This window comes from Microchirus variegatus, assembly GCF_963457635.1.
Source record: "Microchirus variegatus genome assembly, chromosome: 1".
NCBI lineage: Eukaryota > Metazoa > Chordata > Actinopteri > Pleuronectiformes > Soleidae > Microchirus > Microchirus variegatus.
In genome coordinates this window covers 17,696,659-17,840,837 of record NC_139802.1, presented here as the reverse complement: position 1 = coordinate 17,840,837, position 144,179 = coordinate 17,696,659, and the positions used below count along the sequence as shown (strand labels likewise).

The 144,179-nt window shown below is 40.0% G+C and overlaps 1 protein-coding gene across 1 annotated transcript; it reads left to right on the top strand.

Moving 5' to 3' along the window:
* Window positions 1–48,637: 48,637 nt before the first annotated feature.
* Window positions 48,638–110,261, top strand: tsnare1 (T-SNARE Domain Containing 1; the record flags this gene model as incomplete). Its single annotated transcript, XM_083891035.1, has 11 exons — window positions 48,638–48,722; window positions 63,838–63,915; window positions 64,340–64,409; window positions 71,166–71,256; window positions 71,363–71,437; window positions 71,832–71,888; window positions 78,112–78,120; window positions 78,234–78,389; window positions 90,076–90,148; window positions 97,303–97,385; window positions 110,166–110,261. The coding sequence occupies 11 exons, from the start codon at window positions 48,638–48,640 to the stop codon at window positions 110,259–110,261; spliced, it is 873 nt and encodes a 290-aa protein (XP_083747161.1).
* Window positions 110,262–144,179: the final 33,918 nt, after the last annotated feature.

Sequence of the window (144,179 nt, the reverse complement as noted above, 5' to 3'; positions counted from 1 at the left end):
AGTCTTTTGGCCGTAACGGACAGTTTGCCCGTTGATGGCCCAGTTCGCCGCAGTAGAGGCAGGCCCCGCTTCTCACCCTCACCGTCCGCTCCGCGGAGGTGAGTCGAGTACGCCCCAGCTGCATCGGTTCAGGTGAACCAGGAAAGGTAGAAAAAGGGGGCAGAGGAATGGGAACCGGATTGTGGGGACGTGAGTGGCTAGTGACGCGCCGGCTACTCGCCGTTCTCTCTCGATCCCTCTCCTGGATGCGGTTGTCGAGCATGATACACAAGGCAATGAGTGAATCTAAATCGTGGGCGTCGTTCCGTGTTGCTAGTTCATCGCGTATTTCTCTATTCAGATTCCTAACGAACATAGCGCGCAGCGCCGCGTCGTTCCACGAACTCTCCGCAGCGTGAATGCGGAACTGAATAGAAAAATCGGCCACCGACGAATTGCCCTGTTCAGTGTTGATTAACTTGGTGGAGATGTCGGACTCCCGAGGAGAGTGATCGAAAACCTTGCACAACTGGGTGGTGAACGACGAGTAGCTAACGGAAGCGGGAGCTGCGTGCGATAGCGTGGCCGTTGCCCACTGGGCGGCTCGCCCCGACAACAAATTTACCACGAAGGCTATCTTGGCGTTGTCATCGGGGTAGGTGCGTGGTTGAAGGCTAAAGACTAGCGAGCATTGAAAAAGGAAGCTTGTGCATCTACCAATCTCCCCGGAGAATCGTTCGGGAATGGGGACAAAAGGTTCCCGCGGCGAACTAGCGGAAGTGGCTAAGTTAGCGCTACTAGCTGCAACTACCCGCTCCGCGCTAGCGGAAACGGACGTGGCGGAGGCTACGGGAGGGTTAGCCGACCTAGCAGCATTAGCCGAAAGTTCGCGGAGTGAAAGGGAGATTTCGGCAAGCATCTGACTATGGCGCCCGATGAGTGCGCCCTGGGCGGAAATAGCCTGTTTTAATGCGTCAAAGTCCGCCGGGTCCATGTTGGTCAGATCGTTATGTAATGATTAGTGGCGTGGACCCGAAAGCAGACGGAGACGGAGGTGGCTATTTCAAAACAATATAAATTTATTACGAAAAAGTATAACAAAAAACGACTTCCCAAAAGTGGGAAGCGATAGGGGATAGGTGGAGAGAAAGGAGGAAAATTGTCCTTGCAGCTACTGCGGGGGTGACTCGGCAGGTCGGCGGAAATCCAGAGTGGAGACAACTCACGAACGTGGCACAGGAGATCCCAGGAGAATAGGGAGACCGGAACAGCCAGGGAGTTGAAGACCAGCAGGAGACGTGACGACCTGGAGCGGAGACGAACGGGTAAGTATTCTTGTGAGGTAAGTACAGCGAGAGAGCTGGCAGCATGACTTTACCCATGTACGTTCGAAAACGATCTGACACCGGTGAGGAGAAATGGCTCCGCCTTTAAGCCCCGCTGATTACACCTCTGGTGCAGGTGAGGAGGAGCCGCGCAGGTGCAAACGATCACCGGTGTCTGGGAACTGGGTCAGCCACGCCCCCTGCAGAGTCAGAGGAGAGGGGAAAGAGCAGCAGCCACAAAACAACACTAATAATAAAATTGAGGAGAAGGTGCAGGTGGAATCGTAACATAATCTCCACATACTTCAGAGTTTGAGTTTGGGTCTTGTTTGAGACTCAAACACTCCAGGGTTGCATTTGATAGGAATCCCAAATGGAGCATTTTGGAAATGAAGATGCAGATGCTTCTTATTGAGGTCTCACCTGCCACAGCTCAGCTACCAACACAGACACCAATAACCGTGCTGTTTACACTCGCACCTGCCTGTGAACACAGACTGCAGCCCTGCCACCTCCAGTTTTCCCACTGTCTTGGTGATGAAAGTACAAACACTGTGTGTTTGTGACCAATTCAGTTGGAATTAATGAAGGAATGATTACATTTCTAATTAATATCTATGATTTAATTGAGTGGTTTTGACATTGTAATAATTCAGTGTCTGAATTCCATTTATTTTAATCGTTATTTTTCTAAACAAATTAGTCAACTTTTTAATATATATATATATATATATATAAATGAAGAAGAGTGGGCATTATGTGTCATATGCCACTTTCCTTGATCTTTCTCTCATGTCAGTGGTGCAATCCAATCCAATCACAATTACAAAGGTCTATAATTCAATAATCCCAGAGGTGAGAAAGACAGAAACAGCAAATCATTTAAGGTGATAATAACTCGTGGCGCCATAAGACAGAAACAGAAATGTACAATGGCAACTACGTTAGGGTTAGGGAGAGGAGCCAGGTGAACTATCGTGTGCTTTCATGTGTGTGTGAGCACACTTGTGTTGCTCTGGAGGCCAGTATATTGAATGCCACCTCAGCTCCTCAATGGCCTTGATGAAATATAAAGCTCAAGTGTTTTTCACCATATCAGCATGCTGGTAATTGCATGCGACAGAAATTGATTCCCTGTCACCCTGGGGCTTTATGAAGAGGACCAGGCCACTTTCTCTTTTTCTTCTCACATGTTTGATTTTCAGCAGGTCCAACGGTGATAAGTTGACACTTTTATCAGCGGTTGAAACTGACATGACAGAATCAATCGCAGTTCCACAGTAGCACACAAGACCTTTGTGGGGGGATCTCCTCACCTTTATGACACATCTGTTGTTTTGAGTTATTTTGGGGGATTTTTTTTAGCTGTAAATAGCCAGGGAATTCTGCTGTCACAATCTATTCCTATTTAAAGGAGCCATATTATACCCTATTTCTCCAAGTTAACCTATTTCCCTGGTGTCCTCATGTCATGTGACATGCTTTGGTCAAAATACCATAAGGATGAAGCACCATAGCAGTTCAATCACCCTGCCAAAACAGCCCTGTTCAGAACGCTCTGCCTAGTAGTATGTCTTTAGGTCCACCTTAAAAAAAGTAAAACAAAACTTAAGGGACAGGAAATGATATCAGTCACAGAGGCTACTGGGAGCTAACAGCAGTTAGCATTTGGAAAAGTGGTCATTTGCAGGCTCTAGCAGTCACATTGCCGTCATATATAACATGTATCCACTGGACAGATAAATCCTCTGAGGCTGGAAGTTTGTGTAGGACTCTGTTGCTGCACTGTGGAGCCATGAATAGAACTTTTCACGGACTTCCGGTTTTCGGATACTGTTGCCCTCGCCAGCAATCTCACGTGTTTTACGGACAAAGCAAAGCTCTGCGAGACAACAATTCCAGGAATTTAGTGCATTGTGACGTCCCAATGAGTGCGGAAGTCAACATCACGTGTTTCGTCTCCTGTACTTAGACTGAGGAGGACCACAAAAACATGTGTGAGGCATCTTTTTTCACACTTTGCCAACTGATAGACTATTTGGGCCCTCCAGAGTCCCAAATATAAGTATTTAAAGCTCACATAGAGTAGTCCTGTGACATAGTAGTTGCACATATATGTTAGTTATGGAGGTCTACTTACATACATTAACTTGTTTTTATGGTCAAAAACCTCCTACTTGCTGTAAACGAGCCGATAGAAATCTCTTTTTTCTAACGCTGTGCTCAGCCGCGATATTTCCGACATAAATCTCACACCCAGAAGACAGAGTGTGTTGTGATTGGCCAGCCAGAGTGGAGCCTTCCCAACTGTCTTGTGATTGGCCAATACACGGAAGTGACATATTCAGCACACCCGCTCTCAGAAGCGCAGCTCCCCCCTCTGGAACGGTGGATGCACTGCTACTCATTATCAAAACATCGTTTTAACAATGTTTAAAAATAGCTTCGTCACGACTCCCCGCCGCAGTCCCTTTTATGACTTTGACCCGGAGTCAGACCCAGAGTCAGAAGACACTGCCGCTCCTGAAACACCTCCACAACGGACGTTATTCTTCTTCTAAGGTTCAATGTACGCAACAGGATGTGTCCGGACTAGTGCCCGGAGCAGGAGGATCTGCTGTTCAGGAGAACCGCTGTTTACGTAATCGGACCGGGTTTTTTCAGAGATCTCGCTGAGCCCGAGATTACAATAAAACACAGCGTTCTCAGCAATGGCTGAACTGTTTGTTTTGAAACTTTGTTTTGAAGCGTCATTACCTTCGTAAACAAGGTAATGACGCAGATACACACTAAAAACAGCGTTAATTGGAACTTCCGGTCTAGGTCCACTTTAAATGATTAAAAAGTAGATTTCGCATAATATGTCCCCTTTAAGTAAGTTAGGTGGAATAAAAGTCTTGATAGCCAGGCCTTGGGATCAAAATGGGAGGGAATTGTCGATATGATTAATTTCCCAGGTCATAAAAAATAATTCAAAGCTCCTTTTTTAAGGAGTGAACTTTGGAGGACAAGAATGTGAAAAGAGCCTCTGCTTGCATGTATGCTATTCTTCCATCCAGCTAATTTCACACACTCAGCCTTCCATGACTGGTTCTGTGTAGGGTTAATTAGGATGGAAACACGGTGAACCATGACTTATTGCTGCCTTGAGAGCAGCTGGGGTTCCTTGGATTAGTCTGTCAGGGTGGAGGAGAAAAGGGGGGAGGCTATCGGGCTCCCTGATCATCTGGAGCATTGACTTTTCTGCAACTGACATCATTTAAAAAAAACATATGTGCAATAATGATTATCACTGATCATTTAAAGGCGCAATTTTCTCATCAATACAGGCTGTAATTATTCCTACGACACCCCTGACACCTGGAACAAGCTCATTAATCAATGATCACATGGGAAAGAAAGGATTTCAGTGGGAATGACTCAATGCTCTTGATCCTGTGACCATAATCATATCTGTGTAAGGCATCCATTGGGGATTACATTTAAATCACATAATTTAACATAAACTGTAAGGGGAAACACTGTATCCGCAGTCTGAAAAGTGCAATCTCATCAAAATCAATGTGCACTGCTGATGTGACGGTTATTGGATTATAGGCATTTGTATTTGTGACATCTCTTTTCAGTGCGTGTTCTCCATTGTTTTCAAATTATGTATGGATTGTACCGGGGACATCACAGAGAGAAGACAGACTACTCACTGATCAATACACGAGACATCTGTTTTTTAACAGCCGAACTGGAAAATACAGGAACAAGGGTGTACCAATGCAACTGCGACACATGGACGGAAGGAAGAGAGGGATATAAGCTATAGACATAAGTGAAGACATTGTGTTGCAAAAAGCATGTTAAAAGTCATTTTGGTGGCAAAGTTGCAGATTATTTTAAAGTGTTCCTGTCCAATTTAATTAATGATTGTGTGAATATACCTTTTTTGTCTCAGTAACCTTTAAAATGGAGTTATGGCTGTCTCTAAGTCAGGTCCTGAATTAGTCTAAAATACTTACAAATAGGCTGGGCAGCAAAACTTTCTATAGATTAACTTTGACAAGATCTGCTTATTACTACTATTGATAGCTTGTTTAGCAACTCCTAAGATAGTTGTTTTAGCTTCATAGTACTTAGATGAATCAAAAACATAAGCCAGACAACCTGGCAACCGGAAACATCAACCCACTTTGACTCTTTCAACCACCACAGAGTGCAAATATGCAGAGGTGGAAAAACTACTAAAATATTGTACTCAAGTAAAAGTACCAATAATTTGATGAAATATTACTTAAGTAGAATTAAAAGTAGTCATCTGAAAATGTACTCAAGTAGAAGTAAAAAGTAATTCATTTGAAATGTACTTTAAAGGTACAATGTGTAGTATTTATGGGTTTATATAACCCAAAATCCACTTTTTTATACATATTATGTGCTCCTGCATTGTCTAGTCGCTGTATAATAGTTTTTGTTTCATTTTCGTAGTGTTTCAAAAAGTCATGTAAAATAACATGACCGCGGACCGCGGTTGCATAGTCACTGTTAGCAGCAAGACGCCATGTTTCTACCGGAGCCTGTAAGGACAAACGCGAGAGAACAAAACAAGCGTCTCTTTACTTGTAGCGGAAGTCCCGCCTCCTCTCTCTCCACTTCGTCTTCTACGGCCGCGGTAGCTCGCCCTCTCCCTCACCTCACGAACCTCATCTGCTGACACGGAGAAAGGCAACGAGGACGACATTTGACCAGCTGTGGATACCGTATCGCTCAGGGAAGGGAGGGGGTGAGCAGAGCAGCAGGTCTTTGTTGTAAATTTCAGCCTCTCCTCTAGCTGGCACTATAAACTACTTATTTCCCCTTTAAGTAAAAGTTACTTAGTTTCTTTGCGTGGGGTGTGAGGGTAGTAGAAATGTAGAAAGGGGTCAGAAATCCAAAACTATTTTGGAGCTCACGCCCGGCACGACACAGAATATTACGTCACTTTTGGCACACGCCCTCTAAGTTTACGCGACGGTGCTGGTGCTAATCACATCATCATTCGTCTGGTTCTGATGTATATTTTCCACCTGTAGGTCTTCATTGAATTTTTATGTTTACTCAGTAACGGATAGGATTTATAAAGTAACTAAGTACAATACTTGAGTCAATACGTACTCAAGTAAAATACAAAATCCTGATTTTAAATTGTACTTTAATATATTTAAATACAAAATACACAAAAAAAGTATTCAATACAGTAACGTGAGTAAATGTATTTCGTTACTTTCCACCTCTGCAAATATGACACATTAATACAGTTGTAGTGACGCTGTTTCTTTGCTGCAGAGGAGCTGCTGGCCTTTCCCAGGTTCTCTGAAGGATCCCAGGAGAAGTAGTGACATTCATACTTCTTCGTTCAACAATGCTTAGTTGAGCCGGACCACCATTCTCAGCAAACAGTGCTTTACTCACTCTCACTGCTCACAGTAAGCCTGAGCCTTGGTATTTCCCAACACGAAAGCTCTTTGAATTACATTTGATTTGTTTGAAAAGTGCTTAGTACAAAGTAGACTGATTAAATCTGTCAGAGAAAAAAATCAAACACAGTTTAATTCAGCAATACAAGAATAAATATCATATAGAGTAAATGGTGAGGGGAAAACAATGTAACATTGAGCCCAAAACTATTGACTTTCTGAGCTCTATACTGAGTTCATTGTTTTCGGGCCTGCATGCAGTTGGGTGACAATGTTATTGCACTGGTTCATTCCACACTACATGTACAGGTCCAAGCAGTGACACAGACTTGCATTCGCTGTGCATCCGAGTTTTGGCTCTGAGCCTAGTCGGTACATGTGTGGTGCATCATCGGTCCTAGCACAAACTCTGACACCTATCACTAGGATGTCCCAAGGCTCACAGTGTCATTTTTAGCCGACTCTCGGTTGCAGCTCGATTTAGCACTCAAAGTCACAGCTTCAGAGCAAAAATGGTTCATTCCATAAATGATGGAGACAAAATTAGAGCATTCGTGTAACTTGATTTGTAATATCTGTAAACATTTTCTTCTTCAACTAGTTTATGGCCTCATTCACTATTTTCATGTTGTTTACAATCCAATACGATGTATTGTGGCGTGGACACCATGTGATTAACACACTAATACTGACAGCTATATCAGATATTGTATATAACAATTTAAGTATTGCACGTAGGGAAAAATAAATGAAATGAGATGTAACACACACCGAGTGCACATCATTTAAATACACAGTACTTGTGACACAATGAGCCTGTACTTAGATCAACTTTTAGGAATTTACTGTAGTTCCACATATGAGTTGAAAAAATAATTAAAAAAAATTGATTGGCACAGTATGTGCGTCGACTAATCCTCTAAGCGCTCCTCCAAACATTTTAGTAGCAGCCTGTCTAACTTGCTGAAGCGCTGTCAGATAGTATTAGAGCTCACTGTATGAAGCAGGTTGACAGTCATTTTGAGGTTACACTTTTTCTCACATTAAGTCATTCAACAACAGAGTCACCAGCCCTCTTAAATTCCAACTTATTTTTAATCCCATAACCAGGCATTGCTGTTAGAAAGTGACATGGTAGAGGTTTGACATGGCTGCTGGAGTCATTAACCGCTACCAGTGCAACTGTGAGTTCATCCAAAATGACAACAATGCTCCTGTGCTGCGTTTATTTGTCAACCTTAGGACAGAATTTGGGTATTTTGCGTATGATGTAGAGTCTTTCAGTACTCACGATTTAAAACAACATCTCGAGGAATAACAGTTTCAGTTTAATAACTGGAACCATGTAGTCGTCAGAACTCAAGACACATCAGTCAGCTTTGTTACTGTACATAAAAACAGCTTAAGTGCTTGACTTGGAGCCCAGAAGTGAACACTTCACTGAGAGGCCTCTCAGAAAAAAAAAGAAAATCTGTGTTGGTTTTACTTTTGCAGTATGTTTTAATCTGTATTTTCTGTATCTGGCAGCTAAAGCTGTGGATTTATATGTTAATCTCTTAGTTTTTTGTTCATATTTTCTCTTTTGCTCTCTGTATGCTGCTCTGCTGCTGGTATAGACTTACTGATCGTATGCCTTTGTCACGCTGGCATGCAACAGCAACAATTGTTATTTTTATTTACATTGAAATATCTGTATACACTGGCTCCTCGTCTACCATCCACATGAGGGTCGCATGTCACTGGACTCAAGCCCAGTTGACACAGGCTGAAAGGTGGCGTACACAGTCGTCGTATCAAGGAGGTTTGCAGTATTAAATGTGCAAAATGTAAACTTGAGCGCCAGTATCCTGACACCCTGAACTCAGAGTTTCCAGAAATTTAGAGATTAAACTAAGAGAGTGTGAATCTGAGAAGTGAGTGTTCATTCGGGCCTGTACAGTAAATCCAGAGTGTGTGTGTGTGTGTGTTCTTTTATGTGTAACTTTTTGAGGACCAAAACTTTTGGCTAGTCCTCACGTCTTTAAAGGACTCTTCTAGGAGGACCTAGTTTTAGGGTTAGGGTTAACATTGGGTTTAGTTGTGATGGTGTGTGTGTCTGTGCAACATTCGGTAGAAACAAGAAAGACTAAATAGAAGTGAGTTCCTGTAGGTGTGTGATAATGGATGACTTCCAGGGAAAAAGCAAAGCAGGATTATTCTGCTGGGGAACAAACAAACAAGAGTAAACTGAAAAAAGAATGTGCGCAAGTACTTGTGTGTGCATGTGTGTCAGCTTATCTATGCACATACTTGTGGGACGGCCAGAGAGGTGTTTATGCATGTACGTATAAGTGCTTTTGTCTCTGTGTTTGAGTGTGAAGGTACTGGCGCTTTGGATTGTGTTAAATAGGAAACTCTGCCTTTCATCAATAATTGACAGAGACCTTCTTCCTCAACTTTTGTTAAATGTAAGAAAAATTAAAACTTTATGAGCGTTTCACGCGTGAGAAGCTCGCTAATAATGGATAAGTTAAATGCATGTGCAGCGTTGTCAACTGTTTTACTTCTGTCTAAGAGGAGCAACTTCTGAACATTAGGGTTTAAACATTAAGAGGATGAAGTGAGGTTTATGGAGGCGCTTTTCTCTCTTTCTAATGACTTCCACTTAGTTTAAGGATCGTTTAAGTGCTGGCCAGAGGAGTTTGTGAGGGAGCACAAGCAAATATGAAAACCTCGGTCTGAGGGAGGAAAGGTGGCTTTACAGTGAAACTCTATAAAAAAAGAAATTAAGCCAAATATAATTATTTTTAATATTAGCCTTGCACTAAATTCCCTTCCACAATAAAAGCTGGAAAAAGGTGCATTGAAAAGCAGCTTTAATGCACCATTTTAAACTTACTAAAACAGGCGATTGACTCCTTTCCCAATGCCATTAGAGTATATTATGCACTAGACCTTAATTCCAATAATCAATCCATCACAGTGCTGATGAAAGAGCCGGACTATTGCACAGGTAAGACTTACATTGTTCACAATAAAAGATCACTTTAAAATGCACAGAGTAGCTTAGATAAACACCTTTTACATTACAAAATTACCCTTTAATGCACTTTGTTGATTGAAATTGTTCATTTGAGCTCACATAATCCCAATCTGCTATAATGACAAGTCTGAGATTACAGATTTTTAACCAATAATATCTTTGTGGTTGAAGCACAACAACAAATTAATAGAGGTTAACATTTTTGCTCTAAGCACAATTAAAAAGAGACATTTCTGTTGAATTATTGTGTTGCTACAGAACTGGGAGCCACTGTCTGGGGTCAGAAATAATGATAACAACAATTATAAGAACATTTAATTTATATGAATTGACATCTTAATAAACAAACAATTAATCTGATTCATAGTTGAATCAGCAATGGAAAAAGGACACAACATAACAACATACAGTAGTAGCTGGGGACTCAGAACAGGCGAGGTAGTGAAACAGATTGTGATTTGCATTTTAAAATGTGCAGCACACTTGCAGGCACACACATTATAGTGTGTGCACATATTTACATACTGTGTATTTTTACACATTATGCCCACACACAGTCACGATGGAACCTATAAGCATGCAGGACCATACTTTATTTTCTGGGTCAGTCACTTTAAGATCGCATTGCATTGTTACAAACATGTAATAACCACTTAATCTTTTTTTTTATTTAATCCATCCTGTTTCGAAAGCTTGTTTATTGCTATTCAGCAGTGAGATTTACTATTTTTGTTTGTGACAATTCTCACTATTTATATCACTCTGGATCTGGGACACAACCAGACTGCACCCTTACTCAGCCAAATCTTTTGGCCAAACCAGCAAAAAAGACCAGAAGCCCAGATTTAAAGAAGTCTTTCATTTTCCATTTGCTGTAAAATGAAAGGCTTCTTCAGGAGTTAGTAACCCTGGACTTATGAGTTAAGTTGATAGATTTGTTCAGTGCCAATAAATCAAGTGACTGTTAAAGCTCGTCCACTGCAACTCCAATTATTACAACCAGGCACCTATTAGATGTCAATCACATTGTTTCCATTGCACCAATACCTGTCTCTGTGACTCAAAATGAAAATGTCCAATGCTGTATTAAAGAAGACCTTAATTTTGTGAATGAGGCCATAAACTCCCCAGTAAAACGTTTACTAGGCATAATATATCAAGTGAGAATTTCTAACCTACAAACAGGTGGAGTCTCCCTGGTGGGCATTTAAGATAATACAGGCTTCAGGCACTTCTGCATTGGTTTCACTTTACCACACATTTTGCTGGATTCCATCGACTTGTCAAATGCACTCGTGAGACCTAAGAAGATGATACACTCACTGAAAATCAAATCTATCGTTACGTATAGTGTCACAGAATTGATTGGCAACTGCTTTCTCCAAAGAAAAGCTTTTGAATCCATGGATCAATAGAGCTATGATTTTCTGTCGTCCTGGCCACGGTACTGCAAAGAAGCCTTGGCTTATTTTTTTTTATTGTCCTCTATTAAGTCATCTGCCGACTCTGTATTTAGGGGGGGGGGGGATCTTTTGATACATGACAACATATATAGGAAAAAAAAAAAACAGTTGTAAACTACCGCTCCAAGCTGTTATGTGCTTTGGCACTCTTCTAACTTATTTGTCCAGGGTTTTTTGGACTGCCACAGTGTTTAACGACTGTCTCGACATGCTCTCTCTCTCTCTCTCTCTCTCTCTCTCTCTCTCTCTCTCTCTCTCTCTCTCAACATAAGTTAACTGGGTGTGAGTTTTTTGTGTATGTGTGCTTGTTGTGTGCACTCATGTGTGGTGTCTTCCTTTACTCACTCAGCTGTGTCTCGGTGAGTTATACTGCCGTCTCATTCCTGCTCGGCTTGCATTTTGGGAATTTTACAAGGTGGAACTATGGTCCCCACTGTGACACGGCAGCAGGCATATACTGTATTATTGTACAATGTTATAGCTTCATCCTGACTGTTCATGAGAGGGCCACGGTGCGGTTTATTTTATTGTACAAGTAAACTGGTGTGTGTGTGCGTGTGTGTATGTGTGCGCGCGCACACTCGTCAACCAGTAGAACAGGGGACTTTGGTGTCGCTGCACACCCACAAAGAGGGGACTCACGTTGAACAGCGGACATTTTTCAGATCCCCACTTTGTCATGCCTTAAATCAAGCTAAAATCATGTCTAAAATGCTCTGGTTATTTGTTTTAATATTAAGCAAAGTGGGGGCTTGTGAGTGTAAAAGCACATACTCAGCACTGCTCCTGCTGGCTGGAGCAGGGATTTCAACACCTCATTCACACATGTCGTTTCTTCACACTCCTCCATTGTTTGTATGGCCCGCAGCCCCAGACAGTCTTTCAGATAGTAGCAGGGCTATTCACCAAACTACTTAGTGAAGAAACAGTCTTTTGAAACATGTATAGGATAGCCTACATATAAATCGCTCAAATGCTACATGTTTCTGTCACAGTGCATTCTTTCAAAATAGAATTCAACATTTATAGTAATTGAAATATGGTGTTTTAAGTGTCAGTGATGTTTGGCCAGATAAACTTTTTCTCTGCATATTAAAGCTGGGGCAGGCGATAATTTTGTTGGTGTTATTCATCAATAATTTCATAATGGCCTTCATGTTGTGATGACATTGTACTTAGGATGCATTCACACCAGCCCAGAGCTCCATGTTTTGCTCTTGGCAGAAACAAAACCAACAGATGAGTGGGTTTTCTTGTTCACAGTTTTGTTGTCTATTCTCCTTCAGCATTTTTTGATGCAGCGCCGCCTCAGGTGAGGAGGGGAATCATACACAAGTCTGGCAGCCTATTAGGTGTGAAAATGAGCATAATCAACTGTATTTCTTTGCACTTATTCCTGCCATTATTCTACCATCGTCTTTTGTTTTTGGTAGCATACTTCCTCTTCCTACTACTTAATATTTCTTGCAGCTGCAGTGCAATTAGAACAACTTGTGGGAGCCTATTTGTTCTCAAATACAGTCGAGTGAAAAAAAAAGGCCAGTGCAAATATAAATAGTAACTCAATCTCCCATCAGAGTGGAGACTCTTAATGGGTTATCGTCAAGACAGAGATATTTGCATATGCCAAAAAAACCTATTATCTCAAAAAAGTTTCCTTGTGTGTACGTATTATTCGTCCCTCCAGCTTGCTTGTTGAGCTCAAAGCTGTCACGCCATTGTTCTTGACATCCAGTACTTCAGCAGCTCGAGACAAAGAACCCACTCTTCTCCGTCTTTCTGTTTTAAATGCCACTTGCAAATGCCTTGCGGGGTGACTTAAAAATCCATTTCCCACTTCACATCCTAGTTCTCAGTCCATTTGTCTTGCCAGGATTCTAGTGTTTTGTGTATCGATTTGCTGCTGCCCGCTGTCATGCACCAGTCGAGAGAAGACTCTGAGAGGAGGGGAGGCCAGTAATGGAGTCGTCTCCCCCTCGTTATCCCCGGTGTCCGAGTAGGAAGGAGGTAGCCACAAATCTGACCTTCACCACCTCCCTAAAAACAAGAGATGACAGGCCATACCTGTCCTGGGTAATACCATGCATTTCAAACCACGAAGGTCATACAGATAGAGAGGTGAGTTTATTGTCTCAATCAGTACAAAAAGCACAGCGCAGCAGTTCAATCTGGCGCTGGCAGAGACAACTAGATCAAACTCAGGGGCAGATCTACACCCATTTTAAATCTAATTTTGTCGTAACACGTACATGAAAACATGACACAACGAAGCAAAAGTGTGTGGTTAAAATTGCACATAGGCAGAGTGCACTTTTCCTATATAGGCAGTCAAAGGAACGTAAAGAGGAAAGTATGAGTTTCTTGCAAAAACATGTGAGATGCATAATGTATAATGTGTGTGTATGTATTATGTATATTCGTGGGTGACATTGCAAGGGTTTTGCTGCAAAAAGTCTCCTCTTTCTCCTTTTAAGAACAGATCCAAGCAGGACCATGCAGTCGTATGAGCAAGACAGGCCAAAGACACAAGGTGATCTCTGATTTTTAGAAGGAGGCAGACAAAGGGACCCACTCAACTTGTTTGTTTTGATGCAGGGAGAGGACGAGGACAAGAGAGAATTAATGTTTTCTTGCTTTTAGTGCGCAGCCTCTGCCAGTGCTGTCCTCCCCACCATAGGGAGGACAGGGTAGGTGTCCCATTCATGCTCCTACTGACAGACCACTACCCACTAAGTAGAGATGCATTTATGCAGCCATTTACCTCCCTGGTATATGTGAACACTGAGGAACGGCTAAGCATTATAGTTTTACTGTCAGGCTCAAACTTCAAAAAAGTGGTATGCACACTGCTTTCCCCCGCATCACAGAGAGAGAGAGCGAGAGAAACAATGGAGGTTTAAGAAGCCCCACTCCTACCTGAGAGACGCACATATGTCCTAGTTTCCAAATGCGACGCTGAATAAGACTAGCACATGTGTATGGCTGAACAGACATACTATATCATGCACATAATGTTTTTTTTTTTACACATGCTTACGTCCAGACAGTTATTTGAATGTATAGGTTGAGGACTCTGTATGGAATCCATAGATCTGATTCATGCATGTGTCAACTCTCCATTCAATAATCGCAAGGGAATGCCTCAGTCCCTTTGTTTACTGTTCACTTACTTGCTGGTGCCATTCTCCTACTGTGAAGTGGGCATTCAACCCACTCAGAAAAATGGGTCTAATGATTTCCGACTCTCATATAGATGACTAACTGTACCTCCCTTCCTCCCAGCGAGAAGCCTGGACGCAAACAGAACTGGTGCGCCAACATATCACACAGCTGGGCTTTGCTGTCAATTTTGTAAAGAGCATGCCACAACTGAGTCAGCAGGCACTGTATCTGGGGCTGCACCTGGATGCTGAGATCATGAATGCTTGTCAGATGAATGCATGACCGCACCGTTACGTCTGGTGGTGCCGCATGTGGAAACAGCTACACAACGTTCAATTATGCACGACTCATCCAATTATGCACCTGGCTACGTTGCATCCGACACAACCTTTTAAAAGAGGTTTACCTGTCTCAAATTCAACCTGAGAATGAACCGCTGGCCAGATCAACCTGGGGTAGTGGTTGAAATCTACCCAAACAAAAAATGGGGCACACAAGAACATGACACATAATAAGTAGTTTCCGGTGTAAGTGAACCCAACATGCTTTTGCCATACATAACCATGGTGTCATTGCTCACATGGACTACAGGCATTATGTATTGCTTGTCTGTAGTAAAGTAGAGGTATATCAAGAAACATCTTCACCACCTGGTGAACTAGTTCATGGAATATAGACTGCAAACAAGTTTAAAGGCCAATTAGCCCTTACAACCTACCCTTCTACCGCAACAAGAATCAAGACACCCTACGCCTACATGTGACTGGGCAAAATGGAGGAGTAGGGCTCAGTAGTAGGGGCAAGCAATCACATTATATTTGGCCCCTTGATATGGATTGATCACTATCTTTCAGGTGTTGACCACTGATGCTGATGTAGTAGTGCCTCTGATGGCCTGTGGCCAAACTGTTGCTTGCACAGGTGTCATGCCATTGCACCCTCTGGTTCTTTCAAAGAGTATTAGATGCACCCTCTCTCTGGGAATAGATGCCTTTGTCAACCAAGTGTGTCCCTGCTCTACTCCCAGTTATCTGCTCCCCTCAGAGAGCTGTGGTCCTGCCTCACAAAAAACATTTTCCCTGTGTTATCGTGGAACAGCTTGTATTCACTGGAAATCAGCTGGGTTTTTTTCAAGGTAGCTCATCTGTTACTGGTGGAGTCAGGAAGCTGCTGGCAGATTCCAGCATATTGAGAAATTGCTCTTTCTCTAAAAGGAGCCGTTCGTTCTGCATTAAATATGTAAGCTAAACATGCTCACATCAGGACGTGGGCATTCTAATGATGGATACAGACTGACGTTGCCTGTGTTTGTGCTAAATTGCGTGCAGCGCCGTACAGACATCTATCATTAAATAAAGTAGAGAATGTATTAGGACCATGAGGCAGGTATATAATCAACACTGTGGCACCTTTTTACTTTACAGCCCTCTCTCTGTGGAGTGGGAGGAACGACAAGTGTGCTCTTCATTCTCCAGACAATTTAGGTCCTTATTAGGTTGACTGAGTGCTTCACTTAGCGGTTGGTTTACATTTCCTGTCTTTGCTCGTGCTCTGCTTCTCCAGGTGTCTTCCAAGATGATTTACTGTGAGAGTGATTCCTTTACTTGCTGCCATCTGGGTGGGAGGACCAGAGAGCACAGCCCATCTCACCGCCAGGCAACATACTGAATCACACAGGAAGCCGTGCATGAGCAGCTAGCGCGCAGACATGAAAAGCAGCTGAAAGCGACACACTGTAAATAACAAGCATGTTGAATAAACAGGGTTGGCATGCTGTCGGAATTTACAAGGCACACTTGCAGTTATTTATTGGTATTTCAATGTCTGCTGGCCAGGATGCATGTCTTTTACATCTTATATCATTTTTTTTAATGAAGGAGAATGTGATACATTGTAAAATCTTAAGTTGATAATAAATAAAACCAATTTAACTACATGTACAACAGGCTATGGGTCAATGAAGCAGGCGTATAATAGTTTAATATGGCTAGCAAAAAAGTTGTTCTATTGGTGAAATAATGGCAATGGTAGGGTTTTTGAATGAGTATCATTATGGGGATCAGGCCCTGTGGGTTAAACCAGAATACTTCCTCACTCAGAGAGTGACATAGTTTCATTATTATGCAGATTATGGGTTTGAGGTGGACTTGAGGTTACGCTACACTGCACCACAGTGACATTTAACGGTTTATTATTAGTTATAATTAGGTAGCCTTATACAACAGCGCTGCCCAACCGAGTTGCACAAACAAGATCATGGTCTGCTATCGTACATTTTGCAAACCACAGACACACGTGTGGGCTCGAATTTGTCATATTCAAAATATGGAAAAAGTCAGAAATTGAGTCCAGTGGAGACTGATCATAATAAGTCATAATCTCTCAGTGCTTCTGTTTTGCAATTTATATTATTTTGCAAAGTCAATTTTGCTGTTGTGATAGGCACTTGCAGTTCATCTCTTATATAAATGTTTAAAAGCTAATGGCTATTCTTTATTTTATATGTTTCTGATAATTGGACATTTCAAACCGCCACTCTCTTAGAGACTGGACATCACTGGTCCTCTGTGCAATCATCTGCTGGCACAGTCTCAAGAGCTTTTCACCCAAGGAGTTTTCTGAGGACATTGTGGTCACACTTACGGTCCATCCTCTGACAGAGTGAAGAAGAAGTGAGCAGCTGAATTCAAAGGATGTTCAGGATGTAGAGTTCTGGAGATCTGTGTCTCCCTCTGTCTCTGCTGACCTAGGTGAGTACATGTAGCTGGGGGACTTCTACCTCAGGTCACAATGTTACTATTTACATTTTCTTCCTTTATTCCTTGCATGGCATTATAGGATTTATCTCAGGCCAGGAACTGAACCAGCAACCTTGAAGTGAAAACAGCTAAATGAAAAGAAATGTCATCAAAAAGCCTCAAATGACAGCAAATATGTGAGTGGTCCATTAAAGTACAATGTAGTGTATGTAGTTACTGAGGAGCGCTGCTGGGAATACAGATGCAGGCTTCATGTTTGCTCTCAAGTCAGTGAACCAGAGTGAAACGAATGGCAGAGTTAACCTGAGGGACGGTGTTTGCTATAGACGAAGCAGCCTGATGAACTATAGGAACTTCATGAGTGAAGCATATGTGTGTGTGTGTGTTGACGCTGAGGAGGCCTGACAGGCCCCGTCCTCTGTCAGCAGATGGAAGCATGCATAATTCAATCTGCAGTTTCATGCTGTTTCCCTTCCTGTCTAATCACAGTTCCAAAAGACAGACAGAAAGCAGGATTTGGCCACAAAAGATAAGCAAAGGGTACAAGTCACACACCCTCTCTCTCTTTCTGTCTCTGTGGCCCAGCAGTTGTCTGGTGAGGCCGCTCGCCCTCCCCCATTCACCCTCACACAAAGAAGAAAAACCTCCTAGTTGCTGTAAACGAGCCAATAGAAATCCTCTTTTCCGACGCTGTTCCTGTCGCGATATTTCAGAGTGAACTCTCACCCCCATAAGAGAGAGTCTTGTGATTGGCCAGTACTATTCAGCACATCCGCTCTCAGAAGCACAGCTCCCCCCTCTGGAACGGTGGATGCACTGCTCCTCATTATCAAAACATTGTTTAACAATGTTTAAAAATAGCTTCGTCACGACTCCCCGCCGCAGTCCCTTTTATGACTTTGACCCGGAGTCAGACCCAGAGTCAGAAGACACTGTCGCTCGTGAAACACCTCCACAACGGACGTTATTCTTCTTCTGCGGTTCAATGTACGCAACCGGATGTGCCCGGTGTTTATGTAACCGGACCGGGTTTTTTCAGAGATCTCGCTGAGCCTGAGATAACAATACAACACAGCGTTCTCAGCAGTGGCTGAAATGTTTGTTTAGAACCCACCAGGGCTTTTTAAACAAGGTAAGGACACAGATACACACTAAAAAACAGCGTTAATTTGAACTTCCGGTCTAGGTCCGCTTTAAATGTAAAACTCGGAATGTATACTGTAATCATAAAAGCACAACTACACTTCACATTACTTATTTACATGTTCACAGATCACCATGACAGTATTTCAACTGAAGAAACACATCACACAATGTGATAATGACCCTTTCCTCTAATCACTGTATCAATAAGAAGGTAATTTTCTCGACAGTATGAAATAATTGGGACACACACACACACACACACACACACACACACACACACACACACACACACACACACACACACACACACACACACACACACACACACACACACACACACACACTGGATTGGTCCCAGACAAGGCAAACGGAACCCCTCCACTCAAGAAATACATGATAACAAAATTACCTGTACCTGAATTTTTTTCCTGCTTACACATAACCAAACTTGTAGGGGGAATCTCACAAAATTGTTGTTGCTATGGATTAATACCTCTCCATTTTGTTCTGCAGATGACAACACCCTGAGTTCCCTCTTCCTTGAAGGCATGTGTGGAATTTTCAGTACCTAAAGGTTGTAGATGTGATTTTTTTTTTTTTTTGTCCAGAAGGAACAAGAGAACGGTGAATGCGATGAGGAAGAGGCGCCTCAATGAGAGGATAGGGACAAGTTCAGCCCAGAGTACAATGTGTCATCTTCAGAAGTAAAAAAAAAAAAAAAGGAATCCTCCAAGAGGATTGAAAGAGAGACATTTTTGTCAAAAGAACAAGGAAAATAACACGGTTCTTGTCACCAAGAGACAATCGGGGCAGGGGAGCAGCACAACTCTCATAAAGATGACAACGATGGACTCCAGATGCCTCGCCAAAGAGAAGCCAACGGTTGCCAATGCATCGCAGAGGTCAGTGTGATATATGTGTTCAATAATTTAATATGGGCCTCTAAGGATATTATAAAAGGATAAGGAAAATGTGTGGCACATCTGTTTTTAATCGGTGAAGTCATGGTGAGTCATCTTTGACTTTGAAATATGACTGTACTACGCACTGGATATGAATAAAAGGATTTACAGCTGGACAACATGTAGGTGTAAAATATTCACAACAGTCATTTGAGCTACAAACAAAATATAAACGCAGAATTTTCCAGCAATGAGATTGGTCAATTCCAACATTCACAGAGGGAGAAGCGAATCCCAGGAAGGAGCGACATTTTCATTATTGCATGTTGTTCTGATGTAACTCTCATGGCGGACAAGATTACTCTTGATGTGTGTTTGCATCCTGAGCAAGAAAAAGGGGACCACTTTGTCTTGTACACACATGCAAATGGATCATTTACAATTATTTGAATCAAGCACCATGCAGCGCCAAGTCAACATATCAAAACTGTTAGGCAGTGAATGGCAAAGTAATGATAATATCATCAAACGCAAGCACCCTAAAAAGCTAAAATAAGATTTAAAGTCCTAGAAATTTTAGCTTTGGCTCCTGAAGTTATAAGGGAAAACATTGTGACATCTTCAACTGTCCACCACTGAATTGTTTGCGCAAAATGGCATATTTCGAACAGTATAAACAGCTTAGTGGTGATTAAAATACTAGTCCAAGACTTACAAATATGCTTTGTGCTCTTGGTTAAAGTCTCGGCACAAATCTCGTCTCTATCTTGTTAGCGTGGTCTTCACAGCAGCACTTCCAAACGTCTCTGCAAACCACTTTTTTTTTTTGCACAGCTGTTAAGGATGGACAGTGCTGTCAGACTCATTTATGCTCCTTTTTTCTTTTGCTACACTCCACAAAAAGGATAGATTAGATAGACCTTTGATTTGATGAGCTCAGCCTGCAAATCCATCTCCTATGAATTGCATTTATGTGCAGCTAATGTGAAACAGCAAATAGGTTTTGAAGGAATGCAATTTATGCCAGATTTCACCACACTTATGAATAAAAAAGTAACCTATATTAACATATTTGACAAGTTGCAAGAACATTGGTAAAATGTTCATTGACACGTTAATATTTATTTGAGATAATATTGATTGGAACTTGCTCTAAGTCTCATTAAACTGTGTTAGGGTTCTTAACAGACTGGCAGCACTTTGCTATGGGAAAGTTTGTAGGTTGATTTAATGCAGAAAAAGTTCCAGTAATGCATATATCTGATTATACATACTACAAATATTGTAGGGCAGCAGCCATATTCTTCAAAATGTGTTGTGTTTTGGGTTTCCTTGTGCAAATAAATTAGGAATGAAAAGGCGTTTGTGTAAAAGCATTATTTGTGTTGTGTTGAATTATTTGCACCTGACAACAGTGTCAGCCGTTCCTGTGGCGCTCCTCGTGCATCCTCTGTTGATCCACCGAGCATCTGTCCTGTTAAATGTCCGTCTGTTCCGCGCTGCCACTCCTTCACTGCTGCTCATGCAATTTGTGTTTGGCACATGCTCTCATTATGCTCTCCACACTTTTCCTCCTCATGATGTTCAGTAACCGTGCAGAAAGTATGCAAGTGTCAGTGAACAGACTTGGCTTAATTCACTTGACGGAACCAGATTAACTGCTTTCCCCGGCTCCCGTTGCTTGTGCTTGAGCAGCTGCAGTAGGCAGGTGATGCTAGTGAGCAGGATATCGAGGATATTAGATGAAAAACACAATATTTATGCCTAAATATTTAGGTATCTTATGTTCCCAATGCTCTGTGTCGACCTGACATCCTACATCTCCTGGGTCAGGCTAGAATTGGGCTGACATCATATTCTCTGCCCTACAAATGTGTGGTCAGAGCATGTGTGTTATAGGCCAAGCTGAGCAGCTGTTGCTCATCTATCTTTTGTACAAACATGAGAGCGGTGTAGCCCTGAACAGGAAATAAAAACACTCTCAATAGGTCAAACAATCAGCCAGATACTGCTCTCGATGTTTCCATGTTGTGCCTTTACTCCATACGTCACCAAGTTTGACAAAGCTTAGCTCAAAAATTAGGTAAATTATGGTTTCATGATAATTCTGGAGTATAAGACTCTCCTACTGCTCTCTGTACACCTACACCAGTGCGTAAAAGGGTTAAGTTGCTATAAATTGTACACAGATCATGACAAAAATGACAAAGCCCCTGTCACCAAGAAGTCTTAAAAATAACCCAGAGTCTGAGAACGACAGTTACAGGGCAGAATTTGGATGAGGCAGAGAAGGGACGGCTTGTTTCGCAAAACTGACAGTGAGAAGATTGAGTAAAAACAAAAGGATCCTCCATCATCACAGGCTCCCCTGACTGGCGCACATCCAAAGATGTCATTAATAGCTTGATAACCACATATATCAGTCTCGCTGTGGAGAGGACACCTCGCCACAGCCCGTGTAGATTCTCCTCGCCATCAGTGCTTCTCTGATCAGACAGTGCGGGCTAGGGTGTGAAGGTCACTGTGGGTGTCAGCGAGGCAGATGTTCCGCGCGGCTTTGGCGCCGCCGCCGCCGCCATGGAGAGAGATCCTGGGTTTGTGGGTAAATGAGTGGCAGCAGTCGGAGCACAACAGAGTTCAACTGCACAGCACATGCAGAGATGAGGGGAATTAGAACACCAGACAGGAAGCAAGACTGACGTTTCCTCTCCATCCTTTCAAAATAAGTGTTTGGAACACATCTATCTATCTATCTATCTATCTATCTATCTATCTATCTATCTATCTATCTATCTATCTATCTATCTATCTATCTATCTATCTATCTATCTATCTATCTATCTATCTATCTATCTATCTATCTATACACATATATTTCTAGACAGAGATAAACTAATCTTTTCATGGCATTAATAACTTTTTTTTTGCATAAGACTATAACATGGTTGTGGCCTTGTATCCTGAACTCCCGAACCCTGAATATGTGACTAAACTAACAACAATACATATAAAGTTATCCATTTACCACAATACTTTTGTGTATCTCATTTCACAATTGTCACTTGTGTTAACCCACACCACTGATTCATTTGTGATTTCCTGTTTTGAAGCCTCCAGTTTTGGTCGGTTTATGTATTGACTCCGGTGTCGAAAGAAACTTCAGGTTCTTGTCACAAAAGGACCACAACCTCTGTGTCAGGCGCCATGATAAGCCACACACTTACACATAAAAGCACAAACAAATCCACACTTTTTTTTTTTATTGATGTAACCGGGTGGTAAAAACTGCAAATGTAAAATTGTAATGTGTTCGTTGCTTGTTTTGTTCTCGTTTTCTAGGTAATGTTTTTGTCACAGACACAGAAATGTACACAGACACTTTTTGGTCACAGGGTGGCAGCACTGAGCCCTGTTAGGTTTTGCCGCGAAGTGCATTCTGGGTTGTTGATTTTCCTTCTGCTGAATGTGAGATTGAGAGTTGAAACGTGTGTACAAACACTCCGTGGTTGAATTAAAAGGTAAAAAACACACACACATGTTGGAGAATATTGTACACTGTAACTTATCTGCTTGTGAAGCGACCGAACATGGTAATTTATAGAGAATGGAAATATGTTTCAGGATATAAACACGTTCGGCGTCAACCACGGTTAGCTGCTAACTGCTATGCTAAGTGAGGAAAACTCAAACACGTGGAGAGACGTTTGGTGAAGTGAGTGTCTGTTTTTGTATACTGTACATTTAAAATCGTGTCTGTGAATGGTTACAGTACTGACTTTGTATTGTGTTGTTCTGTGTAATTAGTTTCTCGGCCACTGCCGTACTTTGGGGTTTTTGTATTTTATTTTATTATTTTTTATCAAGGATTAAAACTGAGAACAGCCCTCATATTTTTGGGTTATTGATTTAGGCTGACTGACCTATTGCAAGCCAGAGTAAAGCTATAAAACCCCAATTATTGTGTCCTGTGTGTGTTTATCTAATTCCTACGGGCAACATTGAATTGAGTAACTAAGTAATTTGTTTTGTTTACAGCTCTTTAGGTGAGCATTGGCAACATGTTCAGCACCATGCTGTCAATGCAATTGCTCTATTATTTGCCTTATTGTGGCAGCTGCAGGGGTCCAGCTCGTCATTACCTCTGATTTCCTTGGTTTTCAACAAGCTGCTTCACCACCCTACTTTATATATATTCGAAGTGGGCAGAGATGACTGTAGTTTGTAGTTTACTGGCAGTATAGATATCCAAGTGAAATCTGAAACAGTTTCAGGAGCTCCACATGTCTGCTGTCGACCAGGCATGGTTCCACAGGGAAGATCCGCAGGGAGCAGAAAGGGAGTGGCTCAGGTCTGTTGTGAGAGTGGTCAGATTTGGCTCAGACACGCTGTCGCACTGGGATCACTGTAAGTCTCAAGCTCCAGCATTTTGTCCTCAGTGGCCAGAACAAACTGGTTCTTTTCTCATAGCTGTCATCCAGACATTAGACATTATTCCTGTACTTCAGCCACTGCGTCTCGTTTATTCTGCACTAACACCTAAGTGGTGGAGGCTTCAACTGAAACACTGCTCATTCACTTTGAATGGGGCTGTGTCACACGTTGCTGAACAGAAGCACCACAACGCTATTGCGGATCTGTTGCTTTCGCACAATTGCATTTTCAAATGCGAGCAGATCACTATGCATATAAGCTCAAACAGTAAACCAACCAAACATAGAGATATTGAAAAATCCCCATTTGCAGCAGTTTTGTCAGAAAGAGTGCACTCAGCAACAGTGCATCACACGACTGTGCCAATTTCTAAAAGCCACCTTCAGCATTGCGGGTGTCAGGCACATCATCCATCAACTGTGAACGCAACACATATGTGGGTGTAGTGTTGAAATGTAGAGCTTCTAACATCCGAAACACTGCGCCAAGTGGAACGCATTAGAGCTTGTGGCCTGTAAAAAAATAAAATGCACACATATATTTTACTTAAAGGAGTCATATTATACCCTATTTCTCCAGTTTAACCTAGTTGTCCTAATAAACATGTACCATAAGGATGAAGCACCACAGCAGTTCAATCACCCTGCCAACAGCCCTGTTCAGAACGCTGTTTAGTAGTATCTCTTTAGGTCCACCTTAGAAAAAAAAAAAATATGTATAAAAATTAATACGAAAATCAAGGGACAGGAAATGACATCAGCCACAGAGGCTACTGGGAGCTAACAGCAGTTAGCATTTGGAAAAGTGATCATTTGCAGGCTCTAGCAGGCACATTGCCGTCATGTATAACATGTATCCACTGGACAGATAAATCCTCTGAGGCTGGAAGTTTGTGTAGAACTCTGTGCTGCACTGTGGAGCCAAGAATATAATTTTTTACGGACTTCGTGCACTTACAGTTTTCGGATACTGTTGTCCTCGCCAGCACTCTTGCTTGTTTTACAGACAAAGCGGAGCTCCCAGAGACAACAATTGCAGATACAAAAACATGAGTGAGTCATCCTTTTTTTCAAACTTTGCCGACTGATAGGGCCTCCAGATTCCCAAATATAAGGATTTAAATGATTAAAAAGTTGATTTTGCATAATATGTCCCCTTTAGAATGAGACATAAGTACTATGTAATATGTAGGTAGGAATCACAGGGTACACAATATGATACTCAATACATGGTCTACGATAGCAATATCAAAGTACTACTACTAACTATTCTATGATAATCGATACATCATGTTATCTAAAACTGAATTAAAAAAACATCCGTGAAAAGTAGAGGAAGGACAAGGATATGTCACCAAATCGATATTTTAACCCATAGTTTTATAATCTCCTGCTATTCTTAAATTCATTTTTAATTAGTTTATTTATATTCATAAGTATGATGCATATTATTGTTAGAATGCGTATTATTACAGTATGAATATTATTTGTAATTCTTAGAATTTCTTAACACACTCCATACCATAAAACACACACATTTTTATTCTCTCTCAGCCATCCTGACAACTACAGTTCCCAGAGTTCCTTGCCAGAGCCTAATCTGGTCATATGACCAGGCAGCAGTAGCAGGTGGCTCGTGGTCATGTGATGTTGTTAGCTGAGGCTGAGAAGCAGCATCCTCTGAGCGGCTGAATCACAGCCTCATACCTCTCCCTGCGTTGAAAGGTAAAGCTGGAGCTATCCCTCCTTTTCACCCTGTGTGTGTGTGTGTTTTCTTTGTGCCTTTTGTAACAGATGCTGCTGTCTCACACAGACAGAGGGCAGGGAGGGAGGAGGGGTGGGAAGAAAGGGGATGGGAGGCAGGGGATGAGTGGAGTGGGAAGCCATTAGTGATTCCTCTCCGTTGCTATCAGTGGACAACAAGGAAGCACATGCAGTGTGTTTGCACTGTGTAAATGTGCATGTGTACAATTCATTAGCTCGTGTGCGGGAGGATCGTGTGTTGTTAGATGGATCTCATATTATTGGATATGCATCTATAGAGAGAGACAAAGGAGGGATGTTTGTAGTTTGGTTTGCTTCATGTTGTGCCTCTTGGAATATAAGAGGCATTTTGTTGTTCTGGCAGGAAGAACATTCCACTTTTCTCCTCTCTGTGCGACTCAAGCGTTCTACTATAGCCATGGTGTTTAAAATGGACGAGGGCCTTTTACGAAATACAGTCGACTGTTACATACAGTATTCAATGACAAATAAAATAAAAGAATACCTCAATAAGGGATATTAACTTACTCAGGATCACTCACATAATGTATATTACACAAATAAATAGGCAAACCACCATTAGTGGTGTTTCCCTATACTTTGATTGCAAGCTCTCATGAATACACTGCTTCTACTTTTACCTGTTCACATTGGAGTTTGTTGAAATATTTCTTCTACTTAAAACCTGTCTCTTTCTAAGAATGCACACTTAACATGTCTGTCCTTTTATGGCCATGTGACTGCATATAAAGAGCCCTGTATATCAAATCAGCACTTAAACTCAGTGTGCTGCTGTCCAGAGTCAGCTGAGACCAGTGTTTTTATTACAGTGACCGAATAATAAGACATCAGTAGCGGGACTATGGATGTAGAAATAGTTATTTTGCCTCTTTAAATACCAAAAACACAATATGTTGTTTCAAACATGAAAATGACCTATGACACAACAGCATCCTGTGTAAATGCAGCTGGAAAACTAAAGTACAACAAGCTTTACTAAACATCATGTTATTCATCATGTAACTGGAGGTTAAACTCCTGAATTATGGGCTGACACGTTTCAACCCTCACCTATGGTCACAAGCTTTGGCGTGGAACCAAATGCTTGAGATTACAAGTGGCTGAAATGAGTTTCCTTTGTGCTGCAAATATTCACTAAAGACATTTGACGAAGTTGCATTCCGAACAATTTCATGAGTGCAAATTTCTGGTCACGTCTAACTGGAAGGAGAGCGAGGACACACTGGAGATTCCTTTAGATCACAAGAGAAGCCGCAGCTGAGGCTCGCAATGTGATTCTTGATCCAATACATTGCTAGATTTTATTATATAGACTGGTATTTTCATGTAGTCCACTCACAATACAGGGATGCAGAGACAGTCATTTCAATGATAACTACTTTTTGAAGTGTGGTTATATGAGGTACTGACATACAATACAGTCAGCACAGACTCCACTCTGCATGTCCTTGGTGCAACAACTGCACCAGGAACCATGGAGACATGGACAAAAACATGGGCGCTCGTGAGGACACAAGAAATAAAAAAAAAGTTAAGGCACTCAACAGAAGCTCACCTAGTAAAATAAGTCTATAATATCTAAAGAATATATATGTTGGAAACTGAAGTGTGTAAAACACTCGATCTCCCGCACAAAAAAAACGACATCAGTGTTTTAAATTGCAAGGACACCGGGGGGCCCCTTTTTTCCTTGTATCCCTCACTGGCAGCCATGCTCTCAGGAGGCACGTGTGTCCCTGTCTCAACCCGGTTCCTGGTGAAGAGGACACACTTAGCTCAGTCAGTGCAGAGGTGACTATGCTTGAATACCTCAAACATCCATGCTTCAAAAACCTTAACCTACTCCTTTAAACCGTCTCGGCTAAGTGCTGTCTATGCAGGATCCTTTCCCTCAATGCCCCCACCACTTAGCTCTACCCTTCCATGTTGCATGTTCATACTGTATGTAGTATTGGGATACTATATACATACTCCTAGATTAATCGAATCCAAGCAAACTAATATTAGGATCAGAAAGCTAATGCTGGTTAGCATGTTGTGAATGGGGGAGGGGCAAGGTAAAATGGTAGTGGACCTTACTCACTTCTTGTCTTTGACATGAGGACTTTTGGCAGAAACAGATACTATTGGATAGCAAATGTATTCTCTTTTTAGTATAAGAAATAATTTTGAATCTGTGTAGACAGAATTGTGAGTTTAATACGATTTTCATAACTGACAGATAATTACTTTGACGTACGAGTTGCCTGAAACACCAGCAACTCATTTAGAGTCATGATCTTTTGTGTAAAATGTCACCACACACTGGAACCCCCTTGGACCGAGATAGATATAACAACGTTTTGCACATGGCACATAAGACAATTGTGTCTTTGTTGTTGAGATAGATTTTCCTCTGCTGACTGGTTCTGATTGTGCTGTCAAAGTAAAGATGTGGTGCCCCAGCATCAAAATGCTGCCTCACATTTGCTGAAAAAAGAAGAGGAGAGGACAGGCCTGTATGCGTTTATTGGTGCATTGTGTAAAATACAACTGGGTTTCTAAACTTGTCTCCTCGCAGGAGTGCAATCAATCAATCATCTCGCTTGACATGCTGGGCTGCAGAGTATGTTAAACTAGAAGTTTATGGTTCTATACATACACATCCTACAGAAGCCTTTATCATATGACCATTCATGTACATGGCACGGGACTTGAAGGATCAAAAACACCTTTGATTTGGATTTCTTTGCCAAGATTAAACCCTTCTTCATGACACAGACAATGCTGTTGATAATGCAAAACTGTGTCTTCCATCCATTAAAGGTACAATATGTAGTATTTATGGGTTTATATAACTCAAAATCCACTTTTTTATACATATTATGTGCTCCTGCATTGTCTAGTCGCTGTATAATATTTCATTTTCGTAGTGTTTCAAAAAGTCATGTAAAATAACATGGTCGCGGGCCGCGGTTGCGTAGCCACTGTTAGCAGCGAGACGCCATGTTTCTACCGGAGCCTGTAAGGACAAACGCGAGAGAACAAATCAAACGTCTCTTTACTTGTAGCGGAAGTCCCGCCTCCTCTCTCTCCGCTTCGTCTGCTACGGCCGCGGTAGCTCGCCCTCTCCCTCACCTCACGAACCTCATCTGCTGACACGTAGAAAGACGACGAGGACGACATTTGACCAGCTGCGGATACCGTAGCGCTCAGGGAAGGGAGGGGGTGAGCAGAGCAGCAGGTCTTTGTTGTAAATTTCAGCCTCTCCTCTAGATGGCACTATAAACTACTTATTTCCCCTTTAAGTAATTTTTCCTGAAAATGTAAGTGACTTGAATGCTGCATGATAACTCTTTTCTGCATTTTAATTGTGGATTCAGGGAAACAAGAGGCCCCGCTGTCATAAATAACGAGGCCATGCTCTACGATGTGAGAATAATGGCTGGACAGAGGTCTAGACATCATTAGAATAATCATTTCTGATGTGGACGGACATGCATGAAAATATAGGAGAGGACTGTATTGAAGACTGATTGTGTTCTAATAAAGATTCAACGCTATGCCGTCAGATTTATGTTAAAAGCTGTGAGGGAATAACGTGTATGCAGAAGCAATACTAATTTCAATTGTGCGGACATAACATGCACCCATGCACACATCACATACACTTGGGGGCAGAGACCAAGAATGGTCATTTTCAACTTTGATTGACAGTTCTTGAAAGTGACCAATGGATTAGGAGATCAGAGGCGATGGCATGCACCTTCTCTGTAAAAATAAGTATAAAATAGTTGCACTCTCGAGCCAGTCCCTCTTTACCTGGGCGTTGGCTGAACAGTTTGAGAGAGTTTCTTAAATGATGTGCATTGGGCTGGAGAAGAGATTACATTCTGACTCCAAAAATAAAGTTGAAGAAGAAGAAATTAGTGCATTCACCTTTGGTGTCTTTCTTGCAAAACATCACTGCCAATTACAGCCAGACCCAATATAAAAAACTTGGGTCTATTTCAGAATCATTTAACCCAGGAGTGAGGGCTGATTGTGTACATTCACACTGCTGACAAAGGCCATGTTATAGTTTATTTCCTCTTCTTTGCTGATTCAAAGCACTTTACCTGCTCTGAACAGTTCATTGCTGCTGGATAGGATTCACCATATTTGAGGTTTTAACGTATTCCACTTCTCATCATGCTGTCAGCTGGATTGGAAACCCCATTGATCATATCAGAATGGTTAGGTAATTGATTGCTACTGGTTATTAACCTCTCAGAACTTTGGACCTGCTTGCCAGCCACTGAGAGCAGCCTGTAATCAGTCACAAATGGCAGCCACTAATGAAATTAGTTCCTGGTTCTGCCTCACAACTTTGTTTGTTCCACAAAGTGTTGGCAAGGGCAGAGAAATGCCATGGTTTAGTCTCTCCAGAGAATGGAGTGATAGAACAACAAGATGCAAATAATGAGCTGCTCTTTGTGTTTTCTCTTTCTAATGTGTCGGACCAAAATGTAAAAATGACAACAGGAGAAATAACAAATTCATTTCAAATGTGAGTGTGCGCTGCTCACTGATACGGCCACTCTAAAGCTCATTTAGAAGTATGTGGTTCATGTTTCCACTCCTGTCAGTCGAGTATTATGAAAGATGCATATCAAACCTGTCTTACAACTGCAATAAGCATCAATTAATAAACAGTTGATGAAGTAATTTCATCAACACACTGAACATACAAACAAATTGAATGATGTTTATTGACTTAAGTGGCTGTTTGAGCTTGGATGGTTGTTTCCAATTCTAGAACAGCAACCTTTCAACCAAAGGGCTGTACATACACATTGACCAGCCAATGGGAGACCAGCGTTCTCTTTCTGACCTGCCCCGATTGGTTACTGTCTCCCATCACAGTTCTGTGCAAAAGTAGCCTGTAAAGCTAATTTTTAAATCATAATTTTTTTTTTCCTTCTTTCATGCACTGTACCTTTCCACAATTTGTTACTGTTTTATTGGAGGTCGTCCACAGATTATTCTGGTTTTCTGAGTTCATCAGTCAGCCAAAGCATCCCGACTGTCTCCGAATGCATGACCACATGAGTGCTCTGCAGTGTTTTTGGAAATGCCTCTGATTATCTTGTCACAACCAGAGAGTGAAATCCTTTCCAGTCTGCTTTTTGTTGAGGCCTGACTGAGACTCATCTAATTATCTACTTCAATAGTTTGGCTTTATGACACAGAATCTGAATATTAAGGAAACTGGAGATAAAGTCATTGTAGTCGCACACTGTCCAGCATTAGAAGGATGTGTCAGGCTGATAAAAGGACACCTGGCAATGACACTGGAATGCCTCTCATGTGGTGATTTAGGACTTCAAATGGATTTTAATGGCTTTCTGTGTGTGTTTGTGTGTATATCTGCTTGCAAATTGGTATTTTTTGGGACCACTTTAACGATTGGATGTACCAGAGCAACAGCACCTATACACGCACTGGCCAATTCTTTAGGTACACCTGTTCCTCTACAGATTGAAGCGGACCTAGACCGGAAGTTCCAATTAACGCTGTTTTTTAGTGTGTATCTGCGTCATTACCTTGTTTATGAAGCCCTGAAGGTTCTAAACAAACAGTTCAGCCATTGCTGAGAACGCTGTGTTTTATTGTAATCTCGGGCTCAGCGAGATCTCTGAAAAAACCCGGTCCGGTTACGTAAACAGCGGTTCTCCGGAGCAGCAGATCGTCCTGGTCCGGGCACTAGTCCGGGGACATCCGGTTGCGTACATTGAACCACAGAAGAAGAATAACGTCCGTTGTGGAGGTGTTTCACGAAACGACAGTGTCTTCTGACACTGGGTCTGACTCCGGGTCAAAGTCATAAAAGGGACTGCGGCTGGGAGTCGTGAAGAAGCTATTTTTAAACATTGTTAAAACAATGTTTTGATAATGAGGAGCAGTGCATCCACCGTTCCAGAGGGGGGAGCTGTGCTTCTGAGAGTAGATGTGCTGGATAGTACTGGCCAATCACAAGACTCTGTCTTCTGGGGGTGAGAGTTCACTCTGAAATATCGCGACTCTGGAACAGCGTCAGAAAAGAGGATTTCAATCGGCTCGTTTACAGCAACTAGGAGGTTGTTGACCATAAAAACAAGTTAATGTATATAAGTAGACCTCCATAACTTACATAATATGTGCAACAGGACCACTCTAGGTCTGCTTTAAGGAAAATATCTAATCAGCCAATCACAATTGCAGCAACCCAATTCATCTTGGCATGAATACATGGTCAAGACAACCTGCTGAAGTTTAAATTATGATTTAAGAGACTTTGACTTTGACGTTGTTGGTTCTGGACAGGCTTCGCTGCGTACTTCAGTAACCATTTTACAAGTTTACAATGAATGGTGCAAAAAAGAGATAACAACCAGTGAGTGGTAGTTCTCTGGGCTAAACCGCCTTATTGATGGCAGAGGTCAGAGGAGAATAGCCAGGCTGTTTTGAAATGACAGCACCAGTAATTCACTTGTTAAAAAGCAAGGTACACTGAAGACCTGCAGCAGTAGAAGACCTCACTTGACACTTTATTAGACTAAAAGAATACTACTGAAATAAGTGTTTTTTGTCAGGCATTTAGTTGAGATTAGTGATGTTAGGGTAAGAAGCTAGGGAATGCATTATGTCAATGAGTGTTGTTTGTGAATGCATGCATGCATCCTGAGGTCTGTTCACCACAATTTGGATGGTGTAGCCATAGTGATGGCCGAGAGGGCCTGTGAGAAAGTAATCTCCAGGAAGTCATAGCCGCGGGGTGAAGCATATGCGGCAGGAGGATGGCACCAGACGGATGCGTCATGGATGTCCAGTTGGCCATCTGTTGTAATCCAGCAGCCAGAGTCAGGAAGCCCCACAGAAACCACACAGGAAGAATGGCATTTCCAAAATGCCAAGACCCGGGACAGTGTTTGCTTCCCCCAGGAGCTCTTCGACACTTCCCAGACACTGAACTTCAGATGCTCTCAGTGTTACCAGAAGAAAACATCTTTGGATAGAGTGACAAATCCGTGCGGTGCATTTGTTGGTTGGCAGAATGAGATCACCAGCGTGGAAGAAAGCCACAGCAGGGCTCACTCATCGGCCAAAGACCATTACTCTTCCTTATCTTGGGCCAAATCCTCGGGCAACTCCACTGCTCTCCAAACACAGAGCCCATTACCAGATCATGTCACTGTAGGCCTGTCTACAGGGCCTGAAGAGACTCATTGGCATTCCACTGCTGGTGTGGTGTTATAGCTGGGACATATCTGTGCTTGTGTTAGTTCATTCAGTTGTGCTGCTGGATTTCTTGAGACACATTGTAGAAGGAGTCATGTGACAGAGTCCAATCGACAGAATCAAACACATATAACAGGACAATAGAGATAGTAACAATATAAAGGAATAATACAACTATTTTTGGATACTTCTGGGACAATCATTATTATTATTATATAATTATACACTCTTAGAAATGCTAAGTAGAACCATATAAGGTTCTTTGGCTTGTCCTCATAGGAGAACCCTTTTTGGCTCCAGGTAGGTAGGTGGAGGGTTCCACCAAGAACCGTTTTAAAAACCCTTTATTCAGGAAAGGGGTTTTAAAGGGTTCTCTGGGTCAAAATGGTTCTTACTAGAACCATTAGTGTTACCAAGAACCCTTTAAAACCCCTTTCTTTGGGAAAGGGTTTTTCAGAAGCAAATGGTTCCAGGTAGAACCTCAGCCCTTGTAGAAGGACCCTTTTGGAACCCTTGTTTCTACGAGTGTACTCACTGTAGCTTCAAGAGATCTGCCAAACATCTACATTTTTTAAATGTAATAGGAGGTTTTAGCAGTGCATTACACAACATTAGAAGTAACTGTCTTCTTAGTGTGAACTAAAAGTAACTCCCTCCACTGCAGCTTAATAAGGAACATTGTTTGGGCAATAATAAAGATGGGATTTTACAAAAAAAAAATTAATGAAATGCACTTATGCTCAAACTGCTCTGGCCTCACATACAGAAATGCAATATTTTATCTGTTGTATTTTTATGCATTGTTTAAGCACATTTAGGTAGATGCAGTAGAACAAACTGATTTAAGGGATATTTTTTTTTTAGATGACACGTTTGTGCTTTAAAGCCTTTTTTATTTCCTGTATGGGGGCAGACAACAATTGCTGGTAAAAAACAAAGAGCTGGCCAGCACCAGTTGTTGCAGCACGGCTTAACATTTTTTATGTTATGTCTTCTTCTGTTGACAAAAATGTGTCCGTATGACATACGAGTTGTAAGCCTTACGAAAAAACCAAACATAAATCTGTTTCCCTTTTCTCTTTCAAGGACCACTATCCTAAAAATACTTTGAGCTGAGGAAGCTGTTGAATAGCTTGACTTGAGGTATTATTGTAGGTATGTGGGAGCTCGTTACACAACCCCCTGGTACCATAATAGCTACTTTTTAAAGGTCAGATAAAAAGGAGGCCAGATGAAGTCTCCTTCATGCAAGACTGTCCTTTAGAGAAAGGCCACAGCCAGGTTGGGAATGAGAGCCAGAGAGGCCACTGAAAATGAAAGCAGAAAAGTCCTTAAACACAGATTAGTTAGAGTATTTTCTGCAATAATGAACAGTTTCCCCTCAGGACCGTCACCTGCTCTGTGTCACATTCGTATGCGCGGCCGCAACGACAAAAAACTCTCATCCTGCCACCCACAATCCAATCAAATAAGTGCAGAGAGGACAACCTTTTTGGCCCTTTCAAAGAAATGAGAGCTGCATAGTGTTGTAGCCATCTGACTCAAGGTCACCTTTCATTAAAGCGTTCCTGTCTCACTGTGGGTTGTTTAAGCTCTCCTACTTCTCCAGTAGGAGTGTAACTGATAATCATTTGGCTGTGTGTGTGTGTGTGTGTGTGTGTGTGTGTGTGTCATGCCTCGCAAACAAAGATACAGTTGATTCCTTTAAGTAACAAGTGCTCACAAATCCCACTAATGATCGCACACTCCCGCGTTATTACATTGTTTTTGTAGTTGTTAAACTATTATTTATCGCAGTGTTTGTAACATTTTACTCCCTCTAAGGTCATTGCTGAGATCTGGGACCAGTGATATCATGGTTCGACTCAGACTCACTGCCCTTTGCTGTGCGTCTTCCACACTCTCCCTCCTTAAAGCTGTCTTATTATAAAAGGCAATAACGGTTAAAAATAGCTTTGAAAACGTCTGACAGGTGAAGAAATATTAGCAGTCAAATGTTTAGACAGGTTATAAATAACGCTTGAGCTTGGTAAAATGCTTCTGTTTACAGATCAGACAGATTGATTGCCTACTCTCTTGCACATGAGTAAAATATTATCATTCATTTTACTTGTAGCAACATTAGCCGATGTGGTAGCACAGTTAACACCATGACTGATGATAATGACGCTCAAAATAGTTCTACAAAATGGGAAGTACACAAGGTCTTAGTTTGCTTGTTATAGAATGCATACAGGCTTCAGAGGTTAACCTGTCTTGTATGAGACATTTTGGCAGGGATGGGTACAACACATTTATTATCACACAGCAATAATCTAATCAGCAATAATCTGGTGTAATGGATTATAACATTTGTAGCAGCTGCTATTTTTCAATTTCTGACACTTGAAGGATGACTCGGTGGGGCCTTGCAGAAAAGGTTTGGTAAACACTGTGTGAGGAGCAGTTGTCTTTTTACTATTTGAGCAGTAAAGCGTTTTTTTTTTTACTGCCATTGTTCACTTGACAAATGTTGTAGTTTCCGTCTGTTAGTCTCTGACATACTGTATTTGCATTCCCCAGACCCGACTAGACATGATCAGAGGCAGATATACGGTCATGCCATGCCACTCTCTTGCTTTCCTAATCACCCTCATGATTTCCTAAGATAAGTTACTGCGAGTGAAAAACAAGGGGAAAAAAATAGAAAGAGATGAAAAACAGACATGTTTCACCAGATATGATCTCACTTCCTGAAATATTTAAAAGTATATTTACTCAGTCTTTGGCTGAATCTAACTTTATGTCTACAGTGGCTAAATAATGTTTTTCAGCCATTTTATTGAATAAGTGTGTGAAAAAATGTGTTTTATTTTTAGAGCCAGTGTCAACCCAATTTGATAGACCCACTTCAATCATGTTGGAGTGCACGTGATTTCAGTGCACACTGCTGCTGGATTCAGTCACAAAGCAACCAGTGAATCAGCAAAATCAGGTTCCCCTCGTGACACCTGATACGTTCAATATTCATCTTTACTGGAGCTATGTTTAGTTAAGGTGTTTAATGGTTTCTACATGGAAATAAACAAATCCAGTGAAAGTACAATATAAGTGAACGTTAAGATTAAACTCTCACTATAAACAGCTATTACATTAAATTGATTCACTACTGACACGCTAAACAAAACAATGCCCTACATTTAAACTTGTTTTGTTAGGTTACTGACCTGCTATAGCACCTGAATGTGTGAGAGGTATTTTGGCAGTAACTGGACTGTTTTTTTCTCCTTTAGGTCATTGTCTCGTTTAACACATCACACATAGGTCATTACCATGGTTTCCAAACTCAATTAAAGAGATTGGAGACAGCTCTCTGAAAGAGAGGTAGGGTTGCAAGAGAAATAGCTGATTGTTGAGTTTGTCCACAATTTGCGAAACGAATAAACCTTCTGTGTTGCAGCGCTCTGTCCTGATCTTCTCCTTTTGGATTAACACAGACAGACACACAGTTCGGATCTTGCAAGGCTGGTTTTCCGCTGAAAGACCATCACAATGACTTGGAGCACGTGAAGATGTTTAGTTCTCTGTCAGAGCACTCAATTTCCATTTTGCTTTAAAGGTTATTATGTACTTACCAATGAATATTGCCAAAAATATTCCGCCTATCACTAGTGTTGTGTCGGTCATGAGTGATTCGTTCGAAAGTACAAATCATTTGAGTGAACAAACTGACTGGGATCACCTCATGAACTGATTCGTTCCTTTCTTAGTTCAGTTGAGCTCAGCAGCGAGCGTGGCGGCCGGGAGTGGAAATGCCGCGTTCTGTGAATCACTCGTGAAGTCGTTCGCAGACGCCATCACTCACTCGTGAATCTTCGGCAAACGACGCCAGCCAACGTGCGCCGAGCGGGGAGGGAGTGACTAGTAAGAAGAACTGTGTCTGCCGTGCTGCTGTGATTCGTTTGCGCTGTCAGTCACTGACTCAGTCGTGATTTGCGAACGAACTGACACACAGAGAGCTGGTGAACTGTGAAATGTGGACGTGAATCTCACGAACGAACTGACACACAGAGAACTGGAGAACTGTGGCTGAGGACATGAATCTCGTGAACATACTGCACTCAGGGAGGAGGTGAGTCAGGTAGCAGGGCACTGGGCTCCTGCTTAGCACTGAACGATTCGGTGAACAAATCTTTTGAACTAATCATTTTAATGAATGGATTCTAGTGATTCAGTACACTCAAATGAACTGTCGATCCCATCACTACCTATCACGCCTTAAATTCTCAGTGTCTACAGAGTCATCGTCTACAGGTTGGAGCCGCTGCCATTTTTGCATTGCAGAGACACAGACTCTAAATACATGTTAAAATGTATGTAAGCCAAGTGCAATCAATATGCCCCACTAAACAAATCCTTGCACCCTACATGTGTGAGCTGATGCGAGCAGAGTCGTGTGCTCCACCTCCTTATGCTGTGCTACGTATTGTGCCAGACTTTTGTCGGCGTATGCCCTCCTAAGGCCAGAGCCTGTGACAAAGAACAAACACAGATAACGCATCCTTTTGTGTTCCATCAAAACCTCCCCTCTAACCGTTCACTTTATCCCTGCCAATCCACACATGAGGCTGAAAAACGAAACCAAAAAAGAAAGTCTGTCATACAAAGACCAGATCTTGTTTGTTGGTGACATAAACCGCTCTGCTGTGCCAGGAGGCTGCAGTCTGGCTGTAACGGCTCTGCATTATTACTGTATGTTATCATTAGCAAGTTGGCTTTGGAGCCGCAGTAGTTTTTGTTATTTGTTATCTCTGGGAAACACGCGAATGTTTCGCTGGCTTCTCGGAGACATGCGGGCAGGCTCTGACTCAACATTAGCAGCATATTTGTCAAAAAGCATCGACGAATGAGAGCAGTGATATGTAGCACATCTCATAAAGGATTCTAAAACGAGACAATCAGTATGTTCTGTGTTTCTTCTTTTTTTATCATCAACGGTATTGCGGCACTGCAGTGAAGTGCATTAATTTCAGAAATGTTGTCTAAGATTTATTCTCTAATCTGTGTCTCGTGTTCTGGCCCTGAGTGGAACTTTCTGAACCTGTTTGAGTGGACTTTTCTTATATTTCCTGATGTATTTCCAAGTTTGTTACTTGTGTGCGTCTCATTTTAATTCCTATCTTTGTTTCACTGCTGTTATTGTGTTACCCACCCTGTGTTTTTTAACCTCCGCCCTGATATACCTGTCTCCTGTGTGTGTATTTAGCCTCTGTGCTCCCCACTCAGTCCTAAGACGGTCCCAGTCAGTCTTGCTGCGTGCTTCTCTTTTGTTCTGCGCCATTTCTGGTTCAGTTTATTGCTTCTGTTCTACTCCCCAGTGAGCCCACATGTCTCGACTTTGTACTTTCCAAGTTATTCGGGCTCTCTGTTTGTCTTCTTGCCAGAGACGATAATATTCTTCCTTTACTGATTATTTATATTATTGTATTTTCATTGTAATCAACCTTTTACCAAAAACACCTACCATCTATGGCATCATGTTGTCATGGCAACCCAACAAGAGGCAGCATTGAGTCACCCTGCAGTCTGAAGAGTGCATGTGATGCTCAGAGTGGATGGCAGGTGCCACTGGAAAGTAAGCTGAGGCAGAGTTTAGTTATGGAATAGAATGGGGTGATTTATCTCAATAATGACACCTTTTTGTGTGGCAAGGCAATTTCACTGCCCAGAGGTGTTTTTCCTCTCTCTTGCTCTATCTCTCCTTCTTTGCAGGCTGAAGGTTGTTTTTTCAAAAGGAGGCAATGCTGATGAATGGTCTATGATCAGAACGAGGGATGAGGGAGTAAACACACGTGAACAATCCTTAAGTTTGGCTGTGTCAGCTGAGGAGTTGATAATAAAAGAGAGGACAAGGGAGAACCTGGCAGAGAAGAGAGAAAGAGAGAGAGATAGAGAGGGCGGGAGAGTGAGTTCATCTTTATTTTCTTCTCTGGAGTAGTTACTGTTAATGGCCGTGCCTCAAAAACGCACTGCCGTTTGATTTCCGTACATTCCTTTCATACAAATCTGCCATGTGCCTGCATGTCTTTGCTCCTGTGAGTGTGCACATCAAAAAGCAATCAAACCAGCAATACCACCTCAATTTAATCTCACGGTGTTGGCATGAGGGTCCACTGTGAGCTGCACTGTTGGGATTTCAAGACATACTTCTTTCTGTTGTTATATTTCGAGTATATGCAAATTTATTTTTTATGTCCAATTGAAAAATGTGTGGCATTCTCAACAATTGCTCCATTCCGACTATTTATAACCACTATTGTACTATTTTATGTATTCATTTACTAATTGACTTCCTGTCTCCCAATTGCATTTTGCACAATGGTAACAATAATCCCACAAGAATGCAAATGCTTTAGCATTGATGAGGGCGGTAAATTAACCATAGCTAAATATGAGGAGGATAAATTAAATATCTTTATTGTAACAATGATATTTTTTTTATATGCTACCAGACAACAACCAGAACGAAAGCCAACACAAAATGTTTTTGTTTGAATGGTGAGGCTTGCCTGTGAAGCATGTGAAGACCAGATGAACAGGACAGATCAGAGGATGAAAAAGACGACTAAACACACTAGGGTGGCAGAAAATAAGAAACCGCAGGTGAGACACATCGGGTTGGCAGGGCTGATTATTTTTACAGTTTATTTCGAGGTCTGAATCAATGTCCAAACCACAAGACTTTATGAGGTAAACCACAAACACGACCTTTAGCGTCTCTGCAGGAAGTGAGATGATGATTAAAATCATCAGGATTTATCATGGGAAATACCACTTCTGCCTGCGAAATACAATATACATCTAATAAAAGTTTAGCTTGCTTGCTGAAGGGAAACTTTGACACCACATTTGGCACCAAATCGAAAAGTCTGTTGTTGCTAAACCTGATGTTCTCAACCAGGGTTTCTCACTCCTGGTCCTGGGGACCCACCTGATCCAAATGTTCATTTCCTCATCAAACTCCCTCTCTGATAATGACCCATTCATTTGAATCATGTGTGTTGGAGCAGAGGAAACATCTAAAACATGCAGGCCAATGGGTCACCAGGACTAGGATTGAGGAGCACTCTTCTAAACCCAGATTATCTCCAAATATGAGTGATATCAGTGAGTACTTAAAGCATCTTGGGTGGATTAACGGACGCAAATTCACATTTGCGTCGCAAAGACATCTTAATGCAAATGTCCTTGTCTTAACTGTTGGAGCTGTTTATGTGTTTTACTACCAACATAATTGTCCTCTCATTGGCAGTGTGTCATTTCTTGATATAATATTTTAAATACTTGGCTATTTCTCTTTATTTCCCACACCACTGTCACAGTGCAGCCGACTTGCCAGAGGCTACAAATGAACATTAGGGTTAAATGAGAACCATTACAGCACACTTTGGAAAATGGAATGATTCCAACAGACATTTCTGGCTTGGTAAATGAATCATATCTTATGCATTTATAAATCCATTGACCTAATAGAGTAACTTAATCGAATTGTGTGTGAGAAATAATCAGACAGGGAGGTTCCATTAGAGCTCTGAATGTCCTTGATGTCAGAATAAGCAGATTGGGCAAAAGGAGCTGAGCCGATTCGGGCCAGAAGAGACAATATCAAGTGTTAATGGTCAGCATGTCTCATTGCCCTGATTTCAGACCACAGAAAATGGTGTGGAAACAGTAAAATATATCTGAAATTCCTCTTTTGGTTCTTCACTTGGCTGTGTTTTTAACAGCCAATGAAGTACTTTGACCTATTGTGTGTACTGATATACATACTAACAGTAGGTAAGGGTGTAACAGATTTTCCATTGTCTTCTGTCAGCTCTCACCATTGGTGAAAATGCAATGTAATAAATTAATCAATAAATGTAGTTATTGGTTTGTAACCAGCCTCAAGACTTAAAGTAATACCCTAAGATATAATAATAATAAGGTGCTGAGGTGCATTTGTGTTTGTGCTGCTTGCAATCAGTGGCAGGCTCCATTACAATGGAATGATATAGGCATCAAATATCATACATATATTCCCTTGTCACTGTCCTTTCCTCTGTAAAAAATCGTATATTTGTTTGTCAAAAAGAGATTTTCTCTGCTAAGAAACTGGTCCTTCACTCTTCCTTAATTAAAACACTCAATTGGTCGTCTACGTGTTTTAAAGTGATTTTATACCTTTCAAGAAGCCATTAAGTTTGGTTCATTTGGAAAGAGCTGGGCAATAAATCTAAGGTTTAACAAAGACAAACATTATAAATCTTTCAGCAGTCTAATTTAAGTCACGGTGATATGTTGTGTGAATTATAGGCTGGCTGCCATCTGTATCTTATCCCTTTGATGAACACATCAACAGACTACATTTAGCCCAAAGTAGCAGCACCTCACTCCTCGGCGTGTGCTTGATTCTTTTGTGTGGGTTTAGTCAGTTTAAAAGTAGAATCTCAGATAGAGAAAAAAAACACTTTAATGTTGGGGAATTTAACACAAGTTGCAGTGGTGCAGATGGGGATGTGCTGGGGCAGACGCTCAGATTTCACAGTTGTGCTTTCATCAGATGATTTCAGATTAAATCCAAGCTAAATGTAAATACTTAAGACAGAGAACCATAAACCCAAAATATTAGTATTATTGTATGTTAACGACCTGGGGATGAGATTAGTGGGAATCCTCATGGGTACCTCACGATACGATATGTGATACATGGTCCATGATACCAATACTATTACAATACAATGGTTCTGTGATGATCAATATATTGCAAGACAATCTTATAGCGATACATATCGATATCTGTCTAACTAATGAGAACAAAACCTATGCATCTCTTAACGTAGCTTTCTCCATAGCCATTATCTCGCTGTAAACTCCCTCTTCTTCGGCCAGGTAACTTTCTACCAAGTTTCCCCTCATTCAATTGAGCAGCGCCACCATGAGGAGACATCAAGTAGCGACACATGTGAAACTGGCAGGAGCTGTTTACTTTAGAGCGCCTCTAGAACGTATCGATTATCGAATTGCACGAAGACGGACAACGATATCGACAAATCGATATTTTTGACAGATGCCACAACTTGTGCTGAAAACGTACATGTTTGTGTCACATTCTTGCGTTACCTTACCTTTGTTGCTTTACTGTTCAGGTCTCACGGTCTCGTAATAACTTTGGGTTACTGGAAGAGTTGAACTTTGAACAGTGGATTCATCATTGTGCAGTAATAGGATGCTAATTTCTTTAATGTTTTCATATAACAGAGATTTTTGAACTCGTATTTTGATAAACCTGACACAACATGACCCCATCTACTTTTTTACGTGATTATAATTTCAAGGATGTTCTTAAAACTCAAATACAGCACGGGTAGTTATTAGCTCTGCCATTTTTTTTTCTTCCTCTTTTCACTGTAATTACAACATAATTGCTGAGTTCTCTGCAGGAACCCTTCTGGAAAAAAAATACCAAAATCATACTTTGGTACGGATGAGGATGATGTGCCTTGATTTGAATACAATATTGAAAAACAGAGAAAGGGAGGATTAGTAGAGGATTTTGTCAGACATCGTATACACAGTTTAATAAGTGGAACAATTAATTATGATACATCTTTCGGGATTCATTTTAATAAATGTATCTGTTAATAAAATCTACATTTGTTTTTTTTCTATTAAGATCTGTGATCTTGCTGTGATACATATAAAGCACCTCTTAACCAAGCAACTGCCAGTTTGTTAACATGTCCATAGTTATTTACAATGAGTTGTGAATATTGTTGTTATTTAGACTTTGATTCCTGAGTTAAAGTGTCGTGACTGCCTCTTCCCCTTCAGCTTCATTTAACCATGGTTTAAATCATGTGACGTGAAAGCTGCACAGCCACTTTGAAATGTTGCATGACCCAAGTCAGAAAGAGGCTTGCCTTTTATACTCCGTTAACTATAATTCTGATGACATCTCGTGTGTGAATCAGGACTGTGGACTGTATCCCGTTCTTCACTCAGTATAGCACTGACAGCACACATCTCCTAGCAATGCTGCTGTCACTGAACCAAACCGTGGAAAACCCCCACTCAAAGGCTTGAGGCTTTTGTGGGTGACACACTTGATGACATGTCTAAACACCAAATCCCATCATTTACTACAAAACCCTGCAAAAGCATGTGTCCTGGCTGGCACACATCATATCTGTAAGAACACAGAAGATTTTATGCTGGAACATTAACAGTTGATGGGTGTTGAAAGGGAGGTAACACAGGTGATAATCAGGGCGGGGCAGCTAATCAGACTGATAGGAAGGGAACAATGAAAGGACAGGGCAAGGTTAGCCTGATAGATAGATAGATAGATAGATAGATAGATAGATAGATAGATAGATAGATAGATAGATAGATAGATAGATAGATACTTATCTAGATAGATAGATAGATAGATAGATAGGCACCCCCGCGACCCTCTGGTGGAGGATAAAGCGGTAGATAATGGATGGATAGATAGATAGATAGATAGATAGATAGATAGATAGATAGATATATAGATAGATAGATGTAAGTTATGCAAATGCTTTCATGTGAGTCATGTCAACAATTCTGAAATGATGTCATTGAATTTGACCATCTCAGAAAAAAGAAAAAAATTAGAGTTAGGCGATTTCCTTACATATTCCGAAAAACTGAACGTGAGACAAGAATATTATCAATCACATAAAAGTTAATGATATTAGCTTTATGATAAAAATACTAATAATACATTAATACATAGAAATCCATAGTTCAAGTACTGTCACACACAGTCACACAACCCCCACCCGCTTGTTTGAGATAAATGTAGCATTTGTGTCCAGGGTATGGGCTTATTTCTGCTCACTTGCCTGTTCTGGCTAAGCTAAGCCTTGTGTTGCTGATAATGACACCTGTGAAAGGAGTAGGGGATTGAATGGAAAGCAGTGGGGGTGATGAGAAGCTGCACATCCAGTCACTCAACCCTGCCAGGCCAGTATTTACCATTCCTCTGTGTCCTGCAGTGTCTCACAGCAGTTCTTGCTGCTCTGCCTCGCTTGTCCTCTGTTTACCAGTATAACCGCCTATTCTTCTCCATAAGCATAGATTGTCTTCATTTAGAGGTGGCATTTCACGTGCCAGGAGAAAATGTTTCACCAGCCGTTTGCTGGGAAATTGCTTCAAAAAATGTTTTGCTGTGAACAGTAACACATTGGACAAAGGCTTTGCTCAAATAATCATGAGCGCTTCCATGCCCACACTTTGCGTATCACTGCCGTATTATTACCTTATCCCTACACAAGACTTATTCTGCCACACATGTTTGAGAAAATACATCTTTAAAAGCAGCAGTCAGCAGGAAATGTCAGTGTTGTGATGTTGGGCAAATAACTCTTGGGCCTCTATTCCAAATGACATTCGCATATAGATTAAAGTGTGTGGAGTTTGTGCTTTAAGGGCATGTCCAACTCCGCTGCTATTATTAAAAAAAGGTCACATTGGCATTATTATAGTTGTTTTTGTCATTGCTGTTATTATTGTTATTTTGGAAGAATATGGATGACAATCTCTTTTTTGTGAAATGAATCCTTAGTTCAAGGGTGACTGAAGTAGTTGTTTGTCAGCACGTATCTTATAATAATTACTTTTCTACATGACTAAACTTCAATCATGTGGAGGTGGATGGTGAGGAGAGTCAGACAGAGTTATTTCCGTGTGTCTCTGTAGGTAAAAAAGGCACTTGAATTAAGGTGAGATTGTGGTGTTTCTCTATATTTGCTTTATAGCAAGAAATAATTGAGAGTGCACTGGCAGCTGTCGAACTCAGTCAAAAACTGTTAGACGACAGGAACCTGCTGTCCCCAGTGAGGACAAGAGTGATAAAACACACAGTTTCATCTCATTTACTGTGATGCATTCACATCTTGATCACGTTATAATTTAAAATAAAAATGGGAACCAAATTTCATAGCTATGAGCGTGAGAGAACATAATGTAACGACAGTTTAGTGACGTCTGACTCTGAAAAGTAAAGTTCATGTGAGTAAAGAAAAAAGGTTGAAATCAATTAATACATGCTACTAAACTACTGACAGCTTCTATGTCAAGTTTGGTTAGGGTTGCGTAATTGAACTCTATGTTCTAAGCATTTAAGCTAGCGGACTTTATGCTAACGTGTTAGCATAAAAGTTAGCTTCATCATCGCAAACTTTCTCCAGAGTTTGTGTACAAAAATGGATGGATTATTTAGCGGCCTGAAAGAGAGCAGGACATGAATAACTGGACACCTTGAGGAACATACACAGTAGTTACTTCTGAGATGATATGACCCAGCACCACAAACCTCTTATTAACCTTCTATTTTCTTATGGGGTGAGTTGTCATTAATGTTGGTAATCTATGTTACATAATAGATAATGTTCATTCAAAGTCACATGCATGGATTCAATTGTTTTTTCATGCTCGACACTGTCTTTTAATAATCTACTGTGTGTTTCAGAACGTTATGTTGCTACATTGTTATTAACTAGCTGAGCTAGGCTAGCTCAGTATTGTTGTTTTAAAATGAAAATGTTACGCACATCGAAACTTGTGTTCAGTCATCTATTATAAGCTGTAATGGGAGCCTGTGAGCATCTGCTATTAATATGATTAACAAACCGACCTGATGTGCTCGAGTAATGTGTGAATGACACAGCTTTGTGTATGAAGTATTGACTGTGATGCTAACGATTTAGCAACTAGCTGAGAGTTAGCACATCATCAGCTCATTCAGCAACAGACTGTACATCCACACTCCACCACAAAGCCACTTAAATGTATTTTAAGTGTAACCAAACCAGTGCTTGAGAGTGTGGAAGTGGGAGGATGGAAGGTCTTTATGAATATGAGCTATGTATGAGCTTGAATACTGTATGTATGAAATTGCACTGGTTGAACAGAATGCATAATTGCAAGAAAAACAGTTGATAGTGGAGTTTCATTTGTTTTGATTGCAGCTCTTTGTCCAGAACTTCTCTCATCAGATGAGCATGGACAGACACAATCCTTTCATACACAGGCAATCTCTCCATCTGTGACACTATCTGCCAGTGTTCACACATGTTTAATTGCATTTATTGTCGGACTCTCTTTTTTATTTTAGGTGTCTTTCTTTGAATTTCTACCATTGCGTCCTGTATGCAGAGTAGTTCTAGTAGGAAAAGTAAACTGGAGGGCTTTGTGAACTGCTCTGATTGGTCAAAACTGTGACAACATCCCTGAAGATTACACCATCATGCATATGAGTAATGGTACTTCAATATAAGTTTTTTCCTGGTATTTCATTACCTCTGTTTTCACTTAAATGTGAACAAACTATAAGAGATGAATAATGCCAGACATTTTGGGAGGATAAGTATAGCTGTGTGTGTGTGTGTATGCGAGAGTGGGTGTGTGCATGAGACAGACAGACAGACATGAATATATCTCCATATATGCAGATAGCAGCAGCATGGGTCCACATATCAGAGGGATGTGTGGCACAGTCATTGGGCTTGAAATGGAGCTGAGTGAAGATTGTTTATAGACTGGCAGAAGTAATAAATCTCCCCTCTCTATGATAATTAATTGGATTAAATGTTTTTTTGGCCCAGCGAGTTTGTCTCCGTGTAATGTGTGGATGCCGAATCTCTGGCTGCTTCACTGTCCCACATCGCAGCCATTATGCCAGTCCAAAAGGCTGGATTCCCTGGCTTCACCGCGGTAATGAGCTGCACAATCCCCCTGTGTAATCACATTCTCCTGCTTGTCTGAATGCTTGTCTTTCATGGTCAGGGAAGAGCACTGGCCACTTCGCCAGTCTCACATTCTGACGGTTGATGGAGAGGCTAAGGTATCCAGAGAGACTTGTTGACTCGAGTGTCATCTGTGTGTCTCTGGCCGCGGGTTAAACACATGTTCACATAATGACCTGACCTTTCCAGCAGAATGCAGCTGAGTATTCTGCGTCCCACTCTAATCTTCACATTTAAATCTGTTATGGGTTCAAAGCTGGAAACTCAAACATAGTTAAGTTCTTGTCAGCAAGGCTGTCTTTGTTGTACATATATGTAGCAACAGTGCAAGTTATGATCAATTATTGATCGTAGAAAATGCCTCTTTTTTATGGTTCATTATGGAACTGTGGCTGGGCAAATTGGACTATGACAGGTGGTCACAGTTTACATTATTCATAAGAAACACACATTAACATCTGGTCTTGAATTGTGGTCAGTTGTGTAGTAGATAACTCATGGACATCTCACTAATTGCACACTACCACCCACCTGTCCACCTCCTGTCCTAAAGACCTATGCATAAAAACTTTTTTCAGAACATTACATTTAAGCATTCTTCCCCACACTGAAGATAACGGTTCCATGATTAGCGGAAAAAAATGGGACTGCAATAATTTCCAGGAGCGAGCCATAATGTGCACTGTGTGTACATGGTGCTACTCCTGCAGCAACCCAAGTCCTTGTTAGATAATACGTATTTGACATTATTACTAATTTATTACTAACTGATGCTGACTTATGCTGAATCATTTAAATTTACCAAATGTTTAGGTCCATGCTGTGGCCTTTAGAGGCTTTAAAGTTAATTATGCCACATAGCAGAGAAACAGAGAACAGTATACTGATGATCTTGAAGATCATCAGATATTTAGTTGGGAAGCAAATATTTGCCCTCCCAGTTCAATTATCCATAATGAATATCTGTATGTTAAACTGGACTGAGAATATGGCAAACGTTAAATCCACAAGCAAGGTAAAGCAGATTGCCTGGATCTATTTCAGGGAAAAACAAAACATTTACCTACACCACCAAAGCTCATTACTGAGCAGATTGTGTTTGTTGTGATTTGTATAAATACAGACATGTAAATGTTGAGAAAGTTGCCTTTTTGGCAAACAGTAATGGCATCTGTCGAAATGTGTGAGGCATTTGGATAAACACTTTCTTCTCAGCTTTTGCTGGTGCCATGTAAGGTTTGTTCATGTTTTACAGCTAGAATGTTCATGTACTCTGAATGCACATGAGACAAACAAAACAGGGAACACATTATTTATGCTATTATGGTCAGTAACCCAAACAGGAACCTTTAATCATCATGCTTTGTCTTCTTATGTTTATAGCTCAATGGGAAGTTAACCGAAAGTTAGACAGAAGATGACATCAATTATAGCAGCAACAACACGGCTTTAACTTGATTCATGGGTAGAATTATTTGTGACTTAAATGTGTCACATTATTTGTGCAAATCTGTCAGTTGCGCGTTCATCCTGCAAATACAATTCAAGCAAATCCTAAAAGTATCTACTAGGGTTGGATCTGGTGTTATGTTCAAGGACCACTTTGACATTACTGTTGCGTTATGAGTTTAAATTCTATGACAACAATGACAGCATGGTCCGAAATCTGTTATCAAGGACCTGTGGAACTAGCTCGCTCATAACACTTTAGGTAGTCTTAAAAAAGTCCAGTTTTGACCTGGGGCCACCAAAGAAATTATATTCAGGATTTTGTTTGTTTATACACCATTTAAGCTTCATAAACACTATGTGCAGTGCCGAGGTTATACTTTTTTTCTGCATGATGTCTTGGAAAGTAGGTAGTTAGCTTCAGGGAAAACATTAATTCATTGATTAACCAAAGCTTGAGAAGGAATGTTGATCCTTTTGTTCCACATGCGACTGAAACTACAGAAAAAGTCGATACCAATACCTACATCAACCCTCCTCTCCTAAGTCCATCTTTACAGTGTAAAAAATGTCTACAATATCTACACCATTATTTATTTTTATCACCTTCACCTGTTGCCATGACTGGGGTCACATTCATTTTTAAAATTGCTCCAATAATGTGAAATTCATTGTTGTTTTGTCTTATTGTGGTTATTTTTCTCTTTCCCAAGAGCCTGCAGCTGACACATCACCAACCATGTCATATGGGTCAATCGACGGAGGCTCCTTTGGCAGTCGCAACCCATTTGGAGGTCCAACGAGACAGGGCTACCAGCTAGTAGGTAAGGATCAGTATCAGATGGTTTCATTAAAATGCATTAAATGCTTGGTTCTCTTTGAGAGGTCTTATGTGTAGCGTTTTATCTCTAGATCAATGACTGGTCAGCTCTTCAGAGTTCAGACATTGGTATGATCACCTGAGGGAAATGGGAGAATTACTAAGATGTTTCCACTCTATTACCCTCTATTGCACTCACATGGCATGTCACAGTGTGGGATTTGACAAGAAAGCTGAATTACCAGCAGCAAAAATTACAAGCCAATTTTTAAAGACAGAGAAAGGTCACCTTAGTTATACTTAGAGTATATCAGACATCAAACGTTCCTGAATTATTCACCGTTGCAGCTTTGTACCTTTCAGGGAAAGTCCTGGAAACAAATGCTACTCTGTCTCTGTGGTTCTGTGTAATGTCAGCACAAACGCCTCAATGACAGGTGGAATCATTTTCACACAGGTTCACACTGCTGTTGGTTATACTGTGTATATGTGTCACCCAGCACACATTTGCATGGTTGCAATAACTTTGAAAAAACTGCCACAAGAAAACAAATCCCCTTTGCTTTCCCTGTGGTGCGAGCACACCATAAATATGGGGGTTGCAATATGTCTGTCAGCACAGGACTGGAATGGTCCATTTTCATGAGCACCCTAAATGACTGGCATACTGAGAGGGGATGTAATTATGAGAGAATCAAGCCCAGTAAAACGCGTAATGGATTTGTCCAATGTTCTATTAACCAAATTTTAGCTTTAGCTTTATGAAACATCTGTCACTTTAGTTTGTAAATATCCCACAATATTGACCAGGTTACCTTTTTCTGTTGATTGCTCCTTTATATAGGGTTGATGAGATTTGTTAGACAGAAGCAGCAGCGTACCCTGTCATATAAACAAATTCTTGCCAGATGGCATGGGGCAAATATTTTTTCTCAGAAATCTAAAGGCTACAGCACACAGGCTCAGCAAACTCGGCAGTTAAATGTTGGGTGGGGGGGGGGGAGTAGCCTGGTGGTAATGAATGCTGATATCTGCTGAGACTGCAGATGGTTAGAGTCAGAATTTGGCAATATTAGCATGAAGCCATGGATACAACCTGCATTGGCTATTGGAGCTTGATTATAAAGAAATGTCAGAAGTGAGACTTTTGTTTTGTCTGTAATTTATGGACACCACCCCCGGTGTTCAACACATGGCCATGCAATTAGTCATTGATCAAAGGTGTACCCAACCTCCCTCCCAATGTCAGCTGGGCCCCCACCTCACCCTCATATCAGTCAAATAAGGACGGGTGGATCATTTTATCTGTTATTCTTTTAGGTCTAAAGAATGTAGCTATGCAAAGCTAGACTTTATTTTTAATTCATATTTAAAACATGCCAGAAAAATAATAAAAATGTATCATCTGCAAGAGTAAATACAAAGAGAGATGACACAAAGTTTGAAGTTATGTTGAACTTCTTCCACCGGTGATCTTCCAAGAGCATGTTATTAATATCAAGGTGAACATTGTGCCTTTATGAAAGTTTGCATGAGTCACTCACTTTCTTAAGCAAGTAATCAGAGTCAGGTGTTCCTGTCATCACAACACATTTATAATTCATAAAGAAATGAATAATTCAAGCAATCAACAACACTAAACATACAATTGCACAATATATAAATATATGACAATTACATGCAAAAAAAAGGGAACAAAGATGTGCTGCACAGACACCTGCTGCACTGTAACCCTAATGTTTGTTCATACATAGAGTTATGGTTATTTTCCATTTACTTTGTGTGTGTTACAGGTTTTTATAATGTTGAAGCAGAGGAGAAGCACACTTACAATTACAGATTTGACATTTTTGTTGCTTTTAGTAGTCGTGTTACTACAACTGAGCAGGAGTAAGACAGAAACCCAATATTAGTTATCCTCCAAACTGTGTGCACAGGTTCTTTTTTTCCCTGTCTTGCTTCAGCAATATGTTCCTGTGAAAAGCATTCATATTATTTCCAAGTATTGAAAACCCTTTCCCGGAAGTAGCCAGTCAGATTGAGTCCTTTAAGTGACATTTCCTTAGTTTATGACCATATTCATGACAAAAACAAGTGTTTCCTAACATATACCTCTAGGTTTATTTGCAAAGTTTTGTGTGCCAGTTAATCTAAGATGGCGAATAGGCTTTATATTTTACCTGCTAATGGTCAGCATTACAGTCATCTTTAAAGCCCAACTGACTCTTGGGTAGACGTTTTGGTTAACTGTTCCTGATCCCCACTCCTTCAAATGAAAATTGACATTAGCCGGGGTACACCTGTAGATACATTGCTATATTGCAGATGTGCAATGCAAAATAGGCTGTAGCATAACACTGGGATCTGGATGTAGCCCTTAGAGCTCTACATCCATTGTTACAGTATGCATTATACTTGTATGTATTTATATTTGTACAAAACCAAAAAACTGACTGCAAAAGAAGCCACTCCATTAAAAAATAATGTTACTTAACAGAGCACCATCTTGTGTAAGACTTGATCAACATGTTGATTTTCATTGTTTGTCACTGAAATAATTGCGCAGTGTGTATGCAGCAGCATGGTTCAGGCAGTCACTACCTCAGGCAATTTATGAAAAAGCTTAAATTACTGAGCAGAGACTGTAATGTAGGGCAATTCATTTCCCCAGTCTCTGCTAATCAAACATGGTCTTATCTTTCTGCTGTGGACTGCATTATGTGCAAATATATATTTATACCAATCATATTTGACAGTCAAGGGGAGTAGTTGGATAGTTGTCTCAAAACTTACAATGAGACAATCTGCCCCAGTGTCTATTGTTGGCCAACAGATGCTGGACTCAGTTGCCAAAAAGGGATCTTTTATCACCATGACGACTGGCTACATGATGAAAGGTATGAGTGGCAGTGGTGGTTGGAGGTAGGGGTAGTGCAGGAGCTTGTCAGATTTGCCATTTGTTACTCGGGCAGATCTCAAGGAGAGCCCAGGAAATGATCAAAGCCCAGGTTAAGTCTCTAATTGAGCTGTCATTTAGACTAATCTTTCTTCTCGCTCTCCAGGCTGAACCTTTCAATCCTCCATTCTGCTTTGTGTCACTTCATGTGGCTGTGTCTCACTCAGGATAATCGAACATGTTTATAATATCATGACTTATTGACACAGCATATGATTCTTTAAATAATGCTCAATTGAAAATGAAAAACATGCAGATGCTCACTATCTTCTTTTTGACATAACAGTGGCAATCACACTGGGAATCTGCAGGTGAGGCTGTTCTATTTGATTTAGATGCCTCTTTCGAATCTTCATTTTGGATAGTTTTGTGGTAAAATTCTGCTGGGAGTAGACCCCAGGGTGGATTTAAAAATATCCATTTCTTTAGATACTCTATACCTAGTCTCTTTTGGGACTGCCTTGGGACACCCAATAATGAGGAGGGAAATATTGCAAAGGGACTTTAAGGATATCCTGAAAGGTATGAATGGACATGTCCATTCATCACTTGTATGTCTTAAAGGGTTAGGGGTAGGGACGTTATGAGCCACACATTCTAAATTCTAGCTGCAGCAGTCAGTTGTTGACCTGGACCAAAAACAATCAAAAAGCTTTTTATAGCAGGTAAGCACATCTCTAATTTGATAAAAGGGTAATTTGCTCTTAACAGAGCATAATCGACCAGACATCCATCCATCCATCCATACCACTTACCCTGTGAGGTTTGCAAAGGGGAGCTGGAGACAACCCCATGCTGAACCTGAATGAGAGGCATACTCTGTGTAGATTGATTTAACTTCAGAAACATCTTTATCGTGAGTGGAAAAGGAAGAGCAGCTGACAGACCATTTCCTCCAGACTGGATAACCTCACTTCAGCTGATATTTTGCATTATTTAACAAGTAATTTAACCAACAAAATGATTGCCTGTATTTTTTTGTTGTTTTGCATTTCAGCTCTAGCTGAACAATGAGGTCTAGCTTTTGTACAACTTGGGCACTTGTGAGGGCAGTGAAGAGATTATGAAGGTGGTTGGCTGCATTGTCCTTGTTTGACAGCAGGATATCCTTGCTCCCACTCTATGAAAGCAGTAAGGAGATCCGCCTGGTTCTCTGCAGCTGACAGCAGTGTGCTGGGTGTTAGACCAGACTCGTGGATGTGTCCACATGGTTAGTTCCCTGTGATTAGCTCTCTGGGGACACAGCCCCACCTATTAAGCTAGAATGAAACAAGAGGGTGAACTGGATGTGACAGAGCCATGATGAGCATTTGCTGCTCCAGCTCGATGCTCTGCTGATGGGCAGTAAGTGGCTAAATTGGGCCATGTGTTAGACAGCCACGCGTGCATTAATGGGCCAACTGAGACCCCAATGATCTCAAGTCCAGCCCTGTGTGACCCAACACCTGTTGACTTTGGCCATAGTGTCCATGCACTGTCGCTGCTTTGTCCACCTTTTGTTGGTATGGAATTAGAATATCAGCTACAACACGGTTTGCATCCAACTTCTTCACATTTAAAAGCATATTTAAGAGGAATTACGTAAAGAAATCATTAACAGAGGATAATGACATTGGCCACTTAACACTAGTCAGTACAGGGAGCAAAGTTCGTATGGATTTCACTCAGCATTTTCGAATTTGGGTTAATGATACCAAACTGCAGTGCAGTGTATAACATATTAGTAAGAAGTTTTGCTAAAGTTTGTGGAACTCAAATAAAATAAAAGTATATCAACATAGATGCAACATATACCTGATCTCTGCTGTACAGTTCAATTATGAATGCAAGTGTACAGTATGTGCAATATAATGTATGTATAAGTTTAACAGATACAGGTGAGTAATAGCTGACTTGACCCTTAAAATTAGTGAGGTCAGTAGATAGAGGTGGTCGTCTTCCAACCAGATGGTTGCCCATGATTCCTTTGATCTGCATGCCAAATAATTTGGCATGCGGATCAAAGACACTTAAGCCCAAATTGCTCTTGGCGGCTGTGGCAGCAGTGTGCATGGTTGTGAATGATGAGAGAATGGAAACATGTAGTTTTAAGTGGACTGGGTGGTCATCAAATCTACCAAATAAGTGCTACACAGATACAGAGCATTTACCATTTACCACTTGATGAAAATTCGTAAAGATCAAAAAAACTGAGCCCAATATAAATCCTCATTTCTCTCCAAATGTGGTTATAAAGAACGTCACACTGCTGCTGACGTGTGGAAATTCATAACATCAAATTATCTCTTGCAAAGTTTACTCTTATTAAACTGTAGGTAATAGCTTCATTTGTCATGCATGTAGCTATAATTGTTTTGTGGAAAGGTCATGTTTTGTATTAAATTCTGCACTCAATTTCTTAATTGCAGATGCCTAAAGTAAGGATAAAAGATCATGGAAGTAATTGCACTGGCCTAACAGCTTCAGGAATAAACAAATGTGCTGCAACTGAAAAATAAATATCTCATATATTTTTAATGTGTGACTGTGCTGTAGTGTGTGGTAACTGTGTTTGAGTTGGTCAATGGTTTGAACCCCAGTATTACCCAATCACCACGTTGAAAAGCCCTAATACTGCATCATCAGCTTGTGTATTTTTGTGAGGCAATGTATGCTTAGGAGTAACTCTCTGAATTTGATCTATAGCGTTCTTTCAGTGGTGACTGCACACGTTATAAATGTGGTACTTTTAATAGCTTTCTTTTTTCTGTCAACAGTAATTCACAGTCTCAATTTGCAATGCTGGAGAACTAATGAGGGAAAAGAAAGGTTGTTTCACATAATCACATAATTGATGCCCTTTCCCAAATGTTTAGGCAGATCAGTTTGGTACCTTGGCGTCTTCTATCTTAGTGATTCTTTTTTCACACCACTGCAGATGGTGTGTTTCCCAATGAGCAAAGTGAGTAAGGCAAAAATTATGGGGAAGTCTCCATCATCATCAGTATGGTAGTAGTCCTATCAGACTGCAGCATGTGAGCAGTGATTTTTGGAAATGAGTTACTTACATGTCGATGTGAGAATGTTTAACTGTAGTGGTATTGGCTAAACAAGGAAGGGAGACTGAGAATGACTTGCTGCGTATAAATTTACTTACAGCAGAATGTCAGGGTTAGGAAAAGATTGTTATTCTTCCTCAAAGTACATTTTCATTAAAAATACACTTTTACATCCTAATAACACTGTTGACTCAACAAAACCTAAAGTACATTATGTCTACTGATTGAACTTTTAGACAAAAATACCTTGTTAACCAGTTTTTGGCATGTATTTTCTACCTTTTGCCTGATACAGAGTGAAAACTGGTTAACAAGTTCAAGGAAAACCACTTTTTCGTCTAAAAAAGTTAACCAAAAAAAGTCCTCTCTTAAAATATGATCAACAAAATATTTCAAAATTTTCTGTAAATATGGCTGTTTTAGTTCTGAGCATCAGTCATTGAAGAATTTAAAAAAAGTCCTGAATTATCAATCATTAGTCGACGGTATTTAATTGCACCCAGTTGTGTTGTGAATGCATCCTCAGATCTGGGCCCGTATTTATCAAGCGTCTTAGAATTACTCCTAAGAACCCTGCTAAGAGTAGACTTATGAGTAAAAAAAATCTTCTAATCACGGACCAGTTTATAAGACTCCCCGCTACCAGAGGCAACACATTCCTCACCAAGAATGAAAAAGAATGGTGAGGGAGAAGACAACAAATTAAATATGTGTTATAGCCAACTGTGGTACTATGTTTTAAAGGATGCGTCGGAATGGTTTTGAATTGTGGATTTGGTCCAAGATTTGCTTTTATTTGAGTTACTTTTGATTTAACCTACATTTTTGTCATTAAAGCCAGTTATCACTGACAGTATAATTAATATTGGGTTTTGATTAATTAATGAGTGGAGTTGCTGTTGAGTTGGTAAGCCACGTTATTATCTACAAACTTATAGGCGGTTACGGTAGCTATGCTGTTTAATCCAGGCTGTGGTGTTGGGTTGTGGATTTTGTTTTTCCTTTTTCTTTTTTCTTCATCCGAGTCTTTTGCGTTAGGGTTGCGTAATTGACATTAAAATCCTTGTGTGCATCACCAGTGTGTAGACTGCGTTTGCGAAAGCGATTGTGTCCGTGTGCGTGCGTGCGTGCGTTCATTGCGGCCGCTGCTGTTAATTGATCTAATGTGTTTTACTATGAGATGAATGTGTGCGTGTCAAAATAGCAACAATCATGCAAGCACGATGATGAGCACCCAAAGCCAGGACATCCTTCTCGCCTCAGTGCCATCCCCTACTGGCAACTCCTAACCACTTAGGACACCTTTGGAGGTCTCTTAAATATCTGGAAGAGTAGGAGTGATTCTTAGACTTAAAATGGCACTCTAAGACGCTTGATAAATACAATATTTGGCGTTTTTTTGGCCACATCCTGCCACATGTCTACACTCAAATTCTTCTGCAGGAGCAATTAAAACTCTCTCCTCTGCTTTATAGTTTCACTGAGAACTGAAAGTATCCACAGCTTCAATATCAATGCCAATACCAATCAACATATGATATATTTTTTTAATAGATAATGTCTTATTTATTGTTTTTATTGTAACAAGACAGCAAACTGAACAGGCAAAAAAATGAGAGAATGCTGAGCACAGATACTAAATACCCGAGTGCAGTGCCTCTTAATCCACTGACCTCCATGTAGATGTGTCCCTGCTCCATCACACCTGACTCAAATGAATGTCTCGTTAGCAACAAGCTTGATGACGAGCTGACCATTTGAATCAGGTGTGTTGGAGCAGGGAAACATAAAGGACATGCAGGGCAGTGTGTCCCCCAGGACCAGGATTCAGAGACATAAATGAGCACAGGTGAAACCCATCGAGGCAGGGCAGAGATTCATCACAGAGGAAAACACATGATGGACACACAAGGTAATAAACTACAATGTAAAACAGGGATTAACTTCCCAGAACGCCAGAAAACATCCAAAAAGTCCATAAGTAATGTAACAGAAAATTATCTTTCAATGACAGGCCATGGCAGTCGCATGGTCTTATTAATTGAGTCTTTTGGAGTCTCAATAAACAACACAGATAGAAATTATTCTCTAAAACAAACCTATTTTTTATGTAAAGTGACCTTGTGTTTGAAAGGCTCTTACAAATAAAATGTATCATTATCATTATTGTTATTAGTAGTAGTATAGCACATGTGAAGTAATAGTGGGACTTTCATGCTAATGATAATAACACAATCATTTCCTCTCTCCTTCCTCTATGTGTCATTTTAGTCACAATGCTTAGCGACTGCATGTTAATGTACCTGCGCTATCACAAGTTATTTTAGCATATACCTTTGCCATGGGAAAGAAGCTGCAGTTCCAGAAGAGTTTTTCATATTCTTGATTTTCACTCAATTAGCATGTTCCTGTTAATGATGTCCTATGTAGGGCAAGCAGCTGAAAACACTACAGTCAGTTTGGGAATAATGTTAAACTGAGGTGTGTTTGCAAGTTCAGTGGCTTCTGGCAGTTCTTGTAGTTATTTAAGAGTCCAGTCACATGCAAATGTAAGATGCAAAACTTCACTTTGGTTTTTTTCCGGGAGTGAGGGGGCTGCTGAACATTCACTTCTTGTGGTGAAGCAAATGTGAGTCATTTTTTAAGGTACATTTTGTTGCAGCATCAACCAACACAAATGACATGTGGGGCCTCACTTGGCTGTCATTTTATAGTGAGTTTATAGTGAGAAATCTTACAGTTTAATACTATGATTTTGGACATCTATCTATAAAGCAAGTTGTGTCTGTGTGTCAGTGTGTGTGTCACGGGCATATCTCGCTGACCGCTAGTCAGATCGCCATAAGATTGTGGATATGGGTTGAGCATGGCCCGATGGTGTGCATCCTTGATTTAATCTTCGCTGATTTATCATGCTGCACTTTCGCTGATTTACCACGCTACACCAGGCCGGCAGTGGCTCATCAGCATCAACACTAGCGAGCCTACGATTAACATTGGCGTAGCTAGCTGTTTTGAAATTTCTTTACCTGGCGTATTTGATTTGCGTTGTGCTTAATGAGGTTGCACAGTGTTTGTATTATGTTAGCCTGTATGTTCCTTATCATGACACGACTGCTAACTTTAAGGACTAATGAGTATTTTACTGTGACGAATCATAGTTTTACCGTGAGTGAGTGTTAAAAAAATCCAAACAAACAAACAAAAAAACAAACAATTTTCTTCAGCTCCTATTATAGGAATACATACTGGCCTGCTGGCCTACTGGCACTGCACTAGTGGGAATTAATAATACGTACTGCAGAAGTCCTGAGTCAGGAGACTGGCATTAAAATTCTGGAATGTGTATCTGTAATGTCAACTACATCTGCATGACTTTAGCCGTTATTTATATTTATTCATCTTTTTGAGGACGTTTCCTTTTAAAATTGCAGTCATGTTATTCTGGCTATCTTGTGAATTACGTTCTTAATAATTCCCTTAAACTAACTCTTTACTCCTCCCTTATAAGTTATTTATTTTCCAAGCTATATGATAAGACATTTCTCAGATGTTGTTCCATGTTGTCCTTCTGCAACGGAACTAAAATTCAACCTCTGACTGCAGCGCCAGCTGGCCTGGTTCACTCTATCAGCTGCTCAGCAGCTAAATTGCAGGTTTTTGGAAAGTGTCCCTCCCCAGTGACGAGAGGCAGTCGCTGACCTCCAGCATAATGAGACGGCAGCTCTTGATTAAGTTTGTTGCCTATTTGAGAGTGTAATTGAACATGTTGCAGATAGCACATTTGTGCTATCGACAAGCTACTTTGCGAGGGCATGATGATAATTCATCCCCCCCTGTGCTTGGGACTCATTATTTCAGGTAGAGAAATCAGGGCACGTTGTTTTGACTGTTCAGTGCTTAACTAAAAAGAAAAAAAGAAATCACCCACGGCTAACCAATCATCATACTTCTCATCTACAAATATGCAAAGTTAGTTTGCTCTGCAGCTGTGTATTTTAATTCTACTTGAAGCACTTGTTCTTATGTTTACAGTAAGTTGACTGCTGGAAAGTCAAACACTGAAGACTCCCATTAATATTTCTCTAATTACACTCTAGTATAAGGTCAGCCAAACAAGTTATCTTTGCATTCTCATGTTCAAGCTCTAGGACAAATGTAAAAGCTTTGTAAATTCAAATACATCTTCAGTTTCTCATAAATAAATGTAGTATGTAGTGAAGGTAATGATAAACCAGCACCTAAACCCTTTTATATCACTGAAGACAAAAATTGTTAACACAATTATTCCAGTCATTAAGAACTAGACATTTTATTTCATTCTTTTTACATGTAAAATGTTATTTCAGATGCACCAAATATCAGTAGGAGATTGGTAATGCGATTATCGGGACGCTGTTTTATATCTTTATTTGATAAAGTTGTACAGTAAATCTTCACTAGTCTCATAATTCAATCACAACACATGTCTGTGACAAAACTATCTGCAATTAACTGAGCATTTCAGCTCTATATCAGAGGTAATTTGTGTCCACACATTTTTTCACAACAAAACCCCAGATTTTTCAAAGGAAGGAGTAGAATTTATGTGTTTTCAAACAAAAGATAATGTTCGATGTCATCACAAACAGAAAGCATTTTAAAAATATCAAGCTTTAGGGGCTCTAAAATAATAGGGTAGTGTGAACCAGTGTAACTTAAAATAGAGTCCTCTGTCTTCTTCCCTCTTGAGCAATTCCACATTTCCTCTGGTGACGTTCAATAGGGCAAAATGAAATGAAAGAGCGATCTGAGAACGATATCATGCGCTCTGCTCCAACTCTTTAGTTTTGTCAAGAGTGACAATGAAGGTGCCAGTGCAGCTTTGAAGTAACACACAAAGTAAAACTGATAAGAGCGTGTGAAAGTGTCGACGAGTTAATGTGAGAGAACATTTTCTACTGTAGAAAAATAACATTTTCACATCACCCTTTGTTTGGTCCTTTAACTCTCCACAAGTGTGTGTGTGTGTGTGTGGGTGTGTGTGTGTGTGTGTGTGTGTGTGTGTGTGTGTGACACTGTGGTTAGGTTAAGCAAAAATCCACCTAGTTGGGGTTAGGACAACAATACACTCATAGCAACACAAGGTCTGTTTGGTGGGTTGGACTTACCACCACTGCCACTAACCTCGCCTTTTTTTGGTGGGATTTTCCCCTTAAAATCTTGAAAACTTATTTTATTGAATACAAACTTTACAAAGCCACCTTCACAATCGAAACAATGCAATCACACACAATGGGACTGAGTTTTCCATTGATTTTTGAGCACAAAAAAGACCAAATTATTGGATTTTCCTTTGAAAATAACTTCTTTTTTGCTCTGTGTGTGATTGCATGTGTAAACAAAAGGGCGCTTGTGTGATTTGTCAAGCACTGAGGATGTGTTGTATTTAAATGCACAGTAAAACTGTCTCATATCTTCATGCAGTCCGTTCCTGCTGTGGCGACATTTATTTACCATGCAAACAGCATGCTACTACCAGTAGGTCGCTAAAATAAAGTGACCGGGGGTCTTTAAAGTCGCTAAATATTCACACAAAAAGGGCAGAAACCATACACTACAGACTACTTGTACTCCAGGTTTTGAGTCATTTCAGGGCCGTTCCGTGTGAACGGAGATATTTCCTGATGCCGTGCACCACGGCACATTTTCAGTTTCCTTTGGCAACTGGCAACTTACCACACATTCAAATATTCATTTAGCGCAATAAGAACAACAAAACGTTTTTAGTCTTATTTGAATACACCTTCATACATTTGTGCTTGATTTTTTTGAATGAATGACAAAAATCTAAATCAGCCATCAGTGACTATAGGACACCAGATAACACTCACCTACACTCACTGCAATAATTTAGATACATACAAAACTGCTAGAGAAATAAATAATAACTTTATTGTTATGATACGCTCAATATATTTCATTCCCATCACTCTGTGTGCAGTAGAAATGCTTGGTTCTAGCACTGAGCACATGCAAGAACATAAACTTTAGTTATGCACCCGCTCTGCGAGCCTGTGCAGGGACAGGCTGCTCCAAACTCCAGTGTAGCATGAACACTAGATATCTATCCATCATGGTAAGAGAAAGGTGTGTTGGAAATGTGTGCGTGTGTGTGTGTGTGCTGAGATAACATTAAAAATGCACTCAAGTTCCCCCAGATGAAAAATTACCCATTTCCAAATGTGCCACAATCTTGTAATGCTGCTCGATTGACTGCATGCAATCATGTTATTACCTGGACGATTTGTCGGTATAATTCACCAATTTGGGTAATGACTTGTGATGTACAGATGGCAGTGGGGTCTCACACTTCTTCTCCCTGCCCTCACAATGAATATGTTTTTCACTGTCCACCTCTAATTGGTCTCTCTATATCTTCAATATTTGATACCCCGGACCTGAAATTGTGTATATGCAAACATATACTGCATCTGTGCCCCAATACCTTTTGACCATGTAAAAAAAAAAATCAAAATAGATAGCAGTCATTTCTCTGGTGCAATATTTGTCAAAATAGTGGGCGAGATGGCTTGTGTGTGCAGCTTACACAGGTTGTGATGTTGATTTCAGCCCGCTGTAATGGCTTCAGGCCATTAACCCTCCCTGTCATTTGCAATGAAATGTGCTTTTGAACAAGGAAAATGGTCCTGCCCACATAACTTATACAGCAGACTCACCACTTCTGCTGCCAGCCTGTGGCTAAGTGCCATTTCCCTCGTCTGGTCTATCATCATCGCTGCAGTCAGGTCCTACATCAGAAGCTCCCACAGCCTTTGATGTCCATTTAATTTTCACTTCTATTCATTACAATAACAATACACGTCCCTCAATTTAATTAATGTAAATGTCAGTCTTCCTACCATCTATAATTAAATTGATTATGATGTACAAGTCCTTAAACTCTTTACATTCATTCTTTAAATCTTGCTTTGGCAGCTTGCGATGATTTATTAAACATTTAATGATGGCTTGTATTAAGAAAGCCCAGATTTAAGCATAAGCAAGAACTGCACTTGACAGTTTTATGTCTAATGTGAACAAAACACTTGCATACAGTCCCACTGGCTTCTGAAGCATATTTTTTTTATACACTCAATCACTTGACACACATTTAAAAGTGTCGTGCTACAGAAAATAAATCAATGGGTTGTTGCACAAAAGGAGAATTAAGAAATCCATGCATTAACCAATGCTGTACTGACTTCATCCTGGATTAGTCAGTTGCACGAATGCCTAACCAGGATGAGACGTCGCGACATGGTCAAACCAGGTGTAACTAATCCTGGTAGGAGCACAGAACCCTGAGGTCGACCACAGATTTACTGGTGCAGAAAACAAAGCAGGCAACACTTAATAATGGAAATAGAGTTTGTGGGTGGAGTTTCTAAGGATACTTTGCAATATGCTGCACATTAGTTGTGTGTCAGGAATTATTGGGGTTATTTGGCACATGCTTGTAACGGTTAATGCCCTCAACTCCGTTGTTCATCTCCGTTTATTGTTATAAAGGATGTATGTTGCACTCTTAAGTGAAACTTCCACCCATTTACCCCCAGAATGGGGGTAGTCAGACTTCAGTTTTGTGGTTCATCAAATAAACAAGTTCAATTTGCAGTCCTGTCGACATGACTCACTAAAATATTTATAGAGCTCATTTGAGCTAAATCATTGGTGATATCAATCAATCTGAGGTTGACACCTACATTTCATATAATTCATTATAAATATATAATGGTATACTAAATCAGTCTTCAAAAGAGTAATAAGGACTGTATCAGAGTTGAAATAACATAGAGTGAATCACAATTTGTAGTATAGTAATATCGTAATACATCTGTAATTTTAATTCAGGTCAATAAAACTGAGGTAAAACAGATCCAGAAGATCATGCTGCAAATCACATGTATTTATGATCAGAGTGACAGCTGACTGAAGAACAAATCCTTGTTGTGTCTGCACAGAATAAATCTCCATGGTAACCACTGCTTTCGACTCAAGGCTAAATTCAACCAGGATAAATTATATATTCCGGTTTAATCCCTTATTTAGGTTTCGTGCAACAGGCCTCAGGTCTTTGTTATCCATGTTTCGTCACCTGATTTGAACAAAGAGTACGTCCAGATTAACATGTGACCACTGTGTAAAGCTAAAAATGATATGTTTGATGATTAAACATCACAACGCTGCATTATGAAAGGAGTTCAATATACTCAGACACACCTTTACCTCAGATGTGTTAAATCTGTTAAAGTGTTTATTTTTTCTCTGACTTTGGAGGAGTTTTTAGACCACAAGTTATTGTCAACATTCACAAAAGGACTACATCTGTATTATTTATTATTTATCCCAACAAATGTCAATATCCACTGATGGGAAAATTGTTTATTGTGTGTTTTGATATTCTTTTTTTGCACAACCACTTCTGTTTTCTTCACGTCACTATTTCTTTTATCCTGTTTGTACACGCGCGTATAGATTTTCTTTGGCGTCTGCAGTTTATTACTCATTTGTATTCTAACAAAGACCACCGTTCTACCAATAAAAGTTTCTTTGCACAGTTTTTTTATGGTCAGATTGCAATCCCATTTCACTGCCGCTGTGCTTGCTGACTGTAAGAGTAGCTCTTTATTATTCTCTTGGAGAAAATTAAGTGTCTAGTTTGTTAGATTCTTTTGCAATTGTGGATTAAACAGACCTCGATACTGTAAATCAGTGGCAGCTATCTTAGTTTTTAGTGGAAGTGCTGTGCCTCACTCTTTGTATAAAAGCCGCCCTAGTTTAGATATGGTAAATGGCTGTGATTTTGCATGACATATGGATAATGGCCTTCTGTACGAATGTGATAGGTCTGCTTTTCAACCTTACAACATCAACCTTGGAGATGTAAAGTGTGGCGAACAAACAAGAAGAAATACAAACAACCAGGCGTCCAGGACGCTTCTGAAAATGCTCATATTTGCAGTTTTTACATGGCTTTTGTTTCATCGCTGTGGTCCCTACATGCTGCCGCTGTGTAGTCAGCTCTCTTGTGTCACGCTCCGTTGGACTGCGACGTCTTTGCTGACACGCTGTTTTCTCCACAGCCACACAGGTCAGCCCCGCTGAACTGCAAGATGTGTTTCAGGAGACCTCCTCCAATATCTTCCAGATAAATGCCAACGGTAAAACACCATTCATAAGTATCACTGCATACGTGTAATATAATATGTGCTGAATGTGTTTTGTATGTGCATTTGTGCTTCTATAATTGAACATGAGACATTTCGGCCTTGGCCTTTTGAAAATTGATTTTAAGATCATGATCTAGGTTTGGTGATAACGGTACACCAGTACATCATAATGAAGTGAAAGCAATCCTATACTCTTGGAGGCTTTTTTATTTGATCAAAGCACAACTGGGAGACCAGCAATTGTGGACCCTTGTCTTGTAACACAGGGAGTTAAATGATCTAAAATGTACCTTGAAGCCAAATAGTGAGTAAAGCCATTGTAAAATGACAGGAGGGTTGTGACGTAAGGTTAATGAGTGTGTTTGTGAGTTCAGCGCAGACTCTGTAATGTTGTTCTTCAATTATTGGTCCTCAGTTGTCACATTAGAGAAGAACCTTCAAGCCCTGGGAACATCTAGAGACACAGCAGAGCTACGAGAGAATCTGTGAGTAACACGCAAACAAACACACCGTCTGCATTATTGTTTTCCAGGTGAGTGCAAGGGTTACACTTTGCTCTACTTTCTATAAAAAAGTGCTTGTTTTTTTCTATGTTTCATGTGCACCTCTGTCGTATTGATTATTCCTTTTTAGTTGAGCTTTCACCAATTACCAGATTCAACGCTGATGACAAAGTGGCCAATCTAAGATGATTGCATCTGTTTAAAATGCATTACGTCCCACCGTGTTGGCTGGCATGTCATCAATTGTATTGAACCTTTTTTCTTTTTATGATTGCCTTGGAAACTTACTGACAATGCCTGGCGGGTTTTATTTTTAACTTCCATTTTCTTTGAACAATATGATGCTAGACTCAAAACATCCAGTGTTTTCGACTGATGTAAATTACAGCAATGTGATGTTCTGTGTTATTCAGCAGCTTGCATTGTTTTGAAAGATTGCTCCAGAGAACAGACATGAGACTTCTTGGTTCTTAACAAACTTAATGGGGATTTCAAAAGCTCATGAAACCAGTGATTTTAACATCATTTTTACAAACACATTTTTAATCACATTCCATATCTGATAAAGTCAAAATTTGTTGTGGTTTTTTCCACTTGCTAACAAGCATTTGTCTTCAGACCTCACTTAAATCACCAAAACATGTCATACATGTCTCAAAATAAGCTCTGACGGCCATAACAATGACCAGAACCACATATATTAACTTTTATCTTTGTAGTCTTGATGGTTTTTCCTCATCAATTAATATTTTATTGAAGAAAAAACTACTTTTTACTCTGACACTACTTAAACATAATAAGAACGAAACTGAAATGGATCACTTCCAAGTCCTTTTTCAGTTCCTCAGGCGATATCTTTTCACTTAGGGTTAAAAAATAAAATCCAGAATTCCACGCTTAATAATATGTTTTTTTGCTGTCTGCACTCTCCCCTGAATTTCCCAGGACAGATTATGTGATTCATGTTTTCAAACAATTATTCAGACTCTTCTCTATTTGGTTATACAACTACTCTGAAAACAGGAACCACATCAAGTCTTTTGACTGAATTTTGGCACTTTTTTGCCATTATATTGTTTTTGTGCAGGTGTAGTGTTTTATTTTTCAGGACAGACAATGCAGACCATTGGGGGGCCCTGAGCTGAGAGGGCCCCCCCCCCCCCAGAGAACAACTGATTACATATCTACAGCAACAACGATTGTGCCAGAACTTTTTAAATTGTGCAATTGACTTTGGGCAGGAGACTGCAACAACACCGTCTATTGTGTGAGGGTCAATTGGGTTCCCCCAGCAGACTGACAGACACATCTTTCTCTGCATGAAGCAATACTCTTGACTTTTTAAAGCTACAGTGAGTCAGTATAGTCGACAACTGCAGACCTCTGTCAAGGCAAAGACATTCAATGGTTAATAGCATTAACCCTTTTCTGTAAAAGCGGACTAAAGTCTTTGTGGATTGATGGACAGCACTCTGCAAGTGACATTGCCATTGTTAGGGCATTTTAAAAATTCCCCATTGCTCTTTGGAGAAGAGCAGGTGTGCTCTTCAGGTGTGACAGTCAGTATGCAGACATATTATGCTGCAAAACATCGTCAATTTAGATAAACTTGACAGCAAGAAGGAACAATCTGCAGTTTGCCACCAGAAATGCTGTGTCAAAAAAAATAATGCTGTTCTTGCCATTATTGTTATTTATTTAAGGTAGTCACTAAACCAATTATTGTCAACTTGTACATAGAGGTGGACTGTATAGTTCCATAAATCACAGATGTACATCATGTAAAAGACAGTTGCAGTAAACTATAATGTCTATACCTGGTCACATTATCCCTTGTCACTGCAGAACAAGAACCATCTCCATGCATTTCCATGCAGATATGTATCCACTGAAAAGAAAAACAGCACCTCACTCATGTGTTGGTACATTACATTCAGTCATAGAGCTGGCAAATACAAAAAAAAACAATCTATAAAAAAGAAAGAAACCAATGGAAACCACGTCCATCATCAAATCAGCCAAGAACCTCCAGGAAACAGGTGCAAAAAATGTCACAGCCATCTTTTTAGGCTCAGATCATGCACCCCATCCTCCTCTTCTCTTACACAACAAGCTGTGTTGCGCTGCCTCTCAAACCCACATTAATGCACCTGTTCTCCTGCAAATACTGTATGTACTGTTTATGTACAGCATATCTGTGCAAGGCAGTAGTGGGTGTATGTTTTGCTGAAGATACACATTTAAATGTCAGATGAGAAGCTGCAGTTTTCTTGATCCATCTGTTGCTCTCTCTCTCTCTCTATATATATATATGGTTTGTATTTATGGCACTTTTTTCTAGTTTTGATGACCACTCAGAGCTGCTTTACACTACATTTTTGCCATTCACACCCACTCACTCACACTTTCACAGCAGTGCAGTTCCTATCATTCATCTTTCATACCCATTCACACGCTGCCAGCACAGCCGTCAGGAGCAACGTGGGGTTAAGTGGACACATCGGCATGTACACTAAAGGAGCCGAGAATCAAACGCCAATACCTTTGAGTTGAAAGACAACTTGCTCTACTACTGATCTACCATGTATTTCTAGGACACATTATGTGTTCAAAGTTCTTTGACAGGGTTAACTCTTACATTTAGTGCTTAGCGATGATTAAGGTAAAAGAATGCATTATATCAGTGAGGTTTTGCAGTATACAGAAAGTCCAACATTTATGAATCATCACAATAATATGCTCCTATACATTAGGAATATGTATGTGTCTATTTGTTTGTTGAAGGTCGTCTCAGCTTGTACTGTAAACTCACCCAACTGAAACAGGGCCTGCCCATTGATTGTACATACATGGACATATATATATATATATATATATATATATATATATATATATATATATATATATATATATATTTATATATATATATACAGAGGCACTTTTTACTGTTGCCATGTACATTTCTGACTGTATTGGACTATTATTTGTGACCTTATGACAGAGAACAACGTTCAGTATAGTCTTTGTCCCTGTGCCAAGAAGGTTTCACATACAATTATCCTCCACAAATGTCCTCAAACCAGCCACTCACTCCTGGACAAATGACCTTTAATCTCCTCTCCGGTTTGGGTTGTTGGCAGACACCTGATAGATTTCAGTGTGCTAAATCTGGACCGTAATCAGATTCACTGGTGTAAATGTTCAAACATCAGTTGTTAATTGCAAAACCGAGTGAGGCAGATGGGACACGGGCAGCTCTGGATCTTCAGAATGCTCACAATGAGCTTAATGAGACATTAGAGAGCAGGGATCTGATGCACAGCAAGCTAAGGATTAGTCCAGCGTTTCTCAGTCCTGGTCCTCGGAACCCACTGCCCTGCAGGGACACACCTACAACATGCAGGGCAGTGGGGTCCTGAGGCCCAGGATTAAGAATTTATGGATTAGTCACATAAGAAACACAACTATGAGTGTGACTAACTATGAGTAAAGAGAGATGGCTACAGCATTTGTACTGCGCAGATAATCAGTCATTATTAGTTAATCAAGCTTTAGCAATAACCCTAACCCTAATTAACCCTTATTATCTTGCAATGAAGACACACCCAAATACACAATGAAACTAATATTGATTCTCACTAAAAGGGGTAACTTACAAAGAAAATGTGTCTACTGTCCTCTGATCCACTGTCCAAAAAAAACCTCACATCATCTACAAGTGTTTGCCTTTTGTCTGCAATGAAACGTAATACCATAAACATTCACTCCCAGCTTAAATGACTGTATCACTGCAGTCGAGACAGGTTTTTATTGACTGTGCCTCTGATCAGCAGTGATGGAAACATGGCACCTCGGTGAATACACTAATGTTGTTATTACACCGTGACAAGAAACCACCTTAACAGCATCACTGGTCTCTGTGGTGCTTTCTTGTGTTGTGTTACTATGTTGTGCAACGGTGCTTCTTCTTCTAGTGCGTTTCAGTGCTGGTATGAATCATTCATTTTGGGAATAAAGGCCAAAGGAAATTAGGGACTAAAGGTGTTTTTTTGTGGCCCTCTGGACGTGTCTTTGTCACAGCACTAAAAAAAACATGCTGACAGTTTGAAGAAATTAATAAAAATGTACTTCTTTCACTTCAGCGATCCCCTATGTCGCTTTTACTGTTCTGTGATTATATAATTTGAATGTCCCTTGCCTATGAAGTAACTGGTATATTTTTATTTTATTACTTCATTTTACTGTTGTTACCTTGAATGTGAAACCAGGATTGATATATTGGCATTTTATTACTGCCTGATTTAAACATTTTCTAATCTCATCTCTGTTCTTTACTGTCACTTTGGTTTCTAAATGTGCCCTATAAACAAATAAATACATCAATAACAGAAAGGAAAACATACTTCATTCAATAATAATTTGACTCCCCGCTCATGCGTAGAAACAGTAGTAGCTACAACCATATCTCACCTTGACCGTGCATGTTGTAAAGTTCTGACACTAGAGCATAGTGACCCCCCCCCCACACTCTAAGCTCTCCCTCCCTCCCACGTCCCCCTGCAGCCTGCTGCTCCCAGACTCTTCTGGCTCCGTTCACCGGGGCGTGAGAGAAACACACAACAGAGTTGACTGATTGAAATTCACAGTGTGAGCGGTTCCAATCTTTTGCATGCTGTTTTTGGGCCACTTGGCTTTCCAGCTTGTTGCGGGAGAAGAGTGTGACGAGCAGATGTATCACTGTGCCGTGATGCTGCAGAGGGTCCTCTCAGGGTGTCTCAGTGGTGGGCGAGCCCTAATTGTTTGCTAACAGCGTGTCGATGGTGGGCGGGGTTTCCACTGTCTCGCAGACCATCTATCAGAGCTCATCTGAAATGAACCAGCCCAGCTCGCAATTTTAGCTGGTGGGCTGCAAGTTTTACAGGATTCCCTTTGCTTCCTTTCAATTCTACTTGTGAAATGAGTGCAATTATGCATGTGCTTATAGAAAAATGAGACTGACTAAGCCCTATAGCCAAGATCATATGTTGCCATTGTACGTTTCTAATACATGTGAGCTTGTGTTTCTGAACCAAAATAATGTTATTGTACCATGTTTACATCTTTTTTACCACTGTGTGGTGCTTTAGGCAGGATGTGAAGGAGATAATAACACTTCCTTGGTTGTAAATATAGTTAGGTTTAGGGGAAAAAAACAACATCTGGTAAGGTCTATGATTATGATTTTTATTCATAAAGTTCTGTCCCTTGACTGGGGGAGGGAAGGATGTGAAAGTTATTAAAATCAAATCAAATGTCAAAGTTGCATAAGTGGCTTCAAGCTAAGGGATACTTGTCACATCTCTCAGTAAAATCCTGGAGCGTTAAATAGCTCTGACAACTGTCGCCAGTCTCGAGTGACATGGTCTCTCAGATTCAAGGATTTCACAGTAAATCTACGAAAAACCTGTCCACTATCCCACTATCCGACTGTTTGTCTGTGAAGAAATGTTAATGAGGTGAGGTATAGGGAGGAGGGAGGGTCAAACAAAAGTTTTCCATGACTTGACAATGAATACAATCTGATCATAGAACAATGGGAAGGACAAAATAATTTGTTGGACTTAAGTGAATGTCTAAAAACAGCAATTTTGCTGTGAGTGAGTGAGTGAATAGCTAAGAAATGAATGTGACATGATCTTTCCCTCCCAGATGCCCCACAGTCCCACCTACTCCCACAGCCACCAGTTACACACAGATCAATATTTGTGTGTGTAGCAGCAGATTGTGCTGCTGACTCGGGCTCTGTGGGGCAGCCCATTATAGTGTCAAGTCAGATGAGAGAGGCAGACTGTAAGACCAGGATGACCCCGACTGCATGTATGTTTGAAAATTGTTGCCGCTGCGGAGATGTAAACACTGCTGCAACTTCAACCTTTGGGCTTCCCTGTAAAAACAAAGATGAAGAACAGAGACGATCTCTACCAGAGCTATTAATACTCGATCACTCTGCTGGTCAGATGTGACCTCACCATGGCGAGCCAGCAGCCTCACACTGTGCTGCAGGGTTTCTTGTATATATGATGTATTTGTTATAGTATATATGTTCCTTCATTTCCTGCATAATGGTTTATTTACAATGCTCCAGTAAGAAGGTTTATTTCTATCAATATTTGTCTTTCATTTTCTCCATCTGGATCATGGATGGATGTGATGAGAGTGTAGTTGCGGAGGAAGAGATTTTGAATTTACTCTGGGAGAAGAAGGAGGAGAAGAGGAGTGCAAGACAGTGGCAAGACACTGGCCAGTGCAATGGCACGAGAGCAACCGGGAGAATACACAATTGAGGAGAATGTGAAAAAATGGAGATGTGACTGCTAATAATGTTGTGAGATGGTGGCAAATGATTTTACCGAAAACTCTACAGTTGCACAAAAGCATAAACCATGCTTCAATCCACAGTAAGTCAGCACTGCCAAACAACCCCGTACAGTATTTGAATTAGAAAGTTTTACGGTTTTCATTTAGACTGATGTGACAAAGTAAAACACACTCTGTAACTTTTGAACCTCAGTGAAAGAAAGTACATACTTGACCTTTTTGTCTAATAAAGGCTATTGTTGTTGTATTGATTTAAAATATCAGCTGTCTGTAACATTTGTATACAAGTCTAATTCCACTTGAATTCTCATTAATGGTCTATCGCTGTGTGTGTGTGTGTGTGTGTGTGTGTATTTGTCTGTCTTCCAATGTTCTCTCCAGCCGCTCCACGCAGCAGCAAACCAACAAAGTTATCACCAACACAAGCCAGCTCATCAAACAGCTCTCAGATATCATCAGTGGCTCTTCACGGGTATTTCATGCTCTTATTCCTCCCTTGTTCATTGTCATTTTGAAGAATCAGTTGCGGACTGAACAGCGTTTGAGCTAATTGAAGCTAATCTTGTTTTGTTGCACAGCAAGACCGTCTGCGCCTGACTCGACTAAAGACTGAACTGTCGGAGTCTGTGCAGTGCTATGGGGATTTGCAGAAGGTGATTTATTCATTTGCTATGGTTACTGGATTCGTACTGATAAATGACAGATGGTGCAGCGACAAAGTAGGCAACACATAGCAACACATAACTTAAACGCTTTCTCAATTATGTTTTGTGAGGAACACATTTTCTGAAACAAGTTGTTGTAACTTCCACATCGACAGTGTTTTAATCACTTTTTGTTTTTGACTGAAATTAGGGTGATGATAACGAACGAATGATAATGAATGATGTCCTGGTTCCTAATGTAGTTAGAATCCAAACACAGTCCTTTAGAAACATACACTGATTTGAGAATGCAATTAAGTTGTTTCAGAACATCATTTTTGTATGCCTGGAAGGAAAAATCCGTATTTTCTTAACCGTGCCTCTTCATTTGTTCCTTTTTCAGAAAATTGCAGAACGCTCAAAGGCGTTGCTCCCTCCAGCCCAGACAGATAAGAAAAAGGTGAGCTTATAATGGTGGTGGTGAAAAGCCTCCTGTTGTTTTATTGTTATGCATATTAGAGCAGAATGGTGGCATTTCCGTGCTTGATTGCTTTCTCACAGGGCTGCTGAAAAGCCATTTTTGAAAAAGTCATTTTTTTTAGACTGTCATGTCACAGGTGAAATGTGTTTTTTTTTTTTTTTTTTTTTTTTAAATCTGGATCTAAGATTTTGTCAGAGTAGCTGTGAATCAGTCAATCACTGTGCATTAAGTCCTTCAATATTACACACACTTCCATCAATCTACCGCATTATCCTCCACATGAGGGTCATATTTTTGGATTGTGGGAGGAAGCCGGAAACCCCCCACACACACACAGGGAGAAACATGCAAACTCCATGCAGAAAGGTCCTTGTTCCGAATGGGTCGCAAAACCTGGGTCTTCTTGCTGCAAAGGCACCCAACACACCTTCATCAAGCTCTGCAGAAGCTTGATAATGAGCTGTTCATCTGAATCAGGTGTGTGTAGTAATATTGATTTAGTAACTATTAGTTGGTTAAATGCTGTTGACTGGTGTGCCAGATAGCTCAGGTGGTGAGGAGGGGTTGCAGTTTGGTAGACCTTGGAGACCTTGGGGCAGAACAAGGACTAGATGGAGGGATCCTATCTTCTTGCGGGCCTGGGAGCATCTGGGGATCCCCCAGTCAGAGTTGAACAATGTGGACAGGGAACAGGAAGACTGGAGCTCTCTGTAAGTGTTGCTATACCCCCATGACCCAATCTCGGATAAGTGGTTGACGATGGATGTGGGTTATTATTCAAACCAGTATCAGTTATAGAGAATGCACAAAATTTGCAACTTTTGTTGTTTGGATGTTGTTTAGTTTTACCTGGCGCCGGCAGAATCGTGAAGTTTAAACCGCACACTCACACAGAATTTCACTGCAAGATCCCAGTTGCACTGCTAACATCTAACACTCACAACAAACACAGCTGTGTAATCTGATGTCAGGAGAGAAACGGCTTCCACTGAGGTATCATTTAATTGGTGTCTATTTTTAGCTTTGATGGGTCAAGCACTGCTTGACTTGCTTTTTCTTTAGTTAAATTATATTTAACTCACCTTCTTGCACAGTGCAAATTGTTTTTAGACAGGATGCAATCAATGACCCTACAGCAGGGTGTGTGTGTGTGTGTGGGTGTGTGTGTGTGTGTGTGTGTGATTGTTTCCATGTGCAACACAATACATTTTATTGGTAACATTAATATACTTAAGTTATACCGATATACGATTTTATTACTTTTATGTTTGATATGCTGCATTTTTAATTCATGATTGTTTGTACTATGTGATCTGAGTTTGTTGTATAGTCCTCATTAATAACCGATTATTTACTATTAGGTTAAATCTGACCTGCACTTTATTAAAAACAAAACTCCATAATAGTATGGAGTAGTATTGACCACTGATGACGATGTGACAAAGATCAGGAAAAAATCAAAAGCCTGCCTCAAACATGTCAGTTGCACAGTTAAAGGGACTGGAAGAAATCGCCCATGTCAGTTCAACACATATAATTATGCAGAGGCAGAACATACTATTTCAGTATATACACTGTATACTGCATGACCCATGATCAACTCAGTTCAGAGAGCTGAGAGATGTGTGTGGGTGAGAAATCAGCAAGACATGGTGAAGATACAGTACCATTTTTATGTTCATCGGTCATACAATGTTGTTTGTTTTTTGTTTTTTTAATATTGTAAATAATCTGCTGAACTGAGACAGAAAACAAGCGGAGAGAAATGTGAGGCAAAAAGGTTAGGTTCAATAAGAATTAAAATTGCGATGTTCTTCTTTGAGACCATGGGCTCTTATGGCTGTACATATATAAAAAAAATATCATTGCCTCTATCTGTACAGAAAAAGTTCAGTGTTCAGCTAAGTTAACGAACATTCAACAACACTTTTGCAGGGGGAAGGTCTGGACTGTTTTGATTGAAAGACCATCTTGAACACTGCCTTGCTGTTGAAGTGGTTAGACGTCAGCTGCAGATTAATCTGGCTGAGCAGTAGCAGCTGCAGAACTATTTAGCTCACAAAGAGCCTCTAAAATCCATCTCTTTTTTTTTTTTTTTACACAGGGAAGAGTCATATGCGTCAGGCTTTTACATCCCTCTGAAGGCAAATTATCAAGGTCTTTCATTCTATTCTAAGCAGTAGAGGTGAAGGACTTGGGGGTGGCGGACTTGTGGGTGGCAAGCTGAGGGATATGTGATATAACTTTGTCTACCCTCAGTGCATTATAGCAAGTCTATTAATCTGTAAGTGCATTAGAAGAATTAATTGGTGAGTCTGCAGTTACATGGGGGACTGTCAGTGATTTTGCAATAGATGAAATAGGAGGTTTTTTTCACTCCATGGATAGCAAATGAGAGATGTGTTTGGAATATCATTAAATATGCATTTTGCAGAACAATGCAAATGCATATTGATTGTTTGTCACCCACGGGGTCATCAGAGTAGGCGGGAATTGACAGCAGGAAAGTCTCTGCAAAGTGCTCCCATGTCAGAATTATTGTCTTGAGTGTCGTTCTTGACCCTGTGATGTGCTATTATGTTTCAGAGCATGTGGGCATGTATGTGGAGGAGTCAGCGGGATGTTGCCGAGTTGAGTTGCTGAGCAGTGGTGAGTCAGAGCGTATCCAGTAGACAGAGCACTGTGACTAAGCCTGGGTTGGTCCCTGTGCTCTGACCCACACTGGCTCATATACCGTGAATTAGCTGTTGAGTCAGCCACACAAAGGTGGAACACATTATAAAAAGCAGAAACATTCTCTGACTTTGTAGCTTTTCCCCCTTTTTTCCCCCTGCTGATGTTCACACAAACCCATACAAAGGGTTCCCATACATTGGTTGACATCAAATTCCAGGACCATTTTCCTCAAATTAAAGGACAGATGGGCCGACAACTTGTTAGAGCCCAATGCCCATAGTGTCCACTTTTATTGATTCGCAGCTTGCTCTGTCTTCACAAGATCTTGGCCAAGCCAGTAGTGATGGGTCGGTCGCGAATGAAACGGCTCTTAGAGCCGGCTCTTTGAAGTGAGCGACGGGAGCCGGCTCTTTCTTGGGAGCCGTGTTTTTTTTTTTTTTGTCACGCTCTCTCTCTCTCTCTCTCTCTCTCTCTCTCTCTCTCTCTCTCTCTCTCTCTCTCTCTCTCTCTCTCTCACTTTTTTTTCTCTTCGCACCGCACGTGATTGGTCAATATGCGTGTGCCTTGTATATGCGTGTGTGCCTTGTGTTTGCGCTGAGCAGCGGGGGGAGGGGCGGTAGTTACACTCGCAGCAGTAACGCACGAACAGAGCAGGAGGGAGAAAGAAGAGACAACATCGACACATTAGAAAAGGTATAGTAGATACCTTTACCATAGTAAGAAAATGAGTGACACCAGGAACCATTTGGAAACCATTTTAAAAGGAAAAAGTTGAAAATTGAAATAGTTAAAAGTTGAATTGTAAATAGTTGTTTTTGTATTTTATAATTTATTTTTTACATTTTATGTGGAGTGTATAAATAAAAGCATATTTATATAATAAACATATATGAATAAAAAGCACGTTTTTTTTTACTTAGTAATTAATTTTGTGCATTATTTTATATTGTTGTTGATAAATTAATGAAAGCAATAAAACAACCCGAAGAGCCGCTTGGGAGCCGAAAGAGCCGGTTCTTTTTAGTGAGCCGAGCCGAAAGAGCCGGTTCTCTGAAAAGAGCCGGAATTTCCATCACTACAAGCCAGTGTGTAATTTTCTTTGGTGAACCAGAGATCTTGAAATTCATGTGTTGGCCCTGCATGTACACATGTATGGCTGAATGGTTACAATCCATACACATTTTGAGTTTTGACAAAAACTTTAGATGCCTTGACAAGCTAGTGAAAAAGGCCAGTTATGTGCTAGGCAGGGGGCTGGTCCCTCTCAGAAATGTGGTGGAACAGCAGATGAGGAGGAAGCTGCGTGCCATCATGGACGATAACAAACACCCCCACCACAACATCCTGACTGGGCAGAGAAGCAGCCACAGTGAGGGCTGATTTCACTGCACTGCAGGACTGAAAGGTTCAGGAAATTCCTTCCTTCCTTTGTTGCACATCATTCTCCTGCTCTCTCCCCTTGTTTCCCGTCTTATACTCTTTGCAGCTTGACTATCCATAACTGATAAAGGCATCAAAAGGTGGTCCTGGAGATTCGAACTGCCATACACCTGTTGAAATTTGACATTTCATTCTGAGATGGGCAATAAATAATTGATGCTGTAGATTATAAACTTTACTGGTTAGCAAGAGAATGAGATGTGGTTACGTCCTTCATGGTGACACTCAACTTGGCAGTTTGGTGGCACGGTGATTACTTGTTTTTGCTTGTTTTAGTATTTATTGTGACATATTACAGTGGTAATATATGTTTCTGCTTTCAACTTTTCATTATTTTTTATTGAACCTTTATGCCTTGACGTTTTAATTAATGCCTAAAGAATTTAAATGCACCTCTGGGGTTTTCGCAACAGCAATGTCATTGTACTACACAGTGACAATGAAGTGCCTGAATCTTATAGTGTTTGGTGTCGTGATGTCTTGATTTTGTCAACACAGCAGCATTGAAACTGTGCAAAATATAATTTGGCAGGCGATTTAAGCTGCAATACTTTCCCATTTTTCCTCTGCTAGTCAGTGCTACTGCTACACTATGCGGGTGTTGCTGCTCATGTATTAAGCCCCACCACCAGCACCGCATTCACCTGCAGGCTCCACAGTAGGGGTTTAAGATGTTTGCTCATCACTCATATGTCAATGTAACATATCTGTGGGGAATTATTAAGTTGGAGCCTGGACAGCAAACATAACCATTTGTATGCTGATGCAAAAAACAACCTAACATTCAAATATGAGTTGTCTGACTGAAGTGCAATGGTGGTGTACAAGCATGTGTATGCACGCTCTCATAATGTAATAATGACTACAGACACTACAATCCGACTGCTACGTCTTATTATTTTAAAAAAGGAATCGCTTTTGCTGCTGTGAATTCATGCCTGGCATTCACACTACTCTTGAAAAATTCTGCTGGTTCTTTAGCAAGAAAAATCTTGGTTGCATACTTTTTGTGTGGACAGAAAGTAAGAATTTTGGAAAAGATGAAGCCCAAGTTGCCTCCTGATTTTATCTTATCAGTGCAATGACAAAACATTTCCAAAACATATAAGTACTGTCAGTAAATCGGCTTGGATTCAAAAATGGTGTTTGTGTTTCCAAGAGTGTTACAAAAGAAAATGTATTAATTCTGATACCAAGCCAAAAACACTCAACTGTAAGTAAATTAGCTTGGATGTATGTATTTATTTGTTTATTCATTTTACATTTAATATTCACGTTAGTTGATTACTTATGTAGCCATTATAATTTAATTATAAATGCATCCTATAAAATATATAATAAATGTTGTCATACTGTTTATGTACTGTTTATATTTGTAGGAAGTTTCTGCAGTCTATTCCAAACATGTGCTGTTCAGTACTTGAGGTCTTGTATACTAAGTATCTTTGTGTCTAAATATAGAAAAAATCTTATTGTGCTATCTACTGGCATTCCACCTATTATGTGTGTGTGTGTGTGTGTGTACTCGTCAGCCTATCCAACAGTGGACCCCAGCGTCATAACACACATACCAGCAGGGGACCTTCATGCCAACAGGGGACATTTTTTCAGGACTCTTGTTGGTCATGCTTTAAATCATGATAAAATGATGTCCATGACCCTCTGATGATTTTTTATTTGATTTTGCCAAGAGGGGACCTACATGTATGTGAGTGTAAAAATACCCTACTCAGCAGTCCCCCTACTGACTGCTGGGACTTCAATGCCTCATTCCCATGTTGTTTCTTAACACTCCTGCATTGTCTGAATGGCTTTTATCTGCTTTTGAGCAAAATAATCACTTAGTGAAGAAATCAGGTGGCTGAAATATATGAGGTTTTAGCTTCTTGAAAGTGTAAATAACATGTTGTGTGACAGTCATTTATTATTAAGTAGGCTTTTAACCACACATTCTGATCAATCTTAGGCCAAAAAGGTTCATTCTTTCATTCTTTTTAGTATCATTGAGTTTAAGTTTCCTTCAGTCAGACAATACAATTTTTAGATTACCTTGACATGTTTGACCACTTCCTGTGGTCTTCCTCAGAAGGGTCAGGTGAGGTTACATGTGACGTCCTGTTGAGGACAGCATCCCAGGTGTGTGATAGGATGTAAGATCATCCCGGCTGATCAATCTAAATTTTGTGTGTGTGTGTTTGTTCCCAACAGAATCCACAGACTCCATCCAGTGAGCAGCTGGAAGAGGGTCCAGTGTTTGGTGAAGCAGCGGGCTCAGAGGGAAGAGCTCAGGCTTTCTTATCTGAGATCAGCGAGGAAGATGTGGAGGTGCTTCACCAAAGAGAGGCAGCTGTGCTGCAGATTGAGGTAAAACAGTGACATTGTCTTATTTGGGCTGGCTTTTCATTTTTTATATTTATAAAATTTGAACTGAAGTGTACAAGGTCACTCCACAAAGGGTGTTTATTAACACACGCTATACGTGTGAAGGTTTCAGGAGCTGAAAGTTGGCTCGTCCAGACGGAGTGTTTAACTACTAGGGTGGCTCAGAAATGATGAGAAGCAGAGTCCAGAACACAGGGAAGCAACTATTACAGGGGAAGATTCTGAATTAAAGTGACAAAAAGCATGTCACTTTACTGTTGCAGTAACTGACTCGTGAATTGGCGATGAGTAGAGAAAATCCCAGAGCTTAAGTCATGGCAATGATGAAGTACAGATGCACAGTAGTCATGTGAGTAGAGGAGACCCAGCTAATTGGGAACTCACCACCCCTGTGGCACCACCACAGTGTCACAGTGGATAGTGATAGAGTATAAACATTTAAAATGAGCTTATAAATAAAAACTAAATAAACTTTCAAATAGCTATTCCTCCTCAAGTAAAGGCTTGTGCAATTCATAGTCAGATTTATTTTAAAGTTTTCTTTTCTCACTTCTTTTGAAGCAGCCTGAATTGTTTATACTTCCATTCAAAGTGATTGAAGATGCCACTGCAGTAATGGCACCTTACATTCGATACTTTGCCAGATTAGTCTGTACACATAGAGTAAACTTATAGTGGTGCAGCAATAACAGTTGCAGAGCTGAGCTACTGTGCAGCTGTGTTGAATTGAATTCATCACACGGTTGCCTGTTGTTACACTGACTCCACTATGACTATGTTTCCACAGGAGCAGCTGGAGATTAGAAAACTTGCTGAAGGGCATCTTGTCTGTAATTCCTCTTCATGCAAAAACTCCAAAAACTGAAATTGTCTGACGGTGTTTACAAGCTGCCACAGTCGATAACCGGTTGTATTTGATTCATGTTATAATGATTCAGGATGTAGGACACTGAGCCCCGGGGCAGAGAAATATAGCAATAGAATTTTATCTTTCTCAGCTACGGTGTGTGCAGGTTGACTAAAAACAATGCACCTTCACTCTTTTTTTTGTGTGTTTTTACTGGAGATCGAAAAACTTCAAGCAACACCGACACTCATTACATCCACAGACTGTAGGGCAATTGTTTTCTGCCACAACAGGAATTTGTGGTCTGCATGCAAAGCATGGCCTGGCTGGCTCTCTATAGGTATGGGCACAAGTGGCAATGAACCCCCAAGTCTTCCCACTACAAACAACAATTCAAAAAAACTTTTAGATTCTATTAATTTTGTGTCATTTAGCGATTGATTTATCTTACAGTCTCAGACTTTACTGGCAGTTCAGCCTTCAAATCAACATGGTCTAATTCGATTCAAATGATCCAGATTTGCATTTGATCTCCCTGATCCAGAAACAAACATTTCCTTATTCCAATCCATTATCTGAAAGCCAACCAGATTACTTCTGAACAACATTCAGCCTGTGTAGTAGTGACAATAAACCTGAATATGAAAGGTTCTGCTTCTTTAGGAAGAGTCGGTTTACACAAACACACTGCAATTACGACCTCCTGATAATTTTTTTGGCCCCCATATCTGTGCCCAAGAGCCAAAAAACAGAATGTTTTGTTGCATTTTGAATGAAATGTTATCCCCGCTGAGATATAATATTTCACATATGTCCCAGAAGCCAAATATTTGCCAGTCATGGTTCACGATCCCCTGACTATCTATTCCCAACCTGCCTCCAAAATCCAAACCTGTTCACGATTATTGGCTCAGGACCAGATGAAAGATAAAGTTATTTCACATGCATAAATCTGTCCCATAGTCTTTATGTACACAACAAATACAGATCCCTGGACATTTACCTTTAAAGACATGATTCTGAGATGGAAAAAAAACTAGCATTTACAACACAGGGAGAAAGGGAGAAACATAAATATTGCCTCCTCTGTGAGCAACACCTGCCAAGTTAGCGACTCGAAACTCTCTTTTTCTGCCACTTCTGAAAGCTTATTCATGTTTGTCATAGTTCCCCAATGCTGCTGCAGGATATTGAATGCTACCAAATTATGAAGGTGTTTACACAGACTTATTTGTTCCATTACCTGGGCATAGTGTGATAGGAAGTCATAATATTTCCAGACTTAACTCAAGAAGATGACAAGGAAAAGCTCATCATTATTGCACATCAAACAAATTGGTTGAAAGTTGAGTGAATGCTCGTATTTCAAGATGAATGATGAATGTTTTTTCTTTACCAATCAATACTTTTAATAACATTTCAGCTTAATGTAAAGTCGGTGATCCAGGAAAGAACTAAAAGACAATAGCTCCTTCACTATAGTCTTTGTTTACATTAAACCTTGAAGAAAACTGGCCGGTGGATGACAGGGGACTTTGACAGGGCATTTCACAGCGATAGGAGGCTCCTATTAACTGTTCCTTTACAACTACTCTGCATACAGGTCCCTCTGGTGGAAAAATCATTACTCCAGCACTGCCAACAACTGCCTCGAAGCCAAAAATATATTTAAAGAGAATTTAAAGAGAGTTACACAATAAATACAATAAAACATCTTTCGATATGGGCAGAGCAATTCAGAAATGGATCATAGGGTTGGCTCATTTGTCACGTATAGGGAATGAGTTTGTCTGTCTGTTTCAACCTGGTGTTCAGGACATAGAGATGCAATCCCAAAAGGTTTTTCTAGTTACCCTGTCTACTGTAGCTTAAAAGTGGAACGCTTTAGAATGTAATCACAGTACTAATAATTCCATAGTTGTTGTAGTGTGATAGTGATAGTGTTTCAAGTTAAAGGGGAATACTTTATCTTTTAGTGAACCAGATCAAGTCTTGAAGAGACAAACACTTAATGGACAAAGGGTGTTGATATACAGCATTATACCCGATGGATATAGAGCATGTTTTTGATGTCAGACATGAGTTACTGTGAAAAAAAAAATCATCTTCTGGCAACGAGAAAGCAGTCAAAAGACTTTTTCAGCAGGTTTACCTGCATTTCAAACGCTGCTTATACCCAGCTGCTAATCTTTTTCAACCCTTTTGAACACAATATTTCCTGCATTAATATTCCCTGAAAGCCTCAACAAGGACTTTTGTCGGCAAATCTGCTGAGGAAACTTTAGAAGATACACTTCATCAGCAGTCTCAGAAGCATATGGCTGAATTAAAGCCTGACACCTGGCGCTGCAGTCTGCCTTTAAACTGACAAGCCCGTGTGTGTGAGACGGTCCAACTTTTGACAGCAGTTTGCTATCCAGCGGTTTGAAGACTAATGATAATGTTTTAGGAACACTTTGCAGCATAATGAAGATGTAACTCTGTGCCCAGTTGGAGCCGTCTGAACTTCATCAACCTTTCAAATCACTTAATCCCACCACGGGAGCTGAGCTGAGGAGGAGGAAGAAAAAGGCAGTGCATCAGTCTACCCCTGTAGAGTGACACACAGCGAAAGGAAATGACAGCTTTATTCCAGCGCGGGTGCCAGTGTGGACCAGTCAGATGATTGGTGTTCAGACAGCATTGTCTGGACCTTACTTTAGTCATAGCTGCATAAATGTCATGCTCTGACAGGCACTGAGGGGCTTGATGTTGTTGCACCAGGGAGAGTGATAGTATCTGGCAATGCGCTTTTTCACCTCCCCTCCACTCTCCTTGCCTCGTTTCTTGCCACCCAAACACTACCTTTCATCCCCTTGTAGGAATAAATCTGCAGTATTTGCTCTGAATCCCAACATGCCACACTTTTTTTCCCCCCTGCCGCTGTCCTCCCAGAGGAGCGGCGAAGCCCTCAGTTTGTCGCCGTTATCAGCCCCTAGCTCTGTGGAAAAGCTTTGATGTGCTTCTGAGGTTAATTCCACCTTCCTCAGAGACTGTGTGTATGTGTGAACTCGGCCACAGCTTCTTGGCTACAGCTGAGCTGGCAAGTTATAGTGCACTGGCTGGGATTTATCTTACAAAGCCTTTTTCTACTCTTTCCTTCAGCACCGTCATGATTTCCTAAAGTCCTCTCTCTATAGGACCAATCCAGCAGCATCGTGTCCCCCTCCTGTAAAATATGTTCAGAAATGACTAAACTGCAACAGGAAATATGTTTTGTAGGATTTGTTCAGATGCAGCTTTTTATGTGAATGAAGTATTATGTTAATTATTCATAGCGGATTAGCTGCTAACGAAAGAGTCTTTAATAAAAAGCTGGGAAAGTAAAATGCCAGTCCAACATTTAGCAAAGATCCGAAATGGGGAACAAAGTGAGCAATGAGACATTTTTGTCTACAACTTGTACATGGTATGGTGTGATGGGGGCCTTAAACTGTCAGTGCCTGTGTTTCACTGTATATGCTTTGGCCGAGGGGATCATTTAATCAAAAATAAATTAATAAACAAAAGACCAGAGGGCATTTTTTCAAGGATAATCTAAATATGACTCATCCAGTACATTTATATATGCAGAGAGAGAAAAGCAAAGTGTGTTTGCATATTAGTGTATTCTCAAGACAATGTATCCATTGAGTGTAGCTTTCAGTAAAGACAGGTGTAGTGGGAAACACATAATATAAATGATGCCAGCTGACAGATAGGAGGACATTTTAAAAAGCGTGAGCAGGAGGTATATGAGAGAAAGCAATTTATTAGCTAAATCATTTATTAACGTTGGCAATCAAAGGGATATTGATTTGGCTCTTTTTACACATTGTTTGTTGGTCTGCGCCCTCGAGATAATGAGAATGTGAGGTTTCTGTGAAATTTAAAATCTTATAGTCTCCTCAGAATGGATTTTATATTGTAGCTCACTGAGTTTATTCACTGAGAGACACTGGAACAAGGTAAATAATATCCATTTCTTCGAAAACAAGTCACACCAAATGAATAAATGTTAGGAATATGACTTTCTAATGTACAGTGAAATGTGTTTACATCATGCACACAGCAATTTTTAAATTATACTGTAGCAGTTTAATGTCCTTCTGGCTTTACCTGAGAGGAAACAAGATTTTACATTTATAAACCATTTACCCATAAGGGCAAAAAGAAAAGATGTCTCTTGTGCAGTGGGAGAAACTGTAATTTTTTCTCTCTCTACTCACAAGTAAGCGTACAAATCTGTTTAACAGTTTCTCTGCGGTTGCCTGATGCCTATGGGCCAGGGTGGGGAGATGTGGGGAGAATTGCTTATCAACATTAAAGTTGATAAACCTTTTTTTTTAGGTGAAATCAACATATATGGGTATGTAGTATAGTAAAGAGTGTGAGAGTGGGAAAAGGAGGGGTGACATAACTACCTATCACCTATATAATTTAGAATTGGGTTATTGGTTATTACTGATTATAGGTTATTGGTTTCATTTATTTACGCAGGAATCAACACAATTCGGGACCAAAACCATGTTACCTTTAATTTGTTTGTCGACTTTCAAATTAATGTGATTCAACCGCTTATGGTGGTTTTGGCAGGAATGAGAATGATGAAAACCATAGTATCATACATAATATAATTACTAACTATAATTTACTAAAATTCACCAAATCCAAGTGAAAAAACCTTAAAAAAAATAATGCAATCAACACCATCCCCATTGCCAGTGGTTGGTTTGTACGGTGGTGTTCTTAGTTTCACCCCTGTGTCACACTTGCATAAACACCACCATTATGATAACATGCAGGTGGTTACTCTATTTAGGTTTCTCTCTTAATCAATTATGTAGATCCAGTGGCGGCCCTGGCTTGTAAGACACCCTGGGCAGACCACCTCCAATGCAGAGGCATTTGATCTGGTATTGACTCTGGTGAAAATCCTTTCAAACCCAACATTAAGATGGTTGGAAATATAATGAGTTATTAGAAAAAGAACATTGTTTTTCCTCTTTGCATCAAGTGCATGGCATATGTCTTGTGAACAGAAATCTCCTAGCCTCAAATTAATGTGAACTACACCACTATTGGTGATTATGTTAGAAACATACAGTATGTACTCTCGGATTAAATACGTCCCTTCCGAAACATAATCGAGAATGTTGTTTAGTTGTGATATAATTCTTGAGGAACAGGGTTGCAATGACTGAGACCTCAGTGATGATAGGAGTCTTTGTCATCCTGTTCAAACTCGTCCTCATTTAAGGCTTTACACCGATCAATATCCTGTGTTGATGATTGGTAGCACAAAGTTGCATCAAGCTGCTTGATACACACAAGAATATTGTTTCCCCCTCGAGAGCTATGGATTTGTCAGGGTGCAGCCAGGAACAAGAGGAACTTGAAATGACAAGCGCTGACAACAAATGATGACTAATGTGCCTGTGGAGCACGGATACATCACGAGCGCTGCCAAATTACAATCGTCGGGACAGAGTCGGTTAACTCTCATCCTAAACCAGACTGCACCTGAGAAACGCTAACGCTTTAGCCAATAAAACACAACAAAGCACATATTCCATGGTTGGCTGCTGTTTGCTCAGCTCTGGCTTGGAAGTCTGTTCTGCAGAGTCAGCATATTTCAGCATATTATTGTGAAGTGAAGTGATTGCATTAAGATGACTGCAGTAGAGGTTCTATATCCTGGTGATAAGAAGTTAACAATGTAATATAATCGCAGTAACATGAGCAATACACAGATATATTTCAAGTGTATATAAGCTATGATTATACAGAACAGCCTATACCAGATATTTTATTTTTTACCTTTCCTGTTTAACCAGTCTGTGAGGGTTATTCAGTTATTTGTTGTCTTCATTTCTTGCAATGTATTTTTAATGATAAGTATAAGAATTAAGGGAAGCTGAATTTTTTGCTGATTCTGCTCCTCATATATTGTTGGAGCAAAATTACATGTCAGTTACTGTGTTTTTGAGCAATAGTACCAACGGTTTGGCTGTAAAAGAAAACAAAAATCATAATAGCAAATTAAAAGACATGGTATAATGTTATTTAGTTATATTTTAACTTAATTTATAATTCAAAGCAATAGTTGATTTAGTAGGAAACCCAGGCACATTCAAAATAACTGCATACTACTTTGAAAAAGGAAAAGAAAAACAAGCAACGATGAGCAGTGAATATTTGCACTTCTTATTTTTCTCATAAATATTTCAGGGACATGGTTAATTAGTCATTTAGAAATTACAGCAGATTTTTTTTTGTTTTAGCCTAGATTCAATAGTGGATATAACAGTTGAATTACATAATGTTTGCATAACCAGTTAATCAGTGCTTTTGCGTCTTCAAATAAAAGCAGTCACTCAATGTTTTTTTTTTCTTTTTTACTCATGGTAAACTAAGAATAATATAGTTGCACAGTATAATAGTGCTTTTTATTTATTCCGATGTTAAGTGCACCATCATTTCAGATATTAACACATATTACCACATCTGAAGACGATGCTCATTAATATGAAAGCTGTTTAAAATCAAGTCACAACACATACATTATTGTTTTGACTTGAGTGTTAAAATACACACTTTTGAGGCTCTAATGGCTGGTTTTGTTCTAATTATGGTTCTGGGCTGTTAAATAGATCGCATCACACTTACTGGTGTTTTCAGCCAGTCCATTTATTGCAGACTGTATGTATGTTTTTGTACATGTGGACAGTAAATCTGTTCCTTACATATTTAAATGGCTTTTGTAGGTTTAAGACCTGGTTTTATGGTTAGGAATTTCGTAGTGGTAATAGTTAGGGTATGGTGCTCGGGAATGCATTATGTTTATGAAGGTCCTCATTACGAATGCTGTGTATGTAGTTGTATTTGTTACCTTTTAGCAGAGACACTGACCTTGTCAGGACCATTAGTCCCCATGGGGAGCAAAACCTGGTCCTAATGAGGCAGAACTTGGTGTTGGTGCACTGAGTGGTTATGGATAAGGCTTAGGATATTCTGGCCAGGATACATTATTGTCCATCATTTAAAAAAATATGTCCCCAGAGTGGTTGGATTGCAAGTATTCATTCATTCATTCATTAAAGTAGCAGTAGCCCCAGTCTGTCTCACGTAGGTGCCTGAGTATTGACTGTTTGTGATCGGATCAGTCCAGACATGTTATTGTGTGGTCTGACCCAGGTTTGAGAGTGGGAGACAGCACTTAAGAGTTTGTAGTAACTTGTCAGAACAAACAAGGTGTGAAAATGCCTTCTCCCAATCTCCCCAACGCCTCTTCGGGGGCCTTTCTGTCTACCACCACTTTCCCTCCTCATGGCTGACTAGCATACCTAATCAGCTCTTATTCCTGGAGCTGATTCACCTTTGAAAGACTGGTAGCAGTGCTCCACTGTGCCACACTTCCCTCTGCAGGCACAAGAGGAAACTTTCTCAGTGGGCTGTTTGTCTCATCACTGTTAGCTGAGACACACATTAGCATGTGGGCTGCTGGTCTCTGGTCACGGCAATCGTTACAGGATACCCTTCAGAGGATAATGATGTGCTCTATGTGGCACAATCGCTAATCCCTCATTCTAATCCCTGTCATATGCTGGAATACACAATAAGTCGTGTTCATTGTGCTGGTGCTTTTTTAAGATACCAAAATATGGCCTGGAGATTTGACTGCTAATACCATGAACTTCACAGGTTTGAGCTGCCCCGGTAGGCTAGGACCAGGTTTGTAAATTAGCAATAATGCAGCTCAACACTGAAAATCAAATACTTTGTCAATTATAAAATATATTCCTAATGAATAGTCACTAATACGCATGATCTTAATACTGATCACATTACTAGTAAGTATCATTTTGGCCATAACTGAGAAGCCCTATGTTACATAAAAACAATAAAACAGAGAGATATTATTATTTAATGATTTCATCATTCACATTCACCACATTCTGGGAAGTACTACCATTGAGTCTACAAATAGCAAATTGCATCCTGGTCCTGAGGTGGAAGCCAATGCTGAAGTTTCTGAAATTTGTATTCTCTTCAGTGGTGACCAGAGACTGGTTTGTATGCAAGTCTATGATAAAATGAGGTTGCTCTCAATTGATTTGCAACTCCAAACATTTCCCAGCCATGTGTATAGTCTCACTTGCTAGTCTCAGGTCCTCTTCAATATGGCATGTTGCAAATAATAGTTCAATTTAGAGTCAAACAGAGCATCAAGCAGGACATGAATACAATTCGACCGACACCTAGTGCCATTCAAAAGGGGGAAATGTTGCATGTGTCGGCTGCCATTCACTCTCAGTCATGTCCACCTTTACCCTTCCAACTACACTCTTAGAAATAAGGGTTCCAAAAAGGTCCCTCTACAAGGGCGGAGGTTCTACCTGGAACCATTTGCTTCTGAAAAACCCTTTTATAAAAAGGTTCTACCTGGAGCCAAAAAGGGTTCTCCTATGAGGACAAGCTGAAGAACGTTATATGGTTCTACTTAGCACTTTTATTTCAATGTTTGAGCATGAATGTAAAAGAAAGGTAGCTACTCCCCCTGAGTATTCCTATCAGTTACTATCACACAGATCCATTTGACTGGAAGAAAATGAGATGCAGGAATGCCATTGACTGAGGTGTCAATTGCATGCTGCCAAAAGACTTGTGTTTGTGACTCTCTCTCTCTCACTCTGTGTGTGTGTTTGGCCTCAAATTTAATTGTGTTTCTATGTCTCTGCTGTCCACACACTGGACCTCAGTGTCAGGTGGGATAGATGTCTAAATTCAAGCTGACATCTCAGTTTCATGAAAATATACAGACCCTTGGAGCCTTTCAATTGTTCAAGCATGTCCTTTCCATTAGTTACACACAATAACAACAGCAGCAGCGGCAGGGCTGACAGGGGTCAGAAACAGCAGAGGTGAGAGTGGAATGAGTCTGACTCAGTGGCTTGTTGGTGACGATTTATTGATCCTTATCCAGAATATTATATTGTTTTCTTTCCATGTGTGCCTCAGTTTACCATATTATATGTCATCATTGTGTGTTTCTGCATGAAGCATGAACATGTGTGAGCTCATGTAATTAACTATCATTAAACCGCTAATTTACATGTCTTGCATATCAACGTCATGGTGTTTTGCTGATGTCACCTTTGACTAAAATGGGGCTAGGTTTAGGCACACAAAGCTCTCTTGAGCTTGTCACCTGTCAACTTGTCAATCTGATACTGTGAAAATAAAGGTCACAGTAACCTTGCAAAACGTTTTACGGGCAACAAGAAGTCATACAGTAATTGTGGACGGCGGTAATGATGGATGGCTCAAGCAGAAAGAGAAACTGTGAACATTTCCCTGCAACGTGACTGGTTTGTAGAGGAACAAACCCTTGAGGTAGTTATTAGTGTTTATTGGAAACATTTGTTTTCAAGTGAAATGAGACATAAACGGCGTGGTTCACAAAGTTTTAAAGTGCAATTGCCAGTGATTTTGCCTTTACAGCCAATAGGTTTAAGGACACTTGTGTGCATCGCTTGTGTATTTTACCAAAGTGGTTGAGACTATGGCTAACCAAGATCAGACTGATCTGAGGGACGACTAATGAATGACACTTTTCTTGAGTGCAAACCAAATGAGTCAAACAGGTTTCAAACACAATATAAACATACTGTTCCATCACCCAATGATCAGGTCCATGCTGAACTCTAATCTCCAAGCAGTGCTAACATAGCTAATCTGATAAAGAAGCCTCCTCCAGTAAATCTGATGTAAACTTTGGAGGAAAGTCTCCACTTGGTTCCCAGCCCAATGTCACTGCCCAGTGGCTGCTAGATTGTTCATGAGCAGAATTTAAAGCTTATTAAATATGGAAAAGGGCACAGTGTTGGCCCAAAGCCTGGACACCCACTCAGGCCTCAGGCAGGGGTCCCAACCTGTCACATATCTGCTTTCTTTGTGTGTGTGTGTGTGTGTGTATTTGTGTGTTTGTGTGCCTTTGCCTATTGACATTCACTTCCTCACATTATTTGCTAAATTGGTTACACACTGTTCTGTCATTATGATGAAATGGGCCCTGATTGCTCGATGCTTTGCCAGGTGAAATACATTTGTATTCTGTTACAGCATGATCGACAGGGTTACCAAAAGATAAATGCAAAGCAGTCTTTAGCATCACAAGGTTTGCCAGTGGCCATTCTGGCTCCATTCAGATGGTTTTTGCCAAGTGGCAGGATGGCTGCCAGTTTCCACAGCAATCTCCGCCACCTGTGATGGATGGCCCAGTGGGTTAGGCTACACAAACGCAGCTGTGATTGCTCAGAGCCATAATGGAGGAAAGGGGAGACCTGTGAGCAGGAGATAGACATAACTTTTATAAGCTTTCATGTTGCTCTGAGTTAAAATAGAGAGAGCAAATTCAATGCTGGGAGATCATGGGTAAATAGCTCTGGTAGTGGCACCATTTTTCTTGGAGCACAGAGAGAGGAAAAAAAAAACCCTGAAACATTTTTCTATCCTTTTTTTTGGCTCTTTTGTACACCTGGTGAAATGCTATACAAACCAGCACCAAGCGTGACACATGTCTTTGGTTGTTTGTACATGCCCATCCCAGCACTCATATATTTCACTGTGACACACTGTTTTGTTCTATGGAGTAAATATGTCAAACCATGACAAAGATGAGGATGTACTGAGAAGCATGAGTAATAAATGGCCGTTTCATATAATTAAACTGACAGACAGACACAGATTTGAAGTAGTAGAGTAGGCTAACGTTTTTTTTGCTATATGTTTTCTCCACAGAAAGACATGCTGGACGTCAGTCAGATTATGAAGGATCTGGCCAGTATGGTTCACGAACAAGGAGATGCCATAGGTAAATTGTGTGTGTGTGTGTGTGTGTGTGCATGTTTGACTGTAATACATTATGGAGAGAGGAGGTTGGGTAGAAATGCTGAGGTGATTGGCATTCGTCTGGAATAATTGTAAATTAAATAAGTGTGCAGTTAAGGTGGTTTGGTCATCTAGTCAGGATGCCTTCTGGACGTCTCCCTGGCGAGGTGTTTCGGGCATGCCCAACTGGAAGGAGGCCCCGGGGGAAGACCCAGGACGTTCTGGGGAGATTATAGCCCTCCGCAGGCCAGGGAACGCCTAGGTGTCCCAGCAGAAGAGCTAGTTGAGGTGGCTGGGGAGAGGAGGTGTCTGGGCCTCGATACTGAGACTGCTGTCTCCTTGCCGAGCCAGCACCAGGATTTGCTTTCTTGTGAAAACCTATGACAGAGCTATATTGTGTTTGAGTTGTGCAATTGAAAATGGAGCTGTAAATGGAGAATATCATCATATCTAGGTTTGGTTCACACCGGTCAACATTTTAAAACACTTTCTGACATTTTACAGATCAAACAAGTATGTAGAAAATAATCAACAGATTCAGTGATTATGAAAATAGTATGTTTGAGTGTGGGTGGGTGATGGGTCAGGTTGCAGGATACATGTCCATGGGTCTACGAAAGTGAGTCCAAATAATTGCTGATAATGATTGAGGTCTTGCGGGTAGCTAAGGGATTAGGGTACTTCTGTCCATTAACTAGAAGAACATGGTAAGTCTTTGTGTATGCTTAATATTACTTACATTGTTATCTCTCACTCAAGTAGCATCAATAACCTTTGTCTTTTAATTTGACACACTTGATTAATGACATGAGCACAAAATTTGTACTTGGCAAAACAAACTTTTTTACCTCCACTGTGCTGCCAGGCTGGCACATACTGTGATGAAAGCCCATTGTTGTGGGGTTATACAGAAAGTTGTGGGTCAGAGAAAATCCATTTAGACACCCTGGTATCTGTAAATGATTCTCTGCACCCTGCAGTGATTTAAACTTGGCAGAAAGAAAGACACTTAGCGCACAGATATAGGGCAGATACGCAGGCTTTTGCTGCTGGGTCACAAATCTGTTATCAGCTATGTCTGGCTCCATCATGAACATGCACTGGAGAATTGGCTTTTACTTAATAATGTCACACAGTAGAACAGGCAAATAAGCATACCTAGAAAACATAGTGTTCAATGGTTTGTAGATCAGTTCTGAGAAGAAATAAAATGTGTCAAAGAACTAAAGAAGAAGAAGTCAGAGTCAGTTCATCTTCAGCTTTTGTGCCTTCGACTCTCTGCCTAAACCTAACCACATTCATAACAACAAAGTCCTTTACCGCAAGTCACTTATTTCAGCCAAGCGGTTCAAACACTATATCATGATGATATGCACAACTATAGAGATGTAAATAGGCAATTACATTTTTTTTTCTTGAAAAACATAATGAAGAATGCAGATTATCTGCATAATGAAAAATTAAATTTAAGACACAGGGTTGATTGAAATACAATTAGAATCCATGAAATAAAACTGAGGTAACACATTTCTGGGTTAATTCCTTAGTCAGATTTAGAATTCAATGAACAGTCTGCCTCCACATTTTTGAATATTGTTCGTGAATTTTTCTGCCTCTCGTGCTTGATCTGGATTATCACACATGAAAGAACTGCATACAGGGGATTTTTTTTTTATTCTCTTAATTTTGGAAGGTATGATATTATGGACACAGAAGGTGAAGGAACTCTGTGTACTCTCACCTAAAGGGATGATCGAAGAGATAGGACTCCGTGGAAGATTGCAGAGTTCATGAAATTACACCACGGCAGAAGAGAAGTCCAATCTGATCATCACAGAGCCATGCAGTAATAGACCTCACCCCATTAAAAAGAGATGCACTGAAATTGCCTTTGGCCCTTTTTCAAACAAGGCTTTCTTGGTGTAGAGGCGGATATGAATAATATGTGACTGTGAGTTTTTCACAAAGAGCAGCATTCAGCACCGAAAAAAGAAAATGTCTCAAGAAGGAAGGATTAGTGCTTTTATGGTTCATTTGTGCTGGCAAAGGACATAATGTCTGGGAGTAGAGATGCACAATCATTAAGGTTGGTTTAGCAGGTGGACACGAATGCTGGCACACCACACAAAAGAGGTTGTAATAACAGTGCATTTTTTGTGCACAACACAGAGAACACTTTTGTGTTTTCGGTGCTGGGAGATCATGGTTACAATACACTGTATCGTCATAGTTTTGTGTTTGACTTTTGGAATGAACCAGGAACTGGGAATCCGAACAGATACTTACAAACCTTATTCCACTTAAGGTCCTGAATGACTTAAAGTCATACTAATGAATGAGATCCCAAGCATAATACATTTTAAGAACAACAATAAGTAACAATAACCTGAGGGTTGCACTGCAAAAGACTTCATGAGGTTGAAAAGAGTTCATCCTCTTGAGAGAATGGTTTGGATGGGAATCTGTGCTTTTGACATTTGTGAGAAAATGGAATTATGTCCTGCTGGGTGAAATGCAACCTCAGGGTGTCACTAACCATCTTCATAGGGCCATGATTTTTTTTAGAAATCCATGAACATTCTAAAAAAAGCCTTATATCATCAAAAGGAAGTAGAAAAAAATGCCAATATCTAGCAGATTTGCTCTAAGAGTTAATAGGTTCTTGCACTGCCCACATCTCATCCTCCAAAGTTTCAAGAAAATTGGTTCTGAAGTTTTTAGTTACTCCTCCTGAATGACCGTCAGACAGGTATTGTTAGAAATCTACAAAGAGCTGACAGAACTTTAAAAGGTTTGGGAAGTCCTTCAAGTTTCTATGGAAAAATAACAGTGATAAATTCTAATATCTGTAATATACCTTTCCCTGGAGAAAAGTTTGGCCAAAAGTATTTCCGTTTTTATGGGGTGGTAAGCCTGACGGGCTTAAAATAGCTTGTCTGTACAGAGATTATAAACATGGTGGTCTGAAATCATTAAACCTTGAAGCACTCAACTTTGCATTTATAGCATCCTTATATCTATGTTTATTGTATATCCTCGGTGGCTGTCAGGATAGTATATTAAAAGTATGTTCACCCTCTAGAGTTCAACAATAACTCCATCCATACCTTCAGTTAGCTGCTGCTCAGCTCAACCACACATGAATATAAGGGTTTTTGGAGGAGGTCTTTTTAATGTGAACATTATTAACTATTCACCCATTATCCGTATATTGCCCATGTTTATCTTTTGAGGATTCAAGCTGGAGCATCATTCATACTTTAAACAACATTTAAAAAAGTACAACCATGACCTTTGTTGACCATGAAGGTCATGTAATCCAAAGGAGGCAGCCCCCTGGAAAATCAAAATTAAATTTAAAAAAAGCCTAAATTTACTCAGACTGAAATCGCTTGGCTTAACATGATTTAATTGCTTGTTATGTCCAGACAAATGTCATGTCCCTGGTGGCTGCAGGTGAATTATCATTTGGTTACTGTCTTCGAGATGCAGCTGTAGCAAGATGTTGATAATAAAGCAGAGCACTCCTCCACAGAGGCAGTGTGTCATTGTGAGCACCGCTGTGTGCACAAAACACAAATGCATGTTTTTGCAGACAACACGGAAGAAGTTATCACAACCGCTTTTGATATAACTGGAGAAGAAATAAGTACAGTGTGTACTCTGTAGAGGAAAATTGGAGTTATAATGAAGCAAAAGGAGGGAAAGCCTGCTGTCTGGATTCTTTCATATTGAGTTCTAACTTTTCCTGCAAAACTGTATCCTGATAGTGAGAAGTAGACATGAAACACAGTGAGAAAGGAGCAGAGACACATGCAGTAAAGGTCTGTCCAGCTGGAAGTTGCTCAAGGTACACCACACTAAGGATACTTATTGGGTTTTTCATTTGTGGAGAGTTTCTTAAGCCGTGTTTCCACCGAGTGGAACAGTTCGATTTGGTACCATACGTATTTTCTTTGCATTTCCATTAGGAATAGTATAAAAATAACCGGCCCCAACCATTCCATTGTTGGTACTCTTCCTTTGCAGTCCGGGTTAACAGTCAGCTAATTGGACAACAGAAAAACATCACTCCCTTGCAAACGTTGTCTCTTCAATGCCCTCAGTCTATTCTCATACAAAGCTTGACATCTTGTTGAGACTGACATAAACCAAGCAGGAAATGAGCTGTTGGATGTCCTCCATTGTTGGCTGTTGAGTTGTTGTTGTTGTGTCGATATCACGCTACGTATCTCACTCGCGTGATCATAGGGCATAGCATACACTCCCCTACCAAGTATAGATGCTGTTCTCAGCCCGACTCGGGGCTTTACTGTTCCAAGTTGTACCATAGCAGGCAGGGCAGAGCCAGACAGTGCAGTCCACTGATTTGTCAACCGAGAATCATCACTTGCATGCGTCAGTACAGATAAACAGCTGTGTTCTGTGCAGCTTGCAGTCTTTTCTCAAACAAAGCTTGACTTCTTGTGATAAACAGTGACGTGCCAAGAAGAGCACAGCAGAATGCTGTCATCCAGACTTGCTCTTTGTTTACGGTATCTTGTTCTTCTTCTTCTTTGTGGAATTAGTTGGCGGGATACACTGTGTCACATTGGTGTGGTGTTATTATAGTTATGTTGATGCATATTAAGTAAATAGCTACGCAATTTCCACTTCTCAGTGGAAATGCAAGTCAGATCAGGATGTACCATTCCAAACTACACCTGTCAAAACATGGGTGGAAACAAGGTTTTAGTCATTTGTTTCAGGGTATGACTCTTTTTAATTGTGAAGTTGGAAATATGGATATACTGGGTTTTGGAAGAAGAGAAATGTTCAAAATGAGACCAGGATTATTAGATAGCAATATAAAGTCAGTGGGTTTAGCTGTTGGTTACTATATCAGCTCAACCATCAATCAATTAACAAGTTGAAGAAGTTTGAGGTTTCATTATCTGCATGTACGTCTCTCTCCTATGAGTCACCAAAGGAGTAAATTCATCCACTCAATGCAGTAATGTTCAGAAGTCAGCACAGCAGGAAACACTGAGGTGTCTTTGCCCACATCTCTTGTGGTTGTGTGCTTTTCACATTCTCAGCAGTAACGCCACATGTAATTATGTGCATGGTTATGTAATATATCAAATATTGTAGAACATCGAGTTCATTAAACACATTTGGTCTCATCCCATTAACTTCTTTGTTTTGACAACCTTTAAAGGGGACCTTACCTTTTTAATGGTTATTGGTCATTAGTCTGTTGTAAGTTGTAGTAGTAGCGGGTTAGGTTTAGGAGATTTACAAATACATATAAAAGTACATGACGGCAGCATCAGACTAGAGACTAGTTTCAGTATTGGTGCATCCCGAGTTGTATACTCTTAGAAATAAAAGTGTTAAGTCTTTGGCTTGTCCTCATAGGAGAACCCTTTTTGACTCCAGGTAGAACCTTTTTGTAAAGGTTACACCTGGAACCCTTTTTTATAGTCCTTTGTTCAGGAAAGGGGTTTTAAAGGGTTCTCTAGATCAAAATGGTTCTTACTGGAACCTTTAATGTCACCAAGAACCCTTGAAAAAAAAAAACCTTTCTTCGGGAAAGGGTTTTTCAGACGCAAATAGTTCCAGGTAGAACCTCAGCCCTTGTAGAAGAACCCTTTTGGAACCATTATTTCTAAGAGTGTAACACATGTGCGTGAGATGTTCCATACTGTAACTGTGTGTTCACAACATTTGGTAAGAGTCTGCAGTTTTGGACTCTCTTTATGGGACTGATGAGGATTATTCTCTGATTGCTCAAAAACATAATTTGGTATTTGGTGGGATTAGAGTTGCCTCTTGGATAAACACAACTACAAACTGTTGCTGTTTGTCCTACAATTGGGGTTGTGGAATAATTAATTAAAGCAGTGAAGCCATTTTCAGAGAAATCAATATTATTACTAACAGTAAAAGTAAAAGCAGTGTTTATGTCATCTGAAAAAGTCTGTCCTTCAGCGCAGATGGCAGTGTAGCTTCCCTGACGTCAGCAGTGGATGGAGGCGAAGGCGGAGGAGATGAGAAAAAACAAGAGGAGAGAGAAGAGGGGGAGAAACTAACCACAATTGACAGCAGCAGAGACTCTTACACTGAGCTCAAAAGAAAGAAGTTCACATTGATAAAATATAAATCTAATTATCCATTTAGTTCAATTCAGCTTTATTTTTGTCTTGGTCTTGTAACACAGTGAGTGGAGGAGGAGGAGGAGGATGATGAAGATGGACATATTGTTCTCCAAAAATGTGCTCCCATTATGATTATCTTAATGATTTAAAGCCAGAGACCATTTAAAATAGGTTCTATTCATTTTCATTTCACCCTGTGTCCCAGCCCTGTGACGAGTGGGAGTAGAGTGTTTCTTTTTGTTGAGGGATTAAAACACTCCATGATGTCCAAATACAGCACTGGGGCTGTCGTAGCATGTGGTAACAGATGCGTCATAAAGCCATGCCTAACTTTTATAAACACGGACATGCTGCATACCCACAGACAGGTCAGAAGCTCGAGTTAAAGCTCATAAAAAAACATTCTAATGATCATTATATTATACATAAAACACCAATCAACCAAACCAGCAGGTGTAGTAACCAGCCTGATCATGTATACAAAGAAAAAACACATCTGCTGGACAGCAGATTCATATTCACTGATCCAGCAGCAACATAAGAGCAAAACAACAGCTCGCTTTCAAGAAAAACAACCAGAAATATTGTCTTACCTTTGCTGTTCATCAGAAGAACTGATATCCACTGGAATAAAAACACTTTGAATGAAGAACTACAGAACTTTGAGCAGGGGGCCCCCAGAAGAGGAGCAAGGATGAAGAGGTTAAAATACTGACCACAATGTTTTGTCTCAAACTGGTCTCGAACTATGTAAAGCTATTATTTTATTACTTGCCATCACCATTCCTTCCACCTCTGGGTAAAAGATTTAGCCTCAAATCACGACAGACAATAAATTATTTTGTAATCTGAAATATTTCCTTTATTTTCTTTCTATGTATTGTAATGGAAATATGTAAAAAGGGCCCCAAGAATATTTCTTTAATTTGTAAGAACAAAAAAATCTAAGTTGGAGAACAAAATATAAATCCATTAAACAAATTTGCTCTTTTTCCAGACAGCATTGAAGATTACATCCAGACTTCATCATCCAACGTGGAATCAGCCAATCAGGAGCTTGCGAAGGCCAACCATTATCAGGTACATTGAACTTCCTCCGACCTCAGAGCACTCTGTAGTTCACATTAACTTTGCTCGGTTTTAATTCAGTGTATTATACTGAGCTTTTGAATTGTAATGCACTCACGAGAAGCTTAGTTTGATTAGCTGTGCAAACAGGGACTTTGCTAACTAGATTACACAGCTTTGTCACATTGCCTACTAGCATAATAACAGAGATGATGTAATTCTATGTCATAGTTGTTGTTTTTTTTTCCAGTTAAATTAATTGTATTTTGAGAGCGAAAACACAATATTGTTGCCTTAAGTCTTGTAACAACAAAACCACATATTTATTCCCATTTCATTGGTAAGTGTTATGTCTGTGGAGGTAATAGTTATAAATGTGTAGCCTTGTGCTGCAAGTGTATTGACTTAGAGAGGGAAATGCATTAAATGGCAATTTCAGCAATTATATTGATAATTTTTTTCTTTGATTTTTGGGATGGTAAGAACTGCCACTTCACAGAACATATTGGTGAGACGGTTCATGAGATGCCCAAGGCCCTGTTTCTGCACTTTCTTTTCAAGGAAATGTGTGTCTTGCTGCTCTGTGAGGAAGTATCTCGGTAGACCAGGACTCAGTATTGCTCTGTGTTGTGAAATTTGCAGGCAATGGTAAATATTGGATTGACTTTAGTGTTGTTGGGTTAATAAAGGATATTAACCCAGAAACCAGGATAGGGAACACACAGCATTAACTAGGTGCTTACTAACATGCATATACGTGGCATACTAGCCCTTTATTAGTAAATATTTAGCACGTATTGATACCTTATGTAAGGAAAATCTTAATTCATGAGGCACAATAAGGTTATGTAGGATAAGAATAAGTTAACCAGGTGTACTTTATTCAATGTCCAGTGAGTGTATATTTTTGGTTGAATACTGGAGAGCTGTGGACTCAGTTTAATTTTCTACGTTGACATGGATATCAGCAGTCATTCCAAGAGAAAGCGTTTGGTGAGCATTTTCCATAGTTGATGATGACTGCAGTGATTTCTGTCATCTTCTCATGCTGCCGCTTTCTCCACTAGTGGGTGAACAAATAAGCGAATGGCAAAAGATTTCCAATTAATTGTCATTTCATTATCTCAAGGAGAGCTGAGCCGTGACCAAATTCACACGGAGCAATTTAACTCTCCGCCAATCCAGACAGCCGCTGTCGTTGCAAAGCGGACTGCATTGAAGAAAAACAACAAAGGAGAAAGAGAGACAGACGTGAAGTTTGACAGTCACACAGGCAGAATATTGGAAAGTAGAGATTTTACACTGTTCCACATTAACAAAACCAATTACCTGTTTGTGAGGAGACTGCTTTAACAGTTATAGGCTTTTTATTTTATGCAAGCTATAAATATTTAGGACTACTGATTATACCAATGAAATTATACAGAAAGAGAAGGTGTCCTATGGTACGAAGATGTCAGCAGCTGGTCCCGGTTCAGTACCATATATTCCGTACCTGTTCTGGCATTTGTTGTTGAGATGGCAGATAATCCTGACACTTGACAGCTGCCATCTTATTCCTGCTTTTTGACACAACCAGATGTTTGGACAAGAGGATGATACAGAGTATAACAGCACTTTTTACTGTAGTATTACTTGAACACACACGTGTTCATAATAATCATTATATACTGAATGTTGGGTGCTATCAGCATACACTGTCACATAGGTCACTCAAGTGCGACATATGATCCTGGTTGGGATCAGTCCGTTATTATTTTTTGAGTTCAGAATCTGCCCTAAGAACTCTTAATCTCCTTTGATTCCCTATGCAGTGGCTGATTATCTTTTACCAATCAGTATCTTGTAATTACCCTACACAAAGTGAATGGAGCATGAAGCGAATGGCACTGTTGTGATCACATAAAAAAGAAGGAATAGTTTGAAAGAGGCTCAACACTTTCAAGCCATTGGCACAGACCCTGAACACTGGTCTTTGTACACCAATGCATCTCCACCAATTAAGAGCAGATGTCATTTTCTTCTCGTGCCTTGCCCGTCCATTCACATTGAAAATAAATTAAATCTATAATGCATTGTCTGCAGGCAGACTTCTCTCGCTGCTGCAAAGTTTCTCTAGTTGCTGCAATGTTTTATCACCTCATCTGTGTTCAGTAGACCACAGTGAACTCTCATTGTTGATTGCTGCACAAGATGGGTTATAATTACCATGATGTTGGAGCAGTTAGTGAGGGGAAAAACTGTAGCTCAAAAGCTACAAAACAACTGAATTAATTATTGATCTGACAGGGGGAGTGGAGGTTGGCCCCATGCTGATGTCATTGTTGAGATTTTATAGTCTCTCCATCTTCAGAACTGAAAATTGATCTCACAGTGAGTGACTACATCCCTCTTAGTTGTGTGTGGGGGGGGGGGGAAATCGACTAAACACAGTTCTTCTCTGGCTGAATTGAGCATAATATAGACTGGCCAAGCATTGTGACTGTGGACGGAACTACAGAAGAGGAAGGTAAAGAAAAAGAAGACAAAAAGCGATGTCTTGTAAATTATGGGTAGATGGATGAATGGGCCCATCCAGACACTGACACATACAAATTGCTGCCCTTTTGACAAATAAGATAATGAAAAAGGATAACCTAATCACAGTGGTAAAGCTGTGAATGATCACTGCTCTCAGACTTTGGGGGATGGGATAATGTGAACACATTGGAGGGAAACTCTAGCTTATTGTTGTGGCACTCTTGGCCAAGTCCATCTCGGGGTACGAAGTGGAAATTACAATGGTTGAAGGTATCCAAGGTGATGTCTGTGATCAGCTACAGTTGGGCCGAGGAAAAGGGAAACTTAAACCATTTGAGATACACCCAAAACGATGGCAATAAACAATAAACTTAATAAATAGGTTATATACTCTTTGGAGAGTGAATGTGTATACTGTGTACAGTATATGTATATAATATATACAATACACATACTAGTGAAAAGGCACTGTCTTTCAAATTCTGTGATCAATTAAGTGATGCGACTTAAAGCTGGTCTTATTAGCGAGCTGTCAATGAGTTTAACTCATGCAACATGTGTATGTAATGCATGTAATAGACATTTTTTAAACCATATATATATACATATACATATATATATATTTTAAATGAAATAGTAGGACAAACGCAGGATTTACCAGTAACATTAATTAAGGTTCCACTCCACTATTAACAGAGCTGTGTTATTCAGCTTCAATTGTTCAAGCGTAAGGGTAGACCACGCTAAATACTTGACACCTGAAGAGGATGTTTTTTTTTCTTAAAAAAAAAAAATGGATGTGTTCCAGTAAAGTGAAATATACATAATTATCATGTATTGTTGTTATAGCATTGCTAACAACAAAATTGCTAACAACACATCTATTGGTGGCGTAGTTAAGATTCCCACACAGTACTGTATTTTTCTATATTTGTTTTTGTAACATAAGAAATACAAGTTATTACTTAACGAAAAGTACTTAATTTATTTGGAATAAATGCATTAGGATGCGAATAGTAACAGAGGCCAGGAGGTCACTGTAAAGAGTCATTCGAACGGAACTGGGACACTTTTAAAGGACATATTTTTGCTCCAATACTATATATATATATACATATATATATACATAATAGTGACTAGTTTACAGTGTAGTGAAGACACTTTTTCCAAGAAGTATATATGATAACAATTCAATAGCAGTAAGTATCACAAGACACTTTTCTTCAATAGCAGTTCAATACATTAATGTAAAGGACACATTCAGATACAACACATATGTTCACTTTGAGTGTTTTATGTCTGATGTTTCTCTGTTGTCTGCTTACGTAATTATGGAATTAAGTGGTTCCATAAGATTCCACTCAGAAGCCACACTTAATAAAGTAATTAATTATCTGACATTGTGGTCATTATCAGCCGAATTGAACACGACACAAGTTTGCATTTGCACCAAAAGTTACATTACCTTACCCTGCACGTATATGTTCATTATTCATAAATCACAATACAGGGCATTGTCACTTGAACATAAGTATGTGTTGGTTTTTGGGGGGGGCATTTGCTAAAACAGCAATTTTTTTCTAGACATCATCCAATTTCCATTTCCCATGATGCAACAGTGGAACAAGTTGTTTAGACAGCATTATAGAGCCTCTCCAAAGACCATATAATTACTGGTCATTCCAGACCACGGAGAAAGGCCACGACCACAGGATGGTTGATGGTGCTGAGACACTGCAGTAAGCATATTGTGTTGTTTCCAGTTACTGCTATTTGTGCAATGTGTTTTTGCTGCTCAGTTTCTGCTCAGCTCATAATGTTTTTTCTCTCTCTCTCTCCTGTGAATAATTAACCTCTGTACATTTAACCACTCTGTAGTTCTGCTCAAGCATTCAGCTCTACCCTTTCAGCACTTATGAAACAAAAACTGAGTAGAATGGTCATCTTTGTGTGGCAAATCCTCTGTGGCTTTTATTTGTTGACATAAAAAAACAAAACAAATATTTAGTAGCGAGTTAATGAAGCAAATGTCTACCGAGTTAAAAGCCACATCAATGTGACTTGTTAAGAACAAGTAAAGCCATGTTAGAGTCTTTTTAAAGCAAGGCTTATATTCCCTACATTGCTCCATGCTTAGTTCACCTTTCCTGCTGAAGGTGAATCTTGAATAGCAGCAATAAAGATGTCTTAGTGAGTCCAAACAGCTTGTTTATTGTATCGAAGGGTGGACAGTCCTTGTTCTCACCAGGAGCCTTTAAAATGTATATCTTTAGCAGGCCATACTAAATCAATGGACTCATACAATAAGATATAATTTATTGTGTGTACCCAATAGTTTCTCCAACAAGGCTCCAAGAATCACATACAACAAAAACATACATAAGCAGTCAGAAAATGATGATGATGATGATGATGTTATGGAGACACCCATGTCACTCCTTGGTTTGTCAACTACTGTTAAGTGTAAGTATTTTGGCCAGCTCCATATTAAATAAACCATATTTGGAAGAGTGGGGTCAGGCCTGACTGACAGCTTGTCTGCTGCATCTGCTCTAATTATGATTACTAGCTGTCAATCACACAGTGTTCAACTTACAATACATTATGTCATGCTTTTGGAGTCAATTTGAAGCTGAAATGGCAAAGACCAAAAACGAGTAATGTTTGGCTCATTTTCTCTTCGACTTAAATACAAAATGATTAACATTTGCATAGCAGTGAAATTGTGCCCCCAATGGCCATTTTTAGATTACAGGTTTCAGACACTTCCATAATGGTTTCACTTTCCTGACCCTAACAACATGTGGATTTTATATACAATCTATGGATGAGTCAAAACAACTTGTTCAATCAGTCTCATATCATTGTTACCCAGATGACTAATTTTAAGTTAAGACACAGTGAATGTCCCCTTAGTCTATGGAACTTTGCATCCAGCCCAGGAACGATTTTATTCTTTATTTTATGTTGAGCAATTAGTTGTTTTATTAGCAGACTGTATACCAGACAGACTGCAACTGTTGTTTTGTTTAGTTTCATTTAGTTTATTCTGCCTGTAAATCACAGTTTTTTAATGGTACTTCACTTGTTTTTAAATTGTAAATATTATGTTCCATTTATAATGACTACAGTTTGATGGTAGGCATAGACTGTGCAGTGTGGTATTGTTTTCTCTTGGTTTTATGTGTGCTTTGGTGTTTTTTTTTATTATTATTTCACTTATTTATCAGTGTGAAATTAATTATATATATATATTTCACACATTTATATTGCTAATACATTTTAGTCAGTGACATTTTAATCAAACTAAATCAGGCATCACTTGGTCCAGTTGCATTACCTTAAAAACAAAATAGACCGAATTATGCTTATGCTGGTGGGTGTTTTTGTCCCATTATTGACAATAGCTGTGACAGCACTTTCACCAGGATGCCAGGATTGTGAAGTCTGTTTATGTGTTGCACCTCTTAAATATCATAATCAGGGTGACTGCATGAGACTCTGGTTTTATGTAAATTGCACATAAGCCGATTACATGCGAGGCAGTTTTGCTGGAAACATTATTTATTTGGATTTCCAATTTTCCAAACCGAATGCGATAAAGAGAGAATAATATAATGGCCATTAACATGTAATACACTGTTGTATTAGCAGACTATTTCACATAGCACACGAGGTAAGGTTTTCTCCTTGGACAGTCAGTTTGTCTCCCGCAATAGGGAGGCAGAGATGAGACTGACTGTTGGTTTGTCAGACAGTGCTATCAGCCACGATGCTACCAATGCATTTTTCCCCTGGGGGAAACATTTTTTTTTTGCTTGGTTGTAGAAAGCCTGAAGTTAAATAAGTAATATATGCTCTCCTTATCTATATCGCACTTTCATTTCTGTCTACGCACTACTGAACTTTAGATATTTTTTGAAAAGAAAAGCAATGACCATGTAGAAATTGGACTTCTCTACCAGAGAATACCGTGCTATCCCTTTAAACATCAGTGGCTATATAGGAGGAACATGGCATTTGTCCAAATGGTTTAATGTAGCTCTTTCAGCGATGGCTGTGGAGGTAGCTAGAGCCAATCCCAGATAAATTTGGGTGAGAGGCAGTGTACACACACAGAACCAACATACGGAGACAAATGTCCAAGACACATTCACACAATTCAGCCTTCAATCAACCTAAACCACAATCTGCATGTCTTTGGACTGTAAGGAGAACACGGAGAACATAGAGAAAACACACACACGTGGAAAACAAGCAACCTTCACACAGAAAGGTCCATCTCAGACCAGAATTCAAACTGGGAACCCATCTGCTGTGAGGCTATCTGCCACACCAGTATGCAGCCCTTCAAAGAAATGATTTGCCAAGAAAGTCATGTTTGTGTTCAGACAACATCAACAAAGCTCATCTCCACAGGGTTGTCCTTGCTCTCTTGACAGTGCGTTATGCAGTTTTCAAACTGAGTGGTGTAATGGTAATTTTTGCCATGACCTTAAATGACATATTCATACATTTATCAACAAGTTCAAAATGTTAAAGCTACAAGAAGAAATGCTATGGAGAACAAGTTCAATCATAAAGAGAAAACGTGTTGATTTTACAAAGACTTTACAAGTAGAATTATTTGCATTATGCCTCAAGAGTCACTGATGGAGTCAGCGGTGCCCAAGTTTCACCTGAAGCTGCTGAAAGGTCTGAAATTTCAGACCTTGCATTCGTACAAGGACAGTCAGGAAGTGAAGTGGGACATGGAGTCCAGATCTAGTCATTGGCCATATATCAAATTAATTTGGATCACTCCTGAATATGTATGAATGTCTTGTTGAACCATCAACTTCCTTGGTCATTACCCTAGTGGCCGTGTCCTCACATTAATATTGGTGATTTTAGTGTCTCGTTATTGCTAGATACAGCAATGACAGATCTATTGTTGATCCCCCAAAGACCAGCAGCTCAGCTGTATGTCAGCGACGCATAGTTCTCTTGGCCTTGCCCGACATAGTGCATTGACTTCAGATGACAGACAATTGTGAAGCGGTCAGGGGGAGAGTTTACCCATGAGACCAGTGTTCTTTGTCAGATAATATGAATCGCTCCATACAGTGGCAGCTGCCCCTGTTCAAAGATCTCTGGATTGTTTCCGTTATGTTGTGTCTCACATAGTATGTTCTTAAGCAGTGAGTACTACACTGGTCACTGATACTGTCTGCTTGACATGATCTGAACATCCAAGAATCATTCCCGCTCCATGCTGCCATTTCATGAACTATAAAAACAAAAAGGTTTTGGCTTAAAGAGGCAATAGTCAACCTTCTTTGGTCACTGACATACAGGAGCAGCATTAACAGTTCAACAGTAAAATATAAACAATGTTTTTCATCTTCTTACACTTTGCGATCATAAATAGAAGAACTGTGGAACTTTTTTATGGAAGCAAATTTGTGCCATTATCCAAATTAAAATGCACTAACAGAAATGCTTTTTCATTTTCAAAATTGAGCTGCATTTTGTGACCCATAAATAAAATGAATAACCAATATTTCAAAATGCATTTCCATTTTCAAATTCAAGACTGCTAATTCTGTGATTTAATTAAAATGATAAAGAAAATTATATTTAAGATTTAATTTTCAAAACATCCTCCAGCAAAAAGGTAACAAAATCCAATTTGAAATGTCAAATTTGAAAATGAAAATGCATTAACAGAAATGCTTTTTCATTTTCAAAATGCAGCTGCATTTTTGACTCATAAATAAAATGAATAATCAATATTCCAAACTGCATTTTAATTTTCAACTTCTAGACTGCTTATTCTGTGCCTTAATTAAAAGACAAAGCAAACAGAGAAATGCTTTTTCGTTTTCATGTTCGCCACAAAAAGTGTTTCATAATTCAAATGAGTTCGCAATACGGAGCGGCGCAGGATAGTGATGTCACTGACCACTCCCCTTGTTCTTACACTCATGCTGAGCATAGATATATAATTATAGATGTCTTACGGCGGATCGTCCAATGACAGTATTGGCCAGCAGGACGGACGACACATCTTCCCTTTACATATCTATGGTGCTGAGCAGGTACTATATGACATCGCCAGACTGCCGACTACTGATTGACCAGAGTGTCGTCACAGGAAGAAAAGTCTTACACAACTGTAGATCAGTTAAAACTAACGTAATAATCCCCAAAACATGGGTTGATCTCCAACAATTACCAGAGGAAACGTCTAAAATCTCACTAAGGAGTCTGGTGTGTTTAGGGACAGCACCGCTGACTGTGACCGGCTGCATAGACGCTGCAGCTGTGTGTGTTTGTGTCACACGGAGTCTGCGCTCCGGAGAACAAGGATCATGTCAAACAATAATGCTGAACTGTAGATAGGTTAAAAGTACTTTAACAATCCTAAAATCGTGGGTTAATCTCCGACAATTACCAGGGAAATGTCTGACATTTCAATATTTAACCGAGAAGTCTGTCCGTGATGTTCCTCCACTCGTTTGTGTGAGTGTGTAGAGGAGCCAGAACAAGGGGAGTGGTCAGTGACGTCACTATCCTGCGCCGCTCCGTATTGCGAACTCATTTGAATTATGAAACACTTTTTGCAGGGCGAACATGAAAACGAAAAAGCATTTCTCTGTTTGCTTTGTCTTTTAATTAAGGCACAGAATAAGCAGTCTAGAAGTTGAAAATTAAAATGCAGTTTAGAATATTGGTTATTCATTTTATTTATTAGTCAAAAATGCAGCTGCATTTTGAAAATGAAAAAGCATTTCTGTTAATGCATTTTAATTTGGATAATGGCGCAAATTTGCTTCCATACTTTTTGGGTTCCAAACACCCATACAGTTTTTTTTTGTAACTGCAGCAAACAGACAGAAGTGGACATAAACTCTGTACAGTGGTGGTAATAACTTTGGTGATGTGGTCATTTAGTGATTTGTTTTCATTACCAAACTAACTTCAAATGTAACCACACATTTAAAAGAAATCACGTTCCACTTGCTCATTTCCACAGGTGAATAGAACCATGTTACTCTCATTAACATTGAGCAAATTCTCAATGAATTCTCAATGATGTCCCTGTTGACGGCATCATTTATCATGGTGGCTATAGCTATGCTATACTATACTGTACTGTACTGTCAGTGTTGACAGCCTGGTTTAATTCAGTTATATCCCAGATTAAATGTACAATTCCCTACATATTTGACATCAAAAGTGAAATAAATGCTGTCTTTCTCTCTGACAGCTTCCAGCACCCACTGGTTCAGACTGGCGCTAAGGACAATTCTCTGACAGATTAAGTCTCTAGAGATGAGAGCGTCCCGTTTCTATCTTCCTCTCTCTTCCTCTGCAAGTCCCACTGTCCCACCTCTCAGCCTATTCTGCAATCTGGAAAATTCTGGTTTTAAAAAATGCTGCAACACTTCCTTTGTTATACTAAGCCGCTTTTGTTCCTTCTCTACCTTATTTATTTTCCTGTTCTCCCCAAAAAACAACAGTGCTGGAAGGATTGAGCAAGAGAAATAGAGAAAGTAAGGAGTGAGTATGGATGAAAGGGGGAGAGAGAGAGAGAGAGAGAGAGAGAGAGAGAGAGAGAGAGAGAGAGAGAGAGAGAGAGAGAGTATATAGAGAGGGGCAACGACTCGGCGCTGTCAGAGCGAGCAGAGAGAAGGAGAGGATGGCAGAGAAAGTTTATAAGGCGTAGTTTAGGAGGAAATGCGTGAGAGAAGCTGGGGAATCTGTGGTGGCCAGCTGCAAGAGGGGAGATAGTGGAGAAAGGCTTTTAATTCTCAATCCCCACAGAGCCTTTGAAAATTACCAATCTTCTTATCACAGACGCAGGGCTGCTTATGCAAATTGTTGTGGAGTGGAACGTTTAAACGGAAAATTACTCGACAGCATTTTTTTTTCCCCCTCCCTCTCCACCCCTCTCCCTCTCTCTTCCATACAGAAAGCCTGTTTTGAGTCTCAGATAAGAAGATGAATTGCTCTCTCCGTGCTTTGAAGCGCGTCAGGATTTAAAGACTCCAGCTCGGCTCTGGTCTAACGCTGCTGCTCTCGCTGCCTTTGTAAGGAAAAAAAAAACAGGCTGGAAAAGAAACGAGAGAAAAAAGCATTTCAGAACAACATAGATTCTGTGCTCCAACACATCGTTACCGCCTGAGGAGACAAGTAAATATATAAATATTCCCCCAACCCCTGCTTTTCACTCTATTTACTTCAGTATTTCTGCTCAACACAGTCAACAGTTTTCCTCTTTCCAAAAAATATGCCAAGTAATTGAAGTAAATAAAACTCACACGCTGTTTGGATAAATGTTTTGCAGCATTTATCTAAATTACACCACAGGCGATATTGGAAATAAAAGAGAAAATGTCTCTGAAAGGAAGTCTAATCACTTAAAATGAAAATAAAAGACTGAATATGAGTACTGATGAAATGGTGAGAGTTTACACCATTTGGGGGTTTAATATTGTGTGATCTGCAGCTTTTCATTGACAAACTCGTTGAATAGACTTCTGGCACATTCCCAACACATCTTACTAACACCATGGGTTTTGTTGGTTTTTTTTTTAAATGGATGCACGTGGCTGTGCACACTTTCTGCTGTATGACTCATGAGTTTTCATAAGTCCCATAAATGATTGCAAAATAACATAAAGTGATGATCTTAACTTCACTTTGGCAATGAAAGCAGAAAGTAGTTCAGTCCTAGTTTCATAATTCTTATTAAAATAATGCTTGCACAACTGACCTTCATTTCAGAAAGTGCAAGATGGAAATTTTAGGAAAATAAGTTTAAAAATATGTTGCTGCGGAGAGTAACATTTGTTTTTTCAGCAAATTAAAACCCCAGGTTTTCAGTGGAAACTTGATTTTCAATTAAAGGGGACATATTATGCAAAATCAACTTTTTAATCATTTAAATCCTTATATTAGGGACCCTGAAGATCCTCCTGGCAAAGTGTGAAAAAAGATGACTCGTGTTTTTGTGGTCCTCCTCAGTCTAAGTACAGGAGATAAAACATGCGATGTTGACTCCCGCGCTCATTGAGACGTCACAATTCGCTAAATTCCTGGAATTGTTGTCTCGCGGAGCTCCGCTTTGTCCGTAAGCACGCGAGAGTGCTGGCGAGGGCAACGGTATCCGAAAACCGGAAGTCCGTGAAAAGTTCTATTCTTGGCTCCACAGTGCAGCACAGAGTTCTACACAAACTTCCAGCCTCAGAGGATTTATCTGTCCAGTGGATACATGTTATATATGATGGCAATGTGCCTGCTAGAGCCTGCAAATGATCACCAAAAGCTAACTGCTGTTAGCTCCCAGTAGCCTCTGTGGCTGAAGTTTCCTTTGATTTTTTTTTTTTTTTTTTTTTAAGAGGTGTTCTGAACAGGGCTGTTTTGGCAGGGTGATTGAACTCCTGTGGTGCTTCATCCTTATGGTATTTTGACAAAGCATGTCACAGACATGTTCATTAGGACACCAGGGAAATAGGGTATAATAAATCCCCTTTAAACCAATATGAGCAATAACTTTTTTGAAGTTGTTTTTCAGAACATTTTGAACCCTAACCCATTTAAAGTGTATTAAAAGCTTTTTTTGATGAAGGTGATAATCTGCATAAGTCACCCTTTCATGAAAAAGTTTTCTTCATTTTATGTTGCTTCATTTTAAAATGCCTGTGTCACACTAAACTGACAGCTCTGGACTGAATGAATAAGTTTAGGGGGAAAGAAAAATACTGTATTTAGGTGTCTAATATGCTGTCCCTCCACTTCCTCCCTCTAATCGTGTGCCATCCTCCCTCATCACGCTGACAAGTTAAATGAGCAATCATGTCACACTGATGGCCAACACTTCAATTAACGCTTTCAAGATGTCTTATTTGTTCTTTTTGTGTGTGTGTTGTGAGTCTGAGTGCCTGTAAACATGTGCTGTGGACTTAAGGGGTGTAAGTGGGTTGTTTGGTTGTTGTGGCTGTGTGACCATTAAACTGGAGCTTGACATTTACAGGGCTGCTAAAATAGAGTATTTAAGGTTTAGCGTTTTAGTTTTCTTAAAAGCAAATTCTACTTAAACCAGTGCCGTGTGACGGAAACCAACAACAAAGAGTGGACAAAATGACAAAAATGTGATTATTTAAAGGCAAAAAATAGTTTTCTCAGATGTAGCTTTCCCTTAAAGGCACAGAATAACAATGTAAAGTGTCCAATGGGAACTGTAACTCTTGAACTGCACCCACATGCTGAATCCTTTCTCCACAGAGGCAGCTGAGGAAGAGGAAGTGTTACCTCCTGGTGGCTGGAGGGGTCATCCTCACCATCCTCATCATCATCATAGCTGTTACGGCAAGAAAATAGAACTTGCCACTGAGGTAAGGCCCGGCATCAACCCTTACTGTACCATAAAACTACTGGACAAATATTGTGTTACTGTTTAGACCTTATACTTTACTTTTAATTTGAAGCCAATGTTGTCAACAGTGAGGAGGGAAAAACTCACTTTAACAGGAAGAAACTTTCAACCAGACTCTGGTGGGAGGCGGGGGTCAGTCTCGGCCATTAAAAGTTACAACATTTGAACTTTTAAACACAAGACACAGAGTCGCAGCACTCCTCAATGTCACACTCGGCTCGGGCAGCTAATCAAATCAAGCAAGAGGTGGACTTTTTACCACCACTTTCACATCCATCATTATTCTCATTTTATTTCCTGGATATTTCAAGGTGTTTTTTTTGAAGCAAAGGCACCTGATGTGACATGTCGCTGTGCGTTTGACGCCACAAAACAAGACGTCCACTGCGCATGAAAGGTTCCAGTGCAGCAGGCTTCTGAATTCAAGTCTTCTACATTTAAAATAAAGTCCCATCTTTTCCACTAAAACAGTGCTTTAAAAAATCCCCACATCTCACTAAATTCTCCTGAGTTCCTGTTCCATATCAGAGCTTATACTGCTTCTCTGTAGGCCAAATAAGACACTGGACAGTGAGTGGCATTGCCGCACTTTGAGCTTTATTACCTAATTATCCAGTAAGAGGTTTTCCATTCATACGTTCTTCAATATTGCTTCAATATCCACTGCATTCTGCTAAACCCTGCAGTGCAGGTCCAAAATATCATTCTCTAGATTTGTCATAGATCTGATAAGGTCCTGTGTGACTGCTGACAAAGCAGTGTTATCTCTGTGTTTCCTATTATCCCATCACTGTCTCAAAGAGTTAAAATGTTATTGTTCTCCTTTCACACACACACACAAAAAAAAGTTCTCGTTCTTAAAAATGAGTGACACATAATAAAGCTGTAATAAAACAGTCATTGTTCAGTTAAGTTAAGACTTTAAGAATATAAGCGTTTCAAACATGACAAATTACGGGGCGGTGATCCGTCAAACCAACAGGCAACATTTTGCACTTTTTAGACAATATGTTACAGACAATAAAACTGCACTAACCTAGCCAAGGATATTAAATTCCCTCTAGCGTTAGTCCAAGTATATTGCCTTTTATCACCATTCATCCTTTTTCCACACAACTACTAAATCATTTGCCTCCAGTAGCCTCAGTGCATCGCTGCATGATTCCAAGTCGCTCTAAAAATGTTTTCAGAACAATTAATACACACATATTTGGTTTGAGATCTTACTGAGGACACATCATAGACATAATAGATTATCTAGCCCCTAACCCAATTCCAACCTTAACCCTGAAAACAGGTCCTAACCTTGAAAAAGCCCTTTAAAGTTGTAGGGCTCAGACAAAATGTCCCCAGAAGGTGAAAATGTCCTCACAAAAATAGGTTTTTATGGTTTTTGGACCTCACACAGATAAAGTGCACACACACAGACACACACATCTCTCCTCCCCTCAGGCTCATTAAAGCTGTCACTGTGAGTCTTTTGTACAAACACCACATCTGAGCCTTTAACCTTCATCAGCTCATACAGCAGAGACCTTTTCACGGCACCACTTCGCATCGCAACTACGCATCGTTTGTATTCAGCATGCTGAAAATAACCCGACAACACTGATATTAACCTACACTCAGGATGTGAGGTCTCATTCGTCATCATCATCTTCATTATTTAGCCCTTGTCTGGTTTCCTGCACAGTTTTTTGTTACAGGTCTTGTGTGAGTAGAGACGAAGAGAAGTAAAACTCATGTGGCCATTGTGCAGGTGTCAAGCCTCATGTATGGAGTGTTTATATGTGTGTGTGTTCTTGTACTTGTGGCATACTGAGGACCAGTGAGGGGTTTTTTTACCAACAAAGTGAGGTCATTTTGACAAAGTGCAGACATTTTTGCCGGTCCTCACTTTGTTTTCATTGAAATTTTTGCCTGGCCCCAAAACTTTAAAAGGGCTTTCTCAAGGTTAAGGTTTTGGATTAGGGTTAGTTATTTTAGGGTTAGGCACTTAGTTGTGCTGGTTAAGGTTAGGGTAAGGGGCTAGGGAATGCATTATGTCTATGATGTTTCCTCACTACACTCTTAGAAATAAATGTGTTAACTAGAACCATATAAGGTTCTTAGGCTTGTCCTCATAGGAGAACCCTTTTTGGCTCCAGGTAGAAACTTTTTATAACGGTTCCACCTGGAACCCTTTTTTTCCCACACTTTTGGAGTGTGGAACCCTTTTTTTGGGCAAATTAATTATGCCCTAATGAAAGTGTGGTGTACATAGACGATGGTCAAGATGATCTAAAGCAAAAATTGACCTCAAACACCCAGTAATGTATTGCATGTATTTGTGTTTCCCCTGAAAGAGTTCAGTACATGAACAGGAACAGCACACTTTGAACACAACCAGGTGGCTGCAATAGTGTAAAGACACATTATTGCTCTGATTATGGTCTGGAAGTTCCAAGGTTGGACTAGAAGACACCTTCTATTGGGCGATGGAAAACGACTGAACAACGATCCTGGGACAAGATGCTCGAGAAATACCAAGGCCTGATAGAGAAGCTAAAACAAATCTGTGTTAAATTATTTAGTTTAACAAATCTGCCAAATAACACTGCAGCAGGCTTGACATATTTTATCCAGTTGTGATTGAAAACGCTCCTACAAAACGACATGACGTTCAATTCGAAGACATCACCGCTTGTGTGTAGTATCGATCATCACCTATTTTCCTCCGAGGAAGGAAATGGAAATCCGGTGGAACAAAGCGTTCTATTCATAAAACAGCAGGCAGAATTGATGCTCCCATGGTGATGAGCGCAGCAGTTGGTGGTCAGCAATCAAATAGCCAGACACTATCAGTTACCAAAGCATGAAAGTCTCAGCAGTGGGAAAAAAAAATGAGCAAGGAGTCATTGTGAAGACAGAGCGATATTGACTGTTGCACTGTTTCCACATGTTCAACGAACGCTCTATTGATGTTCACCTGTTGTGACTAAAAGCAGCACTGAAGAGACTAACTAATGACTGCAGGCATGTTTCGTAAAAAAATAATAATACTATTTTCTGTTGCACACACGCATGCACGCACGCACACATACCTTAAAACAAAGGCAGCTATAGCTGCCATATCAAGGGTTACAGTATTAGCACCAAGGCTAACATTTTATTGCATTCCTAAACAATTTAATTTAATTCTTAAGGGATTTCATATTCTCTTGTCTTTTTTGTTTCTCATTTTTATTGCACACCGATTCTCTTTATGACACTGCATTGACTTTCATTTGGGCAGCCAAAACAAAGTGTATGAACAAAGTGTATTCCCTAAATTTAACCATAGCCAGTTAATGCATAAACCAACTTTGGACCATATCAACCACATGTATTGACAGCAGGGGTGGGCAAATTTGTGTGTGTCATATAACAATTTAACCCATCTGTTAGCTTTATATTTGAGATGAGTAAAGATAGAAAAAATATTACATATATGATGTATATTCACATATATATCATATATTATATGATTCATATTGTCTACATATGTATATCATTTTTTTGTATTTCATTTACCATGGTGCATCATGCCATAGTATAACTTATGATGGTATCTTTAATAGCTGTTTCCACCCTCAATGTTTGTGTGTGAGTGTGAGAAATAGCATGTGTTGAGCAGAAGCGTGCTGAGTTTATTGCCACAGCTGAGCAGCCTGGCAATGTCAACACCTTTTCGCACTAAAGATCCAGATGAACACACTTGGCTGCAGTAACAACTCAGGTTTAGTGCAGTGACTGCTCAACCATATCATTATTATTTCACCAGAAATGTGAAATTTAACAGACTTTTGCATTACCTTATATCGGCATAAATAAAGGCAATTTTTCTTAAGACAGAGAATCATCATCCACAATACAAGTGATCAAGTCGTCATCAGTCCATTCACGCACAATGAACCTTTGGCCTCTACATCATTAAGAGTCATTTTCTTTCTGATTTTCTTCGTCAACACAACATGTGACTCTCTTCCAAGTGACTTTTTTATTTGCTTCACATATATAAATAAATAAATGAACAGACAAATACACAACCGAAATGTTTGGGCACCAATTCAGTCAGTAGTCAGTGACACCTCCTCTGGCAGGAATCACAGCCTGCAAACATTGTAGCAAAAATGATAGTCAATTACGATGAGAGGAATGTTTTTTTTCTGCTCATCTGGCGTGCACTTTATGTCTGAGAAGCCAAATGTTTTCGTCGACATGTGTCAACAAGAAAACACAATTATTATTTTTGATAGTCACTTTATCAGGAGAGAAAACCTCCATATTTTTGTCTGAACAAGTATTCGTTTCACAGTCTGAATCCACTGAGGTGCATTCAGACTGTGAAAAGAAGCTGGAGTCCATCCATATTCTTCTGCTCATCCAAGTTTGGATGGGTGTTCAAGACATCATAATACCAGCGATGCTTTACAGCTTCTCCTGGGGGATCACAAGGCATAATCCCCCCAGTGGGTCCTGGGTCTGACCTTCTGATGTCCAAAGCTCTTCACCAAATCTCTAACGCTGATCCCAGATTCCCTATGAAGGAAATTCATCTTAGTAATAACGTTCATTGATTATTATATACAGTTCATGGCCAAAATCATGAGGAACCTGGAGTATTCTTCTTCTTCTTCTTGCCCTAGCCCGACACAAACTCTCCTCATGTCCTCAGGGAGACTGCACAAACTCCAAACAGAAAGATCTAGCTTGACCAACCGACCTCCCTTGCTGTGAGGCTCCAGTGCTAACCACCTCACCACTGTATGACCCATTATTAAACAATATTCAGCATATTAGCTATGAACATGACCATAGATTCTGAGGCCTGAGGATTATACACAGAAGTGGCGCATTTTGGACAGATGAAAGTGACCATGCAGAATTTTCATTGTGGACAGATGATTGTGATTGGACCAAACATTCTCTCGGTTTGGTTTGGCCTTGGTTTGTACTGACCATCAACCTTTCTTGTGCACCTGTTGTCCTATCAGGATAAATTTAAAATCTCATCAGTCAACTCGCCAATTTCATCACATCCATTCATTACACAAACAAAGTGTAACCTTTCGCCGAAGCATAAACTGAAAGTGTTGTGTGTGATTTTAAGTTTTGTCAAGCATCAATTAAGTGTTGAGAGTATAAATCAAGCGCAAGTCTTTTTTTTCTTTTTCATAAACACCATAATTCAGGTGACCAAACCATGAATATCTGAACTAGACCTTTGCAAGATGATATATCACTCAACAATGACTCAGTTCAAAAGCTGTTTAAATGGCAACAAGTGTGTGTGTGTGTTTTTTCTTCCTGATATAGCAGCCAGTGTTTAAAAGTGAGTGAGATAGTGACAAAGAGCAGAGTCAGGAGAAGCAGAGAGGAGAAAAGCATGAGCCATACATCAGTTTAATGACATTGACAATGACAAGAATAACTGGGGAGCTGCTTCTGCTCTCAAATCAATAGCCTGGCTCTTTATGGTGCCCTAAATAATGCAATAACTGCACCTTGACACGTATTATTATTCAAATCATGTTACTGGAACTGCTTCTCTCGCTTCTTGTTCACACGTTCATTTGCGGATTGCTGGATCTGCATACTGTTAAATGCCAAATCTAAAGTTGTGAATTGTGTTGGGGTCACTGGAACAGGCGTATTAGGCACAGCAGATACAACTAGACTTACTTTTATATAAATATAAATAAATATGTAAGAAAAATTATAATATTCAACCATGGCAATGTATAAAAAGTATACTTGGGTCTTATGTACATTCAATATGACCAAATATATTTTCAAATGTAAATTTTTTGGACATTTACAGTAAAGCCGCCAGAAAAGTCTTTGCTCACCTGTCAATATTTCTTGATAAACTCATAAAACAAACAAAAAAAAAGACAATACATGGGGACAGGAAAAGTTTCAAAATTAATTGTCAGGATACATGAAAATTATTTGAACATTTAAACTCTATCACTGATGACCGAGTCCAGAACGGCTTTTGAGTGAACTGAGGTTGAGGAGAACGGGACCATTAGAGTTCAGCTTCTGAAGCAGAGCTGAGTGATGGAGGCACGGCTGCAAACTGACAGAAGCAAGTAGAACATGAGTCACAGAGTTACTTTTTTACGGGTGGCAGGTTGAAAAAACATCAACAGTCATGGTGGGGGTAGGATTTATTACCACGGTCTGTGACTGAACAAGCTGCTGAGAGGTAGAATAATGAGAAGATTTCATGTTGCTGCAGGTGAATGTTGATTTGCTGATTGATTAGACTCAGGTGTGCTGATGGTGTGGTGGTAAAACACCAGCGAACAGGGAGAAAGGGGCGAGTGTGCGGTGTAGAGACTTTCTTCTTCACTGGTATCCCATCAAACTTTTTTCAAATTTCGTAAGCACATTTCTGATTCAGAGTCTGTTTTTCTCTAAAGATGTCTTAAAGTTACATTTTTATTTACTTCAGGGCCACCCACAATCTTCAAGCGATCTGGATGACCAGACACCACCAGGTGTAATTGGGGGGAAAGTGTTGTTTGTCTTAAGATAGTTACATTACTGTTTTTTTTATTTATTTATTTATTTTTTTAAACAGTGTGAACCCCTTTGTGTTAAGTCAAGCTTGAACACAAATGACAGTAGGAAAAAAAAAATTACAGACACTGGTTATATAAGAAATAGTTTTATCAAAACTTTCAGATATTTTAGAAAAGACACAAATAACGTCCTTAATTGTACTTTTACAAATCCATATCAGTTTGGGCCCTAAAATCAGTAAATGGTTACATTTATAAATACAGCACAACATATATTGATTTAAATAATTCTGTCTGAACAAAAACACTTAGGGCGCTTTCACACCAACAGCAGTTGGTGCGCACCAAACGATCCATTCGAACCAAAAACTATAGTTCATTTCGTTTTCGTTAGTGTGACAGCATCAATCGCACTCGGGTCCGCACCAAATCAAGCGGACAAGACTGCCAAAAATAGGTGGTCTCGGTCCGCTTGACTCCGCACCAAATGTCAGACTCTGGTGCGGTCCCTCTGGTGAGAACGCGAACTCGGGTCCAAACCATATTCTGCAGTAAATGCCATGGACATAGCCTACCTTGTAGGTCTTTGGAGCAATCTTCGTCTCATAGTTAGCACGACCACATTCATGAAAATAACGCGTCTCCTCTGCCTGAAATGACGCGATATACGTCTTCGCCGACTCCAGTGCATCAGCAGATTGTTCTCCAGAAGCAGCCGCGACTCATTCTCAAATTGGATATTTTGCCAAAAATGGCCAATACAAAGAATGTAATAAACTAAGATCAGAGCAAGTAGCAATGTGCGAACGTGTTGCTCCATAGTGAGTCAAAATTGGCGATTTTCTACCGTAAGATATAAACACATTGATGAAACGTCAATCGGGCCAATTTTGGTTCGTTTGCTGGTGTGAAAGCGGACCCCACTGGAGTCATATGTTACATAATAACAATTCTATTGCCTGGTGCGGATCAAATAATCGAACTAGTGGTGTGAAAGCGCCCTAAGTCAGTTCTTTCAAATAAAGCTACCTCTGGCTTTAAAAACCAACATTTCGCTGACCAAAAATATGAAGCTGAAGGCTTCAAAATGGGAGTTCACTAACCAGTGTACCAGCAGCACTGGGAAAACCTATTTTACAAAATCATCTTTGGGCTCTGGCTGCTGTTAGACCTCTGGGAACCCTAAGTACTTGGCATGTACAGTGGGTGCTTCATGTCTCAGAGCAAACGCGGAACCACTCATGTTGACCCTGAACAGAGATGGATGGGGACACAGAAATCCAAGCTCACTTTTGAGCTGCTCTTATACGAGGGATATATGAAGGATTTTAGCTGTTCTGGATATTATTAAGGGACAAAATCAAGTCCCCAGTGTCAGCAAGTGTTCGGTATTAACTAAACCTTAACATTAACCATGGTTAATGTTCCAGATAGGTTTTTGGTGAGGATAGACCTCCGTGTGCTGGGCCAACAATAGCTGTGGGAACCAGCATGTGTATTTGTTTACCTGTCGCATTTTAAACTTGTCCCTCTGATAAATATTGAAGAAATAATGCAGTGGATGCACGTTATATTTAGCTCCTAAAGCTGCTTTAATCACTATGAAACATAGCAGACATCCCCGCAATGAAAGAGGCTTATTCAAATGATGTAAAAAAGCTAAGATGACAACACAGCGAGAATTCAGGGGGTATATACAGCGCATTCCCTCACTTTTATTGCTCAAACACTCATGACATGCTTGAGTGGTGCTCAACAATCCAGCGCCCGCATCAAATATACTGTTTATGTACAGTATGTTGCAGTGAATCTGTGTCCCTCCCGAACAGAGATCTGAAGCGGTGAAGCGTAACTGTGAGTTGCCGCCACAGTTTGTGGAGTTCATTGGGCCTGCTATCGTTAATCCATGTCTATGAACAAGTGTGACAATAAGCTCTCTGTTTGAACAGCAATCCTCTTAGGCGAAGCTTTGTGGGTAAACTCGCTTCATGCAAATTCTAAACCCCATTAGCTTTGAGGGACTAGTCAGCTGCATTGAGATTAATAGCCAAGTGACTACCTGATTTCACATGTTCCACGGGGGGAAATAAACAACAAAGTTAATGCAAGTCATTTGTCAGTGATGTCCTCAATCTCTCTTTTCTCTATGTGGCAAAAGTTTCCCCATGTATTCAAATATGCAGTGAAATGAAAAGTGAAGTTAAAAATGAGTACATTTAAAATAAGTTTAATTTGTTTAATATGTTAAACAAGTGTAATGTAAAACAAAAGTTATGGTAAGAGGGTGGTTTTTTTGTGTGTCGTGCATTGTAAATTTCCGTATCTGAAAGTGTGTTAGAGATAAATGCAGCAAGTAGAGAAAGTGCAATGCAATTTTTTCATTACAGCGTAAAAAATGAAAATCCTTATTTATCTTTTTTTCCATGCCGTCAGCTTAGTCCAAACTTTGCTGCAGGGGATTACTGGGTGGGTGGGTGAGACTCTGTCACTGCAAAGTGGGAGACAACTTACTGTGACAACGGTGATCTGAGTGCACTGCCAACTCACAGCTGAGGAGAAATGATTTTGCCCAAAGTTTCTGCAGGAGCATTTAAGTACTTCCTTGTGACCTTTAATCCCCAATGAAATCAAAATACCAACCTCCTTTTCCACATCTGAATACAAGCAAACACTCCCAGCATGCACTGCCAACAGCTTTCCAGGAGATCGGAGATTACCTAAAGCTGACTGATTACTTAAATAGGTGAAATGAGTGTCATCTACCAGTGCAGGGCTTACTGTTGAATCACATCAAATGAGAGCTGCCATGGCTGTGACAGCTCCAAGTGACTCATAGTCAGGTGTTCTGTTGTGGTTCTGTGCTTCTTTACTTTGGCAAAAAAAATATGTGCCTTGGTAACGCTGGTGCCTTCAAATTACAGCCCAAAGAAAGTTACATATGTGTGGCAGATAGATATTACCGCTTACTATATTCTGGAACTAGTATGAATTAGCTTATTAATATGATTATAAGTAGTTTATAAGGTGCATTATATAATAAATCTAAAGCAACTGGCCATAAAATCCTCCTAATATGTCACAGAGACTCAGGAATAATATTTATATAACATACTGAACTCACCAACAACAACAGTACATCCAAAAATTTGCATTAAAAAAATATTTTGCAGACTGCAAATCATGTTTATGTTTTGAAATCATGTTTTGGCATGTGGCGCCACCTACCTCCGTCTACCAATCATTGTAGTCAGTAGAGTCTCAGCTGCCGAGCAACCACGGGTTGCCAGTTACGTCAGAAAACAAAACCTAAAAGACCTTGGTATTTAGAATTGGAAGTTTTTGGCCACATTCTTACATATGGTACCAACGGACCTAGACCGGAAGTTCAAATTAACGCTGTTTTTTAGTGTGTATCTGCGTCATTACCTTGTTTACGAAGCCCTGAAGGTTCAAAAAAAACATTTCAGCCACTGCTGAGAACGCTGTGGTTTATTGTAATCTCAGGCTCAGCGGTATCTCTGAAAAAACCTGGTCCGGTTACGTAAACAGCAGTTCTCCTGAACAGCAGATCCTCCTGCTCCGGGCACTAGTCCGGGCACATCCGATTGCGTACATTGAACTGCAGAAGAATAATAATGTCCGTTGTGGAGGTGTTTCACGAGTGACAGTGTCATCTGACTCTGGGTCTGACTCCGGGTCAAAGTCATAAAAGGGACTGCGGTGGGGAGTCGTGAAGAAGCTATTTTTAAACACTGTTAAAACAATGTTTTGATAATGAGTAGCAGTTCATCCACCGTTCCAGAGGGGGGAGCTGCGCTTCTGAGAGCGGGTGTGCTGAATATGTCACTTCCGGGTACTGGCCAATCACAAGACAGTTGGGAAGCCGGGATGAGAGTTGTGTCTGAAATATCGCGGCTGGGGAACAGCGTCAGAAAAGAGGATTTCTATCAGCTCGTTTACAGCAACTAGGAGGTTTTTGACCATAAAAAAAGTTAATGTATGTAAGTAAACCTCCATAACTAACATATGTGCAACAGGACCACTCTATGTGAGCTTTAACCATAAAAAGGGCCAGAAAATGTCCTGTGAATAAGTGCTACATTTTTTTGCGTGTTAAATAACCACACATTGGCTTTGATTTGCAACTTCTCAGCTTTCAGAAAACATTCAAATTTTTTCCCGATAGTAGAAACCGTTGCGTAATTACGGTAACTTGACATCTGTGATACGCTCGGTGTTAAAGGTTTAAATCGCTTTTGAAACACCAAGTACCAAGTATAATTTCTTTCCATATAGTTTTTAATCAGATGGTATAAATGAACATAAAACCTTTTTGTGGATTAGCATAAAATAATCAAATTGACGTTTCAGTCCACTAAATGGTGCTAAGTGCAAATACTCAGTATATCGGAATACCGTGATAATATCATGTTGTGGTATCTCTGGCAATTCCCACCCCCTACTTCAATAGTTAAATGAGGGTAAATATATATGCATAATACATGTTGACATAAGTGAAATATGACTATAACTTTTGTATTTTTTTTTACGTTACTTGGAAGGCGAACCAATCTCAAGCGGCAATTCAGAGCGTGCACCTTTCAAATATATATCTTTTAAAATACTGAAACTGCATCATCAGCATAAAAGAAAACACTTTCACTGTTGTTACTTGGGAAAAATCTAACAAATAGCATGGCATACATTTTGGTTGTGGCATCCATTGAGCTAATGACTGACAGCAGTGCCATGGAGCAGCGCTTTGCTGTGATTGATTTGACCCATTAGCTTCCTGCATCTAGATTATGTGTTTTGGACTCGGGGAAGGACAGCATCAATTCATCCCACCAATGTTCTGTATTGATCTGTAGACTGGACTGAAAACATTTTTCACCACACAAGATGAAACACTGTAACTGCCTCACTCTGAAACACATTATGCAGTTTGACTTTTTGATGATTCCATTGAGCTCTTAAAATACATTAAGGCTTTACATTTAAGTCCAACTTTAGTTGTGACTTACATTTCCCCTGCAACTCTGAATGCCCAACTTCAGCATCGTGATACAAAATGTAATATGAAGTGATCACTTGACAAGAGTTGTCTGTGGGTTCCCATCACTACATCTTCTTCGCTCACTTTGAGAGTGTAGCAGTGATCCACCGCTGCCATCCTCAGTATCTTTGGAGATCTGATAAAAATGCTCTCCCTTCAGCCTGTTCCTGAGTTCCTTGGCAACCCAGCGCACAACAGCTATCTTCACTTTTTATGAACACAGCCGGCGATGAGACGAGTTGTATGCTGCCTGTTATGGGTGTGTGCACCACGCTGCTTCCTGTTGAAATGGCATTGCTTTGGTGTTGCATGACGGGATTGCATGGTGTCGGCTACCAGAGCTCTATTGTCCTATTTTCTTAGAAAAGAGTCACTGAAATCTGATTTTTCTCTCACTTCATGACATACACCATCTCGCACAAAAACAGTTGCCTGACTTGTCTGGAAAAATCCACACTGGATAAAAACATTAGCATATATACAATTTGTTAATAGAAAAGATCCACATTAATTTACATTGGTCAGTTATTTTTTAAGCTCCTTACCACATTGAAAACAACACTTTTTCAATGTGGTAAGGAGCTCAGATGACGGAACCTGCTCCAGATTTGTGCTGAAAGCTGGAATTTGAGGCGGTTAAAGCACCTTAACTGAGTAACTTACTGAACGGAAGAACCATGGGGATGCTTCAGAACACAAATAAGCGGCTGTCTGACCTGCAAGCACGTCATGTTCCCCTGATGCTGTAGCTTACTGGGTAAAGGGACATCTGTACTGCTGCCACTGTGCAAAACAGACTTTAAGTCTTATGCTATAGAGAATCATGAGTATATGACCAGGCAGAGTGAAAATAAACAAACAAGTTATATTAAAGCTGTCATTTGATATGTGAAATGCTAATCATTACCCCAGGTTTTAGTTACACACTGGTAACAATAAATCCATCCATATTTATCAGAGAAAGATAATTGGCTCAGGCCTATTAATTGTTATCTTTCAAACTTATGAATTAACCATGTTGTTCACACCAAGCCCACGTTTCATTATCTTTTCTCATCTGACACTGCCCACAAATCTATTAAACTTTGAGGGCACTGTGTGTTTTTCGTAAATATTGAAAATGCATTGAATGTAAACAGTACAGTATACATTGGTAATTTATAGCAAGGGATAGATGATATCCCAAACATAACAGTCCCACAATTCTGCTTACCTTTATTCTTTTAATTTGCTGATTACCCTTTGTGGCCTTGCAAAACCATTAAGAAATGTCTAAACAGCTGCTCTCTTTTACTGTTTTGCTTCAGGAATGGTCACAATTTTCATTTTCTGACTTCTGCGATGATTATGTTTGACTGCTCAGCACAACATGCAGCCCATTAACCCTAAAGCCAACTTATCGATATGGAAAATCATCGCTCAGTTCACATCACGTCTCAGTTTTTCAGTATTATTTTGTCACATATGACATATTTCTATAACTTTAAAATCCCATTTACATTCAGATGTCCATCAACTCGTGAACTGAACCAACATATTTTTTAATGAAGCTAATTTCCACCATTTTCAATGAGGTTTTCTCTCATTCATCTCTGGTTTGAATCTCAACATTGATCAGTGTTGCAAATCCTTTTTTATTAATTACATTAAATCATGGACCCCACACATTTATATATATATAAAAAAAAATAAATAAATAAATTGTATTTTGATCAGATTTGACTGTGTTCATCACAGACTAACATGAGGCACGTTTTCGTCTCTCCATGCTGGATTTAATTCACTTACATGTTTTCTATTGGTCGACGATAAACTATAATTTAGATGAAAGTGATGTGCTTTGGCCTTTTCTGCACCAGACCACTCTGCTAGTGTGTGATTAATGAACCACTTCCATCTTCAGCACTATGAACTGTGGCCTGACTTAATTAAAACTCACCAATCATAAATTACTTTTCACTTAACCTGTGACACGTTTTAGAACAGAGAGAGAACACGTGTGTTTTTTTGTTTTTTTTTAACCAATAATTTACAAATGAAAGGGAATCATTTAAAAAAAAACTAAAAACAAGATACACTCATCTGTATCCTCCTGTTGCTGTGAAATGCTGACCCGCCATCTCTGAACATGAGTTATTGGTGTCTGCTGAGTGATTGATGCCCTTTGTGTGCTCTGCTTGTTTCTCACAGGTAGCGTCACCTCAGTGCTCCTGCACTGTCTGATCCCTGACACTGAGCAGCTGGTTTCCAGTAAGAGGGGAGCTGCCCCACAACATCTCTACTCCATCATCCGTGGCTCCGTCTACACGTGCTTCAGTCAGGGGATGGCAGACTTTCTCAGTATCAGTTTGTCAAGTGTTGGCCCCCAGTCCGAGCCCCTCATGCCATCATTTCTACTCTCCTTCTTTTTTTATTTGTTACGCTGTTTTCTGTTGCATGAATGTTGCCATCGATGCTGAAATCACCAATGTGAATTTAGTCATTACACCAGGGAGGGGTACAGGCTCGGGTGCTTCCAGTCTTGGATGTGATTGGGTGTGGTTGTATATCACACTCTGGTAGCTCCTCACTGTTTTTATTTTTTGTATTTTCTATCAGAGGTCCAGATGAAGATAGAGCAGAGGCTTCAAGGTGAGACAGCAGCTGGAGCTTTACTGTCCTCACTGCTGCACTGTGTGCTCCATTTGTTTTATGTTCTCTTACTGACGTTAACCTCATATTTATCAATGTGCCGTGTCATTTAATTAGCAGTGTATACAGTACTGTACCATTCCTTGTTATTGGTAAATATTATTTGGCTAAATATATCTTCCATAATAAAATTTTACGTTCATGAACAGCAACGGGGAATTCTGGCTGGTGTTTTTGTTTGATCGAAATGGAACCATTTTAAGACTTTTCTCCACGTGTTTACATGTGTGATGTTGTCAGCTATTGTGTTCGCCCCCACCGTACAGGAAAGGACGTGCTATTTAGTTGCTACATAATTTTACAAGAATTTACCAGATTTATGTCAACTACTGACAGACTTCTTTTCACTTTTCTTCCATCATAACAATTTGCAGTAGTTTAACGCATTGTGGGAGGTTATGTCAGTATAAAGGCCCTTTCACATGAAGCTGTAATAACCGGTTCTTTTTTAGGATTCAGCTCCCTCTGAGTCACTCACTTAACTGTGTGCGAGTTACTTGATGCAGGTGTTTGTTTTTCATAGAATAAAGTGTATGTGGCTTATGATGAGAATGAATGCGCTTCCAAATACATGACAAAGTGTTATAATTAATTATAATACTTATTATTATTACGTTAAATATGATCTATGGGGCTTGTTTAATTCATTTAAAATGCACCTTTTCTATTGTGTTTCTCGCTATATTGAACACAAGTGTTATATATTACATTAGGTTCTTTATTGTGTTGTGTCTGTTACCACATCCCCAGGTATATACAGTAGAGCAGTATTTCAGATTGTTCCCCAGTGGTACTTCGATGAAATAGGTGATATTGAGCACTGTCCCAAGTTTTAAATACTAAGGATCAGAGCCACAAAGATGACACATCTCTGGTGAAACAGAGCAGATGAAGAAAGAACTTTACCCATTTCTCACATTCCGATTGCAGCCAAAGCCTGAGTCATTTGATGTAGGAGTGAGACGCATTCCCACTATTGAAAAGCCTCTTTAAACCAACCCTGGATGATTTTTTTTTTTTTTTTTTTTTTACCGGTGTAAATGGAGTATAAGTGAACTCACCAAATGGCACGACGTATTGTGCATGGTGCTTTGCTCGGTACAGCAAAAATAAATACATCCTCGCACAGTGAAGGCTTTTGAAATGAATGGGTTTGAAAGCACAGCAGTGCCATTGTCGTTCTCTGTCTGAAAGGACCACGAGACGAGACAGTTTTCATATTTGTTTGTTCATCGGGTAGTTTGAAGTACTTCACTGGGGGATTTTAGTGACTTCATTGAGTCTCAGCGAGATTTAGACAAACCTACCAACAATATTTTGACCAATATACAGCAACACAGTTTCCCACACTGTGCTAACAATCGACAGTTTGTACTTACTGCCAAATTGCAGCAAACATATATATACAGTACACTTGCTCACGCTGTTTCTTGCCAAAATGTATGACAAAGAAACTCGCCCCCACTGTGGAATCAGAGCAGTGGAAGGAAAAGCCGGACCTACGCTTGGCTACACCCAAAGATACGAGTTGTTAGATTCCTGTAATGCAACATAATCATGTCTGCATAAATGCACACACACATACTTTACATTCACACTTTCACCAGCATAGGGGACATGCATGGCCCATATATTACAGATTTTGGTGGCCGTGAGCACAAGTTAATTACACAGCAGATAATTTCTCTGCTTTCTTTATTGCTTCATGTGTCTAGCCCGGAGTGTTATTTCAAGATAGTAATAGGCTTTATTTGATTTGTTAGAGGGAAGATTATTTTGCTGTGTGTTGTCACCCAAGGCTACGCGCTGATAAGTGTGATGTCATGCTGTGCAGCTGCAGGGTCAAGTCCCACAGTCCCCCTTTTTACTTTCCACCAGTGAAACTGAAAATGTTACTATTCTTTCTTGTAAGATCTGTCCATCATCACAATCTCCTCTTTATTGTTGTTTTGGAATTATCGACCTCAGAAAGTATTAACGGCCTTCGTTCACACGAGAAACAAAGCTTGAGAAAGAAAAGAAAGGAGGAAAGACGAGTTGCTCATCCGTGCTGGGCATAATGGAATTACACAAGATAATTCCGTTTTTTATTGTTCAAAATGTTTTTTTTTATAAAGTTGGATTATGTTGCTTTTCTGTTCATTAAACACTTCCCAATCATAAAAGGAAAATTGCTTTATAAACATTTGCAAAGCAATCAGTCAGGTTTTTAGCATGAGGCTTGTGTGCTTTTGTTCCACAAAGTTAATGTGGCCTTGATTGTTCTCGTGATTTTCTATCAGAGCATGCTGTGTCTGATAATACGGCAAGAAAGAAGGGATGGAGCTTCCTGGAAATGTGGACCGAGGAATTTTAAAGGCAGACAGAGCAGGTATCACCATGACTCAACGTCTGGAATGTTAACCAACAGAAAAACACGTAGGGTGTGGGGGGGAATGCATTGTTACGACAGCAAACATGTTCATGCATAGCATCATTACCGGAGTACAGTGGTGTAGTGATACAAAAGACTTGATAATGAGAATAACCAAGTGCTTATAATGCAGACCCTGAGCTGTGAAGCTGAAAGGTTCTCTCTTCTCACTGTGGTCTGCACGAGTATTAACTATTTTAACTGTGCTCAACATTTAATTGTTTTATGTGTGTTTTCTCACCAAAGGAACATGATGGGTTCTGTGACTTTTCTCTCCCCGCACTTCGAGGGTGTGGGGTCATTTCAGCCTCTGTAGTCTTTTCTGCTCTGATTCTATTTGCTTATTAACCCTAACCCTTAAGGCTCATTCATCTCGTAACCTACTGTTGACCTTTGTCTTCCTCCATGATCAGCCGACATTTTCTATTAAATCAACTTTTCTCTTCTTTCTAGTTTTTTTTAGTACACTCACTTGTATCTAGTTTCACTGTACTTGTACTGATGTTTTTAAAGACTTTTACCTTTTGTGTAACTATATGTGTATCTATTTACGTAACAATCTATTTGATTTCGATGGCCAGTGTGTCAGAATTACTTACATCCAATAGTGAGACTACAGAGTGCAAAAAAATGTTCCTTTCCCAAGTACATCAGGTAAATGGAAAGGAAGCAAACACCTATTCACGTCTTACCAATCTTCCAGTTTCCCATTCTCATTAGTTTATACATTGGGTTGATGCAGACGAAGTCCTTTTGTTGCATCGTATGCTTCTATGGCAAAATGTGAAATGCTTGTCCATTCAAAATGTTGTAGAAACATGGCGGCACAAGATAGCCAGCCTCTGTGAAGAAAGGCTCTTGCCCAAAGCACACATAAAAGGCATATTCAAAGGTTACAGAAAGCACATGATTTTTATTGTTAAGAAATTCTAGATGTATACAAAATACTTCTGTCAATAAACCCCATGTTACACATATTAAATTCACATCCTCCAATTCAATTCAATGTAATGGCTCGTCTGAAAATGCCGTGTTGGACACAATGTATGGAAATAGCCAATGTGGGATTGGTGGAAGGATGACTTTCATTTTCAAAGCAAAAATATTTTCTGAGCAGTGGATGAATGGCTGTGGTAATTTGTTCCCCCTGCTTTCAAACCTCATGAATCTTAAATCATGCAAATCCTGCATGCAGGACCGATCAGGACATTCTGGACAAGAGAGTAAAGACTCATAGAAACACTTCTTTTGGATGTAAATACAGAGGTGAAGATTTAGATAAAGCACCGATTTGTGCTATTATTTGTATTGTATTTCTGTGATGTAGTTCCATATTTGTATACATTAATGAATACAGAAAAACTACATCTAAAGTGGAGTGAACTGAACAACGCAAAGCAAGCAAATGTTTGAGTGGGCACCACCTTTGAGGAGCCAGTTCTAATAACTTGACTATAAAGTGACTTCCTAATGAAATAATGGTTCATAGAAGCCCTCACCCACTTTAATAAATAAAAACTGTTCAACACATATTACATAGCAGCAACTCAACAGGCATGTAGACAAGGCGACCTGCTGAAGTTCAAACTGAGCATGAATGATGGCCAGATGGTCAGATTATCAATCCCGGTGGCACAGATTCTTGCCGTGACTTGTTTTGGGACTGACAACCCTACAAGTATGACCCTGACCAATCATCGCTCATGACACGCTGCAAGTTCATCATAGGTCATAATCATTGCTCACCAGGTTCCTGAATTGCACGGCACTATTTCTCACCAACATGTTTAACTTTGTCATGGTAATCCCTTGAGGAGATGTCAACGAGGTGTCATGACCAAGATAGCTGGTTGTGTGTAGTTGTTGTGTTGTGTCAATGTTGTCTTCTGTTCCTTGTTTTATTTTGAAATCTCACTCTCCTCTTGTTTCAGGTTACTTGCCTCTTCCCCTTGTGTTTTCCTGCCAGTCTTGATTGTCTGCCCCGCCCCGATTGTTTCCACCTGTTCCCCATTACCGTGTGTGTATATATGGCCTGTGTTTCTGCCTTTGTCTGTTGCCAGTTTGTCTTGTTAACTGGCTTTTGGTGTGAATTTGGTGTCTCTATTCCACCCTCTTCAGCATGTTTATGTCTGTATGTTATACCGCACCAGAGCATCCTACTGTTCACCGCCCAGCAGAACGTCGTAGGAGATGTCAGACTAGGCAGGAAAATTGAAATAATTGGGTCCGATACCGGAAATGTGTCGGTCATGACCAAAACGATTGGAAATCGAGCTAAATGTGTGTAGTCTGATCCCATCATAAGTGAATAGTACTTCCAAAATCTTATCAAATTGCTCCTTTACCTAGCATGACATGACGTGGCAGCAAACGCTCCGCTGTAATCATAAGGGATAACTGCGACATTTGCTGTTATGCCCTCTCAAAGTGCTTGATTTCACAAATAAGTGGCTCAAATTGGCTTTGTAAGAGTCTGACATTACTGGATGCACCAGCGTCACTCATCTCCTGCTGAGAATTCTCACAGGCGTCAAGAGCTGCAGGACGACTCTCGACAGTGTTCTCTGCCGGTGGACACAGAGTCACAGAGAGAGACTCTGCTGCTGAAATAATTTGTATAAATTGTGTTTATTATTGTGTTAAGTGTGATCCTTTCTCTCTTGGTGAGCACCATTTGTCTCCTCTTTTGGTAAAAGAACTGAAGAAAGTACAAGTAAGCCTGTCAGGTTCAAGGTTGGGATCACAGTGGCAAAACATATGCTAATTCCATACCTACAATTCCGCAGGAATACATCAGTGTTCAAAAAGTGGTTTAAATAGCTGCAGTAGTACATCATTAGCTCCTCTCCAGGCACAATGTGCAGAGCTGTGGAAGAGGGAAATAAATCAACATTTTATAGCTCCTAGGGGCACCACAGATCAGACTGAGCTCTGCAGTGAGAAATTAAAGGCACCCCACTAGGCCGCACAGCATATTACTGTATCTGTAATCACAATGGCTTCCTCTTATATCATCACACAAACAAACAGAATATTAAGTTCTGTCGTCTCACAGACAAATGTAAACTAACCAACATCTGCAAAACAAAGATAACGTGGGGAATAACATTAACATTAACACTAACATCTTGTTGTCAGTTTTTGTATGTGGACCTCTTTAGGCTGATCTCTATAATCTCCATAAATCAATGTTGAACACACACACTCATAGTAACAGCATGTATCATAGTTTAAAGTTCCACCAGATTCTGTGACCACAGCTCTAATAAGACTAAATAACAAGTATCAATACCCCCACCAAAAGGATATAGTGGTCATTACAACTTCTAAAGTTGCATGAACGAAGGGACAAAGAAACCAACTTTTTAACAATTTGCTATTTTTGGAACCCAGTGATGTTGTGCTTTAGACGTGACATTTATGTGGAGATGTTTGTTGTCTCCCCATGTGTGTGGATTTTTTCAGAGTTCTCCAGTTTCCTCCCACAGTCCAAAAACATGCAGATTTGGGGATTAGGCAAATTGGATGTCATGGCTGAGATTGGCACCATGGCCCCCTGCGACCCTCAAGTGAAGGATAAAGCGGTAGATGAAGATGGATGTTGTCCTCAAATCTTTCTTTCCAAAGCTAAAAGATGGACCTTCATTTTAGTATAACTGGATCTGTGGCCATGGACATGCAAGGACAACATGTAGTGAATGTATGGAAGGGAACCCACACCATGCATTTCCTGCTTGTGTTGTGTTACATTTTGAACACAATGGTTCAAAAGAGCCCCAGGATATGCCCGGAAACGACAAAAAGTTACAACCATCCCCCGTGTCCGGTCCCAATTATAATCGTTGTCACTTAATTTGTTTACCAACTTCTAGTAAATTGGTTGTTTACTGTGGGATGAAGCCTGACGGACATTCCACAGGTATTAGTTTACCTCACGATTGCCATTGACATTTCCGTGTCTGCCACAGTACACGGACACTGACAAGCTGACACTCTAAAGTGTATTTTAATAGACCAAATGAGCTTTTGGGTTTTATTACCTCATTCCAGCTCTTGGCAGACACTGTCTTGTACATCGCGTTTGAACTTAAACCACATGTTTTAATTGGCCTTTCTGCTCAACGGCTCACATTTAATAGCACAGCAGTACGAAAACTACAGTTATAACCATAATATCTGAAATTGTACTCCAATATGTTCAAACTGATTGACCCAGTACTCAGCCAGGTCAGTGCTGCTGGCTGGTTTCCTCATGTGCATTTATAATATTGGTGAATCACCTAAGAGATTAAAAGCCTCACTATAATTTCTGTGTTCTGCTCACACATACATGCCAGCAATTCCATTTATAATGAAATGAGTGTCCACGACAGGCTGGCACTCCTCCTGTGCGTATATAATCCTATATTGTGTTCCATTCCAGTACTTTGGAAAGAGCAAAACAGTCCTCATTAACAGGAAAAACAACTGTGCAGCATTTAACGTCACACAACCTCGCTAATCAAACACCTGACATGCCAGATCTCATCTAAACCTGGTGGGGCTACTCTATATTGACATTCTCTCACATTGCCGACTACTGTGATCGTCTGTTGAAGTGTATTCTGTTGACCGAGACATGTTTGTGTTCGAGTTGATGCCAGGATGTCTGAGTTAGGGCTGACAAGATTCCTTATCATCGACATCTGGATAAATGCTTTTCGGAGCTCCTCGACTCCTCGGCGCTGCATTCCTCTGCTCTTTTCAACCCACCCACTGCTTCATAAAGAGCATCGAAATGTCAGATATCTAAATAGACACACACTGATTTATGGACATACTAACTATAGCTGACTGGGGGTAAGCCAGATGAACACAGAACTTCTACTACTACTTGTGCATTCATAAACATAGATGTATGTAGTGAAATTGTTTTGTTTTTTTTATTACACTTTATTAGTGAAGGGAGTAGCCGTTGACCAAAATGCAGAAACAGAAATCTACAGTCCAACTTCTGAGGCTGTCCTGAAGGCCAGTTTTTGGTTTATGAATATGTAAGTTTGCTGAAGTCTGCAATGGTTCATGTTCTGTAAATGCCATCATTCACCTATGTCCTCAATGTTAGGCACACACAAGTGCAGCCCAAAAAACACACAGAATTCAATTCAATTCTATTTGTATAGCATTTGCTGTTTTTCTGGCATCATGTTGTCAGTATCCAAAAAGGTTAACGTCACCGAAAAGTACCGAAAGTTACAGATGCTGCGCAGTGTTTGTGAATCTGTTTGAAACCAGTGCTCTTTGTGAACAAACATTGCGCGTTCCAGTGCTCTGGAGGTGTGGTTTTGGAGAGAAGTCGCTGAAACTTCATGGAATATGGAGTTTTTAAATGGAGATCTTAAATATTGTTTAATAGAGAGACCTAGATATAACTCACTGCATTGTGTATAAACGTGTGTTTCTTTTGCTGTAACTATTCCCATTGTTTATGCTACATTAACAATGCAAAATACTGTCCAATCAAATGAAGAGGCAATGGGAGAACTTAGTGATGTGCAATGAAGCTGCGTTACTCTAATTAAAGCCACAGGGAGTCATCAACATCTCTCCTTTGCCTTTCTTAAGGGACAAAAAACACACACATACCTTAATGCTGAGCATAGTCAGTAGCAGAGTAACTGTTAATGCTATGAGTTTTCCCATCAAAATCCATTTGTTGCATTTTATGTTGACACTATTTATGTGTGTAAGTCAGCAGTTTACACTGTGCACTAAAATGTCGCAGCTTGGTCTCTCATCACATTTGTCATCACAGCGTCGGTCCCTCCTCTCTGCGAGCCACTTTGCAGAAACCCCTGTCACACAACTTAATGATGTGGAAGATTCATCTCAACACCCAAAATAAACCATTATCTAATGAGCAATAGACACATTTCAGAGCCCCCACTCTGTCATGTTGTCACTCTGCCCACTGATGCCCCGGCTTCTCCCTGGACGCAAAGTGCTGCTTCTCTGTTGCTAAATAAGGGTATGGGTAGCGATGAGACAAAACAGCAGGGGGACAGCATGAAGAATGAGAGGGCATTGCACTTGATAAACTCTTGAAGCCTTGCCATGCTTAATTGGTGGAAAAGATTGTGAGTTACTGTGATTCTTTTGTCCCACCCTCCAATGTAAAACTATCTCTGTGACATCTGCCAAGGCTCTCTGTCAGCAGCCTCTGACACTGCAGCAGTGACTCAGAGCATTATGTCCATAAAGTTGATAAAAACACAAGACCAGGCTGATCCACAGTGGCATCAAATGGGGGTCATGAAAGGCCTCTCCATACTTATAATGTTTCACGTCCATAGAGAGTTGTATCAGTGAATACATAGCCAGAAACCGACAGTCATTTTCTGTGATGGACGATGAAGGACTATGAAGGTTAGAAAACACACTGGAGACAAAGTATAAAGTCCTGTCACTAACATACGTTGGTCAAACACCATTACCCACTCTCCTCAAAGAGACAAAAGCAAAAAAGCCTCAAGCAATCACTCACCACAGATGGCAGAAGCAACTCACATCTATATTACAAACCTAAAGAGGTGGTCTAGAAACCTAGTTTTCGACCAAATTCACGTAATCTACATTATGCTGAAAGGTTCTCATCATTGCTGCGAAAGTTAAAGGTGAAGTAAGTAGTTTATAGTGCCATCTAGAGGAGAGGCTGAAATTTACAACAAAGAACTGCTCCTCTGCTCACCCCCTCCCTTCCCTGAGCGCTACGGTGTCCGCAGCCGGTCAAATGTCGTCCTCGTTGTCTTTCTCCGTGTCAGCAGGTGAGGTTCGTGAGGCGAGGGAGAGGGCGAGCTACCGCGGCCATAGCAGACGAAGCGGAGAGAGAGGAGGCGGGACTTCCGCTACAAGTAAAGCGACGCTTGATTTGTTCTCTCGCGTTTGTCCTTACAGGCTCCGGTAGAAACATGGCGTCTCGCTGCTAACAGTGGCTATGCAACCGCGGCCCGCGACCATGTTATTTTACATGACTTTTTGAAACACTACGAAAATGAAACAAAGAATATTATACAGCGACTAGACAATGCAGGAGCACATAATATGTATAAAAGAGTGGATTTTGTGTTATATAAACCCATAAATACTACACAGTGTCCCTTTAAGAGGTTTGCTAATTTTTTTTAATGGATTCTTGTTCAGGGTCTCACTGACTATCATTATAGAAAATTTTAAGTAATTTCAAGTTACTTTTTGTCTTTTGAATAAAGTCACTTCACTGTCAAAGTGCATCAGGGCAAATGGATAATTTCCTCAATTTCGAAGATTCTTGAAAATGATTCCTGAAGGGGTTTGCTAATATTTTCAATGGATCATTGTTCAGGGGGATGCTGACTGTTATTATAGAACATTTCAAGTAATTTCAAGTAACTTTTTGTTTGTTTTTGAATAAAGTCACCTCAAAATAATATAGACATCTGCAATAATTTGGTGCCCACCACAAGTTTCAAGAGACCAAATAATGAGTCGACAGGATTGTACTCTGAAGCACAACAGAGGCTGTGATATTTTCTGTTGTGTGTTCATTGTGGTTCACAATGCAAACTGAACACATGCATAATGCATCAGTCACCCCCCTCTTCAAAACAGTGAACTGTCACTCCTGGTTAGACCTAGACCTAACCCGCACTAACCCATCTTCATATGAACAACACTCTACTCAGGTCAAACAGCATGGGTGAAAATAAATGTGTTTCATGTCTTTGGCGGAGCACACAATGAAACACAAAGGCAAAGGTGTCACTACATAACTAACTATACACACACCACAACAGTTCCAATTTGTTAGTGTCAATCTTTTAGTTTAGTTTCTGTTACAGTGAAAAAGAAAGAAAGAAAGAAAGAAAGAGAAAAAAAGGAAAACTACAGAGAAAATAATCTCTTGTGCAGATCATCCTTTGTGCGCCACTCAGTTCTTCTCTTTTGCCAGATTATGTATGGGATTCAGCAGTTCTCTATTAATAATGCCTTTGGAGAGCAGTCTGTCATAGATACTGTGTGTGGAGTGTTCTAATGAGTTAACTAGTAGCTGACGCAAAGTACAAAAAGCAGACGCACTTTAGTCAAACACTATTACCAGCTCTCGACAAAAAAGACAAAAGCTCAAGTCTCAGAATCAATCAGAGCACATCTCACTTACTCCACAAGCATACTCAAAGCTATGTTACTACAATAATAAGTGACAAAATATAAATATCATACTGTGGATTTGTTACCATGGTATTGTGATTGTTATTTGATATTATCACCTACCAAAAAAAAAGAAAAATCTATATTTTCTTAATATAAAAATATTTTTGCCCTTTTCTTTACAAATGTTGTTGTACTAATGGTAACAAATTCAAATGTACCTTTGGGAATAATAAAGTATTTCTGTTATTTATGTTTTTTTTTCTTCTGATTTCCTGTAAGCAGAGCTGTTGTTACACCTGTCTTACATTCTTTTGTTCTTGTTTGCTTCCTGCTGAATTGCCATTAGTTTTCCCCAGAGTGATAAGATTCACCAGAGAAATCGCACCTCCATAAATCTTTACCTCCATGCTTCATCCGTGTCAATTGTTTCCCCACTGTGATGAAATACAGTTGACTCCACACAGTCCTCACTCCCCTTCTTCTATTTCTTTTAAACGTCGATGGTAGTGGTACTGGCTTTGGTTGTTGGACATCAGCACCAGATTCTCCAGGTCTGTATGTTTTGGAGTCTGGGTCATCTGTCTGTCTGTCATTTATCGGTGCAGGATGCTAGGGTATATAGGCTGAGGACTAGGCTGCCAGTGTAAGCAGTCAAGCGCCTATTCATGAAATGAAATTACTCTAACAATGGCTTTTGCTTCGCTTTTGAAGCAGCCTGTCTATTCCAAACTTTAAATCCCCTGGCTAGCACGTCTTCCCTGGCTGTCACTCCCATCGTGTTGCCCCTGCTATAACTGCAAAAGTGCGATTGCAAAAGGCAAGCCTTTCTTACCTTCACAAAAAGGAATTGGATTTGTCATCAACATTTTCACACTCTTTATAAGAACCCTGAAAGGATAAAGCAAACACTGATTTGATGATAGTTTCCATTTTACCCCTGAAGGCATTTATTTGGAGAACTAGCTTTCTTTAAAGTCTCCTCTAGTCTGATTTCTGTTGCAGCCAAAAGTGATTTTTTTTAGAAATGGTACAGCTGGTGAATGCACTCCATGATTGTGGGGCTGGAAGCACCACACAGGAGACGGCGAAAACTGCAAAACGGTTAAGTCTTTTCACAGGCAATTTCATAAGTAGTGAGTGTCGAACATATCGAAGAGGGTGGAAAATGGGCAAAAAATAAACAAATTCCCCTTACTTTCAAACCATTGTCAAATGAGTTCACACAATGCGGAGTAAGCCCAATATCAGCTCAATATGTCTCCTATGTATAGCAGTGTTTCGATCTCTTGCCGCTTGCACAAAGGAAGTGATGTGTTTTATGTTGACAGACAGCCGCAACATCAACATTGCACTAGTGCAGCAAAACCGTGGCAAACGGGTTGGAATATGACTGAAAAAAGTGAGTCCATAATAAAATAGAAAGAAGTAAATTCTCCTGAAAAAAAAAGAGAAAAAGAATAAATCTTCCCACCCTACACCACTGGTATATTAGTCAGGTATGACATCGCTTGTCAAAGCCTGTTTTCAGATGAAGGACACAGCATAGATATAATGCTACTATTCATGTCTGTTCCAAGACCAAATAGAGGCAGAATAACAACATCAAAACACACAGAAATCATCAAACATGCGCTGCAGCTTTAAAGAAGCCTTATGGACTAAAATAATTGAAACCAGACTACAATAGTCAAATAAAATAGACTTTTATTTGACAGATATGTTCTGTTTCGACCATAAGTCAGGTCATTTTTGCTCTGGCTCCCTGCTGTATTGTTAACATCTGCTGCCTGGTGAACAGGTAGTCACATGGCCTTAAACTGCAATTGCTTCCCCTGAGTGTCTTTGCTTATACTGTGATTCCCAGAGAGTGTGTAAAAAAGCTCATGTGTCTATGCAGCCTATTGCTTTGAAAAATGATCAAAGTGCTGCAAGCTAGTGAGGGCCCATGAAACAGACAGCGAGCCAAACATCAATTTGTATGAATCAAACTGCCAGCTCTCTCGGGGTCACGAGAGATGTCATATTTGAGAACTAATGACGCCAGAAGTCACTTCTTTGTGAGAGAAACACGGTGTGAGGTCAACTATACTGACCTCAGGCTCACAGTATACTAATTAGACAATTAGACTGGCAGACGGTTAATGAGGACCATATTCAACCACACACAAGATAAGAGGCCAAATATTAAGTTCAGTCAAGGGTTGAATTTATGCATACAACAGTAAACTATAAAGTCAATATACTGGACTTATTTTGTCTCTTGAGTTACAAATCATGCACCTTTACCTCAATTAGCAAGGAGGACAATATTTACAAGATGTTTTTAAATATTGAATAGATAAGGTTATTAATCATTTAAAAATCATAATAGACGTAAGACAGACCAGACTTGGTGAAATTATACATTCATAGATTAAATATATTTAGACAGAGCAGTACATATGCCAACAGTGAGACAGACCAGAACATCCGACAGCAGGAAGACAGACCAATATGGCAACAGGAAGACAGCCCAGGACATATGACAGCAGTGGGACAATCCAGGACATTGAACAGCAGGAAGACAAACCAACATATGACAGCAGTGAGACAGACCAGAACATCGGACAGCAGGAAGACAGGAAGACAGACCAGTACATATGACAGCATGGAGACAGTCCAGGACATGTGATAGCAGGGAGACAGTCCAGGACATCAGACAGCAGGAAGACAGATGGTCTGAATGTATTTCTCATTGGCCAGAAATTTAGATTTTTGGCTAAAAGTAATATTCTAAGACAAACACTTAATTCTACTAACTGTTGAGACGTGCTTTTCAGTGACAGTAATTAATGGACAAGTGTCCTGTTAAACAAAAGACTGACAGCTGCAGAGTAGTGTACAAATAATAGGTTCAGCCCCTGTATGGCTGCCCATAGTGTTATTTTAATTTACTGGAAGAAGAGAAAAAGAAGAATTTGGGGATTTGACAGGTGCAGAATTGTCACAGATTACGGTTGAGTAGTCAACAGAAAATAGCCAATCAACATTATTATTAGTGTGGCTCTAAAAAAGAAAGAAAAGACAAATCATAGCTCCTGGGTCTCTATTTTCCTGTCACTCAGCCAAGTGAGTCAGCCCAACTAATTAAGTCAAACTTACTAGATCACTGAGCTCTCGCATTTCATTATGGCTTAAAAAATGTCCATGTCAAAATAGCATGGTCTTCTGTATGTTTCTCCAAATATTTTACTTCTACCTGCACTGGAATTATTCTTCGGATACAGCACATGACCATGGACATAACGTATAATGTTTTTCAAATAGAATGCAGAGATGGAGGAAGAGGTGATGTCAAACATGAATGAAAGAACTACATTGTAGGCCGCTAAGTGTTATTGAGATACTGAAGACGTCAGAGATCCTTGAAAGTGTGTTTCGAGAAAAAAAAAAAAGTGTCAAGGCCCTTTGAAAGTTTTTGAAAAATTGCCCAAAATAGACATGGGACATTAGCAGTGCTTAAATATTCTGCAAGGAAGAAGTTAAGTTGATATTCAAGGAAATGGACGAAGCGGCTCTTCCAAGTAGCATAAGTTGTGTCAGCACATTCAGTCCTTAAATTTAAGGGAATTGGTCCAGGAAAGTCCTTGAAAAGTCCTTTAATTTGATGTCAACCAAGGTGCGGGAACCCTGACTATTACATTTCAACATGGTAAAGCTTCACATTACAGTTCGGTAAAAACATAATGTGCAATATTATGGCAATCCTATTGCAATGTTATGTGGTAGATGAATTTGTTGTTAAAGTGATTGTTTGACATCATTGCAGCTGTTACTGTTCTCATTGGTTGTACTAGCAAGATCCGTCTCCTCACTTTTGGTCAGTTGTGCCTTGTCCCATACTGAACAAATTGAAACTCTGATCTATTTCACTTCTGTATTTCATGGCTCTATGTTTGGTGTCTCTGTATGTAACTTGTCCTCGCTCTGCTGTCTGTCTTCGACCCTGTGAAAGGATTCACAACTTCTGTAGTTGTTTGCAATAAACATACCTGTCTTCACTTTTACCTTATCTCTGAGTTGGATTTACCTCACTGAGTCTAACGAAATAATCCTGTCATGACAACATAACACAAAAAGGTCAGGACAGATACTGCGAACGCAATTTTCTTCCGAGACCTTAAATTTACTCTTTGCCCTGTGCTCCTGTTTCCTGTGCTGTTAACAGCTGGAAACAGAATTTCAGGCTACAGTTTCCTGGTAAGTATGTCTTGGTTTTTTTAGCCAAAACCACAACATTTTGGCAGTTGGACAATAGACTTAAAGGTCCCATATTATACCCTATTAACCCAAGTTAAACTAGGTCCTGGTGCCCTAATGAACATGTCTGTGTCATGCTTTTGTCAAAATATCATAAGGATGAAGCACAATAGCAGTTCAATAACTCTGCCAAAACAGCCTGTTTCAGAACGCTCGGTTTTGTGCCTGGTCATTTACATGAGAATGGGACCCAGGTAAACACACATCCACTGCTTCCAGGGGAGTGTCGATCTAACTTACTATCCACAGCCATATTGTAGCCACTTATCACCTATTGTCATGCACTGTCGTCACAACCCCCGCTCCATATACCCCATAGTAATGTCAGTTTACCCGCTGTTACTGAGTTTCACCATAATGCATAGAGTGACCACGATTTTGGCTTCTCGCGATCATAAAAACATTAAAATCGTAGAAAAACGATTAATGCGCTGTGCGGCGTGTATATAAATTCCCATGCTAGAAAAAGACCCTGAACGCACCCGTGTTACTGCGACTCCAACTGACGTGTGTGGATCAACAACACAAGGAGAGAACGTGGAAACACGACAGAAAGACAGCCTTGGTTGAGAAGAAATGTAGGACAACATCTACATTTTTCTGCAGTGCTTTCAAACGTGTGCTCCTCATATCACCGATCCTCACATGACACTCGCTAACCGCAGGCACGTAACTGGTGCGTTCAAGGTGTCCCTCCAGCATAGGAATTTACACACACGATCAACAACAAAGGGCTTGTGAAGCTTGTGAACATTTTTTTCATAAATAAAATATATCCACTGGTTACAAAAATCCTCTGAGGCTGGAAGTTTGTGTAAAACACTGTGCTCTGCTGTGCAGCCACTCTTCCTCCCTTGCCTGCACTCTCCTATTTCACAGGGACAAGGGGGAGCTACGGTGGAGCTGTGAAGTACTCTGCCTGGCGGGGTATCAACATTCACGGTGAAATGTCCGCACTGTCGTCACTTGGTCGGGAGGTGTAAACATCGCGTGTTTTATCGCCTATACTTACACAAAGTGGAACCACTAAAAGATGACTGAGTCTTGTTTTTTCACATTTTGGGGACTGGTATGGCCCACTGAGTCCCAAATATAAGTACTAAAAGATTAAAAAGTTGATTTTGCACAATAGGGGACCTTTAATGTCCACATTGAGGGTGTCATATTATGGGCGTGTGACGACTGCACTCTTAATGCTTTTAACTCTCTCTTTCAACAACCTTGATAACATCACACCAGGGTCAGACTGGATGAAGAAAAGCAAGCTAAAGTAGTCTTGAAGCTTATCCATTTCAGAAGCACCATTTCCCCACATCATGCTCCGTCTTCTTCTGCTTGTGCATGTCAGTACAGCCGTTACAGCGCTTTTGCACGCCTACTCATCACACCCTTCTTAGAAATTACTTCTTCCTCATGTCCAGCCATCATCCATATGTCCTTCCAGTAGTTGACGCAGGCAAGCGTGGAAACATTTGGTTCAGCCGGGGCTTCTGCGGTGCATTGTGGAGCAGAACTGAGTCTCATGAGATATCCCACGATTGGTGGTTCACAAGTCAGATGTTATTATATTAAATTTCTTTAGGGATACCTTGCAGCATCTCTCTCGCCGACTCACAGGCAGCTCAGTGTTTTCCAGTTGGTCGTCGCCGGAAGTAAGGGATCCATTTGGAGGCGATCTCTCTCTCCAACCAGTGGGCTGTCTGGCTGCCTCGGCTGTCCCACATTTTGAACCATTCACTTACCCTGGCATTGGCTGAGTTGGACTCCAGTACGTCTGTGCTCATGGTGTAGGTGCTTGGTGTCATTGGCTTGTTTGTCCGCTCAGCTTGTGTTGTAATTGCTCTCCGGATGAGAGAATTAGGGAGCATACGGGAAAGGCATACTTAGTGTTTGTAATAGCTGTTAATTGTCATAGTAGTTTTTGTTCTGTTTCTTTTGCATACTTAAAAATCCAGTGTGTAAGAATTAGTGACATCTACTTGTATGACTGTGGATTGTAAAACTTCTCCTTTAATACAAACAAAGTGCAAAGAGAATAGACACTTCGATATCGTGCTATGTTTCTTGAATACCATTCTGTCAGGCCCCTCTCTTTGACGTCCGTCTTGTTTATGTCATCTGCAGTCCTGGATTTACTTATCTTTCCAAGATATCACCTTCTACCACACAAATGTTGTGGATGAAGCAGTACTGCCCCCAATGGTCGACCATCCCCAGGCCTAAGAGCACAACTCACTTTAAATCATTAGTGTGTCAAATCATTGTCAGTCGACAGTCAGCCATCCTCTGCAGAGGTTTCTCACTGCTGGTATCCATGGTTTCAAATGTACCGTCACAGAGGAAAGTCAGCGTCCCTGCACTGAACACTTAGTGAGTGCTGGATGAATCAATTCTTAATTAAAGTTGTACTAATTAAGACTGCTGAAAAGGAACAGGGCTTTGATAGTATTAAAGTAATCACAGCAGAGCTCACAGAGTTATGTCATACAGCGTCTGAATGCTGATAGCATCTAAAACTATCAACAGAGGAGTTTTCTCTGTCTAATCCAATTCTGGTCAATTGGTTGCGTGGCAACAACTGCATGTAAAATGTCTATAATGCTGCTCTGTTATAATGCAATTTGTTTCTATCCATAATGTGCAAAATGAGATAGGGATTTTTAGTGGGCTTTGAACATTTCAAGATAATTCAGATTCAAATGTTGGAGTTGTCATTGCATTACAGATTGGCTGTCAGTCCGTGAGACTATCGTACATGAGCAAAATGTCTTGGCAACAGTCGGCCACAGTCTGTGTCTTCTTCTCCCATCTTCTTCAGTCTTGAATAGTAATCAGTGATGTAATTAGATTAGCATACACTTTGCAGTACCGACAAGTCCAGGGTTCCTCTGAATATCATGCAATCCTTTGAAATCTTCCCAAAAGGAAAATATAAGATGGTTATGATATGTTCACATTGTATCATGAAAATAGTAATTAGCTGTCGTTAAGATACCTTATTTATTTAATCTGACACAAATACCATGAATTCTGTGTAGGAGTGCAGATTCTCTAGATTTCTAGAGTATAAGTTTTTGCTCAAGCACATTTCCATGGGAGAGAATTGTGAAGAAAAGGTCATCTTAATCATAATTTGAATTGTATTTTACCACTGTTTTAATGAACAAGAGCAAAATGAAAAGTTTATCATTGTTATTTTTCTTCTCGTTTCACTGGTGTACTAGACTTTTTCTCCTTTGTTTCTTCTTAGATTTGCTTCACTTGTTTGTCCTGTTTCCAAAACTTGTGATTGTATAATGTGTTTTGTATCTTTTTCAGTTTCATAGTAAGTTTTTTCAAACTCTTTGAAATCTTTTTCACCACACGAGCAATGTGCTTGGGTTCTCCTTTAGTTTTAACCTGAACAGATGTACTCAAATGTTTCAGTATTGTTGAGGCATGGGGACCCTTCTCAGCCCATGATTCATTAATCCTGAGCAGTGGTGTTAGGAACAGATTACAAACTAGAGTTCTGCAGGATGGATGTCATTACATTTGTGTTATATGAGCATCACCCTTATTTTGTATGTCATGTTGTTGGATTTAATTTGCTGTTGCTTAGCTTTCTGTAATACATGTTTTTCTTGAAAGCCAAATGCAAATAAGGTGTTTTGATAAGTAATTGATGGCTGTGGATACAAAAACATGGCTTCTCACCCAATTCTCCCGCCAACCCACTGACACAGCAAGAAAAGCGGTACAGTTTAACCCACGCTCATGCTCAATCAGTTCACCATCACCACCCAATCCTCACAGTTTCATCAGGTCCATCGTCCATCATCCGCCGTTTCAGCAAATCATCAACCGCCATCAGTGTGTGGACTTAGATTTATCTGCTGCTGCTCAAGCCAGATCCTTCCATCGCAATATCTCCCCACTGAATCCTAGCATCGAAGATTATAGACTTTTTTTATTTTTATCACATTTCTTTTGTACCATTTGTTTCTCCTGATTTAATAAGGGTTTTACACAAATGTTCAACAGGTCAGTCATTATGATCCAACTACCTGAGCAGAGTATTGCAATACAAATCAATGTTGTCATAAAGGTACACTTATTTTCACTGAAGTTCTCTTTTTATGAACCTGTATTTATGTGCTTTAATTTGATCCTAAGTGAAGTACATAGAAAAGTGTTTCTAAATAAACACTTGCGGATTCATTACCTGGCTGACATTTGATGATTATTGCTATCTCGCTGGTGATGATGGTAAATTGGTAATGTGATGACTTGATGAGGGCAGACAGCAAAGGGAGACTGGATTTCATGTTTGCCATTCTTCAAACTGACAGACATAGTTTATGACTGCCAATTGATGTGCGATATTATATACTGTATTAATATTTAATGCTGTTAAAACTCAATCTTGGAATGGCTTCACATAGGCAATGGGTTTATAGTAATTGTGGAATCTCCACAGTTACAACTATGATTTCTATATCGCAGCTGGCCCTTGTGACTATAAATACCCTAATAGTGCACCAACTGTATTTATCACATCTGAAAAACCAAAGGCTCCCTCCAACTAGTGCTTACTGAAGACTGCATACAAAGCAGAATGTGGTAGTTGAATGGGTCCTAGCACAGGGCATTCACCCAGGAGGGTGGGGAACAAAATGCCATTATATTTTTTTGACTTGGTTAA